Source organism: Pseudopodoces humilis, chromosome 5 (assembly GCF_049639895.1).
Source record: "Pseudopodoces humilis isolate 2021_Gansu_Grassland_sample_001 chromosome 5, ASM4963989v1, whole genome shotgun sequence".
In the NCBI taxonomy this organism is placed as follows: Eukaryota; Metazoa; Chordata; class Aves; order Passeriformes; family Paridae; genus Pseudopodoces; species Pseudopodoces humilis.
The window spans coordinates 43,633,568-43,764,061 of record NC_142204.1 but is presented as its reverse complement, the minus strand read 5'-3'; the positions used below and the strand labels follow the sequence as shown (position 1 = coordinate 43,764,061).

Here is a 130,494-nt window from a genome sequence, read left to right as displayed (position 1 = left end):
ATGCCACATTCCTATGGCCAAGCCAAGTTTCTTCTGCTTAAATAGCTGCAGCAGAAAATACTGGATTATTGAAAACAATTTTAACAGAATTAACACAATTAATTTTGTCATATCCAGTTAAGGGAGGGAGTTTAGGAGAAACTGATGTTTGCAGTTTAGGCATGCATAATTTAGAAGGAAAGCAATCTCCTAGCAAAAAGTAAATTAAGGTTAGTGACCCAGGCCTAATATTAGACTTTGCTTCAATAGTTCATGTACAGGTCAATTGGAGTGTATGGCCAACAACAACAGAAAACACTTAAGTGAGCACAGCCTCTCTGGGGGTCCTGAGGTGTAGTGAAGGCTCCAATTCACATTTCACCCTGCCCATAAAGAGATGAAATCTGTGCTGCAGTATTTACTGTATCTGTTTAGAAACTCATCATAATTGATGGAATACAAAAACATGGTAGTGAAATTTAAAATAAATAGATATTGAAGGTGCAGATACATGTTTCTGAAACGAACTTTCAGGTTAATTTAAGCAGAGCTGATTTTCTCACCCATTAGCAGTTAAAGGCTGTAACTGTCCATGGCTCTGCAAGGCACCCACAAAATTGATCAAGGCAGAGGTGAACTCTTCACTTGAGCTGTGGTTACTGAAAACCATCAGCTGCTTTCAGGGGAATCAAAGTTGCTGATGGCAATACATAGTAAAAGCATCCAGGGTGTTCTGAGGGGATATCATGTAGCAGGGAACCAACTCATCATTGAACAGTAGCCACCACAAATATATTTCTGTGAGTTAATGTGATAAAATGGGCTAGCCAGGTTAGCCAGTGTGCCCCAAACATCCTGAATTTACTGAACTCGTTCACTTTAAATTCATTTTGAAAGGGCCACAGCAATCAAAGAATTTAGTTTCTGCATAGTTCAGTATCATGTGGAAAATAATATGCGGGGCCATTTTGGGTTGCCAGGGCGTGCTGTCTTAGAGAGAGAGCAACTAATCAGTAATGCTACCATTTTATGTAGTTCCTGGACTGGCTGGTTGGCATTTAGTCAGCTCATATCTTCAGCAAAACAAGATCAAAGCTGTTCACACCCTTCTGTTACCATTGGCAGTGATCTGTCACATCCCCATACTGAAACATCAGATATAACAGAAACATTCTTACAGTGTTTGACTTTGTATTCTCCTAATTTCCTGTTTATCTAACAATTTTCTTTCAGAATGGAAGGTTAGAAAAGTAAGAATCAAGAAATAAGAGCTGCAGAGACTTGATGTCTCAGACACAAGTTTGAGAATGGTCACATCTGTAAATGGGAAGGGAGATTTCTTGCTCTGAAACTTTAATTTCCAGCAGCAACAAGCAGATTTGATGTTCACAAAGCAATCACCATGCCTTCAAACTGCAGATCTGGAAAACCATTGCAAAATGTTAAATAGGTTTTCTGGTACTTTGCAGGATCACAGTATGGATTTGGTCACTTCATGATAGCCATCACTCTGGATCCTGTGGTTCAGCATGCTGTTTCTCAAAGGAACTTGATGGGTATAGCACCTTCCAGAAGGAAACTAACTTTTAGATGGAAGAGGAATTGTGACAACGTTTACCTGTAAAAGTTTAAGCCACAGATTAGCATTAAAATTTGCTGTGTTTTTTCTGACCTGAATACAATGCCTGATGTAAAGATGCTTTTGCTGCAGCCTATGGTGGTCAAAACAGAGAGAAGCCCTAACACAGCAGCCTGGGGAACATTTCTGCTTTTCCTTACAGGAAGTCAATAAGTTCCTCCTATGCATTTTTAGCCTTTGATCCTACAGCACTTGAACCCAACTAGCATGGGAGTCAGGAAAAATCCTCATGCTATTTCTTGTACTTTTTTCCACAGCCAGCCACGGGCCCTTTCTGAGTATGGGGTAGTGGCACAGTCACACCTTTACATTGACCTGATACTGCTAGTCTTCCTCTCAGCCTTTGTGCAAGTGCTTCTAAAGACATTTTTTTCTTGTTCATGTAATTTCATGTGCCTGCATTTGGGGGAGAACATGGTTCTGTTTTATTCCTCTTTATCTTGCTCTTGAGTTTCTCTGGGTAGTAAGTCAAAGGCAAGTTGTTTGTAAGGTGTTATTTCACATCTCAGTTTTTAGGACATTCATGTAAAGCCACGTTTTGCACTTGTTTATCCTCTCCAGCTCTGGAGGGGATTTGATGGAGGAAATAAAGTCAGGATGTAGCTCTTCGAATCCAATCCCGCCGAATATATTCGGGCAAAAAAAGCTTTTGGGCTTCTTCCTCCTAATACCCCATGCAATGGAAGGAAACATATGCTCCTCCAAGTGACCATGGAAACTGGTGCCTTGGTTTCCAAGGTGATTTTCTGGCAAGTGGCCGAAGGAGGAAGCATTAACAAAACAAGATCCTGGGCAGCAGAAAGCATCCACATTCCTGGCGATGCAGCAGCCTGCACTGAGGAGGACAAGGCCACAGAGACAAACAGAAAACTCCTCTGATTTTAAAATCACCATAGGTGTCAAACACCTGGCAAAGGACGGGTAACTTGATCTGTGGTCCCAGATTCTTCACACATCTGTTTCCTTTTCTGGTTCTGTCTGGTGAATGAGATCAGTCTTACCCAACTAACATCTTAAGGCTCGTATAATCTCACTTTCAATAGAAAACAAGCAAAATAACACAAGGAGAGAAAAAAGAAGCTGCTTAAAACTGACTCATAGCTTGAGGTAAGGAAATTCTCATACTCTGTGTATATCTGTATCTATATATATATATGTATATATGTGTGTGTGTATATGTATATAAAGATACATATATAATGCTTTATAGTAAATAAGAGTGGTTTTCTTTCTTGTCATTTGCAAGATATTGAAGACGTGAAGAAAGACCCATTTCTCTTTCAGGTGCAAAAAAGAAGCTATGCAGAGCATGTGGGTAATCCTCCTGGGGCTCCAAAGCAGCATACAGTAAAACCTCTCCTTGACATTCTTCAGGAGGACAAAACTCTCCTTGTTTGCTTGTCAGTGTAATTCCTTCTTGGAGTAAATTTGAAATACAGTGATGTGGAACATGACATAGAGTGGAGGAGTAGGAAGGACTGGTGACAAGATCATTTCCTTTTGCAGCAGAGGGGAAGAGGAGTTGATACAGGAGATATATGTGCTTCTCCAACTCCTGTGCAAGCATTAAAGCCTGCCAGAAAATACTCTCACATCATCAGTTGTGGAGTCTTCTGATTTATACCACTTACATGACCACAAGCCAGTACAGACATAACATTTAACAGTGGAACAACCCAGAAACAGCAATGTTACAGAAGATTAGATGAAAATTAAGACCATCCCTAGCAGAAGAGCAACCCATCCTGACAGAAGAAGTCTGACTGAGAAATAAAAGAAAGCCATTTAAGTGTCAAGTGAGCAGTTATATTCATGCTTGCAGCTGTAAGTAAAGCCTTATGAAGTTTGATTGTCAGGCTTTCATTAATGCCAGAAGGTCCTGCTCTATTCCTGCAGGATGCAGTTATTGACAAATTATTTCAAGAATGTTTCATGGCCACAGGATAGAACTGAATTATCTTTAAAAGTGCTGGGAAGTATTTTGACATTAAGTCACTTACCTAAATGTGGGATTTATTTCAGAATTCCTCCTTCTTCCTCTCTCTTCAGCTTTTAATGGAAAATCTGTGCTTGCAAGTGGTGCGGGAAATGTACAACAGCAGTCACAGAAAGCACTTTGCTTACCACAAATACAGAACTTTACTGAAAGCTTGCAGAAGTAGCTCTTGCTCATCCCCTTGGAATTGCAGTTAAAATGAACACTGGCTGAACTGTTGGATGCATCAGCCACGACAGTAAGGGGGGATGATGACAATGAGGGCAGAGGATGAAACCTGCATGAGTGACAACCCCTTCTGACCTTATCATTGATAAACTCCCACATGCATATTTTTCCACCAGATAAATCCAGGTTTTTCAAAAAAAAAAAACAACTATTACACTGATAATGGAATGGTAAGTTTGCTACATGCATTACTAAGTGGGTTCTACAGAGTGGAGCTTTCTCAGATACTCGGGGAAGTTTGTCTGAGTAAGCCAACATGGAAATAGGAAGGTTAATAAAGTATTTTATTAAAAATAAAATATCATGGCTTCTATATGCAAATTTCTGGAAACATCCTCTTTTTTAAATGTGTGGTTTTGTGGCAGCTGCAGAATAAACTGTAGTATTACCACCATATTATGGTCACTCTTCAACTCTTCCAGTAAGTTTTATCTCCTTATGTTCCAAAATTCACAAACAATTTTATCTTTTCAGGACATACAGCTCTTATTTGAAATTAGAAAAACTGTTGAAGACTTCATTGAAATATATAATTTTTTTTGTAGTCTGAACACTCAGCTATGGTTGTGTCATTTCCATGCTGGCTTACATCAGATATTTTTTCCCAAGTTACAGAGAAAGTGACACTGTTAAAAACACTTATCAACAAGTGTGGCAATTTATCCCTTATCCCAGACACCAGAGCTAGTTCAGAGCAGCTCAGGGTGTCCCCAGCAACAGGCAGAGGTCCTAGCCCTGGCTTTGAAAGGCCTGGCCACGTTAGTACATAGCTCACCTGGACTAACCAACACACCTTTGGAAGGCCTTTGCCTTCCCCACCACCTACCTGTGGCAATGCTGTAGTGTGTGTGCACTGGCAGGGTGAGGCAGCATGACTGAGAATATGCTCTCTCTTTGAAGAACGAGTGAAATTTGCTACAGTCATTTCCTGTGACTTAGAGATATCCAGACAGACTTGAGACTATGGGCTCTTTTTGCACGTAAAATTAAAATATCATAAAACTAGAACAGCATGCTGCCAAGAAAATGACTGAATGTTATTGTTCATAATTCACCTTTTGAAATAACCTTGTTATCTCCCTGAAGTTTAAATATTCTGAACTATCTGAGTTCAGATATTTGTGTTAGAAAAATAACAGTACTTAAACTCTGAGTCTATTATTCTAAGACACACATTGGCCATATATATAACTTTCCTAAGAATTAAAAGCTTGGTATTAAACAGGTTAGAAATATCAGACAAAAAGTTTGTCAGATGATTACAATATCTACTTCCCATACTAAGGACAGCTAGCAAAAGCAGGCAAAAGGTGCTCATAGGTAGGAATCAGCAGAAGACCTGGCAGCCCTTATGAGACTTCTGCATCAAGTAATTAATTAAACACGCCACTGCTCTGAGATCCATTTATATCCTCTTTTATACATTGTAGCTCACATTTCCTTGGTAATTGTTATTACCAATTCACTTCAATAGAGGGCAAAAGAGACTGAAATTGTCATCTCAGACTAGAGGCTGCATGCGAGAGCGAGAATTAAGAAATCTGTGAGGATTACATGCAATTGGAAATATAACCAAGGTAAGAGAAAACTACTAGAGTTGTACAGAACTTGGGTAATTTAATTTCCCTTAATGCTTCATTGCTCTCCCTATCTGTGAATCAGACTGAAATAAACACAAGAGCTTGATGAAACAAAATTATCTCAAAACTCTCCACTGACTATAGTAATTTTTCTCTAGGCTTGAACAGATTGCAAGAATCAACAATACCAGGAAAAATATATGGTGTGGTGAACTGGAAGAAGTTTCTTCTACATTTGCTTTTACTGACTTTTAATACAGCAAGTTTGTGAATAATTTTGTACACTTATAGAAATTTATTGTGGGGAATGACCATTTTATTAAATATATATAATATTTATATATACATTATTTATAATTTCTTTAGTTAGTTTTTATCTTCTCTCTGATTTTGTTTTTCCATTATAGCAGGGGCTTTGCATATCAAATTATCTCTTTTTTGATACTGAGTTTCAAAGTTTCAGTAATGGTGCAAAAATCACCTGCTTTCAGACACAAAGGCACAATATCCTAGCATTTACTAAGAAGTCTAATGTTTTATGAAATGTGAAATAATAGACTTTGTTTGATCCCTGTGATGATTATTTCTTTCATCCCAACTGAGAATGCAGAATAGAAAGACAGCTGTGTTCTCAGCTCTGCAATGAATCTCACAGTGATGAACCACTCCAGCTCCTGTATCCTTAAAGAAATCCTCACACACAAGTGATACTTGTCTCCTGCTATTTTTCCCAAATAAGAAGTCTAATGTCTTATGAAATGTGAAATAATAGCTTTCCCACAAAACTTCCTTCAAGTTTTTTTTTGGAGCACACTTGACCTATCAGTCCTCCAAATCTTCTGACCTTTTGCTTTCTACATGCTCATGTTATTCATTCTGCTAGGCCTATGGTTTAGGCCATATGAATTTTGCCCCCCAGCAGTTTGCTGACACCAAGAAAAACACTCATACTCAAAATTATCTTGAAAAATGAGAAAGAACTGATCAAATGAGGAAATATTATAAAAACAAGGGTAAAAATGCCCAACTAGGAACAGAAAATCAACTACAGAAATACAAAACAGGAAACTGCCTGACAAAGAGCTCAGCTGCAGAAATTAATCTAAGGCTTATTGCAGAGTGCAATAGAAATTTGAGTTGACAACAGTAGAAAGACAAAAATAAAAATTGTTCCTGTAGACATGTTAGAAGGAAAATCATGTCCAAAATGTACAGCAATTGTATTCATTGTGCTTGAGTTCTTACTTGGAATACGGTATTTGTTGTTGAGCACAGTATATTAAAAGAAAGGGTTAGACAATAAAAGTTAAATGAAAGTGAAATGAATGTGTGCAGAGGTACTGACTTGTAGTAGAAATACTAAGAGGGCAGAAATGAAGGTTGAGTGGATATATAACTGCACAAGCATGATAACAATGGATTATATTCAATTAAAAAATGGACCACATTAATATAAAAGGAAGGACATAGTCCCCAACAGAAAGATCTAGGACTGTTTCCTGCATTTACCATTCCAATCAAACCAGACCACAGATTACCCACCAGCAGAAGACTCTACCTCTAACAAATAAGAAGGTAATATCACATCACATTCTTTTTATTTCTAAACCATCTATAACATGGACTGAAACTCAGACCAGACTTGCCTAAAATTTATGGAGGTGGAAATAACCAGGAGTCTGATGCAAAAGAATCATGTCATAATGATTTTTGGTAATTGGGTACAAAACACCTGTCCAAAAATTAGTTTGTCATTGCTCAAGGGAGATGTTGAGGACCTGATGCCTGATGAGTCATCTCTTCTCAGAATCACAGAACGGCTGAGGTTGGAAGGGACCTCTGTAGGTCATCTTGTCCATGCCCCTTGCTAAAGGAAGACCACCTGTACTGTGTCCAGGTGACTTTTGAGTACCTCCAAGGATGGAGCTCCATGGCCCCCTGGTCCTCTGTGTTGTACACAAGTGGCCCTGCCCAGACCACCTGAACTTGTTGGTCCTTGTAATTGTGTGGATGTGAGAGTGTAAGGGAATGCAGACCTTGAGAAAAGGACTGTGAGTGGGTAAAGCCAATGTACTTAAGAGATTTTGTAAAACTATCACCTTCTCTTATCCTAGATTCTCACACTGCACTTTTTACATTAACTTGGTAACAGAGAGAAAAGCACAGACAGTGATATGTGCTGGAAAGATGCAAGACCTGGATTTGTGTCACCTGGATGGGAAAAGCTTCAGAGGCATTAAGGTGATAGTTTTCCACATGTAATAAATAATGATGTCATTATCAAGAGAACAACAACCAGCTGTTCTCACAGATGCTGGGAGGAGGACAAGAAGAAAACTTCAAATGCTGCAAAATTGTATGGCTGTGTATCAATAGGAGTGAAACTGGGGGCCTCATGGACTCCCAACCAGAGAATGTGAAGCACGTGATGGCAAATATTTGTCACCAGTGTCTGGATATGTTCAAACCTGCCTTACTGCTGGGGGCTGGACCAGACCAGTAACTGACAGCAAGCCTCTGATGCTCAGTGCCAGATTCTTTGTCAAAGGCCCTGTGATTCAGAGCTCCTGGTGCCAGCCCAGACCCATGCCAGTTAAAGACTTGGTGCCTGCGCCAGAATTTTGTCACTACTGGGCTAAACAATTTCTTTTATTCTCTTCCTGACCTATATTGTTGCAGTTGCTATGAAACCCTTACTCATGGAAGCAATTTTTCCACTGGCTCCATGGACTGCCTCTGTTTCTCACTACCAGGAATGTTAAAGCAGTTTTATTTCTTCCGTAAAGCTGAATACTGTCATGCTTGAGCTGGGGTAGGGATTAGTTAGCCTAACATTTTCATTTCAGATGACTTTTGAAAAACTTGGCTAGTTAACCCAACTGCAATTCTTTGAGTGGGTCTTTTGCTATTATTCATCTGACAAAGAGATGGCAGCAGGGTGGTGCTGTTGCATTTTTCTCTTTATTTACTTTTTTATTTTTTTTTTTTTAATCTGTTCTTCCAGAGTAACAAAACTGAGCTTCTGAAGTTTTGGTGTTTTACCAAAACTACATGTAGAAATATTTGCATCTGGTACAAAGTCAAAAAAACAAATAACTATGCATTTTCCAACATACATGCATTTCATGTGAATTTTACACACAGTATTCCCTTTGGTTTTTAACGTATCTGCAAAACTCAGCACCATAATCAATGAAATTGAACATTCAGATATTGAAGGCTGAATGAAGCCTACAAAATCTTCATGTTCTGTAAATGCTGGGAGCAGGAGGTAGATCTTCTACCTGTATTTTTAGTAGGATCAAGTTAAAGAAACCCTACATTTAGGTAAAGCCTGGTATTGAAGTGCTCTTTTTTTAAAACTTTGCTATTATTGGATTATATTTTCATTCATTAAATGTGAAAATGGGAAGTATGTAACCAAGGTTACAATGATGTTCCTGGAGAGTATCCAAGTGCACCAATCTCATGTCACCATGCTAAACCAAGCTGTACCTTGTCTGTAAGAATCCCTGCCCTCTTTCCACCATTTATGAAACAAGATCTCACCAGCCAGGACCACATTTTGGGGAGGACCTGCAAGAAAAAGGGGCAGCTGAATATTACACAATACAGGTATGTAAAGATGTTACTGCAACTGTGTGCCAGGCACACCAAACCATGATGTGTCTGCAAATGAGTCATCTTGCAGTGGCTAGGAGCAATGTAACTCACTCTCTCACCATAACCTCACAGAGTCTGAACAAGCAGTCACAGCAGTGAGTAAGGCATGTTCTTAGATGGTCAGAAGCAGACTGGATGTGTCACAGGGCAGCACACCAGGTTTCTAACTTAGGACACAAAAGAACAAATCTTGCTGTGCATCATTACTCCCCACTGGGTACCCTGCCATCATATTGCCCTCCTTCTCTGGGTCAGTTCTGTGAGTCCTTCCTAATCTGCGTGAGAAAATGCACAGTGTCAGATGGTGCAGGTAACCATAATACCAGTGAAGCATTATCAACAGGGCAAGAGCAGTAGCTTTTGTTCTGATGGTTTCACTCATGCCTTTGCAGACCACTTCTGTCTTTAAGCAGCCTATGAGAGAAGGTCTTTGCCAAGCAGAGCTGTTTCAAAACTCTGCAATTAAATTTCTGAACGAATTTTTTTGCTGAAAGTGCTTGCACTTAGACTAGCTGTAATACCATGCCCTACTGTGACTCTAACCCACAGCTGACTGACAACAGATAACCACATGAACAAGCGACTAGCTTATCTAAAAAATGGCTTTTCATCCAGTTTCATGTTTGTACACTTTAAACATCCTGGGTCCTGTGAGTCATTTCAACACAAACAATAGACTTAAGAGTGAAAATAGATAGCTTATAGGATTTTACTGCTTTTGCCAGGAAAAAAAACAAAAATGGTATCTTGTTCTTTTTACCTTCGCCTTTCCTCAAATATTGCTTCTCCATTTCTTCAATTCATTTTTACAGTGTTATTTCCATTTCTTCTCACTATACCACCTCAATCCAGTTCCTGTCTGGGCACTCCTCCAGATGTCTTGCAGTTTTGGGAACCTTTTACTTGCCCCTGGAACCAACACGTGTGAGTAGATGAGTATATTGCTGAGCACTTAAATCCCTTTTTATAAGTACTTCTGCCCCCGCAGCGTTCCTGCATAGTGACAATTCTGCATTCTCTGTGTTGCAAAATTCTCCTAGGTTGCGTCTAGAGGCAAAGCTGGAGATGAGGACAACCTGTTCCCTGTGAAATAGTCAACAACGAGTTGAATATATTACTAGAGCTCTAGAGATGGACTTTTTATTCACTCCCTGAGCATTCCCCCTTCAACTTCCACTACCTTTTCCAAATAACTCTACCATTACTTTGGAGCTTTTTACATATGCAGGCTTCACGCTTTCAGCAGTATTTACCAGCGGTGAGTCCTCCAACGCGCGGGTGCGTATTTTGACAAGCTTTTAAAAGAGCCATGGCTTTAAAGGGACCTGGCGCTGCCGCTGGCCGCGGTGCAGCAGTGGTGGCGGGGAAGGGGCAGTGCCGAGCCCGGCGGGAAGGTGCCGGTGGCCGCCCCTCCCTCGGGAAGGTGCCGGTGGCCGCCCCGCCGCCCGCCCCCCGCCGCCGCTCCGCCCCCGGGGCTGGCAGGGCTCGGGGCGGGCTCGCTCCCCGGCGGCAGGGGGAGCGGGCGCGGGGCGCCGCAACTTCGGCAGGATGAGTGTGGAGAACCAAGATGTGCTGCTGGATCTGGAGGGAGAGGAGGAGGAGGAGGAAGAAGATGATGATGGGGAGATCGGTGAGTAGGGGGCTGGCGCGGGGAGGCTCCCCCTGGACAGCGGGCTCAGCCCCGGCGGCTGTGGCTCGGCTACAACCCGGGGCAGTCCCTGGCGGGGCCGGTGCGGCGGGCGGGAGCGCACCTGGCAGCGCCGCCCCGGGCCGCGGCCGGGAGAGACCGGCAGACAGGGAGCCCGCTCACCTCCTTCCGCTAAAAGTGCCGAGGATTTTTCCGCGGAAAATACGGGATGTCTTTGTCCGTGCCGGCGGGTGTGTGCCAGGCATGGTTGCCTTATGGAGCGCCGTGGCGACGGTCCTGCTTCCGTAGCATCGGCAAGGCTCAGTGGGCGAGGAGCACCGAAAACTTTGCCTGTTCCTTTCCCTCTGACGAGAGGTTAACGCGTGATGGGGCGGCAGAAGCAGCACTTTGCCGTGAGCGCGATGCCGGAGACCTTTGGTGTCGCAGTGATCTCCCAGCACAGGCACAAGCCCCGGTGCCTTGGTCCTTAGGAAAACACAAACGTGCGATCGCCTCCGCTCGCCGCGGCGCTCGCAGCATCCCTTTTCTCCCGCCTGACTGGCGTGCCTTGGCTTTACACCGAGCTGAAGAGAAGGGTAATCACAGAACGGCTTGGGATGGAGACCTTGAAGATCATCCAGTTCCAGCGCACCTGCCATGGGCAGGGACACCTTCCAGCAAACCAGGTTGCTCATAGCGCCATCCTAGCTGGCCTTAAACACAATCAGGGATGAGGCATCCACAAGTTCTCTGGGCAGCCTCTTCCAGTGCCTAACCATCTTCACACTAAGGAATTTTTTCCTAATATCTAATCTAAACCTATCCTTCAGTGACACCACTTCCTCTCCCCAGAACAAAGAAACCAACAAAACAAAGTAAAATGAAAGTGGAAAATTGGCAAAGCAAAGAAAGATAGCGATTTTACTGCAGGGGGGGGAAAAAGGCATATTGTGTCTGCCAGAAAAGCAGACATTAAAATGGACAGAGAGTTTGAAATTCAAAGTGTATGTTAGTCTTGTTCCGATGCCAGTAGCCCAGGACAATGACATTGTATTTACGGTGGGAATGAATTCTATTAAAGTATTTTCAGAAAACAGCCCAAAAGGGGCTGTTTCTCAGCTGGTTCGGACTGAAGGGGCCTGTTCATTTCACTGAAAGGACACAGATTTACTTCAGTTCAGAAGCTGTTTTTCAGCTGCAGTAGCCAAGATATTCTAAAGCCTTTTATTTCTAGTTAACTTGTTAAAATAAATCTAACAACAAATAAGAAATGCAGGCAAAAGTCAGTTAGACAGGCAGGTAGAATCTGAATGTGTGTTTATAAATTTTAACAAATAAAAAGGGCTTCCATTCATTATCTGTTCAAAAGGTTGTGAATGTTTTCACTGAAAAGCATGTATTTTTGATGATTTTTTAATATTTGGTCTGAATTTCTGCATTTGTAAAAAATTTTAGTGACATTAACTCTCTCTGATACTCTCATGGCCTCCAAATACTAATCCTTAATAATGGTAAATACAGCCTGCCACATTTATTCAGTTAGCTCACTCCAAAAGTGTATAAAGTTTGAGCCTCACCCAATGTCTGTGGAAATCAGGGAATGTTTTTCCTCCAACTTTATTAGCCTTTGTTTCAGATGGGAGTTTCCCTTGACATACAGTAATAGTCCAAAGACAAATTCAGTTTTCCATATGAAGTGAGGCAAAGGTATTGTTTGATTCCACCCCTGAATTTAAGGGGTGGATCAGCACTGCAGTGTATTAATCAACAGCTGTCTTTTCCATTCCTCACCCCAGAGAACAACTGATTTTTTTCCTACTCATAACTCTTTATCCAGCTTGGGGATAGTTCAGTTCTCAGAGCCAGCAAATCATGAGCTTCATATACAGCATACAACAGTTTGGAACTACTCATGCTATGTGGCAAAATTGCCTAAAAATTGTGCAGTGATGATTTCATGAGTTGTTACGCAAAGCCTGTTACACAGCACCTGGCTTTGTCACATTTGCTACTCTGCCTTGCAAAATGCATGTGTAACTGTCTTAAGGTTTTTGTATTAGGTATAATTACAGGAGAACTATTTTATGAGTCTGAAAAACATGTAAATCATCCATTTACCTCCAGTTTTATTGTACCACTTGCATCTGCATTTTTCCCAAGGACACCATTCCTGGTTCAGGAAGTAAGCAGGATTTCTGAACTCTTTCCAGTTCTATTCAAGATTAATCCAAAACATTTATAGCTCATCAGAAAAGCATTATTATGGAATATGGAAGTTTGTAGTCATGGCACATGGCACATCTGTCTCATTTTGGCATACAGCTGGTTTTGGTTATCCATGCTGATGACTAGCAAACTGCTCATGTCAGAAGCAGTATTAGGCAGGCGTCCAGAGAAAGTGCTGTACTCAAATCCCAGTCCACAGGGAGGTACCAGAGCTGCTCTGCCTGTTGTACAGAACTTTGAAAGTAATTGTTTGGGTCAGACTTGTGCTTAGGGAAGAAAGTCATCCTAAGGTTAGACTTTTTGGCAAGTTGAGACTTTTTCTTTCCAAGGCTTAAACAAGATGGGCAGCATTTTCATTTGGACTCAGCCTGTTTTCAAGAGGATTGTTACATCAGTGGCATTTTTTTTCTATAAATCAAAAATTTATGCTTTCCCTTGTGCAAACTTCACACCATATCCAAATTGGTTTGCTTGTGTTTGAGGATTTGAGGAATATTTGAGTATGATTTCCAGAAGAATTAACTTATGCAGACAATATCCAGAGGCATCCACCCTGACTACCCATCTGACAAGAAATACTTTTGTCTTCATAGGGATATGTTAGCAACTTGCTTATTCTTTGTGGTCTTGCTTTTCCTCAAGTATATATCCTATTTGCCCTTTGTGCCTACATCCTGTTATCTTTTGATAACTGCTGCAATAATGACCAGACCGTGCTTTATAGATGACTAAGAAAAGGATGTTAATTTGTCAGCCTTTTCCTTCTCACACAATGTGCTGATGAAGATTCAGGGAGAATTTCAGTTCTTTCTAAAAATGCTTTCATGCTGTTGTTCGGGACACATTTGTAGCAAATACAATAAAAATGTACGAAAGTACTGGTTTATTCAAGCAACATTAATTGTGGAGTCATAGTCTATGACAACCAGTTTTGTTCAGCCCATTGTACAACTGGATCCCTGCCCTGAGGGGTGATGTAATCCAAATGGTGTAGAGTAGGCATAGCTATTCTTCACCTCTCTACTTTTGCTCACTGTTATTTCTCTGCTTGCTTCCTCATGGCATATACTTCATTTAGTCATGCTGCCTGCTCAAAGCTTTTATTTTTTTCCTTTTCAATAGCTTTGATAACTTGATGTTTCTTGTATGATGCTACAATTACTGATATCATATACTGTACTCCAGTATGTACATATACCATACCAACAGTGTCCTTCAAATTACTCCAAACTGTCCTCCAAATTTGCTTTCCTGATGCTGTGAAATGGGAATTTCTCTACAGAAGTCTTCTAAAGGAAAGCCTAAACATTTAAATTCTGTTTTTTGGGAAGTATGGCTTAGTCCTGCAATTTATTAAGTATAATCCCCATGTTTGGAAAATTTCAAAGGGGCCAGATCTAATATTTTTTTTTTAACATGCAAGACTTTATAAGCAGATTCTTTTAAAAAAGTAGTTCTGTTTCTGAAAGGATGCTTTCTTCCTTTTCAGTCTACCTACAGTAGTGAGTAAAACTGCCCCAGTGGTGTCTTTTCACACCTGGTTTTCTTCTCTTTTGCTTCTCATACTTGCAATCAACTTAAAAATGGTTGGGGCACATTGCAGTTCTCCATTCTCCTGAAGATGGCAATAAGCTGTCTGATGAGCTGAGAATCAAGAATTTCTGCTCCCTGCATTCTGTTTGTGACACTGTTTTCATGTGTGTACATCTCGTTTACATTCCATTGCAGAAACAAGCAGGAATGTAGACACATGGTCTCATTTGTTCTGAGTTACTGTTGGGGCAGCAAGAGACTCTTCCTGGTGAGCTGGGACTTGCACAGGTCCAGGAAACACTGGCCTGTTACACTGCTCAACATCTAAACTACTTTTCATGCCTTCAGGTCCTTTCTCTTATATCTGTTACACTGGTGGTTTACCTACATTTTTTTTCCTCTTTAAACTTCAGTATTTTTATCTCCTGAATTTCTGCTGCTTCTTTTTCACAGAATCCAGGCCACACAATGACATCAACTTTGTCACCAAGTGTGGTTCCATTTGAAAGTACACTGCTGGTACCAATCACTTTTTAATGCTGATTTAATGATTTTTCTGCAAAACTCCTAAAAACCAAATGGTAAGAATGTAAATATTTAATTGCAATATAATTACCAGTTTGCAGCTATTTATAATTCATAAATTCTGGAGGAGATCAGAGAATTAGGCAGGAATTCAGGAAACTTATACAACCTTCATATATATCCCAATTTTAATCTATTTTAAAAGGGCTTTTACCATGCCTGAATTCACAGTTGTCCATGAAAAACGTCCTGTACTTTGAAAGTATTCTTTGTTCCTGTATTTTGAATTTAGCTGTACTGAACATATGAGTGCATTTTACAGGTAAGTCTACAAACTAAGAGGACTTATCTGCCACTGTATTAGCTTGTGCAAATTGCACAACTTTAATAGTAGTAGTTTTGTTTCTTTTCCTGGTTATTAAGTAATAAATTTTATGGCAGATATTTATCACAAGTCATTCCCTGCATTTTTACCTGTATTTACACAACCCATGGGTTCCTTTAAGAGGAAGAATACTCTACACTTTTATGCTCAACAATTTAAGATTTTTTTTTAAATGACTTTTCAAACATTGCCATTTGTAAAAAAGAAAACTCATTAAATTCAATGTGTAGGAAAAAGCTAGAGTTTTATTACATGATACAGAACTCCAGCAGTTCCCTAAAGTTAGAGTTACTAAATGTAATGCAATCAAAAGCTAATAAAAAACTGTCCTATTATCAGCTGATTGTGCAGTATATGAAAATGCAGATAGATAACTCGAATTTGAAGAGATCAGAGACATGGAAGGGAAGATATACACATGCTGTAACAGATGTTGTGTTTCCACACAAAAGGACCTTTCAAGAGTAATTAGAGAATATTTACTGATAAGATCTGTTACTATATGCCTGGGAAATTCTCAAAATCATGTAACGGGTAAGATTGGAAAGGACCATGGTGGGTCATTGATCCAACCTCGCTGCTCAAGCAGGGTCATCCTAGAGCACATTGCATAAGATTATATCCAGATGGTTCTTGAGTTTCTCCAGTGAGGGAGACTCTACAACTTCTCTGGGCAATCTGTTCCAATGCTTGATCACTTGCACAGTAAAAAAGTTCTTCCTCATGTTCAGCTGGAACTCCCTGTGCATCAGTTTCTGCCCATTGCCTCTTGTCCTATTGCTTGGAACCACCAAGCAGAGCCTGGCTCCATCCTCTTGACACCTTCCCTTCAGCTACTGATAAACATTGGTGTGGTCACCCCTCAGTCATCTCTTCTGGAGGCTGAACAGGCACAGCTCCCTCAGCCTTTCCCCATAAGAGAGATGCTCCATTCCCCTGATCATCTCTGTCACCCTCTGTGGGACCCACTCCAGGAGCTCCATGTCTCTCTTGCACTCAGGAGCCCAGAACTGGACACAGCACTCCAGACGTGCCTCCCCAGGGCTGAGTGGAGGGGCAGGATCACCTCCTGTGCCCTGCTGGCAATGCTCTTCCTAATGCAGCCCAAGATCCCACTGGCCTTCCTGGCCACAAGGGCACTGCTGGCTCATGGACAGCTTCTTGTCCACCAGGATCCCCAGGTCCTTCTCCACAGAGCTGCTTCCTAGCAGCTGAACCCTGAAGCTGTCCTGGTGCAGAGGGTAATTTTTCCCCAGGTGCAGGATCCTACATTTGCCTTTGCTGAATTTCAGACAGTTCCTCTCTACCCATCTCTCCAACTCGCTGAGTTCCTTCCGCAGGGCTGCACAGCCCTCTGGGTGTCAGCCACTCCTCCCAGCTTTCTGTTTCCATAAAGTTGTTATCATTTATGTCGTTCAATTAAAGTTACCATTTAAATCACCTCATCCTACTGTTTCCTCATACCTGCCAGTTCCTTGGAAATGATGGGTGGCATGCTGTGCACTTAAGGTCTGGTTTGCCAATAGACATACCAAGGGGTATCTGGATACTAAAATGGGTGTTCTCTGCTGTGATTTAAAAAAAAAAGAACCGAACACAAGGGTGCTTTTGTTTTACATGGCATAAATTAAATAGCCTTGTACCCCCTAAAAAAGTCAAATAAAGTAGCATTAGTCTAAGTTTGGGATTATCTGGTATAGTGAGGAAAAGGGGTTACTGATTGCTGTGCTTTTTGCGTAATGCACAAATAATGAAACTAAATATCGTGTGCTTGACATGAGAAAACCTTTAGAAAAGGTGCTTCAGGCCTTAAGTATATGGAACTGCTGCAGCTGTGTGTTTAATAAGGTCATTTATTTAACAGACTGTGAATGTCAAGGAGGAAAGCTCTGAAGTAGATGCCATGGATTGGTTTGTGTGCTGTTCTTATACTGAGGAAACAAAGGTGAGGGGAGAAGTATTATGCAAGTACTGAGCTCTGTATCCCAATGAATAGAAAAAAATCAGCTTTTTTTAGCTTTTAGTGGACTGTCACTAGTGCTACAATGCACGTGTTTGGCATGGGCCTGTCGTACAGTCTGAAATATTGCTGTACAAAATAGATATTATTAAACTGGTATTTGATATACATGTTTTAATATGAAATATAAAAATATTCACTAGGGCAGGGGTCTAATATCACTTGCAATTTTTAGGGTTTTGATTCAAGGTCAGGCTTAGTGTGAGTGTAGGTGGAACAGTCTTACCTCTGAAGAGAGTGTGTTCCCCTGCTGCATTGGCTGTGAGGAGAGACTGCTTGGATATTGCTTGGATATTGCTTGTCCAAGCAGTGTTCTGCTTCCAGTCTGATGGATCTGGAAGATGAAATGAAAACTGGAGGCTGTAATGTCACAAACATGTGAAGCAGCACAAACTGGTTTGGCTACCAAAAGAATTATTCCCACCCACAAGCACCCCACAGCAGCAGCCTAAGGCCACTCCTTGGCATTGTGGCCTTATCTTTCATTGGGAAGTCTCAGTGTCAGGGTGGTAGGAATGCAAAGCTGCAGAGAAGGACACTGTGCACTTTGTCTTCTTATTGCTGCTGTCGGTGGTAAATGAAAACCGGCAGTCATGTGCACTGTCACCAAACAATAGATTGTGTTTGGTTGTCAGTCTAAGAATGCAACTGTCTGAGCATAGATCTTTTGTCTTTTCCACCCCTCACAATTTACTTGGGCATCCCACATCTCTCTGAAGGCTTTGTGACAGAAGAGTGTCTTGATTGTATCCCAAGGGAATATACAGACATCTGAAATATATTTTTGCTTAATTCAATGGAATTACTCTCTTCTTACCTACCCTATTCTCAAGTGTTTGATAACAGCAGTAGATATGTAGGCATGGTTCCCTGCATGGACCTGAGAAGTGAGCTTCTGAAGCATCCATAATGAGTGCCAGATTCAAATTGGAAAATTAATAAAATATATTAAACTGCAAACTAAACTTAAGAAGTGTAGTTAGAAGTCTGCTGGACCATAAACATTCTTTTAATTGTTTTTGTGACTCATGTGGTAGAAACAGCAGCTTAGTTTCAAAATGTTGTGTAAAAGACCTTCAATTTACTTTTTACATTAAATAATTTCCAACTAAACCACTATTTATCAACATTATTTAGACACAACAGAAAATTAAAATTTTGTAAGAATTGCCACCAACAGCAGATTTTGCTTTGCTTTTACTGTTTCCCTTCCTTTCATTTTTTTGTAGATGGATTTCATCTGGCCCCATTAATCTGGTTAGTCAGGTTCTCCAGCATTTTTTAGATATGATTTATCATGGGACATTAAATATTTGCATAGGAGACTGCTTACATTACAGTCGTCAGAATGAGCTGCACAGCAATGTTCTGCTGTAGGAAACAGCTACTACCTCTTTTGTGTTCAGTGCTGTTTGAGACCAGCTGGTGCAGCGGGCTAAATGCCTGGAAAACTTGAGTGCCCATGGTGTGTGTCTGTCCTGAGGGTTCTAGCATGGGTGGAGATAGATCACAGAATCACAGAGTGGTTTGGGTTAGAAGGGCCACTAAAGGCCATCTAGTCCAACCCTGCTGCCATGAGTCCCCATCTTCAACTAGATTGGGTTGCTCAGGGCCCCATCCAGTCTGGCCTTTAATGTTTCCAGAGATGGGGGAGGGCATCGACAACTTGTCTGGGCAACCAGTTCCAGTGCGCCACCAACCTCATTGTTAAAAACTTGTTCCTCATAAGTAGACTGAGTCTATCCTCTTTTAGCCTAAAACCATCACCCCTTGTCCTGTCTCAAAGGCCCTACTGAAAAACCTGCCCCCATCTTTCTTATGGGCCCCAATTAGTCCTGAAATGACACAATAAGGTTACTCCAGAGCCTTCTCTTCAGACTGAAAGCTCTTAGTTCTTTTTCCGTGGCTGCAGCAAAGACCCGTGACCTGTCCCTCAATCATTACCATTTTGGGAAATTACAGTCAGATAAAGTTTCTTCACTGTCTAGGAAGAGTGGAGCAAGTGCTTGTGTTGAGACACCCTGCACCTCCTATGGCGTGGTGATACTAATGGACTTGTGTCAGGAGAAGGGGATGAGATTAGTGACTTTTCAGTGGGTGAAATATTGTGGATTCTTTCCTTCCTTTGTGGGAGGAATAGTAACTGAAAAATGTCATCTGGGTTGCAGATCAGGTTGGAAAGTATGAGAAGTGATTACAAAATATTGCTGGTTTAGCAACCCTGCTAAAGATGCTGGAAACTGATATTAGTAATCCAACGGTGTGGAGGGGTTAAGAGCCATGACCAAACAGCCTGTGGAGAAGCTGTTCCTGTCATTCAAGAAAGCCTGAGATAAGCACCAGACTTGAGCTTAGATCAGTGGAGAGACTCATGTAGCACAAACCAGGGTCTTCACTGAAGGTTCTCATAAAATTTTAAGTGTTGACCTAATGAAAAGAGTAAGGAAATGAAAGTGAAGGCAAACATGTCGAGTTCTGGGTACAGACTAAGAAGGAAAGCAATTAAATGTGAAAGAGGAAGAACTCATGACAGTATTCACAAGGCGAAGGCTGGCCAGTACAGCTGTTGGGAAGCAATTGTTTACTGTGGGGTGGTGAGGCACTGGAACAACTTCCCTGGAGGAGTTGTGAATGCCACATGCCTGGGAGTGTACAAGGCCAGGCTGGATGGAACTTTGAGCAACCTGTCCACTGGAATGTGTCCCTGTCCATGGCAGGGGGGTTGGGAACTAGATGAACTTTAAGGTTCCTTCCAACCCAAGCCATTCTGTGATTCTATGATTAATTCTGTAATTCTGTAATTCTGCTCACCTATTTATCTGGTCAGGCAGTCATCAAGTGGTGGCATAAAGATTCTTCCAGCTGAGTTCATGAGGAAAATAAGCTACAGAAAGTTTTAAGATAATATACCTATGGGTGCAGTGAATTGCAATAATTCATTTGTGGCATTTTCATGCTTATTTTTAATATACAGTAAAAATTGCAATGTGTTCATTGATAACTTATCCAGCAGAAAAAAAATAATGCTATCTTTATACTATTAGTTATTTGCAAAAAAAAATTTCCGCTGCTGTAGGTTTGGCACTGCAGTTAGCAATAATAAGAAGGCTGAGATGATAATCCAGAGGGCTGTAGCAGTGCCAGAGAGTTTTATTAGTTTATGGGCAATATTAGTAAGATTATTGGTGTTCTTTTTCTGTGTGTTTTTTTCTTTAAGTAGTCTAATGGAGTTTTTATAGGGATTAATGAACAGGGATGAGGTCAAGCAAAGCACACTTTACGCTTGTGATCAGTCCCTTTGACTAGAGTGGGAATAGCATCATTTTTGTAAACAATGTAAAAAAAGCAGAATTAGTCCCTAGTGGAGGGAATATCTCTATTAAATCCTTCATCATCTCCATATATACTGATTTATTCTAGGAAAAATAATTAAATTCATTTAATTATTCTGCTGTCTATAAAATACAAGAAGGAATTTTGCATTAAAGCACAATTTAATCTATAAACTTGTGGCAATGCTTAAGATACAACCCAGAAATTGCTCCTACAATATTTGGTAAGACTTAAACATGTAAAAAATTTTAAAAAAATATGACCTGAATGTAATGAATGCTCTATTTACCACACTGAAGAATAGGAGAGCCAATGCTGGACTATATTTTTGACTTGTTCCTTGCTGATAACTAAGTGAGGAGAGAGAAAGCTTCAAGGACAATGCAGTCCAGCTAAGCAGAGCTTTAGATGTTTTTGTAAATTTATTGGCGTTTGCATATTAAGCTGATTGGAAGGGACCCACAAGGATTATTGAGTCCAGCTCTCAGCCCAGCACAGGACAGCCCCAAGAATCACACTATATGCCTGAGAGCATTGTTGAAATGGACTCTGCCAGCCTTGGTGCTGTGACTGCTTCCCTGCCAGTCAATACTATTCCAGTGCCCAACCACCCTCTGGGTGAAGAACCTTTTCCTAATATCCACCCTAAACCTCCTCTGGCACAATTTCAGGCTATTCCCTTGCATCCTGTTACTGGTCACTACAATAAGATCTGAAGAGTTCTTTAATTGCTAAAACTACAAAGTATTTCCAGATTGGGAAACAAAAGTACAGTTGGTTTCTAAACTCAATCCAACACCAAGAACGTCTGCAGGCAGTCTTTGCACCTACACACAAGTTAAAAAGTGCCTCTAGGTTTTGACTTTAAACTTAATATTTTTACTGTTTTTAAAGTAATTAAAAGTACCTTTTTGAGACCCTTCTGTAAACACACTAACATCTGAGTGTGGGAAATACTTTAAAGCAAACATGCTGAGAATCTCATTACAGAAATTCAAATATATCTCCTTTGAGACATGTAAATTTAATAGCAGTGGGTATAATTTTATAAATATATCCAAAGATTTCTAATTAGATAGCTCATTGATCCACAGGCATTGAAGGCTGACCAAACAGACATCTGCAATTTCAATTGGGCTAATCATGTCAGCTCCCAAGGAAAAGGCTCCATAGCTGCTGCCTGGAGATTTGGCACTGGTGAGGAACACCAAGGGATCAGCTTGGCTGCTAAAAACCCTATGTTTGGAGCTTGGGGCAGCTGCTGTGCATGGGCTGTCCTCCTGTAAAACACACGGTTTGCTAGTTCCCTCTGTAAAGAGATAGTAATTTTGATAGTATGGTTGAGGTTGATCTTGGCAAATTTGTCTCATGACAAAAGCAGAAGTAGCTTGTCTTCTTTATAATTCCTGTTTCAGGACAGCTGTTTTGTTTTACTTGATCTGGGATTAAAAAACAAACAAACAAAAATAAATCACATTATTTTAAGCAATGAAGAAAACACCTTCCAATTCCAGAAGGCCCTCAGAGACCCTCAACACTGGAGGAGGTAAATAAAAGGAGCTTGTAAGACTTTTGACCAGAGGACTAACTCTAGAGTGCCCTCCAAAGTGCTGTCCTACGGCAAGTCAGCCTTCAGAGTATGTGCATGTTTATCAGGCCAGGTTTTGAGCACGCATGAGACCTAGGCAGGGCAAGGAGTGTTCACACAAAAATCATTATAATAAACAGCTTGTGCTGCCTCTTGGTTTCATCCTTTCTACTTAAAATATCAGCAGTACTGTGTTCTAACAGAGCTGATTTAGATCAGATCTCACTAACTCCTCTGAAATTACTCGGGGAAAGAAAACATAAAACCAATGATATTTTATGGAGTTTGGGCTCAAGTTTGGACTCAGCCTTCTGAGATGTTGCCACCATTTCATGTACTTGTCTCAGGCTGTGGTAGGAGTACTGATTTTTACAGCATCACCTGCTCCTATAGCTCTCACACAACAGCATAAACTAGGGGAGCAGGCTGCTGCTCCTTTCTATGTTCCAGTCCATGTAGGGAAGGATTACAAGCCAAACATGAGAACATAAACATGAGAATGCTTGTTTTGAGATAAGTGGATCCAGTAGCGTCCATGCAGTTACTTAAGTGTGTAAATGTTGCAATCTTAGTTCCCAGAACCTGGGTGTAGCTGTTCAGTAGGTGGTTTTCGGTGTGGGGTTTTTTTTCAGTTGTTTATTTTCCAAAGTTATCCATGATGAAAGCATAAATAATAATACTCCATTTATCAGTTGCTGTTTGGTGTATCCTTGCTTTATTTTAATTTTAATTTTATTTTAATTTAATCTTTATTAAAATTTTAATTTTAATTTTATTTAATTTCCTCATAATGGAGGAGAGTTTAATTAAATGCATTAGGGATAGATGTTTATCCTGTGCTCTAAGATCAAATGTGTCCATCAGAAGAGCTTCTGCATCTCTCACTGTGTGTAGTTCACCAAACAAACCATTAACCATTTGTCTCATCAGAATGTTCCTCAGGAGCACCTTGCATGCAAAAATTAACATTAGAGAAATCCTGTTTGCCTTCATGATGAGTCTTCCAGTTATTTTCCATATCCATCACTATTTTCTTTGCTGTTTTCTTGTGTCGCCTTTAGGGCCAGTCATTCTCTTGGCATTCAGAATGCTGAGTTTGAGTCCATATGAACAGATCTGGCTCATGCAGGAGAGAAATGTCACTCACAGGTGTCATAGGATACTCTTCAGGCCCAAACTGCACAGCTGAAGTGCCAGGCTGGAGCAAACAGGATTAGAGTCATTCCATGATTTCACGTTTCTGTATTTCTCCAGTTTGCAGATACTAAACTAAATGAAAATCTGGAGGTAAAATCCTCTGGTTTGTGTTCAGGGATCAGACTGGATGACCTTGCTGGTACCTTCTAATCTTGAGTCTATGAGCTGGATTCACACATTTCAAAATGTCGTTCTTCTTACCTTTGACACAAAAAAATGCAATCTGCAGTAAAGCCACTCTGGCCTCCTCTTCAAAAACAGAACAAATCTCAGCATACTGATATCAAGGGATAATGACTAACAGCCCATCACACTTGCATTTTCCCTACTGTTATAATGAGATGCGTAAGCATGCTTAGCTTAGCTTAAATGAAAAACAGCTCTCTAGAGGCTGCTGGTTGGGGTTTAGTTTTATTTCATTGGAAAACTGATTTTTTACATTTTCTCACTTCCACAGTTTTGAAGAAATGGATTAGAACATCAGTGGAAATGAGTTTGTGAAGAGGGCTATCATTGGGTCTCTCAGCACTGGCTGTACTGTCATGGAGATCTATAATGTTGTACAAAATGAGCAAACCCTGTGGTTGTTCCTGTGTTACTGCCATCTGGTATGTTCATAACATCATCAAACAGTTTAGCAGGATTCTTTACAGACACCAAAGTAAAATGTCTTTCCATGCTTTGCAAAACAAAGCTCGCAATTCCTGTTCTGTGGGCTTTTTTTAAGATTTAATGGAATTACACTGTGGTGTAGGTGAGACAGAAGGAAAGCAAGGGTTTGGCTTTTTCCTCCTTATTATTCCTGCTGCTTGGCTTTGTTATAGCTGATGGTATCTAAGATTCAATGCTAGTCATTTTTCATCAGGATCATTAGTGTATAGTCCTGAGTTCTGTTAGCTCCCTGCTGAGATACACTATCAAAATACACGTATTTTTATTCTCTGTGCCCAGCAAAAGGAGACTTGTACTTTTAAATTCACTGGTATTTTTTACTGATAAGTTCTTAGAGAGAATTTACTCAATCTGGGATGGCCAATCTTCTATGAAAGGGCAGCAATTGCTAGAGAAATCTAGAAATGGCACTTTATGCCAGACCATCATGTGCTTTTACTCTTCTGGGTCTAAAGCTGTCCTGCTGGTCCTACTCTGAAAGACTTGTTCACAGTGGTGGTGGGTGACTGTACTGAAATCTGTAGCATTACTCTACCCAGGAAACAATCCTTCTATATAGGTTGCTTATAAGCACAAATCTTAAGATACCTGATACTTTATTAGCATTGTTGTACGTCAAGCAGTCAAAAAGCTCTCGCTGTCCCATGGTGAGCATTGTTCATACATTTTCTCAGGTATCTTTGGCGTCTGCCTCAGAGCTTGTAGTACTGTGTAATATATCTGAGAGTATTTCTAATGTGCCACCTCATGGACAGGTAATTAAAAACTTGCTGCTCCTCACTCATCCCAGAGCCAAGATGTATAAGAAGCAGTTGCAGGCTCAAAAACATTTAAGATTATCTAAAAAAAAATGTACTACTTCTGTCTGATTGTATATGGTGGGAGCTTCCCTGTCTCTGTGCCCTCATATTACACTTTGGAACCACACTGAATGGTAGCTTTGACCCAAAGCACCACTGGATTTTCAGCCCCAGGATGCTGGGCTAGTGTCCCACTGACCTTGTGTAAAACTAGTGGAAAGCCTTATTGTTCACTCACAGGTGAAAAGGTGCAGTAAGAGCCTGCACAGAAGGCAAGATGTAGGCCAGTGACTCCACTGTAACATAAAGCTGGGGACTGGGAGCAGGCAGTCTGCCCAAGGACAAAGGCCAGAACTTGTGCTAAGCTCTGCAGCTGAATGGCCACAAGGCAGTAGTGTGTTTCACTCCCCATGTGACAGAAAGGACAAGTTGGGCTTACAAACCAGATGACAGACCACCCATCCCAACAAGAGGGTAACTGCAGCCAAAGGCATGGCTTGACAGTAGCATTACCTTGAAAAACTAATTGTCAACCCTGCCTAAGCTCAAGGCTTGGTAAATGTGCAGTGGTTGATCTGTCCATCCAGTCATCTAAACCTGGGGGCTCTTAACCAGTGACTGAAATGACCAGGACCTTCAGCATGTCATTCTCTCCAAGGAATCTGCTTCATTTTTTCCATCCTTTTCTTGTTAGAGGACTGTAATGGCTTTTGGGATCTTATATCATTCTACATCCGTGTTCTCAAAGTCCAGAAATTTTTGTGTTCTCTCTGGAGCTTGCTTTTATTGCCTTCATGTTTTCTGCATGTATTTGTGTATAAATTTGTTGAGTTGCCCATTTTCATATGCATTTACTTTTTACCATTAGTTGAAGAGTGAACTTTTCAATGCCAGGCAGAGGGAGCATGTTCTTATTTTCCATCAGTCTGCCTGCACTACTCTGCACATATGCATCCTTCTTGTTAATGCCTCTTTTCCCAGAAAGGAATCTAGAAACCTCTCTCTCTTCAAAGCCATATCTGTCTGGTACAAAGCTGTCAGACCTTACCCAACTGTAGTTTCTGGGCATCATGAGTTGAATTTTCAGCAGAAACCAGAATTTTTATTCATAGTGATTGTAATAAGCTAAAACAACCACACTGGTCGGTTGTGGTTTTTACCATCATGGTACTGAATTTACACTAATTACATTATTCTGAGCTGACTCTTTAAACTTAATAAATTTGATCCATGAGAAAAAGTGTCTACAGTTACTATGATTACTTTTCATGCAGTGCATTTTGAGATTACTCTGCAGCAGCAGAGTGCTGCTACACATGGACTACTAATCAAATTGCCTGATTAGGTGAAATTCTAGACTTTCAGCAAAGTTTCCTCATGCCAATTGCAGTAATAATTGTTACATCATTTCTGCCCAAGGGAATCACTCAAATGCTTCAGATATAATTTCACTTCTAAACTGACTGTATAATTACATAATACACTATAGTGAGCAGTAATCTTTCTCCGTATTTAAATGCAAATTTTACTAGTTACCAGCAGGAGCCATAGCATCCCTAATTGGTTGTAGCTAATAATATATTATGACAAAAAATGTTAACATTAAGGTTATGAAGTCAAGCACTTAGAAGTTAGGCAGTGTCAGCATTAGTATTGCCCAGGCAACTTCAATTTCCCTGCCATTTGTTTAAATGCAAGTTACAGCGTTCATGTACACAGTCATTGTTCTTTTTTTCCTCGAAAGTACACTGCCTCATTCAGTAAACTGGTAGTAATTGCAGATTTCTTTTTATCTTCCTTCTAAACAGCATGGTTCCAGGTCTTGTTTAACTCAAATTATCTAAGCATTGCATAGAACATTTTCATTCCTTTCGTCTTCTGTGTTTCTATGGTGCTTTAACTACCTCTAATCACTATATCCAACAGGCATGTGCGTGCCAAGTTGCCTAACTCCTGTTTTTAGGGACCCAGGCCCTTTTCATAGGAATGCAGGCTGCTAAAGTGATTACTAAGACATGGGGAAGGTAAAACACTTCTGAATGGGTTGTGCAAACAAAAGATGCTGAAAGGGATATCCAGATTGCACTGGCAGGAATCCAGTGCAATTGCAATGGCAGGAATGCATCTTCTTCATGGCCACAAGAAAATAAGTGATTTTCAACCACTTTTGTACAGTCAGATCTTAATCCCATTCTGGGTTTATAGTTGATAAACTCTCTGCTTTTCTTACTAAGTTGTCTAAAAATTGCTCACCAATGACAAAAGCTTTGGGACACATTTTTCAGAAACAAGAACATTTTCCAGTTTTGCTACTACAAAAACCGTATCATAATTCATCATAGCATCATCATAGAATAGTTCGGGCTGGAAGGAACCTTAAAGATCAACTTGTTTAAACCCCTCTGCCATGGACAGGGACATCTTCCACTGGACCAGGTCACTCAGAGCTCCATCCAGCTTGGTCTCAGACACAACCAGGGATGGGACATCCACAGCTAAAATGGGGAACCTGTTCCAGTGCCTCACCACCTTCACAGTAGAGGATTTTTTCTAGTATGTGATCTAAACATACTCTTTCAGTTTGAAGCCATTCCCCCTTGTCTTGTAACTACATGCTCTTGAAAATGGTCTCTCCTAGTGAGAAATGCCCAGCTGTGCTGTAGGAGTGCTGAGCTCCCTGGCAGTAGCACCCTGGGCAGTTAGCTTAAAAACTCTGCTGGGAAAAGCTGGGCCAAACCTTGTTCCAGCAGCTTGCTCAGCACTACATGTATTAGAGCCTGAAGCTGGACACAGGCCACTTCTCTGAGGCTGTATGCAAATTATTTGACAAACAGATAATCTTTCTTCCTTTCAATCTTCCCACAGCCCTCTATACTATCTGTCTTTTGCAAAAATAAGTTACAGCTATAGACAGACAGGTTTTACTTAGCCAAACCTGGAGTCATCGTCACTGCAGCCCCATCTTATATACAAAAGAAGGTACGGTCCTGAAGAAAAAAGAGTAACAGTTCAGGGTTTATACTGAAAAAATATTTCCTTTGCCTTAAAATCTGCCAACATCTCCTGTGCTAGATCAAGTGGTATAACTGTGTACCTTTTCTGTAGTCACAAAAAATTCTGAAACAGAAAAACCAGGATCCAGTCCTTTCATTTGTGTCTTTAAAATGAGGATCTGCAATGACAGTCTATTTCAGTGTTCATGAGTTTGAGTTTGAAGTCTTATTGATCTGCTTACTTGTCACATCTCTCTATAAATTTCTTTTTCAGAAGTACCCTGGAAGCTAGTTTCTACCATTAGAGCCATATTAACCAAAGAGGAATGATTGCAGTTACTGATTTAATTTATGGGTTGTAATATGTAGTAACCTGAATTTTTATTTTAAAGGCTTTCTGAGAGAAAGAAGCTTTTCTTGTTGATTGGTAAAACAGCTAAGACAGTAAACCCCTCGTGTTCTACTGCATAATGACATTTCTGAGGGCACCATAGGGGCTGTACCCAGTCCAGATGCTGGCAACCCCCAGGGATACACCCACAGTGCCTGACAGCAAGGCAAGAAAATCCTATCGGCCAGCAGTTGCAAAGTCATGATTTCAGTTTGCACTTATGGAACTTAATGTTTTGGTTACTCCCAAATCCTGTTTTAGGGGACTACATCTCTTTAATTCCATAGACGCACATTAATTTCAGCAAGTATATAGCTCAATGCACACATTCTTTGATTTTATATTTGTTGTTGAATAATTTCTTTCTATTCTTCTAGATAATTTCTATTTACTCTGAACTTGTATATAGATGCATCTTGTAAGTAGCGTTAATATACCATAGAGGAAAACATATTTATTAGTTGACTTAAACATGCTGAGTACTTTTTTTAAAGTGTATTTATGAAATATTTTGCATTTAAAATAATTTATTAAGCAAGGGAAGCATTAACTATAGTAATGAAATTAATTAAATTAATTTATTCATTCGGGTCACTAAGGGCCATATGCTATGGTTGATATATTCTGGTATAAAAACTCTCAATCTGCTTGGACACTTTTGAATACATCAGCAAGAATTTATCTGTAACATTATATGCCTACTATGTTCTGCTAATCTGTCCTAATGCCCTTTGGGTTCTTAAAATTAGTCTATCTCATCCTTTGCAACCTGGATTTTATTTACTGCAACAGGAAAAAAATGGAGCCTGTTCTTGATTCCTTTTTCAGACTAGAACAGACTATTCCAAATAAATAACTTTTTCTGTCAGAGCTTTCTAACAAAGCTAAAAGTCAAAGTTGTCTGTAAGCTGGCACTGGATTCAGTGACCCAGCTGATCCCTTATGTCTTATGTTCTTAGTGTGACTGAGGTCATTCCTTAACTCTAGAAACTAAGAGCTTGCATTTTTGACAGCAGGAATTACAATGTTTTCATTATTGTTAAAAATGAAAGAAATAAAATACATATGCGTGTATGTATGCCTCAGTTTTTTAGGAGTGTGACAGAATCAATCGTGAAGCAGGCTCATTTGGCGGTCAACATTACAGTAGTTTTCTACCTGATTTCTTATATAATTAAAGCAAAGCAGCCCTTAATTGAAAAATTTGAGAAGGCTTGTTTGCTGCATTATTTTAATATGCTTAAGCTACTTACTAGATTATAAAAAGACATATGTGGAGAAGAGAAAATTATTCAAGCCCATATTCCAACCTGAGATTAATGCCTGAAAAGTATCAGTCTGAAGCCTGTGGACTTAATCACCGTATTCCATTACTTTGTGATTTGACAAAGCAAGCCATGTGTTTACCATGCATACAATCAGTTTACAACAGAAAAGCATACCAAATATTGTTTAAAGTAATAGCAGGTAGACGTGTTAATACATTCTAAAACCAAGAGTTGTTTATGTTTAAGTTGTCTATTGACAGATGATAGCCAAAATAATTCTTTCTGACAGCCATTTCAGCTGAACGTGGGTAAACTGTTCAGCTTGAGAAAAAGCATTTGGAATATTCTAATTAGCAACTGAATTTCTGCAGTGATTTACAGTCAGCTAGAGTTGGATGTGGACACTGGATGAAGCCAGGTTGGTTCTGGCATGCGCTGCAGCAGTGAGAAACAGGAGCCAACATTGGCTTTTCAGCAAATTACTCTGAAATCACAGAATTGTAACTAAAACATCATTAGCCCAGTGTTTTGTTTTTGAAACTGAGGTTGGGGCTAGTCCAGGTCTTACTGAAATGTTTTAGGATTTTTTGCCACGGGTTTTGGGCAATTGGCCCTCTTTGAGTTCTGAACACAGAAGAACTATTTTGCAATTACTCAGCCCCCAAATATTCCAATTCAGTGTCTCTTAAATATCTAGGCACTGCTATCAGCAGAATCATTTCCACAAAGTCAAATTTCTTGTTTTTATAACTGCCTGTTATTTACTTTATTTTTTTTAGTGAACTACCCTCACTCAGACTTGCAACGCCCTCTATTCTATACCCAACTGAATATTTTCCTGTTTAGGGTTAGCCATGAAAAAGCATTTATTTTTTAAAGTTATTCCACATGTTCCCATTCTTTGTTTGCACAGTCTGTAAAAGAAGATAAGTTAATGGAAAGAACAGTCTTTCAAACAAGAATAAACTTCCAAGACATCCATTTCACTTCCTTTGTGCTCCAGCAGCATCTATAGCTTCCTAATTTGGTTTCCTTGGGCTTCTGAAATTAAAATCAATGTTTTCCTTATTATGTGGCATAGAATAGGTTTTTGGGTTGATGGTACCTGCAGATCTGCACTATGTGAGTGCACAAAGTATGTAATTTGTTGACAGCTGGAAAGCCATTTTGGCATTACTACATTTTAACTTCACTGATTGTCACCATGTTTCTCACATGCTGTAAGACTGCAGGTTACCCTAAGAAGAGAACAAGACTTTCACATGGAAGGCAGCTGTGTAGATTTATTACCTGTAAATGATAAGTTATAAAGCATAGTTTGATATAAAAATAATTCAGTTTCTCTTCAAATACGTCATTTTTCTGAAATGAAGAATATGGGGTTTAGTAGCTTGATTTTCAATTTATTGTTGAATAATTTTTTTCTAAGAAATCATCAAATCATTCTTCAGTGAGGTCTACAGGTATGAAATAAAACTAATTTAAACACATTCTAATCACAGACCTTATCAGAATGGATGCTACTTAATGCAAGCCAATAGTATTTGGTGAAATGAGGTGAAACCATTGATAATTTTGTAATGTCTTCTCTCTTATATGCATGGACAAAATACCATAGCCCAGAGAACCACTAGTCAGAAAAAAACGAGCATCTACACAAAGACCACAGTCTTTGGATCTTCTTGTTTATCCCAACAGATGGGAACGATCTGACTCCATCCAGTTCTTTGAGCCTCACTGTGGCAAACATGATATGATCTTTCCATTTTTGTTAGAACACATAGATTTTACTAATCACTTCTTTTTCTTGTCTAATGTGGTGACAGTGCTGTCAGACACATCAGGCAGGAAATGTGTCAATTCAGATAAAAATTTAATGTAAATATTTCCTGATATTTTCCACTCAGTGACATATTTTGTTATTATACTGATTTTCTTTGCAATCTATTTGAGGCCTAAATGACCTGAGCATGTCTAATTGTGTACATACTGTTGGCACATTTCTGTGTGCAGTGAATGTTGTTGCCTCAGGCACGGCTATGTGAGGACAGGGCTGTGAGGAAGCTTGAATGGGGGTTCGAAATATCATCTACTCAGTGTTGTCCCTCAGTAAGTGCCCATTCCTGCCCTGCCTCCCACCTGCTGTGCTCTGTGTGCAGCCAGGTTCTGCTCTGCAACATCACCTTTTCTGTAACCATGCTGTAAACTTCCCTCTTTGGGCAGCAGGAACTCCCTGCTGCAGGCAGGTCCCACGGAGAGGCTGAGCAGATGTTCTTGAGCACATCGGTCTTGTACCTAGGAGAGCACAGTGTTCTATTAACTTTTCTCCCTTTAAGAAGAGGATTTGGGACTTAGACTGTTTAAAAGTTCTGTGAGAGACAGTCAGCACCCTCACAAAACTCTTACAAGAGATGTGATCTCCATAGCAAAGCAGCAAAGCCTGGGGATTCCAGATGTCACTTCCTGGCTTTGCATTCTTGGTTGCTCATGAGGTACCGTGTTCCGAGCCAGGGCTTAGATCTTGTCCTTAACAATGCCTCGCAGGCTTGTTCAATACCAGGTACTATGAGTTTAGCATTGTAAAATCTTCTTGACTTCTCAGAATAATTTGGTGCCTATTAATTTGGGTTAATGCAGGTGATTTACAAGCCAAAAGAGTGCTGTGGCTCTTTTTCACCTCTGACTATTTTCATTTAAGAGGAAATCAATGATCGAAAATGCATGTGACAATTTCTTTTTCACAAGAAGAGTGGCATCTTCAGGCATGTTTGACAATGTCCTTGTTACAAAGCCAAGCCCAGTGGTCTTTTCAAACATCAGTTTATCCAACATTTTTGTGGGTTTTTTTTAATGTTTTTGGACAACATCTTTTTTCAGTTCTGGATACTGCTTTTTTTTTTTTTTTTTTTTTTTGTTCCCAGTCCTCTTTAAATTACAGATTGAAAAAACCTGTTTAATCTCTACTGCATGTGCTTTAGACAGCTTCCATTATTTCACTATTCAGATAGTGAAAAGAAACCCAAGGAAAGGTTTAATTCTTTATGTTTAATTCTTCTTTATATTTCTGAAAAAGGAAGAGCAGCTTCTGTTTATCATGGCCTCTCACCTAAAGCAATAGGTAGTGATTGCTAGCAGTAATGTTCATTAAAGTCTTTAAATTTGAATTATGCAATGAGAAATCACTGAACTTACAAAACTATCCATTGTCAATATCAATTAACTAATTAAAAGACTGGGCATTTTGCATTGGCTGTCAAGGAATTTTTTGGGTCTTTATTCAATCCAATCAGGAATTCTGGCTCACCTGTGAGAAAGCAAAGCTGTAGAGAAAACTCATTAAAAAAATCACTGTTAGAATAAACAGCAGGATTCATCTCCCATGGCCTGGCCAAAAGAATGGGATATACATAGGTTATAAAGAAGTATTGTTGGATTAACATGGACTTCTTAGTACTTCTGCATAAGCATATTTGAAGGAAGGTGTGAGGTTCTGACAGCTCAGTTCAGTGTCCTGCATTGAAGAACGGTCTCCAGGCAGCTGGAAATACCACTGATATATTGGCAGCTCAAATACCACCAAAATGTTCTTGTAAAGTAGTTTGTATATTTGCAGTACTTAAAATTTTTACAACAGCGTCTTTTGAGAGGACTATGCTAAAGACCAGCTGGTATCATTGAGCAGACACTCAGAACTATGACTACAACAGAAAGATATTAGGTTAAGTGTTCTGACAAAATGCCTGGATTGCTTGAAGACAGGATTTGATTTATCTATCAATTAAAAGCAGAGTGTGCTGGCACAAAGGCAGTAGATTTCTTTCTACACTTGCACCTCTTTTGCTTTACTTGGATAACAGAACAGAAACACCTAGCCTTGGTGTACTGTGTCTCAACTATTAACAGGAGTGATAACATTTCTGAAGAAGATATGAGTAAGCAGAACTATTTTATTTAATATGAACTCTCAGCACAGTGGCCTTTAGACATAACTATGAGAACACTATGACCAGACTTAGAGGAAACTGGGTCTGGGGAAGTACCTCAAAAGCCCTTCTCAGCCAGCCTCCTAAAGTTGATGCCAGATTCAACATACCCTAAATTGTTCCAGGATATTTAATTCATCTCTACTAAATCATCTCTGATGTTAAAGACCTTGCAGAACCTCACCTGCCTTCCCAGGCCCTCTTTCCTACTGTGCTTACTCTTAGGAGCTTTTTCTTAGTGTCTAACACCAAACTCTTATGCTGCAATTTTTTATTTTTTTTCCTCCACACTCAAAACTGACTTTACGATAATGCTGAAAGGGAGGTAGGAGAAATAAATTAAGTGATTTGGGGGGTATAAAAAGCACCTTGTGTGGGTGCAGCTTTTTCTGGCAAAGCTGAGTTTTTGCAGTACTGTTTTTGTATTTCTGAGAGAGAGACTAGAACGGTATCTTCCAGATAAACACTGCACAAATTGGCACAGCTGCCCTTGCAAACCATTGTTACAGCAAATCTTATCTAAGTACCCATTCAGGTAGTGTCAAGGCTTTGTAATTTTGCATTCACATGAACATTAATCTGTAATTAACTTGAGAGAAGTTCTTTGCTATTGTCTCATAAGAGGTGAGAGTGGCAGGTCCCTTTTACATAAGTTCTTCCATAGGGACAATGAGCCAGGGTCTCTCTGGAGCATTATTTCAAGTACAAATGTATTGAGATGTTAAATATAGACACAATTATAAAGCTTCCATGACATTCACTGTATCAGGAGGAAGGTATTCTGGACAGACACCCTGATGCAGAAGCAAATTGTACTCACTTAAAAATTTCACAAGGATATTTCTCACCAGCTCCAGATCCATCAGGATTTGGGAGAATTGGAATTCCTCTTCCTGTGAATGTCAGGTTTCCACCTTCAGCTCTGTCTGAAGGGTTTTCTAGACAGGACTGATGATGGGGGTGTGGTTACTTAGCAAAAAGGCCACTTTAACTCCTGATTCTGAAGTTCAGTGGCTGAGAATCTTCACATCTGTCCATACCTGCATGTTTTGTGTAATGGCATACAGAATTTCAGAGCAACTGTTTCTATTTCAAAGCAAGATGCTTATATTTCTGCTTCCCTCTGCCCATTACATGTGGGTGGAAACATTCCTACTCCTGTGGGTTTTCAGAAATACTTTGTATCTGGATATCTTTGTGTCCACACAGAGAATAAAGAAATGCAGGGAGATGTCCATTACACTGACATTGAGAATATACATTTCCTCTTCTCACCCTAGTCTAAACTGAATCCATTAAACCATAATGATGGACGTGTTCAGCAGTTTTTCAGTAGCTGCTGAGAGGTGCTTGTGTTTTCTGAGTCCTCATGTTATTGTCTCCCCATGTGATGTTTGAATGCTGCACTAGTCCACATTTTCCGTCTCTTTTTTTTAAATTCTGGGAAATTTTTCTGAAGATCTTAATGTTGTTAAGAACTCACAGACCTTGCTTATTCAGCTGGGCAGACCTTTAGGTTGTGGCTCTAATATTTCAGAAAAGATTCATGCACTTGCTTTTGTCTTCTTCCTGGAGCATTTATTATCACTAGAGCAGAGATCTGGAAACTGAGAACATCACCTGCAACTAAGTCCCTACCAAACTCTATGAAAGAGTATTTAAACAAGAATTTTCTGCTTGGAGGCCATGAGAGAGTTCTGTGGTTTTGTAATCTTGTTGTGCTCCTAGTGTTTTGACATATTTTAAGCTGGTATGTCTTGAAAATTTGGCCATTTAGCAATGAAGGTTTTAATCCAAAAAAAACCAAAACCAAACAAACAAGCTAAACTAAATCAAAACATAACCAGGCATATCAGTTGTGTTCTTCCTGGCTTTGTATCTAATGGGTGTTGAGCTACTACTAAAAGTACTATAGGTTAATTATTTTAGAGTTTGGAGATCTTTTTCTAGTATTATAATATTTTTTGGTAGGTTCAGCCTATACTTTCCAGACAACACTGGCATTTAGGATAACCTGTGTTATCCATGACCCTGCTTCAGTGCAGGACAGACTTAACTAAGATATGTCTCAGCTTTAAGGATCTAAAAATAACAGATGGGATCCATCTGCCTGCCATGCACAGGCAGGAAGCAGCCTGCTCCCTTCAGCTTCGTGATGTTATCTTCAGCCTCAGGATGGTATCTGACTTCTCCTTAAGACACAAAAATAGTTGTGAAGAAACAAAACCTTGCAAATACCTCGCAGCAATTTTAGAGCTTCTGTAACTTATTTCCAGTAGCTTTATTAGGATGAATTTGTGTGTTATCCGGTGCTTGATTTGGTAGCCAGTATTCCCAGTGTGCTTGATAATGGCTTCATGCAGTAGCACATTTGACAAAGTTATTTTTAGTTTTTGTTTTATTCTCAGGAAACCAATTCAGTGTCCAGGTTGTTTGTTTTTAACAGGTCTTGATGAAACAGGTGAGGAGTAGCTGAGGCATCAATACACACTGGAGTTGTAGGTGTGTTTTTAGGTTATGTGTTATTGAGTGAATGTTAGAGTAGCACAGCCTGTATAACACCCATTCCAAGCCTTGTGATGAATTCTTTGCTACTGTTATTTGTTCTTGCCTAACAAGTACAACCAGCATGAGCCAGGGTTATTTGCACAGCTGGAGCTATTTCTGGTACCCTTATTCATTGAAAAATAAACTTCTGCTACAATGTCCATAGAGTTTCTGAAACACTAAATAACTAGTAAAATACTAGTAAAGGGATGCTGCTTGCATCTCTGTAGGGATACATCACTGTCAAAATGTTCTCCTAGCATTACCTTGTCATCCTGGTGTTTCACTCTCTTGTCACCTGCTGATTGTAACTGAAGCGCAACACGGAATAGTTCCATTTCTGAAACATTAAATAAGTGCAATGAGCTGGCTTCTCCACAAGGCATTAATAGAAAAAAAAAAAAAATTAAAACTATAAACCCATAAAAATCCCATACCACAAAAAATGAGAAAGCATTTTCATTTTTTATGTTTCATTTCAGTCTTGGAACTGAACCGGGTGATTATTCCCACTTACGGAACTGTGCCAGAGCAGCAAACCCTTCATACTCCTGAATGGGTGAGTATTGTTTAACTGTGACTACCTGTAAAATTTTCTCTTGTAGGTATGCAACGGTCCAGTAGTTGCTCCAGAAGACTGGCATTCCTTTGCATTTTCATCACATGCAGTTCACCTTTGTGATTAAATCTGAGTTGCTGTTATCCCCATTTCCCTAAAGGTACCTGAAGTAATTGACTCAGTGCCTGAAAGTACAGGCTGCCACAGGCACTGGACTCAATTACAAGTGACCAATATAAACTCACTGTAAACTGATACATACACATACACCTCCTCCCTCTATGTAATTCTGTTCACAAATGTCTAGGATTTCTGTGTGTATATACAAGAATAAATAGTTCTGAACACACCCTACATATAAACACACATACCCAAGAAAGCTCCAAGAGAGCTTGGAGACACCAAGAAATTCCTTACTCCAGACTGAACTGACAAGAAAGGGAAAGATCTAGAGATGTCCATTCCCTTTGTCCAAAGTTCAAGGTTCCCAGCTCACCTAAGATTTTCTGTAGCTAACAGGCTGCTGTCTCTATCTCAAGAAGCCCTGCTTCAGATCTCACAGGAAACCAATATCCAAAGTAACCGGAAATGAGTTTCCTTCTGGGAGGTGGACACCCTCACCTCCCTTGACCCTGTATTTTGCAGCAAGCTGTTCATTTTAAGCTGTTTAAACATTTTTGAAGAACTTCCATTTCCCAATTGCTTCCTAGACTTGGATGTTATAAAAATCCTTCTTAAGAGTCTCCTTGTGGTTCATTGATACTTTTTTTACATATTTTTATGAAGTGAAATAGCATCAAAACAGCTGGAATGTCATATACCTTGTGGTTGGAACAGTCTCCTCTGAACAGTCTTGATGGAATTTATTTCTATTTCTACTGAAATCGAAATTTGAGAGTCAAAATCAATCTTTATTTTTGGTTACTCATGTTTACAAGCAATTGTAGTTTCTTCTCAGTTTTAGCAGCATCTCTGCACTGCTCCTTTTGTGTCAAGTCCTCCTTGTTGATCACTGGATATTTCAGTTGGAGGAAACAGAAAGATAAAACTGAGATCTGCTGAACCTCTGCTAAATGAATTAGGGCTAATTGTAGCTAGAAACAGAAACTGAAGAGGAAGCCTAACCTGAAATGGTTGAATAGAAGGGAAGTACTAAAGGGAAATGCCTTTTGTCTAAACTTAGATCATGTGTTCCAACCGGAAGTATTCTGGAAATTTGATTTGATTTTGCGAGTTCTTCTGAGGAGCCAAAACTAAATAAATTATTGGCTAATAGAAGCAGTCCTGTTCTTCTTATTGTGCTTCTTCTAATTACACGGTCATATGCTAAGTTTGCCACAAGATCCCTACCTCATTTGGCACATGATTAGGACAATTATCTCCAAAAAACCAAAAATCTGTGGGGATATTTTTTGTGGTACTTCAGAAAGCTTTAAATGTGGCAGGAAATTGCAGAGAAGGAATGAAAGGCTCTTACCACTAGAAAAACTGAGCTTGGTCCTGGATAGTTGGACAACCCTTGCTATAAGATTTTTGTGCAAGACCTGTAAAGCTGCAGCCAGCTTTTCTTTTTCCTGTGTGCCAAGGAGAACATCCATGGCCCTGTCTGCATTTGCAAGAGTGACATATGGACCTGGGATTGAGTGTATTGCTCTTTGAAGAGAGAGAATTGCTGAGCTCTCTGGAAAGGTGTCACCATCCTGCTGTATAAAGCTTGACTCCAAATTTAGGAGAAAGTGAACAGATTCTGGCATAAATCTTTAGATGCCTTATGTGATGACCATTAAAATCAGAGTTATACTGTTACTTTCTGTCCTGGGGAATCTTTTAAAATTAAGTTTCACAACATTTGCAGAACACTGAGGAGAATACCAAAGGCATAGTCAGAAGGAAATCCCTATTTTAAACATTTGTGCTACTTAGATGAGGTGTAACAAGAAAAGGAAAGAAAAAAGAAAAAGAAAAAGAAAAAGAAAAAGAAGAAAAGAAAAGAAAAGAAAAGAAAAGAAAAGAAAAGAAAAGAAAAGAAAAGAAAAGAAAAAGAAAAGAAAAGAAAAGAAAAGAAAAGAAAAGAAAAGAAAAGAAAAGAAAAGAAAAGAAAAGAAAAGAAAAAAGAAAAGAAAAGAAAAGAAAAGAAAAAAGAAAAGAAAAGAAAAGAAAAGAAAAGAAAAGAAAAGAAAAGAAAAGACAAAAAACATTTTAAAAAACAGTAAAAAACCCCACAAACAAAAAAAATCCCAGACATTAAATAAAGAAGGTAATAAGGAGTACTCCATAACTACTACAAGGAGCATAGAAATATGGCATGTGATGCTACAATTTAATCACATATCATAAACAACGTACAAGGAAGACAAAACTGCACAGACAGCATTAGTTCAAGCCTTTTGCAGCTCATGTTTCATTATGCAGCTTATCTGCTTTGTAGGTAGATAATTTGAATTTGCATGTAACAATAAGATTTTTGAGAGTGGGTATCTGCAGAGAGAAGGTAACTTCTTCAAACTTTCTATTACTGCTGCCCCTCATACAATTTCTTCTGCAAGAGGGCTTCTGGGAAGTTCAAAAGAGTGAATTTCCCAGCTCTTGCATCCCAGGAAAGATGGGAGTAGCTTAAAACCAGGTTTTCAGTGAGCACTTTCTTAATTTTCTTTAAAAGTAAGGCCATTTGGTCTCTCTCTAATCAGGAGTGACTGGAATTCCTCCTGCAGCCAGCAGCAGCCTGGCACTCAGACAGGAAGTCAAGTGGGTGTTTGGTCCAAACTTAGCTCAGGGGACAAGGCATCCCAATGCCTGGCTGGGTACCAGCTGCTTTCTGCTGACAGAAATGCATGGCTGTAGTGACACCCCATATTTCCTCTCCTTGTCTTTACTCTCAGTTTATTTCAGTTTGTTTCATTGCTGAAATTCCTTTGCGTGTTGAAGAAATTAAAAAAACAACACCTTCTTCTGATGAAGTGCTTGCTAATATTTGCATTATTGCTATAAAGAGAACCAAGAGTCCTCTGTTGCTGTTAAAAAACATGAATAATAAAGGAAAATGTTAAAGGCACAACAGCTTTATGGCTCTCCAGAGACAGACAAACATTATTATGCAATATGCAAATAAACTTACATCTTCCAGTACTATCTTATATATTATATATATATCAATATAATCGAGAAAGAAATGCTTGTGTTGGTCTTTAATGTCAGAAAGTTGTCTCTATTGGTTGTTCAGAACCTAAAGCAATAAAAAAATCTTTTTATGTGGCTGTGATAGTAAGAAGAACTTTTCATTTCTGTAACATTTTCTTCAGATGATCTCAAAGTCTTTTATAAATTATTATGTTTCCTGATACCCTGGTAATATAGTTTGCTTTATTTTTATTTACTTGTTTTAAAATTTCCTGAAGCAGGCAGAGAGACATAACTGTGCTCCTAATTAGGTACTCTGAAATTTTCCCCTTCATAAAACCCACCACTGAAGTGCAACCTGCAGATCCCCCATGTGCCTGTCTTTGTGCCCCAGTGGGAGGATTTTTTGCAGGTGCCTATCAGCAGAGGCAATGTTACACAGGCTCTGCTCTGCTCTCTTCTTTCCCAGTACTGATTTATTCGCTGGCATGCTGCAGGAAGCTATTTTGAAGCATATCTGAAAATTATGTGGTGTTGCAGACAAGTAGTTTATCCCTCCAGTAATGATTACATTTGGCACTATTGACAGTCACACCAAAGGCTCTTGCAGACAAAATAAAGCACTTCTTTCATCTTTCCAGTTAGATAAATCATTCCTGCAAAATCTCTTGTTATTTAAAAAATCCAGCTTACAATACTGTGCTCGTTCAGGGTATAGTAAACAATAAATAGCTGCAATTCCTGCGCACATATTTTTCTTCATGATTGTCTCTGTCCTGCCCATCCCACCGTTATCCCCACTGAATATTTAACTATATCATGCCTAGAGAAGCTTGGAAAAGTGAGGCAGGTTTCTTGGTAGTGTAACCATTTTTCCTCCCTGGAACACGAATGAATTGCTGAAGGGAGCTCTCCCCCTGCCTGTTCTCCTGCATCTACTGCAGGCATCGCATGTAGCCATGACTACAGGAGCAGCTCTGAGAGTGAGACACAGCAGCTCCCCTTAGATACCAGCAAGCCTGGTTATACGTCTGGAGGGGCACACCGAAGGCTCCCTCCTGACAAACTGAGTCAAGGGGCTGAGGGGACCTTCCATGGTGTGGGCATTTCAAGCCATAACAGTTCCCTCAGCCTTGTGTGCTGGGGCAAGCTTATCTCCCTGTCTCACTTGCCCCTTTTCCAAGTGCTGCTATGTCCCAGGCTCTGGGAGAGCCAAATGTGTTGGCTGGGGGTGGTTTGTGCTGGATTACCAGAGAGCAGGAAGCTCAGGGAGTAGGAAGATAAGGTGTGTAAGGTGTAAGGGAAGGGGAGTGCATGGCAGAGGACTGCTTATGACCAGCACCTTCAGTGTGACTGCATCAGTGCAGCACTTCCCAGCTCCAGCAGGATTCCACAACCACAACCTGCGTGTGCATCTGCTGGCAGTGGAAAAGGCATTTGGTGCTGGGGAGGTGGTGTCTGCATTCCACACATATCTGGGCTCCTCCAGTCTCATCCCCTGGAATGGAGAGCCTCTGATGCTCCCCTGATCTGACCAGTTCTGCACTGAAACACAGAGATACACCCACATGGACGCGGCCGCGCTGCCTCTAGGCCGGCCCGTGTAAGTGTAACCTCAGTGTTACAAGGAACTTTACTCACGGCCAGGTCCTTCTCTCCTTCAGATTCCTTCTGTTAACTGATAGTTCCCTGGTAGGCAAGCAGTTGTACAGCACTTGGACAGTAATTAACGGCAGCAGATTGTATGCTAAGTATAATTAGTATTTCACATCTATGTATATATTTCTTTTATTATTACTATTATTAGTGGTGTTAATCAATATTAACCAGCTGTCCATTAGGATATTATTAAAACATTAGAGTGCACAACTGATTGCCTCCATCAGTACTTAAATCGTGTTTATGCCAAGGCTAAAAAAATTAAATAGTGCATTAAATAGTCCTGTGTTCATTTCTTCCAAAAGGAGGAGGTGTCAATGGGCCTGTTCATTATTTGGGGCTATAATTTGCTACTGATACTTAAAAAAACTATGTATTGAAATTTCAGTCCCATTAATTTGTCTATGCATGCAAGCTTGTGTGCATTGGTATGACAGTAACATTTGTAAAATTGTCAAATAATATTACTTATTTAAAAAAACCCAAAATAAATATTGTCTCAAAGGAAATGCTAACTTCAAAGTACACCACATCTTTTTGGTTTCCAGTCCTGTTTTTCCCTGGGTAGTTATGTTGAATAATATATGATTTTTCATTACCAGCTATTACCAGTAGGGATTACAAAATACACCACACATGTAAGTTAATGTGGCTGTTGGAAACTTGGTTATTACCTTCTCTTTAACATTTTACTTTTTAATTTTAATTGAGCAATATTTAATTTATTTAATATGAGCTACATAACAGTCTATTTTTGTGGGTCTTAATCTTGACCTCTTAAATATTCAGGCTTATTAAGTCAATTCTTTATTATTTGATTGATACATAAAGTGTCTATGGAAAGGTCAACTGAAAAATGCCCTTGTGATTAAAAGCAATGGAGATTACGTTTAAGAAGTTAGCTGCATAAGTATGAACTTCTGTGTATCTGGATTCATGCAGTCCAATATTTATTAATCTTTCAGCTGTATTCAACTTATATCTGTGTGAAAGAGAGAGATAAAAATGTATGAATACAATAGCAGTTATGCACACATCTGAATAACAACAGTTATGTAAGTAAATTTATCAGTCAAAATGCTGGTTAACAGGCAGATTTTATTTTATAAATAGGGTTTTTTATAACTATTTTATATATAGTTTTTTATATAGTAAATTATTCTTGATAACCCAGTTATCACTGGTTTTTTAAGCTTAAAAAAGACTACATTTAAAGGAAAATTTTTCAGTGAAATTATGCAAACACAAATTATGATCAAATCTTCTTCTATCAAAACTTGATTTGATGTTGGCTTTTTTCCATGTCTTTCTTCACTATCCTGAGGACAAGTCATATCAGAAAAAGTGCTAAAAGCTGCAGTGAAAATAAAGTTAAAGCTGTTACTACTTTTATGCTTTCAAGCACTTGACTTTCACAACTAAACTGTGTCTTTAAACAGAAGTTATTATAATGATGCTTCTAAGATTCCAAAGAGAAAAAAAAAGCCCAGTTAAAAAACCTAATGCTTTATGTAGTGGCAGCCCTTCCCACTGTTATTCCTTACCACAGGATCTGGGCTCTGCATTTCCAGTGTTGGAGCCATCGCTGGGGTCCCAGGCTGGGCTCTGTGCCTGCTGCTCAGGCACCTCCCAGGCTGTCCCAACAGGGGCTGTTGGATGTTGTTGGTGCCCCTTTCCTCCCAACAGGGAATCTTGTCAACATTAAATCATCATGGTTATGTTTTAAATGAGATTGGAAATGATAGCAGAGAGGCTGTGTTTTACACCTGTGACTAGTCCTCAGCAGGAGGGAAGCTTGTCACAGCCAGTTCTGGTTTCTTGACAGGACTATGCCAACATCAGCTCTGAAGGATTCAGAAATTCACACCAGTGACTTGCTTTGGGTGATAGAGATATTCAGTGTCATTGTGGTCTGGTGATGTCATCTGGAAATGGAACGCTTTTTTTTTCCCTAAAACTTTATTCACAGTATGTTGATTTGCTGACTGCCTAGGTAGTCTCTAAATCCTACCCCAGCCTGTGAAACTAACATGCAGAATGTGTGTATACTGGCCATATGTGTATGTGTGTCAGCAGCTGCTTGCTGTCAACTTTGTCACAAATCCCGACACACAGGTGGCATTCAAAGAAAACTGTTCTATTCAAGAATCTGCTCAGAATTTTGAACCTCTTTGCAGCAGGTCCTAGCCTTTGCACATGCAACATAAAAAAAAATTGTGGGTTTAAACTCCCCTGAGTTTATTTAAAATATGGAAATTTTGTCATAATTATGGGGAGACACATCTTGGTCGCCTGTTTTGGTTCAGCCAATAAACAGTTACAAAATAATCTACAGGGAGAAGTTTTGGGGAAAAAAAAAAAAAAAAGAGAGAGAAAATTTGTTTTGGAAAAGCCAACACGTGGTTTCTAAAACATTGTGTGGTCCCTGAGACTTGGGTGTTCCTGAATGAAGACTGACATTCTTCTCAGTTCTTCACAGTTGAAGAACAACCATTTCAGGCTGCACTTGTGATGTTTCTGACACCATAACCACATTTCCATGGCTTTCTTTGGACCAGACATCCTAGAGCTCCAAAACCTGAGCTGGCATGTATCACGAGATTTGGTCTGAACCGACAGGGAAATTCCAGGGATGGGACATCTGGGGATCATTGCCATGTCCACAGCAAATGCCAGAGATTATTCTGTGTCATTTTGCCTGACCTGATCCTGACTTAGCCTACCCTCCATGCCCAGTCAGCTGGAGGCCAAAGCTCCTCTGCAGTTCTGTGGGAGTCCTCTGTGTGGGAGCCTTGCCAGCTTTGGAGATGTTCCTGTCTCTAATGCCATGCTGAGTCCCACTTCAGGCTTTTGGTATCTGTCAACTTCAGTGGCACCACCTCCATTTACAGCATGGATGGATTTGGCCAAGTACCTGAGAAGCTGGCACACATTACATGGCGTGATTCAGATAACATTCCAGCTGTACCTGAAAGGGGGGGTTGGTAATGTGTGATATTGCCCTCAGAGTACTCTAAAAAACTACAAAATCATTATGCAATCATTCAGGTTTCCCTGTCACCAACATGCCCGTATCATTTCACGCATGAAGTAGCACATTAAGATGTTATTAGTGGATATGACAATCTATCCTACTTTCCTCCGGGGACTGGATAATGGCTTATGGATATATTAAAACTTTTGATTTTGGCATCTGTTATAACATGATGGATGTGTGGCACACAACAATGTGTTTTTTCTTGCTGAGTTGTTGCAGATAAAATGAGAAATAAATCCACATAATATATGTCTGTTTGGAGATCTCATCTCTGCTCTGACCATGTTCTTTGTTCCCTTGAAAGTGGTGGGTTTAAGTACAAGCATGCATGAATCTACTGTGCTTTTTTTGTTTTGTTTTTTTTGTTGTTGTTGTTGTTTGTTTGTTTTTGAGCAATTGCAGAGATGCTTAAAATTCTCCAGGTAAGGGAACAGATGGGAATGCACTAATTCTGAGACTCCCATCAGGCAACAGCAATCTCATAGACAAACTATCTAATGAAATGTCCATGATAGCGTACAAATTACTAGACAAATGCATTATTTGGTACTGGTGTTGCATCCCAGTGCTTCTCTCATTATGAAAAGCTAATGTACCATTTTTAAAGAAGAAAGTTAGGTCAAGCTTCTGTTGATTTGATGTCATACAGAGACCTGACAAATTCCTCTGGATAATTTTTTTTTTCTTCATTCTACTCTGTGCAACTTTGTCATTTTGGGCTTCCTGTTATACAAGGCTGATATATGTTGAATTTCTGTTTTCACTGAAATACTGTGTGAAGGGAATCAAGTAAGGAAGTAGCGAGGAAGGAGCTTCATACTAACCCATGCCACCTGCCTTTCAGGTGGATTTTGATGATAAGACTGACTCCTTGTTCTTCAAAGATGGGCAGCGAAGAATTGACTTTGTTTTGGTGTATGAAGATGAAAGTAAAAAAATGACTCATAAGAGGAGTGATCGTAAAAAACAAAAGGTAAGTTATTTTTCCTATATTGGGTGTTAGAGCTGAAAGGCAGAAAGGGGGCAGAAAGGACAGTGCCCTCACTCAGAACAGCAATTGCTTTGCCTTATCCTCAGAGTACTCCTGGGGGCTGGGAGACTGAAGACAGGGAACAGGGTTCAAGCCATAGATTGCTGAGTAAATGGGCAGAGCACTGCACATCGTGTCTGTCAGTGTGTGCTTGGTGACCTCAGAGCATCCTCCTGGGAGGCCACCCTTCAGAAGATGTGAGCAGGAAAATGCCAGTGTCAGGTTAGAGTTAGAGACCAAGATCTTCACACTGGCACAATTTTCTGTACCTACAGTGACCTTTTTGTGGAGAGAATCAATTAGGCCCCTAATGGACTTTGGTAATAGAATTAGCATATTCCTAGAAACCCAAAGGAGGCAGCTGACCAGTTGCTCCAGATCACAGTTATGAACACAGCTGCTGACAATCTGCTGACTTCTGATAACATAGCTACGTTGTTTAAGGGAAATAATTGTACATCTGCCACCAGAATTTCTCCCTGTACAATTCTTTCTCTTTGCCCTTCAGCAGCTTTGCCCTTGCTAAGTTTCTGACTCAAGCCAGTGACTTCTTGATTATTCTTTAATCATTTCATCAGTTGCATCAGAGCACTACATTCATTTTGGCACACAGTCTCAAAAACTAGCTCAGCCATGCCACTGAGCTGTCTGAGAAATAAGGATCCGTGAGATTTTTCCCTTGGCATCTGCACTCCCTCACCCACCCACATCCTCCTCTGATTTAGTAATAATCCATGTTCCAGCAGCTGGGACATGGTAGAGACAGGCAGGGACAAGGATATCACTGAAAGCAGCTCATATAAAAATAATAATTTGCAGTTAGGAAATAGAAGAGTAGGAGTAAAAAAGCCTGTAGCTAAGTTGGTGGTACTCGTTACACAGTGTTGTTGTTGGCATTAACAGGACAGCCATAAGGAATGTCATTAGTAGGGTTTGAGGGAGTCCTGCCGTGGGTGGATGTTGTATTACACATGATCACAGGATCAGCAATATAAATTAATTGAAAGATGTAATTAGACAAAAAAGATGCCCCTTTGGAAAGAATTGTTTTTATCAATTAGCATTTTACATTTATGTTTGTAATACTTGGCCATTGCCCAAATATATTAAAAATATAATGAGCATATTTTCTAAGTAGTGATGGAAAATAAATGTGAGCAGTGGAGTAGTATTTTCAGCTCAGCATTAATGTTAAGGCATTAGCCAGAATGAAACCATTTATAATTAGACCAGGAGATCGTGGGTAGGTGTTTGCATAAAAACTTTACTTTCAAAGGTGTTAGTTCCACAAAGATCTGCAGCCACCTTGACTCCGTGGTGTGCTGAGGAGGAGGAAGCAATCTGCCTACGCACAACAAATGGGAGGACAAGACCATATCAGAGAAATGACAAGATAAGGGGAAGACTGAGCAGCTGGGGAGCAGTTCTGTGGAAGAGGCCCTGGTGGTTTTTGTGGAGAGAAGCTGAACAAGAGCCAGGTGTGCAGCGTGACAGCAGAGTGGCCAACAAAGCCTGTATGGACAGAAGTATAGCCAGGAGAGTGACACACAAGGATGTGTCCGAAGGAAGCTAAAACCAGGATTTCCACGGCTAAGTAGCAGCTGAAGCAACAGGGGGACTGTACACATTTACCTTATATCTGAGATTGAAATTAAGATGACGTGGTGCAGCTTTACATCCTTAGAATTCCAGGAAGGAAATTAACATTTTGGCCTACTGTAGTCCCCAGAACAGTATGGGCTTGGTGCTGCCCAAGATACACTCAGATTGCATCCATGTTGGCATAAAAGCTACTTGATAGCTTTACTGACTTTACAGTGTCATTCAACAGTGTCTTTACTGACACTGTTGTATATTTGGTTGTAATTTTTCTGAGGCAAATGACTTCTACCCTTGTGATGAAATACAACCAAAATAAGGAACATTGCCATTTAGGATCAGTTTTAAATACTGTATACATCACTGTCTGATCAATGATGAACTGAAAATGCCAAATTTTATAAGTAGTATCTTGTGTAACTCAGGGTGCTTTAAGCATTAATAGGTTCCTTGTCCATGCTATTCTTTCTTTGACTTCCATGACAGTTTTATAGAGCTATTATCCAGAGCTTTATTGTGTACAGAATTTGGAAACTCCAGCTTACTAAAAAATAGGAGATTGAGTGATGTCTGTTCCCATAAGGAGACATCCTCATGTCACTGGAGTCAGGAGCAAGTTTTCCACTGGTTGTGTGCAATGTTACATGTCTGTGAAATCTAAAGATTTTGGGAAAAATTCTGTCCGACACACACAGCACCCCACCCAATTGCATGGTGTGGAAGTCACTTCAGAACTCAAACTGTGGACACCTGAAGATTTCTGAAGTGAAATGTTTCTTGTGCTGCTGTGGGTGGTTTTTTTTATGATACTGAAAGTGGAGGAGTCCCAAAATTCTTAGTGAATTTAGACAGAAGGATTTGAATATCAGGACACAACCTAGGTATCCAGTTTACTGGATTCAGAGAAACAGGGCACAGATCCACGTGTTCTTCTGCAGCAAGAGAAGACTCAGATCCTGGGATTATCACTGTATTGGATTTGAATGGCTTTCTGTTCTTTTTCCAAAAAATTGGATAAATGTAACTGAATGGTCTGCATTAGTTTATAGTAATAAGCAATATTCTTGGGAAAATATCTCAGAGGACAGCAGGAAATAAAACATGGGTGTGATTTGATAGAAGGAATAAAAATAAGGGATTCTCAAGCTCTTGGAGATCCACAGGGCTTCTCTTATTTTCATCTCTTTCTGAAATCTGGTTTAGGGGAGACAGAGTCAAATTAATGAAATTACACCTCATGGAACTTTCTAACATAATTTATAGATCCAAATGCTAGTAAGTAAGTGTCAAATATGCAGCTCAATTCAATCTCCAAACTTAAGTTCGTATACAATTAATTTTGCGAGCACTAGCAAAAAGGAGACTGCCAGGAGAAGATTCCAGAAACCATAGCTTGCAAGCAATTGAAATTCTTGCTCAAAGCATATCATTTAAACCTACAATTTATGTACCTTATTTGTCAGGAGAGCTTACCATCAAATATGACCAGTCTTTTCAGGAATGCTCCCAAACACCAGTTTCATCTGTTGGGGTCCTCAAGGAGCTCACTCTGTAAAGTCAACAGGCAAGAAATGCAAATTCAAAAGAAATCAATGCAGAATGTAATTTTAGTCCATCTATTTCCCCCCAACAGAAATAAACAGAAAGATTGTCAGTAATTTAAATTGGAATGTGGGAAAAACCTTCATTTCCAGCTGTGAAGGAATCTGTGCTTCTCAAAAATTGAGAGATTTTGTTTTTTTCAAATTGAATTAAATTATCACTCTTGGAAAATATTACACACATCTCATTCGGGTTTTTTAAGTACAGCGTTACTGCAAACTTCAGCAGAGCTGGAGAATTTTGTTTTCATAAGCAAACAATGAGCAGTTCCTGCCTCTATATTTGTTCAGATACCAGTTCAGATAACCAGCAACATAAAACTACCAAAAAAAAAAAAATTTACCAAAAATAAACTTGAGTAATTTTTCAGGCACAAATTATACTCATCCCACTGCTTAGCATGTGTCATACCTGCAGTGAGAGAGCAGCACTTGGGATTACAGGTAAAAGGGTACTTCTGTGCCATTTTATGGAGTGATTTGAGGCAGTAGAGAATGACAGGCTCTGCATGCCTGTGGTGTGCTCAGCCAACCTACTCAGGCAGTCTGATAACAAGTATGAAGGGACTATGGGCACTGGGAGGAGGGCAGCCACACCTGCCTTCATCTCAGCTGGATGGTTCAGTTTTGAAGCAGAAACTCACTGAAATAAAACCTCTGTTCCTGAGGCAACCACAAACCCAAATTCTACTGCTTTGGAAGGAAGGATGACAGAAGAATATGAAGACAGATAGAAGGAAGGAGTTACTTTGCAGTTACTACACATATTTGTAGGACAGAAATGAGTCTTTCCAAGCAGGGTGACTAGAAGCTGTTGTTGAGGGCAGGGCTAGACTGCAGTATTACCAGTTCTGGGTGGTCACAGATCAGGTTTCAGAAAACCATGAAGCTGGCTTAAAATCAAAGGGTATATCAGAAAATATGTATTTGGAGTTCTTTGGGTTTGCATTTTTGGGGGCTTATTCTCTATAGCATGTTGTGCTTCACATTTTTATGATTGTCTTCAAACATAAGGGAAAGAAGCTTACAGAGTAGAGCTTCTCAATCAATTGATTTTCTGATGCTGACAGCTGGGACTTGGAGGATAGCTTCCAAATACCATCAAAGGAGCTGTGAGGCAGCTAATATTGGTACAATGATCCTCTTCACTCCCTTCAGCTGATTTTCATTGGGGAGGATTTTGGCCCCATGTTCTTTCTCTTATTGACTGTGATTTATCTGTTGCCTGTCAGGTAAGGCAGAGGAGGCTGTTCAAGCTCTCTTTTCTTGTTAAGATTTTTCCCCTGAACCCACATGGATATTGTGGTAGGAAACTTTTCTCTTTGCACAAAAGAAACTTAGCAAAGATGCGAGTTCGTGTTCTTCTGTCACTTTAATCAAAGCAAGTCTTCCCTACCATTTTCAACACACAGGGGGAAAAAGTGCTACTGGTCTGCTACCAATTTCCAGACCCACAATTCCTGTTAATCTCTTAAACTTGGCAAGAGAATCACCAGAAATTGAAAGCACCGTGGTGAAAAAGCAGCTCGCAAAACCTGATCCTTCCACATGCCTGTAGTATTTGGCATTTACTTGCATTCTGCTTTCATTTTCACAAGACTGTGTATGATTATGCATCCTGTGATGTTTTACTCTGCTGAATAGCCATTCAATCACCAAAACCTATGTCAGATTTAGATCAGCAGCATTACCATGATTACTTTATTATTGCAACTTAGCCTTGCAGGTAGCTGAGCAAAATGCCAGATACTAAAATAAACTTTGGATGGTCTCCACCTTCCAGCCTAATAAACTATTATATCTATATACTGTATTCCCCAGTCAATGCAAACCCACTATAGACTCCTCTGGGTAAAGGTCTACTTCCTCCATAGATCATTATACCCATAATTCATTCATTTATATAAAATACCAAACCCCTTAATTAGCAAAGCCTCCCAGAGGCTTTGTTTCTCACTACTTCAATCCATACATTATTAGAAATCTTAATATTGTCAACATTCCTCTAAGATTCTGAGGGCAAAATTAATTTTGGAACTCCTTGCTATAATAAATTATTAAAGGGATCTGATTAAAAGATTTTAAAAAATAGTATTAGACTTCTATAAATGAGAATTGCTCTGCATCTATTTTTATGCTATTTAGAAAGAAAATGAAACAGGTATTTAGCCCCTTGCCTGTTTTATTTGGTGGAACAAAGCAGAACTTGGGTTGAAATATTTTCTTGGTTGAGTAGTATTCACTTTAGAAACAACCACGTGCATATGGAAGAAGCAAAGATATGAGATGAAATGGCAGAAGAGTTACTACTAGAGTGACAAACTCCTGTGTATTGTGTACTACATATTTTAATGAACTGGTAAGAGAGTTGAGTTTTGATAAAACAAAAATTGCAGAGGAAATCATTATATAGTTTACTTAGAAGCCAAGGTGGCTGAAAATCTTTAGCTTTAAAGGAGACTGGAAAACTCTTATTATCTATGAATTATTGAAAATCCAAGAAAATATATTACTGCAAGAAAAACACTCATTCATATTTGTGATTTTTAGTTAAAGCTGTCAGTACAACAAAGATAATTAGATGTACACATCAGAAATGTCTATATTACACACAGACATATATATACAAGGAAAAAATATAAACAGCATTATACTGTCACCAATAGCCAAGTGAATTAATGAGACATGGAGAGATCTCTCCATGGAGAGTGCTATCAAAGTCTGGGTTTTTGGTTTAATCCTGAGAAAAGCAAGGAATAAGGAGAAAGGTGATAAGTATTGATGAGAGAAAAAAAATGAGATTGAAATATTTGGCTCTTCTTGTGCCTAGCTTGAGTAGAAGGTGATATTCAGTGGACTAAAAAAGCAGAAAACCCAAAACAGAAAATACAAGAATACAAGAAAAATACTTGTTCACAAAATAAGAAATTAGTCCATTGAGATCATTACCATGTGCAGCTGCTGCAGCTGAGAACTAACAAACTATAAATGGGGTGCTCATATTGTTATTCGGTTCCATAATTATTAATTTCAAGAGTTGCTGGAGTTTTGGAAAAATAGCATTTTCTTGTTTGGGAACTTACAACCATCTTAAAATATTCAAGAACTGGATGAAACTTATTTGGGTATATAACTGACCTGTTCCTGTGGAACTTCTGAAGATTTTTAGCCTTCTGCTGAAGCATCTTTTTTGCCATCTAGAGTGAATAAGCCTTGAGTCTAGCCATGAGGATCACTTTCTATATACCTGTCAAAGTTCCTAAGACTATCTAGAGGGTCATTCATTGACTCTGGTCCTTCACAGTAGCAACAGGTCTGGATCCTGTGCACAGATCTTAAGGCAGCTAAAATGGCTATAGAGAATCATGTCACAAAAAACACTGGGTCCTTTAAGTTCCTGAAGTGGGAGATGCCAGATCCTTTAAGCACATGTTAATCAACAAAGAAATTGTCCAGTGGCATGAAAGGAATCTGGGAGTAAGTAGTATCCCCCGAGTCACTCCAGGAACCTTGCTGCAGCCCTAGTCTAACCTGGTAGAGGAATAAAGCTCTCAGTCCCCAGTGCATTTAAGTCATCATCTTCTAGCAAACTGCTCACTTAAGGGCAGTCCCAGCTGCCTACAGGTGCCTCCCATTACCCATGCTGATATTTTGACATGCAGTTTGTAGCTCAGGGAGAGCAGGCTACCCTTGACTCACATAAACAAATAAATCATTGAGGAGCTTTCCAGTTGGTGCAGCTAGCTTTTAAATTTGATTGCTACACACAAAGTTTCAAAATTCCTTATAAATCCCTTATGGAGTTTTGAATGTTTTGAATCCCTTATGGAGTATATGTTTTGAATTTGAGGGGAAAGGGGACGTTTCTGTGTTTCTTGGGAGGAGGTCATCTGTATGGAGAAGCAGATTCGAGACCGGAAAGATGTTTCAGGTTTTTTGTAACTCACCATCTGCCAAGTGCTTCTAACTATGAAATAAAATTTAAATTAGCCACAAATTTGATCTTTACTGAGGAAAACTTGTTGTGTCCTTTTGGGGACATTAAATGCTCCTGGAACAGTGCCACTAACTCTCCAAGTGCTACAACTCTCAGTTTCTTCCTATAGGGATGTAATCCATGAACTAAAATATATTGGGATACTACAGTTTGAACTGCTGTGTGAACTCATATGATTACTGTGAAGGAAACATAAATTTACGGGTTTCTTGAAGGAAAGTGAGATGAAAAGCACTTGAGATTAAATCTTTCTGAAGGAAGATTAATATAGTTCACTTAGTGACTAAAGGTGAAAGAGATCAAAATTTCAGGGGTAGATTTCAAAATTTTCGAAATCTGAGTCACACTTACACCTCAGTAATGTATCAGAAACTGAGAGGATAAATGCTCCACAATTGCATTTAAAGCAATATTGCTTATCACACAAAAAAGCTGATCAGGATTAATTAGTAGGTAGGACTGTACATATCACCACAGTAGCTTTTAAGTGGGCTACAGAGATAACATAATGATGGTTTTGGGAGGAAATTCCATTTTTCTGTGCATACATATTTGTGAAATTTGGAACAGATGTTTTACGGTGTTCTATATCTTTTAACAGAGGAAGAGACAAGTATATGAATCAAACCTGATAAACAATGGCTTGCAACTAGAAGCGACGAGGTCGGTGAGTGCTATTCTCTGTGGATGGCTGTTCTGAGAGCAGAGCTGCCCCTGTGGGACTAAGGAAACAGAATATATGAATTCACTGTAAGATTTCTCTCCCATCAATTAAAAAAAAGGCCCACATTTTCTTCTCTTAGCAGTGTCTTTATGATCTGATGCAAAATCTTTTTAAACTTTTATGTCTGCTCCTTCCTCTGCAAAATAAAAGATGGGAAGCTGGGAGATTACGTAGATCATGTCTGCTCAGAGCTCGGGAGATAAAAATTACTGTCTGTACCCTGCAGAGAGGCACTTCCCATAGTCTGGCTGTGTAGCACAGGTGAGAAGCCAGTGTGTGTGTGGGGCAGAACCTGCCAGAAGAGCAGTGCACATGATCCTGCTTCTCTCAAGGCCTGGCCCTGTGCAAGCAGTTCTATCATGCTTTGTGATAGATTTTGCTTTGGGCTGCGGTGTCGCCTGCAGGCAGTTCAAGAGCCCTGTGGTAATGCACACCAGCTGCCAGAGCTGCTGTTCTCTGGCAGGGAGGGTTAAAGCCCCTCCAAATCTCCTCTTTCTTCCTACCCTGCAGGGCTGCAGTGCTCTATCTGTGTCTCCCTCTCCAGGACAGTCTCTTCCAGTCTAAATTTGTTGTTGTTTGGTAATCTGTAGTGAGCTCCAGAAATGGTTGCTTTGTCCCCTCCTCCCAAATTAGACTCAGAATCTATGGCACCACAGTATTTATTTGTCTGCAATGGGGGCTCCTGCTGCAGGTCCAAGAATGCATTCTGGTTCTTCACATTCATAAGAAAGTAAATTGCTGTCTGGAAGGCTGCTGCAGGCCTGGTGCTATACTTACATATTGCAGTCTTCAATAGTTCTGCTGTGATTATGACTGAAAAACATTTGAAACTGGACATTTCCCCAGGCTAGATCAGATACCAGACCAGTGTTCCTGAGCCAATGAGCTACATAAAGGAATTTCATGTGGCTGACACTCACTAATGCAGGGCAGCAGGAGGTCTACAGGCTGTGTGTAGACAGGAGGCAGGAGTGGCTCTCAGGGTTCCCACTGCATACTGCTGCTGGTTTGGGCATTCCACTGGGAACAAATGTGCCCCATGCTGTCTTTTTCAGCAGTTTCATATAATTTCCCTTTCCCTCTCCCCATCCTCTAGGAAGCTTGGAATTCTTGTTGCCCAGGAGCACCCTTGAGTGCCTAGCCTGCTGTCATCACCCAGGGCTGTAAGTGAGCTGCTGGGGAGTCACTGGCAGCTCCAGAGCCATGCCTGCCCTGTCAAACTACAAGTAAAAACAGTCCTAATGACCCCATAGGAGGAAAGTGTCACACTTAAATTATTTTATAAAATACTTTGCAGAGATGTGAACATTAAGTATTAAGGGCACATTTAAGAGTGGTTTTTTTTATATCTTTCTATGCCTTCATCTACCTGAGTGTTTCCTCATGTCAGCACTTTTACAGCAGCCAATGATATATTCGCTGGGATGGACAATGAATGCAACTTTGAGCAGCTCATCTATGAGCTGTAAAGAGAAAGAAAAATTTAGATAGTTCAAGAATTGTTAAAATGAGAAGTTCTTTGCTTACATACTAATTTTCAATATTCTTTCATCTCAGGTTTTGGATGAGAAACTTATTTTTGTGAAAGTGCATGCACCTTGGGAAGTGCTGTGCACGTATGCCGAGGTTATGCACATCAAACTGCCTCTGCAACACAATGACCTGAAAACCCAAGACTCAGCTTTCAACTGGTTCAGTAGGCTCTTCAGGGTGGATGAAAATATCATCAAACCCGAGCAAGAGTTTTTCACTGCCCCTTTTCAAATGGAGTATTTGTCCAGCTTCTATATCCAAGACAAAGACACTTTTTTCAATCCTGCAACTAGAAGCCGAATTGTAAGTCTATGGAGTATTTCTAGAATTTACTCTTAAAAAGAAACTATTCCTTTTACCAAATCAGTGTGATTACCTTCACTAAAACATCCTAAAAAATTAAAAATGTTTGGGATGCAATTGTCCTGTGTAATTTATGAAATAGCCTGGGCAATCCGGAAGGAAAACTTTACTTGCATTTGTCCTATTTCTCTTCCACCTGATTTTAAAGGAGGGATTTGAATGGCTTGTATACCCCATGCAATTAACTCTGTCTACATTTTTCTACTTGCTAGGAAATAGTCTACTTACTCTTTCCTAACCTGATGGTATGCTGAGACAGATATAGCTGTATATGATTTCTTTCAGGTTACAAGGACACAAAAATATTTTTTTTTAAATTTCAGGTTCATTTTATCCTGTCTCGTGTGGAATATGCAACAAAAAATAATGTGAAAAAGTTTGGCATTAACAAATTACTGGACACTGGAATCTACAAAGCAGCATTTCCCCTCCATGATGTAAGTCCGGTACTTGTAACTAAAATACACTTTAAAATAGAGGTCTGAACTATATCTAGATATATATATCCTCTAGATATATCAAAGGATACAAGCAAGCACTCTTCCTTAACTGTTATTATATCCACATAGAAGAATAGGATGTGGTTTCACTAAAGAGATTTTTCTTCCAAAACACTAAAATGTTTCTATAAATGAAAAACAATATATTTCACTTGAGAGTTCTTAAACTTGTATTCTCTGGGAGATGTATTTCAGTAAAATACCTGGACTGAGACATAGTTCCCATGACACACTGCCTCATCAGTCATAAATCAATGTCTCATTAGTATGCAATATTCCAATATTAAAATTCTTATCAACTTGTTGATATCAAATTGTTGATAGGGTTGTAGACTACAACTCTTATTTTAGGATGTGTGAAAGTTTTCCATATTGAGAACAGTCCCTTGGTTCCCAAACATTGCAGCATACATGCATGAGACTCAGGTTTCCACAGGAAGACTGCCCAGCCAGTACAGTTCCTCACAGGTGTCAGAATCTTGAATAGAAAAGCTTCACTGGTTTCAATTTCACCTCGCAATAATAACAAATCCAGCTTTTGCAGCTACACTTCTGAAGCTTTTCAAATTATATAATTTGAATAAGAAAGTTAATATTGAAAATTGTTTTGTATACCAAGACTAGCAATAGCACAAAAAAAAATCAAGGAGAAAAAAATCAGATTTCAGAATATTTGACAAAGAAAAAACTCCATGTGAGGCTGTGAATGCAAAGTGAGCAAAGACTGAGGGCCGATTTTCTGTATTCTCTCTATTGCATAACCACAACATCCCAACTTGTCCACCTCAGAGCAACCATTCTGTGTCCAAGGTATGTTCTGTTAAGAAGACATTGGGAACATGGGAGGTCAGGAATGATAACTGCTTCAGCTGCAGGGACTTGGCTTAAAATATTTAGGAGGCCTCTAAGGTTTTCAAAGACACTTTTAAGGCAGAATCAAGACAAACCATGTTTCTTGTAAGTAATCAAAGCTTTACAGAATGGAATTAATACAATTTGTGACTAGCGATTTTAAAGTTTTCCTTTTAAAGATTTAAAACCTGCCTTGCAGGCTATTTCTATCATGGCTTGGGGAATTTTGACTCAGTATGACTAGTAATTAATGACTGTCTTTTTATTCAGTTGAAATGATACATCACAGCTATGCTGAAAATGAAAAGCAGCAGATAGATTTCTACAAGCATCACTCATCTTGTTGCATCACAGATATAGAATGGAAAAATGTCTCAAATAAAACAGGTTTTATTGAAATAGCTTTTAAAATAGCCTACTAAGAAATACAAAGATTATCTCCATATGAACTCTCTTTTAAATTTAAAACAGAGACTAGAGGCCCTGGATTTTTCCCTCAGTCTTTCCAGCCTGTATTCTAGTACAGTATTATTTTGAAGCAAAGCATGTGTAGTATGCTAAAGTTACTTAAAATCCATTTTAATTCAGTCCTGTTCTCTAATTAGAATGGATTCTTTTTTATTTTCTATTCCTAAGTGCCAAGATGTTGACATGTGCTTAGATTAAGCTCATGATGAGTCTCTGTTATTTTCAGCTCACATATGTACAGAGTTTACTTTAGCATTCAGTGCCTCTCTGACAACCTTCTATCCTGAATCCTGGTGTGCTCTCAGAGCTGCTGCTCCTTTTCCTGGTTTGCAGTTAGGCTGTCTAAAAGGCTACTCCAGACTCTAGCTTCATGGTATAGAAATCACCTGCAGAGATGAGAGATGAGCTGCCCTGGTTAGATTTTAGGGGTATCTTCTCATGCTTGTCCTGTTTTGCAGTCAAGTTTTAGGCACCTGTCAACTGATCCCAGCTGCCCGAGTGAACGATATCTGCTCTACAGAGAATGGGCTCATCCTAAAAATATTTTCAAACTGCAACCCCTGGATTTCATCAGGTTGGTGTAACTGGCACTGGACTAATGCAGGGAGAATGAGAAATCTACATAATAAGTCTGATTTTGGGGAAATCAAGGAGACACAGGTCAGTTTTGAGAGAAGATACATACACCCAGATCAGCTCATGCACAGGAGCATAATTTGATGATGAGCTGGTTTATGAAAAGGCAACCACTTAAAATTTTCTTTGTGAGGTATGATCTTTTCTCTTTTTCCTTTTTCCCTCCCATTTATATCCTTTTACAAAAGCATGCAATACTACTGCAATCCAAAGTTGAAACCAGAGAACTATGAAAATAAGGACTGGCATAAAATGTGTGAAATGAAGAGCCATTTGAGACAGAAATTCAAATTTACTTGTGTTTTAACCAAAAAAATAAACAACCCACCTTTCTCCCCCACAGGAAATACTATGGAGAGAAAATTGGCATCTACTTTGCTTGGCTGGGCTTTTACACAAATATGCTGACTGTGGCTGCAGTTGTAGGAGTTGGATGTTTTCTGTATGGATTCCTGACAAAGGACAACTGCACATGGAGGTACCTGATCATGCCTGGTTTAATATCTCGTGCAATTTTTATAAGCCCTGTACACAGGGAGACAGAACAGGGTTTGCAAGACACTGCTTAATGAAGGAGGCAAAATTAAAGGGCCTGAGAGCAGCTGCCATGGTGGATTTGAAAGCAAAGGCATAAAATATTAGATAAATAATGGAAATCCATGGACCATTACAGTGATAGACATCCAAGAATTTACTATTTCATGATTTTGTTTGTATTTTGCATGAGGTTCACCATACCTAGTGTAGAAACACAAAGAAAAGAGTGACAATCAGAAGTCAATACAAATTGCCATAAGACATAATTTTCGCTGTGGTAATCCTTAAACTAATACCCAAAGATGTTAAAAATTTCCTTCCTCTAATTTGGGAAAATATAGGAAAAGCAACAGCACAGGGACCTTCAGCTGCTTAGTATACCTTGGAAGGGAAGGTATAGCCATGACACAGATTCTTTCATCATAACACAACAAAATTCATGGACAAATGACCCAGGGGAAAAAAAAATGATGGTATTGTGTCCAAGGACCTTTAGGCCATCCAGTTGTACACCCCCTCCTGGACAGGTGCTCACAATCCATGCTGAAGGGCTATTCCACAGCTCCACTCCTGTGCCAAATTTAGACCCATTTACCTTTTTGCCAGTATTATGATTTAGTTAAGCAGCTCAGCTCTGTCCCTGGTGTTTACCCTGCGATGTGCACATAGAAGGTAATTACATTACCTTCCAGCCTCCACCATGCCAGGTTAGTGTGTATGAGACAGCAGCTCTTTTGCCATCTCTGAGACAGGTCTGCAAACCCATGAATCACCGTGGCAGCTCCCCTCTGCACAGTTTCCAGTCTGATCCTGTTTAGGAGACCACAGGGACTAGGTAGTCCTTTGGGGTCTGCAACTATTCCTTGTTCTGCTAGGCAGCACTTCCTTCTCCCGTCAGACTTGGTATGACAGCACGTGTGAGCACACAGCTCTGAGTTTCCTACTGAAGACTGCAAGATCTTTTAAGAGCTGATTTATTTTTAGTGTGGGCAGTTTTGAGAATTACCACCACGTAAAAGGGCTAGAAATTGTTTTCCTCGTGTGTCATCCATTTTAGAGATGAGGACTGTGAATGGAAATGGGGTTATGTTGGCAGGACAAGGGTTGGGGGTGGAATTCTTGAGTGCAGATCACTGGTAAATTATTAATTAATTCCCTGAGATTATTGGACTGTCTTCATGTGTGGAAAAGGACTAAAGAATTTAGTGTTGGTGAGTGACTGACTAGTTTTGTTTTTAGCCAAGAAGTATGTGACCCCAACATAGGAGGTAATATCATAATGTGCCCTCAGTGTGATAAAGTATGTACCTACTGGAACCTCACCATCACTTGTGAATCATCCAAGGTAACTGCATTTACAGCTTGTAGACACACTTTTGAGCTTCAGTTGCACTTTCTCTGCTACTACATATAAAAAATGTTGGTCCTCCATTGATGTCCTGCAGAACTGCTAAAAATGTGCAAATTGTTCCTTTTGATACAGCGACTCAACTTCAAAAAGTTAAAACAACATTAATTGCTCCAATTTGACCTAAGATGAAATTTTTTTTTTTTTTAATTTCACATAGCTGCTGATAGTTTATATGAGAATAAACTGCTATTTTAATTGAAAATTGGTTTAATTTGGGGGTACTTCTTCTTGATGGAAGGGAGGATTCAGTTAAAGCCTTGATTCAGTAGCTTTCAATCAATTTTTTCTAAGGAAACATTTAAAGCTTGTTTTGACATTTCTAATTTCTGCCTCCTCCCTGCGTGAAGAAGTTATCTGGATCTATGCCTTGAATTTGATCCATGTTGCCAAGGAGAAGATGGGTACAAGGAGAGGCTGGTGTTGGCTATGACAGAAGCTGTGGCACAGCCGTGTCCTGTTGCCTGCTCTTTATTCCTGTCAAAAGGAACCTCACTTTCTTTCCCCATTACATTGTCTCACTAAGCTAATGTTAGCTTTTCATCATTCCCCTCTGTAGATTCAGTCCCAAAACTGCGATTTTTCAGCTGTTCATCAAAAATATTTTGCCCAACTTTAATGTGTTGCATCAGCACACTTATATGCTAAAAGAAATAAGAATTCTGGGAAGAGGCTATGATGGAAAAAAAAAAGGAAGATAGTGACCACAGAGGTATTTCAGCAGAGTGTGGTTTTACTAACTAGCTTACTTGTTATCCTGCTTATGAGAACCAGATGTGTCCATGGCCTTAGTGGCTGTACTAAAGATCCATAATTCTATACTGAGTTCCCAGACCAGAAGCACTATTTTTCCTCTTAGTGTGCAACAGATGGAAGGAAGTTTGATAGCACACCATTTTACTATCCCTCATAATCCATATATGGCTTTTATTTTTAATTCTGAACTTAGCATTTCACTTCCTTGATTTCCTGGAGAGTGGTGTGCATGGACAGAAATTGAGGAAAGCTATCCACAAGGGTTGTTTATGAAACTACATAAAAACTGAAAATCAACATTTTCAGTTAGCAGCTTCTGGGTTCTGTTCTGAGTTGGTGTAGAAGAATAAAAATGGTTGGTTATATTTTAAGACTTTTTTTCTTTTCCACTTTTCCAGAAACTCTGTATATTTGATAGCTTTGGAACACTGGTGTTTGCAGTATTTATGGGAATATGGGGTAAGTCAATTTCAACAACTGTGGTTTGTTATCTAATTTTGGCCAAGCCTCCACCATCAGCCAAGAAACATGGATAAATTTGCACTGACTTCATTTGCTAGAACTTAGGGATTCACTGGGAAGTAGCTCCATAGAAAACAAGCACATTCACAGGAACTCATCATAAGCAAATAAAAAATTGTAGTCCTAAAAGTTAGTCTTCAGTATTTGCTCTGTTTTGATGACTTGAAGAAAAGTCTGAGGGAGGTGGTTAAGGCTGCCACATGTTCATCCAGCAGGAGCCAGCCACATGCTTAAGTATATCTGTCAGAGGAGCTGTTTTTTTTTCCCAAAGACTTATGGAGGTCCTTGTGCTATTAACAGCTGCATAATAGCACAATGCAATTGGAAAATAGTAATTTGTTATATTTCCCAGGATTTTTTTCATTCTGTCTTTAAGAAGCTGATTGTAAAATGTGTAGTAGGTTACAAGGACTAGATTTATATTTTAGCAGAAAAAAATGTATATGCAACCAGGATGTTTCCCACAGGTGAAAACACTTGGTGCTATATTCAAGGGATTAGGCAAGGTTTATTTTTCAAGAAACAACTTATTTATTCATATGAGTAGCTTTTTAAACTAGCTTTTATTGCAGTGTCTTATCCAGTAATTACAGAAGTAAGTTCCATGTTAGGTCTGTGTACAGGGTGCTATAGAGAATGTATCTCGTGGTATTTTGAATTCCTACATAGGCTGACAAGAATGCAAAAGTTGGTTTCTTTGTAAAACATACTGTATTTTTATTTCCCTATGATGACCTGAAGTGCTTCAAAATAACTCTTGATTTAAAGAAATGTAAGATGAAATGTATAGTTTCAAAAATAAGTTTTCTTCCAAAACATATGCTAAATACCAGTAGGGAATTCACTAAATTAAAAGTTATTAGAAGTTTGATACTAATTTAATCTCCTCCCATCATGTCAAGAGTTAATTTATTGGCAATTTGGTTTTTAATTAAAATCGTGCTTCCTGTTTTGAAGAATGGTTTCAGGAGCAATAATTACTAAGTTAAGCTTCATGGTTTGTAGAGATGGCTGCAAGGCCTATTAGTATTCTTATTGTAAGACCACTATATAAAGAGGTGAATTATATAACAGAAATTCAAACAAAAATTGTACTGAATCCAAATGACCCATGGTCCTGGTGTAATTCCAGCTGTAATTTTCATCTTGCTCTATTACTTTTTTAGACCTTGTCCAAAACAATTAATATTAGACTCATAGATATATTATTGCATCATTATCATCAATACACTTCTAATAAGTGCATATTTTCTTCTGTGTATTCCCTTCAAAAATCTTAAAGCACTATAAAACACCAGGGAATTTGGCTTCAGGAGTTAGCCCTTCTTATACATTAATGCTCTGCCAAATCTCCTTTTGATGGTAAGACTAGATTGGCAAAGGCTATGAACAAGATGCAGCTTCCACTTCACTTGCTGCCATTCCTGGATCCCCTTTCTGAGCAAGATCAGTTAAACCAAGAAATGTTCTCCAATGGAGGCACTTCTTCTCAGACCTTGCTGACACAGCTTCAGAGGCAGAATACCTGGGCCAGCCTGGGGCTTGTGTTGGGAGACACACGAAAGGACGTCATTCAATATGATGTGAAATGACTGCTTTGATCTCCTGATTCTGAAATGCCATCCGTTTCTGCTGTTGAAACAATCTTGCTTCAAATTAAAAGGAAAATGGCAAATCCAGCAGGAGGTCCTTTCCTGCTCTGAAAGGCACAACTTGGCTAACAGGGGGCTGGGAGAGCTGTCCCTGTGTTATGTGCCCTTCTGTCACAGTTAGCATGTGAAGCTATCATCCCAGAAGGAATCCCTGCATTTCTGGGCTCTCCAGCAGCAGCTGAACTTGCAGCTGGAACAAATCAGTACAGCCTGTAGATTCCTGTGATTTGGGCTGGGCAGCAATTAGAGGTTTATGAAAGACTAATGTCCTTGCTCTGCAGGAGAAAGCAGATGAGACCCTCTGGTTTGCTGCTTACAATGTCCTTGCTGTTCCTAAGCAAAAAGGAGTGAAGAAGTCCTTGTGAAAGAGGCCCCTGAATAATCAGGGGAGCAGGGTTTTCTGGAGTGTTGCCTGTTTGCAGATGCCAAGGTCATCTCACAGCCCAGCCCATGGAGTTTTCTGCGTTTTAAATGTTTCAGTTTGGGTTTTTTCAACCACACCTGATTTTAGACACAACCTTTGATGTTTGGACTTGTAACTGCATGCCACTGAGGTTTCATCATTCAGAATGAGGGGCTAAACTAGTAAAAAAAAAAAAAAAAAAAAAAAAAAGAAACCAATTTTAGGATTAATTACTCCCAGACAATGAGAGCAATAAGAGTGCAGTGAATGGATGCTACTCCTCCTGGAAACAGTGCTGCAGAGCCACACCACTCATTTCATCTAAGACTGCACCCTGTTCAAGAATGAAGCATCCAGGTATGCCAGGGGGCATGGTACTGACACCCAGCATCCTGAGCTCCTCCCAGCCTTCCCATCTGGGTTTGTCATTGCCTCTGCTGCCAGATCTGCCTGCATAATGTCTTGGGACAAGGTAATGAGTTTGGCTGGATTCATGTTTAGCTGTAGTGTTTAGCACTTCCAGCTGTAGGAGCACAGTCCAGGGAAACGGCTGGCCCAGCCCAGGGAATTTCTAAGCTCCATGCCATACAAAAGAGCTGAAGTCTCTTCAGGGTTGTAGTAGCAGAGGAGGAAAGACAGCTGTATTTCAGCAGTTTTACCTGAGCAAACAGTGTTTTTGTGTCTGCAAATTGATAATTTGTCTACACAAAATTTGCAGTGTGAATGAGCATGAGCTCTTCCCTGTGACAATTTTTAGCACACTGAGTTTAATTTTTCTAGAAAATACTGTACTTTCCAGCATTTTGTCTTCACCTATCCAAGCAACTTAGTTTCTTAAGCATCCCATGTTAAACTTTTTCAAAGCAGTCTGTAATATGAAATCCAAAGTGCTCACACTGTGGCCTTAGGCAGAAGGAAAATGCATAGATGAAGTATGTACATTCTTTAGCATGTGGTTACACCACCATTTACCTCAGGTTTCTCGTATTAAAGTACTTATAAATCCAAGAGCATAATGGCATAAAGGAGTAGATCCAGTTGTTTTCACCATTGCATTAGCCAGTAAGGGTTTTATTCCATGTCTGTGAAAATCTGTATGGAATACCATGTGTTACAGCCCAGAGGGGTCAAGCAGTATCCAGTACTCACGTGGTATTGCTCGTTTTGTCTGTCTTTTGGATAGTTACCTTTTTTTTGGAGTTTTGGAAGCGACGGCAGGCTGAACTGGAGTACGAGTGGGACACAGTTGAGTACTTGGAGCAGGAAGAGCAAGTCCGCCCAGAGTACGAAGCTCGCTGCACTCACGTAGTGATGAATGAAATCACACAGGTAGGGAATGTTTTGATAACTGCTGATGGTTACTGCTGTAGACATGCTGTGAGCAGACACGGTGAAAATGGTGAGTCGGGACTGGAGCTCTATACATCAGCAGTGCCTCAAATTGATAGGCTAGCCTGAAAACAGTGACTTGATAAAGTACAGATGCAGGGAGAGGGAATGGATATCTAACTGAAAGCACTTTGAAGGCCTGTTTGAGGACCTTGCGCTCCTGAGGTTCCTCTTTCTTAAATAAACAGAAGCAGACATTGTCCCCAGCTTAGAAGACTAAGTCTACTTTATTAAATCCCCCAAGAAATTATTAAATGTTGCTGCCAGAGGCCAAGATCATGGAGCATTTGCTATCTTTGCCTAGGAATGCATCAGGAAGAAAAGGTGAATAGAGGGAAACATTGCATTATTATATATGATGCCAAGGATGTTTTTTTAACCAAAGATGTTTCTGTTTGAAACGTGTATAAATAGCTATTGTTGCTAGGTGCATATGGATGAAATTATGATTAATAACAAAAAGCTTGCAGAGACAAGGATAAACCTCATTTCAATGACAGAGGATTTATATTTATGAAGATCTTAGTTTAGATTTCTATTTATTATACATTTGAGTAGCTTTAGCTTTGGCGGCTTACTCATATATAATAATTTTATATAATAAAAGTTTCACTTTTTATTATTCTCTGTCAATAGATTACTCTGTTTTTTATCTAATCATTTGCACTGCTTTCACATTCCATCCACGTTATACTAAAGTTTATTAGAGGACACTTGAAAAGTTTCAAAATTAACTGCCATAGTCGAAACTATCCTATATAGATCTTCTTTTTATATCTTGTACTATCAAAAAACTCACCCTGTTTAAAAGCTTATAAACCTATGCCACCTTGAATATATAGTCATAGCTAGAAAGTTCCTTTCAGATAGTTCAAAGAGTGAAGAATATGCTAAAATATTTTATTTTGATCCTCAGAGTTTTTTTTAAAGATTCAGTGAATTTTCACAGTACCACACTGAGGTAGTCATTTTCCTTGGGGAAGCCATCCCATTGTTCTTATGGAATACATTGAGAAATACAGAGATCAAGGACCAAAATTTTAGTGCCTGCTAAATTTAACCATTAAAGTTTGAAAGATAATGACCTTGGATGCCATGATCAGCCAAGAAGGATGGGTCCATTCAAAAGGACCGTGCACCCCGTCATGGCTGAAGTCAATAAGAACTGAGGACCCTGTACCTCTATGGAAGTCATTTTTATCTTAGAAGGGCAGCAAAAAAGCCACCTGTAATCAGGCAAGACTTCTGAAATCATTAATAAATGTTTAGTTTCCAGGAAATAAAACAAGGTACTTCTTTATTTTTTTTCTCCCCTCAGTATAATAAAGAGTTTAATTGGAGCACACACACACACACACAAAAAAAAAAAAAAAAAGGAAAGAACATGGTGTGCATCCCTGATCTGTTTCTTAATCTTTTACAGGAAGAAGAATATGTGCCATACACTGCATGTGGGAAGTGCGTACGGATGACTTTCTGTACAAGTGCCATCTTCTTCTGGGTAAAGTTCTTTTATTCACTTCCCTCATAAATTCACTTTTCTAGTAAGTGTCTAAAAAATGATCCTTCTGAACTGAACAAAAAATGAAGAATGGAACAGGTTGAGTCAGATTTCCATCTCATGCATAAATCAAGCCCATAAGGTATGGGCCCAAGTGGAGAAGGTAGCTGTAATGTAATTGGGTAATTGTAATCACCCAATACTCATTAGCATACAGCATCAAAACACCCTGCAGCTGTAGCTTGTGAGTTATGCTTGTGAAGGTGGTCCATTGGTTTTTCCCTCATCATTTTAAGACAAATGTCTTTGCTTTTAGAGGGGCAGTAAGGGGAAGACTTTGGTTTATATGCTCTCCTCCCTGCTAGTTTCTGTCTGATTTGTTCCAGCTGTGTTCTTCCATATTGTGTTTCACAGTCCACGACCTCTTTCAGGTTTTGTGTTTCACTTAACAGAGCAAAGCTGTGTGCTCTTTAATCTTCCAGAGCTGCTACTTTAATTAAAACTAAACCTTGAAAGCAGTCCAGTCAACCATGACACAATATATAACACAATGAGCAGGTCCAGAGAGATTGCCTTGAAAAGCTCTGTGTTTTAGCATGCTGCAGGTCCTCCTCTTCTGTAGCACCAATAGCAGCTGGAAAAGACCTCATTCCTGGTGATAGGATGTAGATAGGAGATAGAGTGGTGTCTGGCAGCACAGGAGAGCCTCAGCATTGACACATTTGAAACACAGAGGAAAGAATACTGATCTGCATTTGGATTTAAATGGGCCAGACTTCATGTTGGAGGGAAGAGATTTGTTCTGGGTTTGTCACTTGTGTTACTGTACAGTCACTGTGTGTGGGGTCAGGGAAGGTAGTTCAAGGCAGTTTGCTGAGATAGTGAAAAAAAGATACACAGCCTATGAACCTTAAACTGAATAATAGCTAGAGAGCTAGCAAGAAATAAAAGCAGGAAGAGAAGCAGAAAGAGGAGATGGCAAGCAACATGGGGTACCTGGATCATTATTGCAACTCCTGCCGACTACATGACGTGCCTTAAAATTTTTCTATTCCTTTGAGGGGTCAGGCTACAGTCTGTAACAGTATCACGTGAAAGAGAAGGTGCAGCCCCCTCCATAATCAATATAGACTCCCTAGTACATTTGCCATCCTGCCATTTGTCCAATATGACGAGTTTTCTCCCATCACATGCCTCAAGGTGCAAGATTTATATTATAGTTATATTGGTTTACATCAGTACAAACCTTGTTATTAGTAATAAAACAGACCATCTCTTTTCTTTCCCGTAGATTTACTATGCTACATGAAAAAAAGGCTTCTTTTATGGATTCTCTATTTATTGCTTTGTATCTTATTTGATCATCCTCTTGCAATGGAATGACAGGCACAAAATTGCTTTCCTTTTGCCTATCATAAAAAGTGTTTTGAACTCACTTTTTCCTAACTCCAGTGGTTGAACATGAGCATCTTTCTTGCATTCCCTTGGCAGATCCTTTTGATTATTGCTTCAGTTGTTGGAATCATTGTCTACAGGCTCTCAGTTTTCCTGGTGTTCTCTGCCAAGTTGTCACAGCACATCAGTGGAACGGAGGTGATCCGCAAGTACCTGACTCCACAGACGGCCACGTCAGTAACGGCTTCACTCATCAGCTTTGTAGTCATTATGATTCTCAACATCATCTATGAAAAAGTGGCAATCCTGATCACTGACTTCGGTATGCTGCTGCTATACCTCAGATGGAAGTGTGGGGTAAAATACCTAGTAGAATCAGCATTTAAATGTGTAGTAGGTATTACAATAAATGAACCTGCACCACATCTTTCAGAATTTTCCCACAAAATCACACAATACCACCTAGTCATTTTCCAATATAGATTCTCTCAATATCAGAGAAATATGATATTAAGCTCTTTGCCTGAGAAGTCCTTACAAGGACAGCATGAAAGATCAATTGTTTACAGTTTTGTGCTTGTGAAACATACAAAGCAAAGAAAATAACTACAACAACCAAGCTTTATGAAAACAGATCAGTAAGGCATAACACATTCAATTATATTAGCTTTTGTTTATAGGGAAAGTAGCTATTTTGTGGTAAATAAGGTCACCATTCCAAAGCTATATACCACTCTGATGTTGTTAAACAGATAAACAGTCACAAATAATATTATTCTCTATATCCAGGCCATCAACATTAAAGTAAATATTTTACTTTAGATTCATGAAGTAGTGTGGTGTTTTCAGTTAATACTGTTTCATCTGTTCAGAGTGTTACATTTGCATCTTTCCTGAGTCTGCTGGATTTGGGTGCTTTTTCTTCCCCTGAGTTATTAGAATTTTTGCTTCTTCTCTTTCTTTATTGTCAGGGAACAAGTTATTTTCTGTTTACAACCCATACAGTTTTAGAATTATATAATGGTTACAGTATACATGGGGATTATGTACAATCTAAATGATAATGCTCTCAGTCATATAAAGGAATATGAGGCATACAGATACTTTGCAGCTGAAGCTTTAGAACAGCTTGTAGGTTACTTGGGTTGTTCTTTTTTTTTTAATTTATTTCCTTTTCTTCCATCACAGAACTTCCAAGGACACAGACTGATTATGAAAACAGTCTGACCACAAAGATGTTCTTGTTCCAGTTTGTCAACTACTATTCTTCATGCTTCTACATAGCCTTCTTTAAGGGTAAATTTGTAGGTCACCCTGGAAGTCCAGTTTATTGGCTAGGAAAGTACCGCAATGAAGAGGTAAGAATGTAGAACGTATAATTAATCTGGGTATTGTGCTGAAGTTAGGAGTGTATAAAACAAAACATAGTTGTACATACCTAACATTAGGTTTTAAAAGGTGGCTGCCTCCCAAGCTAATGGCCTCCTCACTAACCCCTAGCATAAAGGAATATGGTGCAAGACCAGTTGCACTTAGAAATGTATTCCACATACCCAGAAAAGGGTTATTTTACCGAGGTCCTACAATCTGTGACTGGGCACACAGAAAGGAGAGACCATCAGTAGAAGTGTTCCTGTTTTGCTGGGTGACCCTCACCTGGTGGTAGCACACAGCTGCATGACTTCACCTGGAATTTCACTCTTTCACTGGTATTCTGTCAGCCTACAGTATGTGGCCTGGAATTGGCTTTTGCACACCTTACTGGAAAGGTTTGCCTAGACAGCCTTCTTCAACTGCTTTCAGTAATGTTATTATAATAAACCAGGAATGCATAATTTTAAATGCTTCAGTCATGCCTGAAAAGTTAACCAACTTCAAAAAATTTTCCTGTCTCTCCCAACCTTCAGTGTGATCCAGGTGGATGTCTCCTTGAGCTCACAACCCAGCTTGCCATCATAGTAGGAGGGAAAGCGATCTGGAACAACATTCAAGAAGTTCTTGTTCCGTAAGTTCAAACTATTAAGTAATCTGCTCTTTCATATTTTAAAAACACTTGCTTGATGCCTTCAGGCACTTGGTACTGAGTTTGGTAAGTGTATATTGTATTCTGAAAGAATAAGACTTGTCCTTGGAGCCTTTTTGGACTGGTAGTCTGGGCTCCTTTCTCTGTTGTTTTAACTGACTCTAATTCTAATCAAAAATTCTTCCTTCCTCTGCAAGTCAAACACAATGTGTTTCAGGTTGAATATTCAAAACTGAGATAGTAGAAGCGATGAGAATCTTAAACTGAAGACTTGCTCAATATTGATTGGAATGATTTGTTATACATTGGGCTTTTAAATGTCATGTGTAAGTTACTACTTTAACTCATTTAGTAAATATAAATCACTATGATTCTGATATATTGCCCCTTTGCACTCTTATTTATGGTTTGTAAAAACCCACTTTTGGGATAAGGCAACAAAAGGAAGGAAGTTTTGAATAATTCAGAAATCAATACATCCAGTGTTCAAACCTCTAACAGGAGAAATGCCAAAATTTTTTTTCATCTTCTTCACTTTTTAGATTCTTTTACCAATGTTAGTGTTCTTTTTCTTCCTGTCTGATAGTTTGGTCAAGAATCTAATTGGAAGATATTCTGCAGCTGCTAGATCAGAAAAAGTTATTCCACGATGGGAACATGACTACCACCTCCAGCCCTTTGGAAAACTTGGACTGTTCTATGAGTATCTTGAAATGGGTACGGAACTGGTTTGAGTCTGGGTTCAGTACTGCTGCTGGATAGAGATATGTTCTAAAGAAAATCTTCATACAAGCAATGCTTAATATGGTGGACAGAGGAGACATTAATGTTTTCTGAGACATGTTTAGATTGAGCCATTACAGATGGTTTTACAAGCTTTTATTAAGCAGCTAAGCCTTAATCCATCTTATAACCAGGAAACAGCATGTGGTTGTACCAGGAGGAGTGCTGCCACTTCCTCGCCTAATCCTGTGAGAAATGCATTCAGAAGGCAGCCCCCTGTCATGTTGTGGTGTAGCACAGCAGAGCCCGGTGTCACACTGCTCTTCTGGAGGGCTGCAGTCACCAGGACTCTTTGCTGGTAACTTGGGAGCTGGCAGGCCATGGCTGGTTTGTTGCTACCATCCAATCTGTGACAGCATTGCCAGTGGACTTGAGTGTTGGTTTGGGCCTTCCAGTTCAGTATGGAGACAGGTAGTCATGAGATTTCCTCATGATAAAGACATCAGAAAGAATACACAGGATTCTGGATATTTGAATACCCAGAATAGTTCCTCATGCTGTGTTGTGATTTATAATATTTTCCTGTCCCCTTCACCTAGCAGGTTTTTCAGTACTATTGTGCTACAATTTTCTCATCCAGAAGATTTCCTAGGAACCCAGCTACTCTTTCTTGTTTCTCCCATCTGAATTTGGCTTATATAAACTATACATGTCTACACTTGCTTATCTCCAGTAAGTGAAAGCTTCATCAATGCATGCAACCTCTCCCTTTCACAGTTATACAATTTGGCTTTGTGACCCTGTTTGTGGCGTCATTCCCCCTGGCTCCTCTCCTGGCCCTTATTAACAACATGTTGGAAATCCGGTTGGATGCGTGGAAGCTGACGACCCAGTTCAGGCGCATGGTTCCACAGAAGGCACAGGACATTGGCGCCTGGCAGCCCATCCTGCAGGGCATAGCCATCCTGGCCGTGGTCACCAATGTAAGTACGGTGCCAACAGCTGCAAGAGATAAAGTGCCTTCACTGCAGGTGCTGCATCCAAATGTGGGAATGCTGCGCGTGGCAGTGCAACCGAAATGATCCTTAAGGCCCATCTTCTTAAAACAGAAATTCAGCTTCTTTCTTGTGTACTTAAAAATACCACGTGTGCTCAAAATTGCAGACCAGAATGAATTTTCTGACAATTTGGACACTAACCTGTGCTTCAGTTGTACTTAATTTTTTTTAATTACACAATGAAGAAACTGAATTTTAAGAGTTTCTTGAAAATATTTAAGAAAAACGTTCTGATTAATATACTTCTAACAATGAAATTCAGACCTTTCACATTCTTTGTATCAAACCACCAATATTTCATTTGTAGGCTGCATTGTGGGAAGAAAAATATGTTGTTGTTATTTATATCATTGTGGATTAATTGTTTGCTTATTCTTGAACAGTAACTAGTATGTATTAATTTAACAGAAAATTCTTGCTGCTGGCCTCCTTTAAAGGAGCAGTGACCACTGGTTTCCTCTGCAGGGACAGTAACCCCACAGACTATCCATGTGGAATAGCCTTTCTCAACAAGGTCGCTGTTTTCTTCTGGTATCAGAGAGATCCAAATATGTTATGCTATTGGACAACTCTATTTCCTGGTCAGTCCAGCTGGATCTTGTAATACCAATATGAAAGTAGAAGCTGAACATTAAGATTACTTAAAAATACTGTACCTTATCACAGTTTTCATGGTGTTCAGGGCAGTTTTGAAGTGGCTTTGGTGACCTCATGTTGACCAGGCCATGTGTTAGGAATGTGTTTGCACCCTGCTCTCCACACTTGATGTCAGTGTGCAAACAGAACATTGGCCGCTCACCTCCATGGGGCTGTTGGCGTGCAAGAGGCTCAGCCAGAGACTGCCACATTCAAACAGCCCCTCTGCACATGCTGTGAGGACCTCAAAGAGATTGTTATTTATTGCTAATGAAGTGTGGGCCATAAAGCCATGTGCTTGAGCAAATGCTAGAAGCTGTTTTCCTCCTTTAAGTGTGTTTCTTTTCTTGTTTGACATCCAGGAACTGATCCAAGTCATCAGTCTTTCCTTTACCAACCCTGCATTGATTTTACCTTAGTACCCAGAAAGGGTTCCTTCTCTTCTACATGACTTGTTACAGCTGATTATCCTTGGGTAGTGTATCATCTCCTTCATGCATCTTCTCCTTCATGCATGTTACCTTTGTAGCAGCTGCTAGTACTTGCAAGCAATTTTTGCACAAAGCTACCAGTTTTGAGAGTTGCCGTGAGGCACTGGACTTGCTATTGCATCTGTTGTTGATTTGAAGACTGATTTTAATTAGTTATGGTATAAATGGAAAACTGTGTGCAGTAAAGCTTGGGAAGCAAAGAATGTGCTGTTTGTTTGTAGTTCTCCAGTGCAATACTCTGATATGCAGCCCATAATTCAAGAGGAAAAAAGTTTTTCCTTTGAGAGGATGCCGTAGGATTAGCTCTCGTATTTCTGTCCTTGAAGCTCTCCGGAGCACATCTGGAGATCATTCTGAGAAAGGGAGGAGAGTGAGATAGGGTTCAGATTTAGGATGATGAGAGACCTGGGGCCTTTCAGAAAAGATTCAGTAAGATCAAGTATTAAGCTCTGTACCAGAATCTTTCTGACACAAGGAAGCAGCATCAAACTCATTTGGTCCAAAGGGAGAAGGAATTATTTTGGCTTATGGGTAAGTTGATATTAATTCATTTATGGTCTGACTAGATGAGCTAATGAACAGAAAGAAAGTTTATTTAACAAAATTTTTCTATGCTTGTAATTCAGACTACAAATACTCTACTTGTACTCTACTTTTAACTCTACTTCAGAGTTAAAAACAGAGTAATTTAGCTGTGAGGTCGTCTCCCTGCAAGTGCAAGACACAGTAATATCTACTTCTTGTCAGTCAAAAACACCTACTCAGCATGTAAATATAAACAACACATAATTTTCACTTCATTTCGCACTGGCATGTAATGCTTAAAAACAGTATTTAAAAGTGCATGCCAACTACATTTGATCTAAGCCAAAGTGCAGTACAAGAAAAACACCTTATCCTTGAAAATTTTCAGTGAGTTTTAGACCTAGGATGCCTCCCTGTTATTTGTCATCAGCCAAACTTTCTCTCAACTGAATTCACTTGTAACAATAATCTGGAGAATTAAATGCAGGTCTGGGACCACAGTCTCAAAAGGATTGTTTCTGCAAATTTTATCTTAACTACAGTGCACCTCCTCAGGTTCTTCAAAAGGTAAGACACTAGGATATCATTCATCATTTGGCAGTGGTGCTACTTGAGGTAGAGTGGGTCTTGTCCCCTTTTCAACTCCCTGTCTTTCTCCCTCAGTCCTGTCTCTTGCATTGTGCTGGCACCAGCACTGTACAAACACATGATGAATCAGACCAGGGAAAGGATCCAGTGGTGATTCCCAGTCAGATCAGCATTGTCATCTGATCTGCTGCATGGGCCCAGAAATGCCCAAGCCAGTGCAGAGCTCGAGTCGACTGCTAGAGGCAGAGGCAGGAGGTTGTTTTAGCTAGCACTGCCACCAAAGTATTTTTCAAGGAACTGTAGAGGAGGTACCCACATTTTTTTTTTCACCCTTTCTCCTCTCTCCCCTTCTCTTCTTCTACAACTGTTACAAATACCTCCTCAGGCTGAGACTGGCTGGCTGGGAATGCTGCACAAAAATGGAAATTTTTTTCCCATGTCATCAAAATAAGGAAATACAGACTTCATGAATTGCAGACTAGCATGGTGGGGAATAAATACAGATATTAACCAGTTTTTATGCTCCTCTGTTACCCACTGACTTTGCCCCTAACTCTGTCCCACGATTCTCCTGTGGTTTTTCTGCCTCTTTTATACATCTCTGCCTAAACCTTCTTCCTCCTGATCTCATCAGATCTCTACTTCACACCTTTTTCCTCCATGTCTCTGCCCTGGTTCTTTCCATCCATGTTGTCAAGTGGGTATTTATATCCTGATATGGGACAAAACACTTCTCTTTCAGTCCTGGAGTGCAGCTAGTCACTCCTTCCCAGGCGCTGGGCACCAGAGACGCCTGTTGTCATGAGCTGGCTGGGCAGCCTCTTGCTAAATACTCAGCTGCAGATCTTGCCAGTGGAAAGTCTTCCTCACAGGGAAACTTTTTGAACTTGCAGTAGCAGAGGAGGAAATTGGATTAAACATAGTTAACCCGTCCTCCAGAATAGGATGTTTTGGGAAATTCATGAGTTTAGAAAAGACTTCCCACAACAAACCCACAGATCATATTTCCTACCCAGTTTGTGACTAGCAGACTGAGTAGGACAGGGACTCTCTTGGGAGCAAGATAAAAACAAATGGTCACGTCACGTAAAACAGCACTATGCAGCTGCTACTAAAAAAAATTGTCTTGGCATCAAGAGCAGTTTCCACATGTACTACACTATAGTAGGAGGCAACAAGTACCAAGATGAATTTGGGCTGGCTAGCACCTCTGAAAGGGTGGGATGTTTCTAGGATCAGAGACGGATTAGTTATATATCTAATTTATTTAATTCCTTTGCTCAGACGTCGGAGAACCTGGTGACATTTAATTTTCTATTACTGAAGAACTCTTCTGTTGTTTCCATTAGTTTCATCAGGCAGAATTTCTTTAAGCATCTCATAAGTACTCGTAAGAAGCACATTTGCTGATCTCCTCCGCATGCACATGAAGAAAGTGGTTTATAGTATAGATGTTTTAAGGCATTCAGCAGATTCAGCATAATTTAGCAACTGTACAGAGTGCACATGCCAGAAAAGGATTGTTTTGTGCCCATGAGAGACTACATGCTCATTTACAGAATGAACAACCACTGACAGGAAAAGAACGTATTTTCTATTTTTAGCTCATATGCTAACTTTTGAGATGATAAGTATATGGCAAAGGAATGCATATTAAAGCTTATTTCTTTAATGCTGCTCTGCTTTTTTGCCTTCTCTTTCTGAAATGCAGGCTATGATCATTGCTTTTACATCTGACATGATTCCTCGTCTGGTTTATTACTGGTCCTTTTCAGTCCCTCCTTATGGGAGTCACAGCAGCCACACTATGAAGGGGTATATAAACAGCACACTTTCTGTCTTCAATATATCAGACTTCAAGAATGAAAGCAGACCTTTTTCCCCTTGGTTTGGGAACCAAATGACATGCAGGCAAGTTGTCAAATAAGCATTTGTCATCTTCTAGTTATAAAAATAATGGTTTTTATATCTAAGCTCTCTAATTCAGTTAACAATATCCCATAAGAAACATTACAACACAGGAAAACTCAGCTTATTTTGAATGGCAGAATAGAGTGGAAGTGTTCACCCATAATTATGTGATACTCAGAAAATTCTTATTTTAATTTGGCTTCTTCCCCGCTGATTGTTTTCCAAAAAAAACACCTTAAAATTTTTATCAGAAATTCTTAATAAAATGGGAAAAACTACGACATTTCAGCCAAATGTGGCTTACCTTGCAAATATGATTTTACCCATCACAGTAGCTCCCCGAGCTGACTGTTCCTGGACACATTAAGCAGGGCCATGTCGTGCTCCATCCTCTGGCCAGAGAGCCGTACTGCAGAGATGCCAGAGACCAGCTCCTGACTTTCCTGCATTGCTTTCAGATACCGGGATCTCCGCTACCCTCCTGGTCACCAGCACCAGTATGAGCACAACATATACTACTGGCATGTCCTTGCAGCCAAGCTGGCTTTCATCATTGTCATGGAGGTCAGTGTATGGGCTCTGCTTGAGCATTGCTTATTTAATCTCTTCCCTCCCTGCGGAAAATCCTTCCGAGGCATTCAGTCCAGGCACAGCTATCAGAGCTGGTGATGTGTGCCAGCATGAGCAAGAACTTGGGAGATGGAAATTAAGAGTAGCAACATTGGAAAAAGAATTCCCTGAAATCATGACATCAGCTGAGGATTGCCCCACATATTCTTTTCTCAAGAACTGTAGAATAATTTTTAGTAGCAAAAATAGAATAAATGTACTTTTGAGGAAGTTTGCACACAGTGTCCTGCATGCATATACATGGTACTTGTATGTAATACATGTACATAATACAGGTACAATACATGGCAGAGTCAAATCTAAAAAGACAGTCACTGTAAGAAGTGAGTCTCTAGATGATCATCAAAAAGCAATTGCTCCTTCCTCTGCAGCTACAGCCTGGGCTTATGAAAGATGGGAATCAGTCCAAGATGAAGAGAGATAAATACTAGGTATTATTTAATTATAAAATGTATTTAGGGCCTTATCCAGGGACTACTGAAGTCATCAAAACTGGTTAAAGCAGATTTCCTGTATCAGAGAAATATAATGGTCCCAGAGTCATTTGAACAAACCTAAAAATCTTACAGGAAACTAACCAGTGTTTCCAAGCAGGAGGGAAGTGCTGTGTTCCAGGGTTTCCCCAAAGCAGCCAGAGAAGTCCTTGCTCAAATCAGGATTGGAAAATCAGAATTTTTTGTTTATCAGATAATTATTCTATCTTATTAGTCGTATCTTTTTAAAATATTTTTCTACCATGTTAGATACTGATACTGAATCAGCATAGAGTCTTAAGACAAAAAGTGTCATTTCACTTATAATCAGAATAATGTCCTGTTCAGCCTGACTGACATTTTTTCATTTTCACCTTTCACAGCATGTCATATACTTTGTGAAGTTTATTATTTCATATGTAATTCCGGATGTATCACAGAAGACCAAGAGCAAGGTCAAAAGAGAGAAGTACCTCACACAGAAACTATTACATGAGAATGATCTCAAAGGTGTGAAAAAGAACATGGGCAAAATAGCCAACAAAATCATCAGAGGACCAGAGAGCACTTTCCGACCTAAAGATGAATGAGTACTTTTTCATATGGAATAACAGTATTTAGACAACTAATATCTGTCCAGATACTACCAATAGCTATCAAGCACTTTGGATTTACTAAATATTGTTTCTTGCACCTCTTACTTACTCATTTACCAGTTTCCCTTGGACAAATGCAACCACTGCAACACGGATGAGAGTTATCATTTTTTTAAACTGCTTTTTAGGACATATTAAAAAAAATAGATAAAAAAAGGTAAAAATTATTTCACCTCTTAAGAAGATGCAGATTAATTCCCAAGCACCTAGGCTGCTTTCTACTTTTTTTAGGCATCAGCTATTAGATGACTAGTGTGACTTGAATAAAACCTTAAGAATAAGAATGATTTGCTGTAAGGATATCATCGCATCTAATGAAGGAATTTTGATTGCTTGCTAGTGCAAACCTCAGCTATAAAATGAAGAGGAAAAGCCAAAACGTGAAGGAAAAAGAAAGAAAATACAACTCAAAATCCCATTGTTAAGCCATTGGAATTGACATACTAAGCGTGGTTGTTTGCTACTCTGAATTAACTATGCATACTGAGACTTAAATGGATAACAAGATATTTCAATTAATCATGGACTTGGATCACAAGGAGCAACAGGACTGTAAGCCCATCCTGTTCATCAATCTTTGTGTAAACAGGAGAATGGCCTTTGAAATCAATGCATACCAACTGACCTTACAGCACTCCAAGTGAGTAGAAAACTCAGGCATTTTATCTTCCCCCAGTCAATGTACTTTCATTAGCTCACTCGCCCATTCTGAGCTAAATGCTCATAGCCTTGAAGGTCTTGTACCTGTAAAAGCAATAAGTGTTAAAAGTCTTTTCACATACTAAATCAATATTTGTGGAGGGCTGTCTTTTGCATTTCTCTCACACCAGAACGTGCTCTTCCCTGAGGTTTTGACATAGGACGAATGTGCAGCTGAACATTTTGATACAACATTGTGATAAAGTGAATTCTGACAAGACTATGAATCTATTGAAAGTGGAGATTGGAATAAACCATTTAATAGGCCTTAACCATGCTATGAAGCTTTAAATAATACAGATGGATGTCAGAGGTGTGGAGGCATGTGCTACAGCCATCAGTCATCTTCTAATCAGTCTGCCGATCTGCTTGCTTGTTTTGGCTCCAGCTGCAAACTGGGAATAAGGGAATTACAGATTAGGCATGTATGTGGAGGGTTATTTTGTGCCTGAAGCATTGATATTGCAGATTATTAACTTGCTTGTTCTTTTAACAGTTTTAATGGACCAAATTATATAAATCATGAAAACCAAAACCTTTTTAAAAAAGCAAAATATACCTGTAGTTTATAAATACACCTGTGGTTTATAAACCAGGTGATTATGTTTGTAATTTTGTACTCTTCTGAAATGCAACAGATATGCATAATTTTTAGGCAGATTATTCACATAGCTTTTTACTTATGAAGGCCATTTACAGAAACTAAATAGCATTTAGAAGATGTATTTTATCCAGTCAATAATCAGAAGGAATTAAACCTATGAATTTTTCATCAAGATCTCCAAATACTGAGTGCCGTGTAACTCAAGCCTGTCTTTTGAAGCAAACCCTATAGAATCGTAAGAAGACCTTTAAGATCATCAAGTCCAGCCATTAACCTGACACTGCCAAATCCACAACTAAACCATGTCCCTGAGTGCCACACCTACATGTCTTTAAATACCACTCTGAGCTGAGCCATCCAGCCAGTCTTTTACCTAGCAAGCAGTGGGTCTGCCCAAGCTGTGAGCAGATCAGCACCCATTGGGACCTGAGGACTTGTGTCTGTCTAAGTGGTGTAGCAGGTCACTGACCATTTCCCCTTGGATTACAAGGGCTTCATTCTGCTCCCTGCCCCTGTCTCCCAGCTCAGGGGGCTGGGTTCTCAGAGAACTTGGTCTTACTAATAAAGACTGAGGCAAAAAAGGCATTGAGTACCTCAGGCTTTTCCTCATCCTTTGTGTTTTCCACCACATCCAATAAAGGATGGAGAGTCTCCTTAGCCCTCCTGTTGTCGCTAATAGAAACATTATTACTGGCTTTTGCAACAGTAGCCAGATTAAGTTGGGTTTTGGCCCTTCTAATTTTCTCCCTGCATAACCTCACACCATTAATCTTCCTGAGCTGTCTGCTCCTTCTTCCAAAGGCCATCAACTCTCCTTTTTTACCTGTGCTGCAGCCAAAACTCTCTGTTCAGCCAGACTGGTCTTCTTTTGAATATTTCCAGAAACTCCACAACCTTTCTGGGACATCTGTGCCACTGCTTGATCCCTCTTACAGTGAAAAAGTGTTTCAGTTTGTGCCCACTGCCTCTGGTCCTGTCACTGCATAATATACCAAACTTTCAGTTAAAACAAAGTTTTGTCCAAAAAAACATTTCAAGGAACAATTTAATGAAGTACTCTGGATTTCCCTATGCAAAACGAGTTGGGTTAGAAAGGGCAGTCAGCTCCTTTCATACTTGGAGCTTTTGGTGTTAGCTTTCAACTGGACCTTTCTCATTTGCAGTTGTCTTTAGATGAGAGATTTGTATTTCCTCTTTAGTGATCACAGCACCAGTGTGCCTTAAATACCTTTCCAGGTGTGGTGTTAGAGGGCTGGGGCAGGTAAGGAGGCATCCTGGGGTGAAGGGGGAAAAATGCAGCACAAAATGGACCATTTCAGGTAATTATTTGGTCTTAAGGAAGCTCTTTGAGAATTAAAGAGACTATGAAACAAACGAATTGTCATACTGTGAGCAGTGGCAGAGCTTAAGGCTGATTTTCAGGAGTGCCCTGTTTTTTTTTGCTCCCTGTTTAATACCTGGGGACTCTCCAAGTTGTTTCTTCATACATCAGTTGGCATCATTTCCTAAAGGGAGAGTTAGCTCTCAGTGTCATAAAGAGTTTATATTCCTGCCTTTAAAATAACAATTAAAAAACCTGCTACATCGGCAAAGCCTACGTGCCTGTGGCTTGGGCTCCTCCCATAATAAAATCCTAATCAGCTCTGAGTGTGCTCCTATGTAACCTTTTTTGTTCAGATGACAAATGTGCTTTTGAAACCGGTCTTCCACTTGTCTCCATTTTCTGGGAGACATCACAGACTAGTCTGGGCACACATGGACTGAGTTCCTTCTGCCTCAAACTGACCCAGGAGGCAGCTTTTAGATATGCACTTAATGGTGGCTGACAGGCACTTAGTCCTCAGAGCTGGACCCAGAGCTGGGCTGAAGAGAGTGGTGAGCTCTGCATGGGCATCACCTAGCCAGCATTAACTTTTTGCTCTACTGATTTGCTTCTGAAATGCCATGCTCTATGCTAATGTAGCTGTAACATTTAATTTCAGAAGACATTACATCAGGAATTCAGTTCAGTTTGCCATGTGCTCAGTGTTACTCACAGCAGAGTTCTGAATCAGAGAAAGAAGAGGGAAACCAACACAGTGCCTAATAATTGCATTTTAGTAGTTTGATTTAAGCTGTGCAGTTTCTGAAGCCTCTACCTCCAGCTGCTGAAATGTGCTCTGCTTGCATGCAGGAAGCTCTGCAGAGGCATAAGAACAAAAATGCTGGGGACCAGTTGCCAACATATGAGTATTTGTATTTTTTTTTTATTTTTAGGCTTGGTCACTTTATAATTAAAGATCTGCTTGAAGGGAAAATCAGCATTTGTTTTAAAGTCTGAAACCATTTTACCTTTTTTCTACACTTGCTATGTAGGCCAGATTCCTACTTTATACAGATCTGTTGAAGTCAGGGTGAATTTGGACCAGTGACCATTTCATTGCCTTAACAAGCACCATAAATTACAGACTATCACCACTGTTTTAGACTCCTTGTATGTCAATAAAATTCAGAATGTAACGGTGTATTTTTTGTATTTTTTCTAAGAATGTTTGCAACTCATTTTTAAATATTAAGATTTCTTTTATATTTATTGTCATTAAATAAAGTCTATTTTAAAATATCAATACATCTGACGTTGATTAGTGTTGTTTGTTTTTCCTTGAATGATACTTCTGCTGCCAAATGCTACACTTAAATTATTACAGTGTCATCCCTGTCTAATTTCCATATTCATCCTCTTTTTCAAGGATTTTCCTCTTACTCCATTAAACTGTTACTAGTGCTGAAATTTATCTCCTGTGTTTTTCTGCATCTCCTAGATGGAAGCCATTCCTTTCAACACCACGTCGATGACAAGGACCATTATGTTATCATACACATAAACAGTTTAGGTCTTTATAACCTTTCACTCCTGTCATGATAAACCCCGTGTTATGTTTCAGAGTCATCATTTATTTCTTCATCTGGATCGAGTCTGGGATACTCCCACCTCCAGGCAGTCCACCCTGTCTCTCCCTGCCATCCAGCCATGTTCTCTTCTGATTCTGCTCTGGTCTTGCTCTCTGCTTCGGGGAAATTCTTCCCTATGACTTAGAGAGCAGAAAGGTTAGACGGTAATTTCAAATACAGACCTTCTTTGCACTGTGGTGCATTGGTTTTATTTCACATAGAGATTCTCAGGATCTGCTTTCAGCAGCTTTATGACAGTTGTAGATGCAGAAGTACTATCACTTCCGACCTGTTTTCTGCTCACTAAGGGCTATGTGTCTCACAGATGCCAGCACCCACTCTGCCCTGCCACTCTTGCTTCAATCTGGCTTTGTCAAAGCAAGAACAGAAGAAACTTTTAAAAGAAACTCATTTTAAAATTGACTTGTACATTTAAAAACATTCAAACAGGCTTTAGTTAATTTTTTGCTTATTATACAAATAGCCAAAGCATAGCATTTTATTTCTGGTGATGATAGAATGTAATTCTTTCTGTGGCAGAGCAGATGAAGTGTACTTATTTTGGATAGCCAGTCTATACCAGATGAAAGCACACTGTGCTCTGCCCCACCTGGAACACCCAACCCCATTAGTGTGCTCTGCCTGCACATCACCAGAGATGTCAGCAAAGGTATGAACAATTCACACCAAGTCTAGATTTTTCTCTGGTATGCCTACCTGTCATTGCCAGTCTATTACATCAGGCTGCTTTTGCCATACAGGGGAGCAAGTGATGGTGGCTGCAAGTTTTATTTTTATTTGCATTTTTGTGGACCTCAAGCATGGATCAGTAGCAGGTATGCAAAACACTGAAAAGATATGGATGTAGTTAGTTATAAATAACCTCAGCACAGCTTGGAGCAATATTTTCCTCAGAATAGTGTGTTTTAATAGCCTGATAATAGTAAAAACTGTTTTTAGGAAAATTGAAGAAAGTGGTTTTTATTTACAAGCTAGAAGTGCCTCAAAACAAGCATATTTTAAAATTGCTTTCTACAATTTCTGCTGCATTCTGTAAAATCAATCATCTTGTAAAACATTTCACATCCTGTAAAAACAATGCTAATTGCAGAGATTAAAATTACATTTAAGAATTGTATCAATTGTATCAAGATTAGTTCTCTATTCTATATTCTATATTCTCTAGTCTCCATTATCTAAAAATTATTTAAGCTCTGGTAATATACTAAATGCTGAAGAAAAGAAAAAAGAAGGAAAAGAACACAACACAGACCAAGGAGAAAGTCCCACAGCATTCCCCAGTGCCACAGGCACAGGCCAGGACACCAAAAACCACCTCTAGCATATGAAGAGAGTGTTGGGGGGAGGGAGGACAAGGTGGGGGGAGAAACTCATATCTTAAATTGTGCAACACAAGAGAAATTACAACCAGCTCTGATAGCATCAACATAATATCGAGGCAGGGGATGTTAGGTACTTGTATAGTATCCATGTAAGCCTGTCACTTAATTTCTCAGCTTTTTGAGTAATTATGATGCCCACAAGTGCCTAAAAAAGCTGTGCTGGGAGCCACAGCCACCTGCAGCTATCACCTTACCTCCCATTCTCTGGGATCCCACTTGGTCTCCTGTTACAGCCGTACTGTGCTTGTTCATGCAGTCACGTTCTAAACCGGTCTGGCTGCTCTGAGTGAGCAGTAACTGAGCCTCTCTAGATGGGCACTGCAGGATCTTTGCTTGCTGGAACCAGGCAAGCCAATGGAAATTGTGGCTGACACCCCCAGCCTGGCATTCAGCACTGAACATCCATCCCCTCCACTGAGGACTGAGGGTGCTTGGGGTTTGTCATGCTCTTGGGTTTTATAGAGCTCAGAGTACCCAGGCTGCCAGGGGTTAAGATTACTTGTCCTGTGAAAATATTTTGGCAGCCATGCCAGCATAAGAAGGCAGAGGCTCTGCCTTCTCCCTGCCACCCTGCAGCTGCCTCCTGCCAGCCCCTGTGTTTGTGCAGCTGTCCACTGGGCAGGGGAGTGTGGCCGCATGGATGGACGGGCTGGCACGGGTGGCGGTGCTGGCACGGGTGGCTCTGACCATACAGACAACCTGACAGAGGGTCCTGCAGGGTGGAAAGTAAAGATGAGATGGTGGGAGAGGTTGCCCAGCTTCGGGGAAGCCTCTGGCCTGAAAAATCTACCAAAACAGAGCCAAACAGGCTCCTCATCCCACAGTTATTTTAATGAGTTTAAAAAAGAGGGACTTGCCTGCCTGCCTAAGCTGGTTACACAGATGAATGGGCAGGGCTGTGCCTTTAAGAATGCCCTGCACAACTGCAAACAAGCAGGTCTGGTCTTGGCACTTGCTCTGTGTCCTCTGAATATCCCTATTCAGGTGTACCTATTGTGCTCTGAGCTCAGGCTTCACCTGAAGCCAAGTGAATTTTCCAAGTTCAGACATGCTGTCTGTGTGCTCATATCTTTAACTATATAGAAGATTATATAGATGGCTAAAAACTTACAGGATCGGGTCCTTTGTCATTGTCCTAAATGTGCTTCTGCAAAAAAACATGGCATTGCTCTATCAGAGATTGCCAAAATGTCACCTGGACTCTGAAAGCTCCAGAACAATGAGGGAGTTTCACAACAGCAGCCTGGGACAGAGCTGACAGCAGACAAGGGGATTTGCAGGAGGTTTTGGCCAGAGGCAGAGGATGCAAGGCGAGGGCCACAGCAGCCCCACGGCCAGACACACAGCCCCTGAGTTACAGCGCTGACAACTATGCCAAAGCCAGGACTGAAAACTCCTTGCCATATCTGCTGTTAATCAGTAACTACTTACTTAGACCTGGGAAAGGCAAAAACTGATCTGCATCTCCTGGAGTACTGTACCTCCAGATTAATGATAGGTTGTAGACCTGTTACTGCTCACAACAGCTTTCTTTTTAAAAGATGCTGAAGTATTTCTTTTTATCTCTTAAAAAGGTGTATGCACTTGAACATTGAACATTATATCACTGGTTTTGCACATGACTACAAATAAAAGAAAAAGGCTGAATTTGTGTTTTTCATAGCTTAAAGCTTTTACTGAGAAGCATAAATTAAAAAAAAAAAAAAAAAAGAAAAAAAAAAGTGCCAAACTGATTTTCTTTCCTTGTCAGCCTACTCCTGTATTTTTTCCCCAGTGATCCATAAAGGGGAAAAAATGTCACCATTCCCCAAGAGGAGCCATTAACAAATCCTTTCTTATCTTGCAGTTAAAGTAATGGCATCTTATTGACAGTGCGGCAGAACAAACAATGTCTTACTGAAAGCTCCAGTGCTGGAGGATTTGGGCTGTCTTCAGGACTTGAGACCTAGTAATGAAAACAGGTTTTACTGCTAAATCAGGGACAATGTCTGCTCTAGTTCTCCAATGGCCTTTAGCAGTCCCAAGCACACAGAAAATGTGCACAGTTCACCGAGATATAACCTGCACCACAAACTCAGTCAAGTACAGAGACTTTATTACAAGAAGTATGCCCAAAGTAGCAAGCAGTTAAAGTATGATCTATGGTACATATGGAAATAGTGCTGGAACTTTTCCACAACACTGTACTTGACACATGGATCAGCCTGGAAATACAGGTCCATCCATTTCTTACAATCTGATTTAGTCTTGTCAGAGTCTATGACAAATTGTTTGCTGATTTCTGTACCTCATCAAATTCTTTAGACCAGCTGCAGTTATTTTTGATGAGCAAACATGAGTTGGTGATCTGGGTTTTGGTTGTTATGTCTGTATACGATTTTATTACGATTATTAACATACCTTTGTTCTTTAGATATATTCACCTTCTTGTAGCCTGCTCTCAGTATCTTCTAGGTGCAAAGAGAGTTTTGCAACCCAGATTATCAGAGTTAGGTCCATTGTAGACACATGGTTTTGTACAGATGAAAAATCAGTCAGTTACTGATCAGTCAGAAAATGTAACTGTGCCTCTCAAATTCACCATAGAGGAAACAAAGCAGCAGCAAGGGGGAAACAAAAATGCAGAAAACCGATTGTTGTAGCACTGAAGTCTACAGTTTCAAGTAATCTAAGCCACCCCTGTCAGAGCTCAATCACATCCTGCGTCCCCAAGCTTTTCTGCACATTTTTTAACTTGTGTTTACTTGACATCTTGAAGAATCAGCTCAAGATGCAAAACTGGGAGAGACCTAACTAAAATCACACAAATACTGAATATTCTTCTACCAGCTCATCACAGGGACAGTGGACACAAGTGCTAGTGCACAGAAAGAGCAGGGCACCATGTCACAGCACAGCAGGGTAGGACAGCAAGACCCACTTGGAGTGCTTTAAAGTCTTGTAGACCCACGTCCTGGTGTCCTGGCTGAGGAGGTGGAAGAGGCAGCTAAGCGGATCTAACAGATCTCTACTACCTAAGAGTCATCATTCTCCCTCTCCATCATCCTCCACTATGCACAGCATTCCTCAGGCCCTTTGTGAAGATGATTCAACTCATTAACCCAAGACAAAATTCCCCCATTTTTATCTATTCAATTTTATTCTGGATAAGTGAGTCAACCTGGTTCATTACAGATCCAAACACCACCAGAACCAAAGTGAGAGTTGAAGGATAATAATGAAGCACAATCAAAAGCTGGGGATCAAAGCTGCCCTGTCAGGGTTTGTAATGTATTAGATCAGCTGAACCCATGGAATGAACTGCAGCTCTCTAAGTTCCATTATTTCACAGAGTAGTTACTTGGTTTGCAAAAGCATTTTTTATTCTTGACTTTATTTTTGGGTTTATAAAGCAAATGCACCACATCTATATAGCACGTATATAATAGACTAAGACAGAATGTGAACATACATTAAGAAAGTGCTCAATTTATCAGTATTAAACTTAACAGATCTTAGAATAAATACAACTTACACTGTTGAGTAAACAAAGATTAATATTAAATCCTGTTTGTGCTAGAGCAATATGTGATGTCTTAACCTGTGAATATGCATCTTCAAAATGCATCAGCAAGGCCAGAAGGAAAGTGGAAGGGGACCAAACTCAAGCTCCCTGAGGAAACTGAACATCTACCAAGGCTTGGCCAGGACAACACTCAAGGACCTGCGACAGAGGAAGGCTTGTTCTCATGACTAGCTTCTCAAAAAGCCACTAATAATGCTGGCAAACATCTGACCCAGGAATATCACTTCCATTTTTCAGATATCCCTCTTCAATTAAAGCTGAATTCCCAGGAAAATAAAAACTCATGAAATATTTAAATAGATATTTTAATAGAGAAAGAAATTCTTAGAATAATGAGTCAGGACATTCCCAGTGGTCCTCTCATATTTGCTACTGTAGGTCCTGCTTGGGTGCTAGTGGTTTTGTGCAACACCTTCCTAGATTATTCCTGATTAAATGTGCAAGAGATTATCTGTAGGTTCAAAGAGCCTATAGAGCCCAAAGAGACTGTATTCAGCATGGTGGCCAAGAGGGTCTCTGAATTCCATCTTCTTCAGCCAGGAATGAGATATAAGCTGAGATATAAGTTCTGAACCAGAAAGGTTTTCCTCCCATCCAGCTTCAGAAGTGCCTGATTTGTACATGTGACCTAATAAACATCCTCTTATTTGTCTGGTTTTTGCAAAAATTAGAAATACCCAATTTTCCCACTTAGATGTCCCACAATGAGTCACTTCTGCACAAAAAATTCCCAAACCTTTGCTTTCTCATGTTGCTTCTGGTTTTCACTTGGTCTTCAAAAGAAAGAAAACTGACTATACTTGTACTTTATAGCTTATGGCCACAACAGCATCAGAGCAGTTCTCTGCCCCACCCTAGTGTGCTCTCAGCAGCAGAAAGCTCATAAGAATCCAGCAACCACCACATCTAAATCCAACATCTGGCTTCAGTCAGCCTCAGACATGAACCTAAACACCACTCTATCTTATCAACCTTTTTTTGCTTTATCGTCCCAGTGTGACAGGAGTTTCATCTCTTTAAATATACACATTCACTGTCTTTAAATACCAAGTCTCATCTGGCCTACCTATAATTAAACCATATTAGAGTAACTTAATTTCATTTCACAAATAGCTTACAGAGTACAAAAAAAAATTGCACAAATTAATGTGTGGCTCTTTGTATTGATTTCATTTATTCCTGTTGTCTGGCCTTAAACAGGATTATGACTTGAAAAGTCAGGGTAAACTGTAGATAAAATTTTTGATTGCCCAACACTGGAAGGGTTAGAAAACTGTAAACACATAGTCTGAAAAAGATATTTACCACTTTACTTCAAGAACCTCCATTATTCAGTTCACAGGTCCCTTAAGTCCATGTTATCTAATGAGTTATCCTCAACATACTGGCAACACATTAATGGAAATGTTACATTTAGTCAAAATTTGTAAAAATTCTTACAGATAAGTCTAAACTGATCTTTTTAAAAAATTTCATTGCAGGAACGTAAGTTGCAACAGAGCTATTCTTGATGCAGGTAGTTTTCCAAAGAAGGCATTCCATGACCAGTATAGCCAAGTATGATGAATTCCTCCTGCTCCTTTTTCTCCAACAAAACCACTGGAGGAGTTGTTTGCCCTCTATATTTTCAAAGTATCTTCTCAGTCAAGTGCATTTCAAGGAAGAATGAGTTTCTCCAAAAGCCTCTGGAAATGTACTTTGCAGAAAGATCAGAAGAGCCATCTTTTTCCTCTTTTAATCTGACTGACACAAAAGAACCTGGGTGTATTGCCTTCCAGGTCAAGAAGGTGCATCTCCATTCAGTCATGGTGAAACAGGACATTGGTGAGGATTTTTATTCTCAAATATAAACTGCAGAGAAGATAATCCCAATTATTAACGAGTTCAGACATACCAAAGAAACAAATGAAATATCACATACATTACTTTCTAAATGATCATAAGATCCCATCTCTAAAATGACACACAAATGTGTAGCCCAAGTTTTATATTTTTTTTCTTTTTATTGTAAAACTTATATAACCAAATGCCTTAAAGTAGTGGTTGGGAAGACAAACTTAACTTGTAGGCAGATACTGGTCTCCCAAAGAAGCAAGGGGCGGGGCTTGGGTCGGGGCATTCCTCCAGCTTGGATGATGGCAGCACCACTTAAAAGGACAGTAAGGGAACGGGCAGGGAGGGCAGAGGAAGAGGAGAGCCACAGAGCCAAGCTTCACCTAAATCAGCATGATAATCACATTTCTTCACAGAACACTGTCCTTAAGAGAGGTTATTCGGAGCCTGCTCCTTAATAAAGTAGATAATAGTTCATGAGAACAACAATCACAGGAGTGATTTTTCAAGTCAGCTTTTGTTCCTGTACTTGGCCAGTTTGCGTGCAGCCTAAGGGTATAAATAGATAGACTACAGAGGGGATTAACAGGCTTTCTTTCTAGCAGGGTTCATGTGCCAAAGCGATGACTCTATTAGCATTGTTCCCCCTCAAAGGTTTGCTCCACTCAGAAACCAGCACAAAGGCACCAAACTCCTTCTGGAGTTTTTCCCCTGAAGAGGAGGGAGGCCTCACTTGCTCACTTGTGGATCTAAGTACTTTGGTGTTTTTCCTTCTGTCTGGGATAACCCAACCAGGTTTTCCACATACCCTTTGCAGGCCACAGACAGAGACAATGTTTCTGTAGGGACTTTACACCCCTACAAGCTCCACATCAGCAGTCACTTCTCCACTACAACATTTTAATGCATTTATTTGATGAACAGGTTGTTAGTGATGCTGTGGCCTTTCACTCTTCTGTGGTAGCCAAACGAAATGCTACAGAGAATGGGGAATGCAGGGATTTAAAAGGTAAGCCTCACCTCCCCAAGTTATAGGGCTCTGTACAGTAGACATCTATGTTTGAGCAAGCCACCTCAGGATCCCTTTGTAATTTACTGAGAAAAATGGCGCTTTTCAGATGTCATCTTTCTGATCCATTTTGATTGACATTGGGATGTGGTGAATCACCTGAAATTAAATGAGAACTGGCTGAGTAGTCTGCAGGTGATTAGACAGGGTTGTACTTCTGCTCCTGTTCTCTATCTCCCAAGGACAACTTCTTTTACTCAGCTCCCAGCTACTTAGTTAATGCCCAGCTACTCAGTTTGGGGTTTTTTTATTTGTTTGTTTTAAATACAATCTCATTTCTGCAAGGCCTTTTAAAAATTAATATTCCCTTTTTAGGGATAGATCTCACCCAAAGTAATCATCATGGAGAACTCGGAGGGGCACAGCAGAGAGTGCAATGACTTCCCATAGAGTGAACAGCTGCAGAATGATAACATGAACATATCTACCATCAGAGGAGCAGCAGAACCTTCCTCTGTACCAGGCACTCCATAGGATTCACCAGAATATCTGCACATGTGATTAAATTAAATATGATCACAAGTTTAGATATTTCTTTGGACCAGCTCAAGGTTCCAACATGTCAAAGGATGAAGCCCCCACAGTCTGTTGGCTGACACCATTCCCACAGATGCATCTTTAAGCAATTTTAAAAGTTAATTGGTCTGATTATGACCATCCATGTGGTGGGTCATAATCAGCTGCATGGTCCTGTCCAATATGTGCAGTGCTCAATTTAAGCAGCTAGAAACAGTCTGCATGACAGGATAATCATTCATCCTGGGTGCCTCATGCACCACCAGGGTGAAGGCTGGCAGCCATCTAAACAGCTAAGCATGAATTACTACACTATAATTCAAAGTCAGTGGTATCTTTTATTAATCATTTATAGAGCTGTGTATTATTAATATATGCAGAAGCAGCTGTCTCTCTCTCTCTCTCCCCCCCCCCTCTCTCTGGTGGAATTTGCTTTTGTGAGTGATTTGGGGGAGACCAAGGAGATGAAGAACCATAAGCCCAGCAGAGCTTTCCCAAAAGAGCAGGAGAGCTGCAGAAGTAGGTCACGAAACCTCTCAGTAGGTAGACTGGTCCTTCCCTCATTAGGCTATTTTTAAGCACACAGGACCAGCTCCTTAGCTAGTAAAAGGGAGTTTGGTACCATTGATTCCATTTCAGCCATATTGACACTCTCTGAAAATTAGATTATTTAAATATAAAGAAATACCCTGCAACATACCACGATTACAAGCCCAAAAGATATACTGAGTGTGCAATAACACTAAGCAGGACAGACAGTAACCATAACACTTTAACCTTCCTCAAGACATAGGGCCAAAGTGCTTTTAATGCTTCATGATGCTTTAATTCATGCTTTAATGCTTCTCTACATTATAGAGATAAAGCTGGCTCTATGTATGTCTAAAGCAGATATTGCCTTCTTATTCACTGGTCCATGTTTTTTGCTTACCAACACTTTAGAGCTGCCCTCTTGGACTTCTTCACTCGAGGACTGAATCTCTGAACCACTATGAAAGATTAAAAAGAACTCTTGGTTTTACAGAAATCCTCTTGCTTTTACAGAAATCAGCTCCTCCTATTTAAATATCTAATTAATTTTATAGCAAGCATTTCCCAGCATTTTTTCTTTTCAATCTATTTATTGGCCTGTTCTCTGCAACACCTTACAATACAGCAAGACCTACTTGCTTTGTCTGCTGACATCTGTACTGTTACATGAAAAAGCAATTTTAAGGAATGAAGTATCTATCTCTTAGCAACCTTTATAACTAAGCAAAAAAGGAAACATTGTGGTTTGTTTTGTTTTGTTACAAAAGCTAAATAGGAAATATTTTCTCTCCCCAGATAGTTTCTACGAGTCCAAACTTACATATTTTGCAACCAAAGGAAAACCCAAGACCTTGGGAACTTTTCCATGAACATGTTTAAAAGTCTGGAAAGGGCTGGAGTAAACATTTTCCACCAGGGGTTTGGGGAAAGCAGACTGAAGTTCTATGCCAATTCTAGTTATCTAAAACGACAGTACAAAATTATTTTGTTAGAAGTAACTGAGTCCTTCCCAGTTAATTCTTATCCCAGCTACCATCCAGCATCTGGACACTCTCCTGCCAAGTTTGAAACCAGGGAAGCTTGACTTCAGTCAAAGATTTCAGAGTCCCAGGGAGGGGCCTGGGACAGTCCCCAATGGTAAAAGAAGAAGAGAAATGTTCCCCCCTGCTCTCCTCTTTCCCCTCCTCCTCTTCCCTCTTCCTCCTAGCTTGGACCAGAAAACCCTCACTTTAGCCAGGAGCCTTTCTATAAGGATTTGTGTGCGTTCATAATAAAAAGAACATTTTTTTTCTTAGCAGCTTCAATTTAGATTAATATGGGAAAGGGGAAGGGGAAGGGGAAGGGGAAGGGGAAGGGGAAGGGGAAGGGGAAGGGGAAGGGGAAGGGGAAGGGGAAGGGGAAGGGGAAGGGGAAGGGGAAGGGGAAGGGAAGGGAAATAACTCCTTAGAAAGTGTGTCAATGACAAAAAAAAACCCCATTAATCTATAGATCTCACAGCATGAAAATTAACATAATTCTATAAAGCCCTAAGACTGAAATATTGCTGTTAAGACACATCTAAGTCCATAACATAGAGCAGATAAGAGCTGAGACCTAACTTTTCCTAGTTTTTCTAGTTTTGTCATGCAATTTGATGGAAATAAAAAAAAAATCCAGTTTTTATGTGACTCTGTCCACTTAGTGACATTGATATATGTTTTGAGACCATTTGCAATCCAAAATTTATCCTGGCTAGAACTAAAAATTCTAGTTGTCAAAAAAAGTGATTTTAGGATTGTTTCCATTTCATTTTTAGGCTGATTTTCAGTGGTCTGTATCCATCAAGAAGTGTGTTTTATCCTTGCTGGGAGGATGAAATCATGAGTAGTGTGTTATATGTGTAGTGTAACATGTAGAAGGGTGGTAAAGTTCCATCACCTTTGAATTGATTAGTAAAAAAGCTACATAGATGCTAGCTGGATTTTAAGACTCACAATTGTTAACTTAAGTGTTAGAGGAATTTTCAGTTAAGACATCTGAGTGTTATTGGATCTGCATCTTAGGAATGTACCAAATTTAGCCAAACAAATTTTCAGGATTTTAATTTAGGAAAAAGCACAATCCACAAAGAATTTTGCAGTTTGAAAAAACATCAAACAACTTGGTTATTTACACCATTTATAAATGTATGCAATATTTTCTGATCTATAGCTTACACTTGTGAATGATAGTTTAGCTTACAAACAAAATGAGATGTACAGATACTGCATGAAATGAAGAACAGGTTTGCATTGCCTTGTAAAGGCTGGATTTATATTAAAACCTATTTTCTTCATTGTAAAACCAGTCCCCAAACCAGAATCCAAATTAAGTGTTTGGAGTTTTTTTCCCTACATATGGAAAAGAATGCAATGCAATTGCTAGGGTAATGCTAGGTCCCTGAGGGGACCCAGGTGAGGCTGAGCAGGTCTGAGGGCCAGGATGATCCCAGGACCAAAAAATCTGTGCTGTAGGAAGGCAGCCCCGTGCTGCCAGCCTGGCTCCTGCTCACCCCAAGTTCTCTCTGAGCCCTGCACCAGCCCCACTGCCTCACCCAGCCTGCAGTGGGACTGCAAACGCCACAAAACCAAAATCTGGAGTAGAAAGTGGATAGCGCCACTTTAGATAGACTTCCAGGTCTGGGGAAAGGATGGCTGAGAGGAGATGCACTTTCTGCAGGCTGTCACAGGGCTGAGGCCGTCTCTCCTCTGCATTTGAGTCTGACCCTGCCTATCAGGAGGCATTTTGGGGATTCGATTGTGGAAAAATCCTCTATAGCATCTGATTTACAGCTTGCACGTAACACACAGCAGGTGTAACACATGTGTCTCTCCCTATGTAATGGATAAGAAGATTTTAAAAGTCCTTGCTCTAAGCTGCATGACTCACCCAGAGACAGGCACCACTGCTGTCTGTTTTCCAGACCCAAAAAACTAGGAGCTGAGGAGAGACTTGGTTGCTCTTTCACACCTTTGTGATCTGTTTCTTCAAGAATATCTCTTTAGAATTAGGTAATGGTAATTTAATGGTCTATTTCCTCCAATATCCACCTTTTACTGGCTAAACACAATGCAGTTCACCTGTCTGATGGATTAGGAGAGCAATCCCTCCTTGTGTAAAGTAAAGCCCATAAGTCACAGACCGCTCTGCTCTTCACCTGAAAGTGCAATGTGGAGTTTCACTACTCTAATAGTAGTGAAATCTCTAACTACTAATTTCAAAAGACAGGGTGAACAAGAGCAGGACAGCAACTGAATTATTTTTTCTGTACTCATTTATCTACTGCACTTCTGATTTTAGGTGCTTCCTTTTTAGTGAATTTAGTTGCCCCTTAGCTGAAGCAAAAGGCAGGTTTAGTAAGGTTCAGAAATGTCTCTAGATCAGAGGAAAACATGCTGTCATCCATCAGTGCGTTCCCAAGTGATGCAGAGCTAAGCACAGCAGGGCAGCTGCTGCCAGTGGCTGTGGGGGTGAGTGAAAAAACCTTCCCCAGCAGTCTCCTTGCTGGCTGCTCAGAGGGAACAGACACAGCCACCTGCCCACCACACCATCCACACCCATCAGCTGACCAGCCTCAGAGTGGCCTGTGAAAGCATTCACTGAGGAAAAAATTCAGTCAATTATTTAAACATCTTATTTTTGCCTTCTGGAATAGAGACCAATATGATATGATCTAATAAAGGGCCTATTTCTAAAATGCACCCCAGTTTGAAAATGGACTGCAAAATAATGCTGTTAGTGAAGGCTCTAAAGATAAACAGTCACTAACAACAGCCTTTCAGCTGAGAATGGAATGGAATGGAATGGAATGGAATGGAATGGAATGGAATGGAATGGAATGGAATGGAATGGAATGGAATGGAATGGAATAAACATGAGGGCACTTCACAGCTGAGGCAGCACAAGCTACAATAAAAATTTCAATATGCTGCCATGCTACATGAATTAAATTATTTTTCTTATATTTGGACTTAACAGCTGCTCCCTCTTTCTTTAAACAGGACATTCTCCCATGCAAAATCATTAAAAGCCTATTAACATCAAAACCCAACCAACTTTGAATGTTAATAAAATACAGATTGTTACACTTGTCTTACTTCTGTCAGAATAAGGAAGACAAAATGGCCAGACTCATTTCTATGGATTGGCTGGTATGGCAGAAATGGTAAATACCTATCACTTGCAGCAATGCAGGGCAGTTTTCTAAATCCATTATAAAAATAATTTGCCACATACCTTTATAACTTAACCTTTGCATCCATGTTCTGAAAAGTGGCTTAGGAGCCTCTCAAGTTAGAAAACTATCACAAGAAACAAAGATTATTATGCCATATTTCCTACTATTTTCCTGCTTATGGTCCTTGAGAAAGTTTTGCTCAGCCTAAAAGCAAGTGAGTTTTATTCTAGAAAAGAGCAAATATACAAGACATCAGCTCAACAGATGTGAGATAGAAGCTGGGATGGGAAAACTTACATGTTCTTAACTATATACACAAATACTCAATTTCAAAGCTCACCTGAAAAAATATTGCAGTTGTACAACACTATTATCTTTAGAGTTGACATCACAGATGATTTTCATATGCATTAAAAAAAAAAAAAAGAAAAAGGCAATGTGATATTTGGGGCAGAGGTAAGCATTTCTACATCTAGTCATCAGAAAGCTCATCCTGTGTGCTTTAGGATACACAAACCTGTTACTTTTGCCTGGGCATTAGAAAGGCTATTTAGTTGCTTTACATATTCTTTTATTCTATGTTTATTTTTACCCACATATATATATACTCAATTTCACTTAAGCATCCCAAATCCACCCAACCACCCCCATAAACTAAGATCTGCATGACAACCTAAATTCCTTAGATAAACTCCCCCACATAAGGTTACCATGTACAAAGGCCTCTGAGAGCACAAAGACAGGCACTCACAGAGGGCTACAGGATAAGGCCTCCCAGCTTTTATAGCATTACAGCTGCTATCTTTCCCCAAATCCTAATGACTGCACAAACCATTTCAAGTGAAGAGACATTAATTGGGTCAGAAAAAAAATGAGAAGTAAAAGAGAAATACAATAATATAATATAGCAAAGGGAATTTAAAAAAAAAAAAAAAAAGAAGGAGAAAGAAGTGTCTGTGTAATGCATCCCATCCAGCTCCAGCTGCTTCACTTTGAACTTGGGGTTGCCCCAGTTTTTGCAGGGAGCTCACCTGCACCCTCAGCCATCTCTGGAGTCAGGCTGAAGCAGCTGGGGGACTCACTGCAGCCAAGCTTTTTGATATCAAAAGTGAAGACTGCAGGAGGAAAAAAGGGAGTCCCTTACACACCTACAATCTGTTCCTTTTGGGAGGAGATTGTTGATAGTGTATTTGAAGTGATAAGCACCATCAAGCTTTGTGTCTAGGGCTCTATACTACATATTTAAGCTAAAAATAGTTTTTAAAAGCTAATCAGAGAAGGCTGTATAACATCAGCTAGGAAGTGCAGAGGGTGGTCTGATAACTTTTTCTTCTCAAGAAAACTTACAAATTTAAATTTGCTCTGAAAACAAAATGATACTTCCAAACACAGGAGATTTAAGAATAAAATTCCCATTAACAGCTATTAACAAGAGTGATCAGCGTAAATCCCTTCATATTAAGTGAAGAATAAACTGGAACTCAAAGACTCTCTAAGGAAGAAAGAGAAGTTAGAAAGAAAAGCTCCAGAGGCTCACTTCTCTCACCAGGCTTGGGAGCAGGGATCCACTGTCATCTCTGGGGCTTAGTCCCTGCAGTGTCCCAGGAATTGCCTTGATCCTTCCCTTTTCCCAAACGGTAGCCAAGTCTGTAGGTGGTTGCTGGGCAGTAAGGAACCCACCAGATACTCAGGCCAGGCACAGAAGATGCATTTACACAACTTCTGGGGCGTGCTGGGTTACAAACCCAGGTGTACTGTGAGTGAACCACTCAGTAAAAAGCGAAGGCATGGCAGTCTCCATCTGCACTGCTGCTGAAGCCCTGCAGCAAAAAAATAAATATTCATCAAATAAAGTACACTGACATGAAATGGAATTCACTGAGAAAGTATAGCACTATCATCAGCTGCTTAGGGAACTTGTTTGGTGAGTCCTCAGAGATCGTCACAATGGTTGTTGCCTATGAAATACAGAGGCACAAGGTGACATGTTTTTAGGACTCGGTCTTGTGATATTTCACCATCACCCCAGAGTTACTAAACACCAAGTGAACCATGGTAGCTGATTATTTGTTTCTGCTGCCTGTCTATTGCAAATGCATGAGAAACTGTGTTTGCTCTGACCCAGTTTCATCCCTCTGTGAATACTGCTGTCCACACTGACCACAGGCTATGTTCACAAGCTGGGCTGACTCTCTCAGCTCAGATGATGCCGCGTAATGACTGGACTCAGGCAGCTAACTCCCCAGTGTGGCTGAAGCCTCAGACACCTCAGCCTTGTCTTTTCCTGGGGAGCATGCTTGCTGCCAGTCTTTGTGTATCCCCTTTCCCACCCATAGATCATCCAGCATCCCCTAGGCTGCACAGCTGCACCCAGCTTTACCAGCACCTCTTATAACCCGGAAAACCCTTGTTACAAACATAGTATCTTCAAACACTATTTATTGCCTAGTTCCATGGGTGTTTGTGTATTAAGTGGAGAGATATCTCCCTTTCCTTTGACTTGGAATATTTTCAGATTTTCTGTGACTCCCTCTATTTTCTCTTGGGTGGGAAACAGGGACCACAGCTACCCCTCCCCTATATTAATGACTTTCAGCCTTTACATCCCAAAAGGCAGAGGGCAGAGAGCCCAACTGCACATTCAGCTGGCAGGGAGCAGAAGGTATCAGTAGCTTAGCTCAATTCCATGGCTGTGGACCTCTAAAGGCTCTTTAGTGGGTCACAGGGGGGATGTGGATGAGTCCTTCCAGATTTCTTTTTATTTTACCTCCTTTTTATTTGTCTCATCTCTAAGAGAAACAGCTCCAACCTTATTAATCTCCCTTCATATGAGAGTTTTCCTGTGCTCCAATGATGTTTGCCACCGTTCCCTGAACCCTTTTCACTTCTTTTGTTATTACCTTGAACAAAGATGGATAGAAGAGCAGCAGAAGCAGTTCTCCAGAAACACAACTTGCAAACTACAGAAAAACAGGTCAAGGCTAAACTGAACTTTGGATCAGCTCTAGCAACGTCAGCAGAGTTACCTTAGGAATGAGTGTACTCCTCTTCAGTTGTTTCTTGTCAAATTCACATTCCTTAATACTTCTTAGGCTGTGAAAAGCAGCTGCGGCTGACACCAAGCTGTCCATGGCACATGCAATTGAAGTCACACTAAATGTATTTTAACTGGAAATGTGGATACACAAAAGCCTTTCTGAGCATTTTAGCAAAATCACGTGTAAGCTTGTCTGTACAGCATTGCAACGCATGACCAGAGAAATGATCTGGCCATCTGAAACTCCTGTTCAGATTACTGACAAAATGAAGGGACAAGAAATCTACTGCCAATTAAGGCCCTGCCTTTTGTTTCCCTGGCTTGTGTCATCCAGTGCTGTCTAACAGGTTAAGATCTTCTTATTATCCATACACAGATTTCTTCTTGCTTTTATTTTTACTAAAGCCTTCATTTTGATGTGCCAATCAATACCATAAATTAATAATATACCACTCAGGATATGCTGCTTTCCACTTCCATTTCAAATTGCCTTGTTTTGGCATTATGTTCAGGAATAAGTAGGAGACCTTGATTTTCTATAACATTTATTATTTTGTGCATCTTCCACTCCATATTGACTCTATTCATACATTTACCTTTTTTATTTGCTTTCCGAATCAAGCAGCTGTGGTCCCTCCATCTCTATATACAGAAGAATTTCCCGGCTTTTCCATTCCTGTTGGTACGGCAAGACTCTGCTTTGTCCAATTACTCTGTAACATAAAGGAAGCCTGATGCAATACAACTAGCTGCCCATTAAGTATAATAATGAGTTATCTCTGCGTACGTTCTTAGGCTTTAGTGACTTTCAATCAGGCAAAAAAAATTTAGACCAGTATCTTGACTGGTGCCATCTTTCCTACCACCCTACAGCCCTTGCAGCACTTTATCTAATCTGTGGCAGCTGACAGTAGTTCTTCCAGACCTTCTCAGCTCTTAAGGCCTTTTTCATCCAAGAGTTTATGGCAATGTAGAAAAAAAGTAAAATGGAAGCACGATCAGAAGAAGTGAACTGAGCCATGTAACAGAGCAGTGCTGGAATAATTATCAGTGCTCTACCTCAGCAACAGCTTCATGGCCAGACCAGCGAGATCTTCCCTCAGGCAGATGTTTTTATCTTGGCAGTGATTATAATTGCTTTCTGTATTAAGGATGCACAGTGCAATATGGTAATTTCTATTCTGTAGAGTCAGTGTTCAAAGAGAAGAAACCAGCAAATGCCAAAACAGATTTCTAGTGATGGTTATGTTAGCACTGAGCTCAGGAAGGTTTCCTCAGTCCACAGTTTCTTCATCAAGAGCCAGATAAAAGGCTGACAGTAGCCCAGTTTCATGCTAGTGATCCAGGTTTCATGACCTCCTGCAGAGAGCCTACTCTCCAGCTATAATCACAGCCCCAAACTGCACCAGAGGTCCCGTGTCCTCCCCCTCCGCGGGGCTCGAGACTCACCTCCTTCTCTACAGATGCAGAGAGCAAAGGGCTACACAGACACAACATGCCAGTTCCCAGCTGGACTCTGCTGAATAAGAGTATCACAGATCTCTGTAAGATTTGCAGTCATAGCTAGCCAAAGGCATATTCATGAATTCTCACTTTGAATCCCATTCCATTTAAAAAATGCTGTCCCCTTGAGGGTTTTTTTTCAGTACTTGCAAACCTGCCAGCTTTTTTAACATATAAATAGGAACATTTAGCAAGAAAACAGGGACATGATTCTAATTCTATCAAAATACATCTGATAGAAAGAGCTTTCAGGAGAGAAAGAATTGAAACGATTCACAGCTTTTAAAGAATGGTTAAAACCCTATCTTTCATTACAGCAAGAGCTAGGAGGAATGGCTTTGATGCCTCAATATTATTGGACCAAAGGCAGTTAATACCTACTTCTAGAGCAGCAGCATTAGCTATTTTACAGAATTCTTTAAATTACTTCCAGGGCTATTAAAGTCAATCGTAAAATACCACTGCATTTACCTAACCAAAATTTCCCCACCAGATGAGTCCACAAAAGCCTTTAGAAATTGCGGTATCAAGTGTCGCAATTCTGAACTTCTGACACTTTCAGCTGGCTTCATCCCGCTAACTTTGGGAACCTTAGCCAGAAACAAAGACCTTGCAGAGCTCCTCTGAAGTTAATGGAGAATTCCGAGCAATAAATCAGGCTGACTGTTACACGGGATGAATCCAAGATCTTGTCCCACAGAGAAATATCCAGCCCTGCCTTATATACCTAGGCTCCCTGTTGTATATGTGGGGACATCCACATGTCTCTGAACAGGCAAAGCCACCAGAAGGAATAGAGAACTCTCTCATCCAGCTGGCACTGAGCTGAGGGGGAAAACCTTTTCTCCCTCAGCCCCAGGAGCTGCTAATGCAACCTTCTTGGTTTCCTTGCTTTCTAGGAGCAATGAGGACAACCGTCCAGGTCTGTGGGAGTCTTGCCCATTTACCTCTGCCAAGGCAGTTTTAACCTTAATCTTGCTGTGGCCAGCAACATATATCTGTATGTCACTCTCCAGTTTCTTCAGGTTAATTTTTCCAGTTTTAATTAAATGATTTGCATGTCTGTTGAGCTAGCAAGCCAGAAAATTACTCACTAGTCTAGTCACTTGGAGTAGGCATGGAAGACTATGTCATTACATTTCTGCTCTCAAGATTATTCAATTATTTGATATAAAACATTGATTGGAGAAGAAATCAAAACATTGATCTAACAGAAGAAATTACCATGTTTAGTGGATATATGAGAACACCTAGTTACTCTCAGCAACGAGATGATGTTGGTTATGTTCCCAACATATCATTCAAAAAATTAAGGACTTTTCTGGCAGAAATGTGCCAAGAGACTTATGATTCTGCCACGGTCAGGTAGCAACAGAAACAAGATTTTAAGTATTTAATTATGGTTTGACATCCCTATAATTATGTAGGATGTGCTAAGAAATCCTACTGCTTCCAGATTTCTCTCCAACATGAATGTTAAGGTAAAGTCCAGTGACTTCAAAGAAAGAGGACATGCTGGACTCAGTCTCACTCCTTCTCCCACATATAGATGGAGGCATACATGTAGCACACTGCCAATCATAATTCAAAACTATATAAATAAGTCTGTCATTTTTGAATGACATAAGGAATGAGTTGGCCTGCTATCTACATACAACTCCTCATGGCATATTGACATAGCATGTTTGGCAAATAAGATAAATAAATAGGGCTTTACCTATTAGTCTGAGAAAAAAAGCTCACAATGTTCAGATCTGTTTCAAAAATGTGAACAGACTACTTGGAGACAATATTGTGCCTGCCACTTATAAGGTTACTAGGGCTATGTGCAAGACTGGGAATAGGCTAGACAAAGTAATATGGGGATCACCACTGAAGGGAATGAAATGTCATGTATTTAAGCAAGTAAGCAGCCCAACAAAAATGAAACATCAACATAAAACAATGAAAAAAGCATTGGCAGAATGAAAAAAAGACAATATAGGAACATAGAAATAGGGGAAATAAAAAAAAAAATAAGAAGAGCTATCAAGGTCATTTTTATGCACTTGTACACTGGAAAAGAACAGTCTTCTATTCATTTATATGTGCTGTGAGCTTTTTCTGATTGAATGGCACTACAAAATGCTTTTGCACAATATATTCCTTGTTCTATAAACTCTCATATAAAATGCACACATGCTTAACATATAGACATATTTTATAATAACTCATTTCTTGACCTCACTGTGAAAATGAAAATTATCTGTCTTTCAATAATAAAGAAGAGAATCAGATTCAGGTTAATGAGAAGATTTGTCTGATTAACCTTCTCTACAGTCAATGACTTATAATGGTCCATCAGTCATCCATGTGTAAGCAGGGTTTCCAAAAGAATTAAATCTATGGCCAAACATATATTTATAGAAACGATCACAGGCCACTAAATGAAATCTGGAGCGCTGTGTTAATCAATGAGCTTCAGGAAAACATATTTAGAGCATTCAAACACCTAAAGATGCAGTCTGCATGACTGAATTACTAGAGTTTACAGTCTTTCTGGAATTATATACCAGGTGAGAATTGGATCATATGAAGAAATTGGAAAAGCAATTGGAAAATTACGTTCCTGTACGTAAAATTAGCTGTTAGTCTTAATCCAGTTAGCAGCAGTGAGAAGCCAGCTGCATCTTTTGCTCTGATGGAAAAAAGCCTGGAGTTTGAAAAACGAAAATGAGGAGGTAAGACAGATTTCATTCCCTCTGTTAATGCTGTGGTTACTTCGCCTCCATAAAACTATGTGGGGAAACTCCTGCCTTTCCAGGATCTGTCAAAGAGATAAATACAGATGTACTTCTTCTGAAGATGCCAAGTAAATATATGAAATGCCAATAACTCTTCTTTACAAACTAAAAACAGAACCAAACCCACAACGTGCGGGTGGAACCAGGTCTTGGCATTTCAGGTATTTACAGGAGTCATTTTAAGAAAAGAAGAGTTAATACACTTGGGACTTTCATTGCCATGTTTGAGGCTCTAAATCAGGCAGTAATTTCCAGAGATAAAAACTGTTCCTTTGTGTGGGTTACTAGATAATGTGCCTTTGAAACATAAGGAATTGATCACTGTGCAAAAAATGGGAACAGACTCATCACACTAGACTGCTAAAATATAGCAATTCTTCTGTTCCCATGATTATCAATAGAGCAAGAACAATAACTCATTGCCAGTAATTTACTGGATAATTCTTGATTTTTCTCTTTGTAAGCAGTTCCAAACAAAAGTTCAAACTTTCAAATATGGCTATTATTTAAAATTAGTTTTTATTTCTATAAAATGCCTCAGAGATTAGAGTATTCATTAAGGTAAAGTAATTGAGAGTATGGACTGCTTTAGCAGGCTATACTAATGCCTTGTTTCAGGCTTCAGTTGGGCTTATATCTGCAAATATATGTAAAAGGGTAAATTGAAAGCCCTGAATATTGCAAATTAATATGTGATGTAAAATTGACTTTTGAAATGAAGAACATAAACAATGACTTTTTTGCTTGCTCATGATGCAAAGTTGCAAAAAATTGAGTGCTTAGAAAATCAAATCATAGCTTGTGTTGACTTTCAAGTGCCAGATATTCAGACCCAAGAGCTTTTTTTTTCCTTGTCTTTTTCACAAGCCTAGCCAAAGGACAGAACCAACCTACAAGCTGTACTAAGGGAAACATCTGGCCAACGACTTGGTTCCTGTTCTTCAGCACCACTGTCTTAATTATATTTTGCTAATTATGTTATTGACCTTCCTCTGAGGAATCTCCTCTCTCTTGAAAACAGTATTAACTCAATTAATTTAAAAATGGAAGGCGTTTCGTTTTTTTTTCAATGAAGCAGAGAGCATTCTAAAAATGCCATGAAAAGGAAGGGTACCAGAGCACAAATACCTCTGCTGCCTACCTTGGGCCATCTCAGACTAAAAGAAACTATTCTCTTTATTATTACCAAAACTCCTGTCTGTGAGCTGAAGTAGGTGAACTACACCTTCACCATAATAATAGGATATGTGCCTAATGTAGGTCATAGTGTCACTTAATCTAATCCACTGTGATCAGAATACTGATCTTTTTACAAAACAAAGCAAAAAATATTTTATCAATATGAACATCATGGAAGACAAATCTCCTGGAAGTAGGTGTAGATTGTGTTCTGGTAAACAAAAGGTAAGATCATAAGGAGTCAGGTCTGAAAACCATTTTGAAGACAATTTGCTAAAAGAACCAAAAGACATAATCAAATCTCTCTCAAACTTGCTGTGGAAAATTAGGGAATCAATAGGGTCAATGGGGTTTCCAGAAAGAGGAAAACTAGGTGAGCTTGGAAGCCACAAAAAACTCAGGGATATTCCCACTGCGTGGGCTTTTCTGATGACAACAAATAGGAGCAGCTCTAATCTAGTAGGGGAATATTTAAGAAAGAACAATAAAATCAGTAGCAATGAATCAGCAGAACCCTAAGGTATTTCCCCAGAGTTGTTAAAGAACTGCTAAAACTGCTCAACCCTCTCCTTAAAAGGTAGATGTGAACCCAGTTTTGGAAAAGAAAATTAGAAAAGGTCCCAACACCTATAGATGTGTAATGCTGACATAGGAACACCAATATAGGAAACTTACAAGAAAGCCTAGAACTTCTATGGGGAGAAAATCTTACATCATAAATCCATTGAACTCCTTGTAAATAGTCAGTGAGAGCACAGATTGTGGTGGTGCTGTTAATGAAGCATGCTTTTGTTTCCGAAGAGGTTTTGATGATGTCCTTCCCAAAAGGTTGTTAAATAAACAAAGCTCTTACAGTAAAAAAGAAAGGGTAGAAACAAAAGGTCATGGGGGTTTTCTTGGATTTTTTTTAAAGGGAGATTTCCAGGGCAGTCCCATCAGCATCTGTGGATTTGTGTGCCTGCCCCATTCACGCAAAAATCATCCGAGAAAAGCTAATAGTATCATGTCAGGGTTTGTAGATGACACAAAATAGTTTAAGGCAATATAAACAAAGGCTGCCTGCAATGTGAAAGAGACAGCTCACAACAGGTGGGATTTATTTTACCTAACAGAGCATAGCTGTTAGAGAAACAAAGAACCACCTCAGGCTCATTTTGTACTCAGTGGAGAGAAACAGGCTGGATTGCCCTGGTCTGTTTGGGATATATACATTAGACTTGGAAGACTCATATTCCTGGAGATGACTCTTTCTCTCTGCTGCCTATAATGGGATGACATGGTGCCTGGCCCAGATGACATTTTTCTACATTTAATCTGATGAACAGGCTCTGGATATGCAGGCTGTTAAATAACAGACAAAAATTCAATGTCAATAAATGTAAAATAATGAATATGGAGGCAAACAATTTTAACTAGGCATATATTCATTAATGGCTTTTAAATTGGCTATTACCATACAGAAAAGGGAACTAGGAGTAACTGCTGGTAGGTCTGTGGGAAGCACTCAGTTCACTGTTAACAGCAGTCAGAAGGACACATAGTTTTGTCAAGTGTCATATCTGGGCACACTGAGTGCTTCATAACATAAGTACAATGTAGGACAGGTCAGAAGTGAGCTTTATTAACCATAATCACAGGGAACAAACATTTGGACAGCATTGGTCTCTGTGCTCTGTGCTCTGCCAAGTGATTGAAGAGAGCCAGCCTACAGACTGTATCAGTATGTAAGAAAGGAATAAAGGTCAAACCAGAAATTATGGTGTTGTGTAGATGGTGTGAAATTACCCTTACTGGTGAAAGATCAGGTTCAGATATTTTAGAAATCATTGTAGAAATGGTACAGGTGTAGGAGAAACACAGTAGGGATAGTCCAAAAGTGGGAACATCTTCCAAATGGGGAAATACTAAATCAGCAGAACTCTTTATGTACAAAAAGACATTTAAGGGGAATGAAATGAGGAGTGGTGTGGAGAAGTTGCTGGTTATTCACTTATGCAAGTCTATCAATGTCAGAACTGACTAGTCATCACAGGCATGTGGACAACAGCATCATGTGGTACCTAGAGTAGTGAAAGCCATGAAACACTACTGCACTGCAACCAGCTCCCAGGAGGGCAGTGTGGGTGGGAACATCATAAGGAAGGTGTTCCACACCAACCTTTAGGGGAAACGAGATTGAGAGAACAAGCAGAAAGCTAAAAGGAGCTAAAACCATATAACATGCTACTGCCAAGAAGGCTGTGCACAGTGAAGGATTCAAACAGAGAGCTGAGAGATATGTGGATCTTGAAGAATGCCTGTGTGTAATGAAAGATAAATCAAATCAACATAATTTCTTAAACCTCTAACAGCATGGTGTCAAAGTAGAAGGACTTGTTGGACTGTTGAGTGTGAATCCCAGGGAAGCATGTTCCCTTGCTGAGGTTGAGCATCCAGAGTTAGTTTCAGCACAAGGACAGAGAGCCTCAGGCATTGTTTAAGGGGCAAGGCTTAAAAGGGTCCTAATAATTCAATCTGAAACAGAAAACTGTGACAAAGGGTAGAAAACACTGAAAGACTTGTAGATCTAACAGATTGATCAGAACTATGATCTATCCACAGCAAATGACCTCAGAAAAACCCAGCAAAACTGAATTATGTTGGATATATAGCATATGTGATATAAATATATATTTATATATAAATATATAACTGTCTGAATATAGGCATCTGGGAAAAAGTCTAAGCTGTTGATTGAAGATTGATTCTTCAGAACTGCCAAAAACTAAAAATCTAACAACACGCAACAAAAATTTGTGAATTAGCAGTTTCCATATTGGAGACTTTCCAAACACAGTAAGACTATGAAAAATGTCAGAAGAAGAATTAAAAAGAAGCAGAAATCTTCTTCCATGTACTTCAGAATGGGTATACAACAGCTCCATGTAGAAAAGAAAGATGTACTTCCATATACTGCAATCACTTAGAAATTCAACAGATTATATTCTGTCCTGCTTGAAAGAAAATAATAGAGCCAATTAAATATTCAACAGTCCTGTACTCATGTAGACTTAAACACAATGTTTCAACTACAAGTTTTGCAGAGACTGGAAAAACGCAGAGGTAATCCTCGCTGGAAAGAGGCACAAGCTCAGTTTTCATTATGAACCCTCTAGTACTTGCTCGCAGGGCAGGAGAGAGAGCAGAAGCTGGGCAGGGGATAGGAGGACAGGGGCAGAGGGGACTGTGGCAGTGTCACTGTGACAGCAATGTCAGTGGCACTGGCTGCGAGGGCTCTGCTTCCTCCAGTTCCCACCTGCCACAGGAGACACTGTCACGTTCAGCACGGAGGCAGGAATTTGCCCGGGCTCTCCATGGGGACGTAGAGCACAATCTGCTTTTTTTTAAACTTTTCTCTTGTGCAGAAACTCATGCTGGATGATGTAAACCTTTGTGGTTAACAGCTTATTTAATAAAATATTGATTACTTTTTTTTCTCATACTTTAGGAAATAGGATCTTCAAGCACTTTGATTAAGTACTGTAGTTTCCTCAAACACTTTTCAAGGTCTAACAAAGTCTAAATCCTAAACTGACTGTTCCCTGTTAAATTATATCCACATTTTCTACAAGTCCTTTAAAAATAAAGTATGCCCACCAAGAGCGTTGATGAAGAACACCTCAACTTTTCTGATTTATCCAGCAGTACAGGTCCATCTACAGCTACACACAAAAAATTGTCTAAGTGTAGTTTTGAGAGGAAAATACCCTCACTGAAAAACAGAGGTGTGAATAAATAAAATCTGTAATAGTTACTTGCCAAATGAAACTAACTAAAGTGGAAAATAAATGGTATGTATACCTCAGTGAAAAAAATTAGCATGTGTAATTTAGATAGTAAAAAGTAAGTTCAATTAGAGTACACAAAAGAAATGTGCATATTATTTATTTCTAACCCTCTAATTAATTATAACCCTAGTATTAGAGATGAAGATGCATATGAAGTAAGGTTTATAAATTTATCTCCTGAAAAATTTTGAAAATGGAAACCATCAATAATTTTTTTAATCATAAATGAAAATAAGATCACCTGCAGAGTTATGAGATAGGATTTAACTGAATTTAACCTGATGTAACAATATACACAATGGAATACAGACATCTATAGAGAACATTTTTCAAAATACCCATGGAATTCCTATTAGTGTTCACCATAATATGGTTAAATAGAATTACCTTAAAGAGGAACAGTACATAGGAATTGTAACTCCAAACTGATAAATTTTGAAATAAAGTATCATAATCTAAAACACTGCCTACAGAAAAACACATTTTAAATATTTGTCAGTTTCTTTCACTGATAAGTTTGTAATTTTATGGGTCACATGAAAATTTATTTTGAAACAAATTCAACTTTTATTTTTTTTTCCCCATATGAGATCCCTGGAATTATTTTTTTATTTTCTTAAAACCTGTGGAACTTTTCTGTGCTTTATGAATTCTTTCTACAGAAAATCAAAGAGACTGAATATATACTGGAAGCCCTTCTGAACCAGATTTTTAAGTTCACCAAATGAAAAGCATTTGGCTGCATAACAGCTTTAACCAGCTTTACAATTTCTATCACTCAAGTAGGGATAAATGGGTTCTCAGTTAATAGAGCTTGTGATGTTTGGCCATCTTCAAACTCTGTTTAAATTGGAGATAAACATTCACTGCACATAAATGAAATAATTTTAAAGTGTGTTCTACACACACATGCCGATTTAAATTAGCTGAGGATCTAGTCAGAAATATTCTCCAGATCACTCACACAAACCTTATGCAGATTGCCTATCTGCATATTTTCAGCATAGTCTGTAAGAGATTGTGCTGTAGTAAGCCATAGGTAAATGCTCTTATCTTCTGTATGCTATTTGTACTGGCAAAACAAATGTGTTATGGCCTTCTCTTTTTAACTTTACACAATTAAGGCTTGCAGCCATTAGAAGAGAAGTCTGGAGAAGACAAGAATAAAAGCTGTAGCACATAATGTTATTAAAGAAAACTAATACAATATACTAAAAGACTGAATCAAAGGCAAATGAAAGATCTTCAAAGTATTGACACTACTGGTAAAGAAAATGCACATCAACTTGGTAAGTACCTTCAGCTTGCTCCTTTTACTGTGATGGGAAAATAGAAAAGTGTCAATCTTCTGGAGTCAGACACTATCCATCTGTGTGGTTTGTTATGGCAATGGAGCTGCTAGAAAACAAAAGGCTTTATTTGTGGAAGAGAAAACATGAGTGTTGGAGTGTTGATATAGAATCATAGAATCTTGGAATGGTTTGAGTTGGAAGGGACCTCAATAATTATCTTGTTCCAACTCCACTGCCATGGGCATGGGCACTTCCTACTAGACCAGCTTGCTCAAAGCCCCACCCAACATGTCCTTGAACACTTCCAGGGATGAGGCAATCACAGCTTCTCTGGGAAACCTGTGGTGGTGTCTCACCACCCTCACAGTAAAGAATTTCTTCCTAATATCTAATCTCAACCTAATGTCTTTCAGTTTGTACCCATTACTCCTTGTCCTGTCACTACAGTTCCTGATGAAGTGTTCCTCTCCAGCTTCCCTGCAGGCCCCTTTCAGATACTGGAAGGTTGCTATGAGGTCTCTACATGACTTTCTCTTCTCCAGGCTGAACAGCCCCAACTTTACTCCACTAAACTACATAGTAAGAAAAGGAGAAAGAGTGTATGACTCCTGAAGCAGAAAACTCAGAGGTTTTATCTGAGGAAGTTCCCCACTGGTTCTGCCCATCCACAAACTACAAACATCTTGAAGGCCCACACTTCTGCTCAAACTGAAACCTGAGAAATAAGTTAGATACACATAAAATACAATAAATCTGAGGAAAACGCTCTAGGTTTTCCAAAGCCTAGACTAAAACCAAATGTCACCGAGAATCAGTAGCTTTGCCTTTTTATTCTTTCCCTTTTTATACTTGATCACATTTTTGGTCATTGTAAGGAAAAAACAATACACTGTCCTTTCCTTGCTCTATTTAGAATAATGTCTCTAGTTGGTGGGTTTGATGTTTACTGGAGACAGGATGAGAGAAACAGGGAAAGGAGTTTGCCTTGTAGGGATAACACATGCAGTTCTGAACTGAATGACAAGAAAAGTTGCCCTCAAAGTAAGTCCACCCCACAGAATTAAAATGATTGGTGGACCTGGCTTGCTAATAAAGGATAAAATGCACCTTTGCAGTTCCATATGATAAAAACAATGGAAAGGAGCTTCTTTGCTACATGACAGATACTAAAGCCTCATAGAGCAGTACATGGAGTTGTGGGTGCAGTCGGTCCAGAACATGCTGCTTCATCACCTCAGTGTGCTGAAACTCTCCCTTCACAACAAGAAATAATTTTCCAGCACTGATTTATATCACTATTGATCCTAAGGTTACTAAAACTAAAATACAAGGGTAATATTTTAAGACTGTCTTGTGCTCTGCTGGAGCGCAGATACAGAAGGAAGAATTGGCACCTGGTGGTGGCATGGCAAAGGTGCTGCACGCAGCCCCAAGCAGAGGTAAAGACGGTATGAAAAGCACGATCCCAGTTCCTGAGGGAATGAGGCGGCCAGGACTGTGGACAGGCACTGCTCTGGCAGGATGCCCACAGCCCAGAGAGCAGATGCCAGCAGGAGCTGTGTGCTGGCACTCACACCCCAACATCCTTGTCCTGCCTCTCCCTTCCCATCTCCAAGTCCTCTGCCAAAGCCTCCCACCTGAATTCCTGAATGGCAGTGATGGCCTCCATTGGGCAGTCACCTTGACATGGGATGTGGGGAGCCCTCTGAATACAAAAAACTTGAAAGACCTTGGTGAAGGCCATTCCTGACATGTTTCACTCCCATTTCCAAATACAGCACAAGAGTCTCTCCAGCTGATGAAATATAGCTGTTGTAAAATGCTAGCTAACCACATTTAGCAAATGGAGATAATCAAATAAAAATGAAACTATACTTACTAAAGAAAAACAGTTTCCAAAACACAGACTTTGGCTAGAGGCTGTGTTTTGCTTAAGAGTCTGCCAGGAGATCTGTGGACTGTTTTGTAAACAGTTCTCAAACTGGTGTTTGTGGGAGAGACACATGGGTAGAGGATGAGAGACAGATGGACATATGAAATGTATCCCAAAGGAAGTTCATCAGGAAAGAAAATGCTCGAAAGCAGCTTTGATGGGATCTAAGAGAACTGCATACTGTGGAAAGAAGGTGAACAGGGAATTGTTAGTTTCTCATTGTTTCCTGTTACACAAAAGCTAGGGGACAGCCTCAACTGTATGTTTCAATCAAACAAAAGGAAACATTTTTTCCAACATAACAGATAATTTGTGTGATTCATTGTTACCAAAGTTATAATGAGCTATAAAGGAATTTAATGAGTTTGTAAACAATGGGATTACCAGGACTGTTTAGCAGAGTGGTTTAGGTGCAGTTATGAGCTGCACCGGTCCAAACTCAATGACTGCTGAAGATGAGATGGTGTCCTGGGGTACCAGATGGTATTCCACACAAGAGAACCCTTCATTTATATTCTTTCTAATACCCAAACCTAGGCATCTGATCACTATTAGATTTAGCGTTATGTAGCAGATTCATAATCTGACCTAATTTGTCATTCTCACATTCCGGAAGACAATTCATGGATCTTTCAGGATTCTTTCTGATTCTTTCTGACCTAGCTGAAAAGCTGCAAACCAGAGCTTAAAATGGCCCATTCTTCTCTTTTATTCCCTCTACTCTCTTCCTTTGACATAAAGTAAATGCTTCATTCATCTTCGAAAGGGCACAAAAATCAACCCAGGGAACTTCAGACTGCTCAGCCTACCATTTCCTCAGGAAGTCATTCAGTGAGTCCTCTTGGAGTGCACTTCTGGCACATGAAGGAGAAGGCGACTGGGAACTGTCCTGGGCTGCATTAGTCAGTGGTTTGAGGGATGGGATTATCTAGATACTGAACAAAGAACAACATGGGCAAATGGGAGTGAGTTCAGCAGAGGCCCCTAGGCTGGGTGGGGGCTGGAGCATTTTCCCTTTGAGGAGAGAGTGAAGGAACCACTTTGGCCAGCCTGGAAGAGACTATGTGAGGACCCAGAAGCACTCCCCCAGCACCTATGGGGGGGTTCTTAGCAAGAAGAGGCATCTGGGTTCTTCATAGTGGCACAAGGCAGGAGAACAAGAGACAAGAGGCATAATTTGAAATAAGAAACATTCAGGTTAGTTGAAAGGGAACACATTTTTCCCCATCACACTGTGGAAGAGGCTGCCTAGAGAAGCTGTGCATCTCCATCTCTGGAGGTTTTTGTTTTCAGGACCCAAATGGGTGTATCTCTGAGCAACCTGGTCTGGGCTCAGAGCTTTGAGTAGGAGGCTGACCTAGTGACCTTATGAGATTCTTTTCATCCTGAATTATCCTGTGAGCCTATGACACTGTGATTGCAGTGACAATACTGCCTTTCACTCACTCACTTCTATAGATTTAAGTATTTTTTCTATCCTGGTAATTTTAAATTGCTTTAGTTTTTCAAACTAATGCATTTGATGTGTGCTTTTTTGTGAGTGATGCTTACTGTCCTAACTTTTGAGCTATTGAACTTGAAGTCCTGCTATGTAGCACTGACAGTATTGAGTTTAATTAAATTAATTAAATAAACTTCCAGTTACAGCAGTGTTTCTTGCTACTGGAGTCTCTTGCTAAGGCAGGAGATGCTGTCCTCTGCTTTTGTGAGACAAAGCACAGATCCAGCAACTCAGGTTGATGGACCTGCACTGAGGGAAGCTGTGGCACCATGAACCTTCGGCTTCACAGTCACCCCAAACACCCCTGCTGTAGGGGAGACAGTACAACATATTCTGGCACAAAGACCCTCTCAAGGATGCTTTTGGGGAGAGCAGTAATTCTTCCTAGTATAAAAAGGGGATGCTGACTTTTAAGCTGTGGTGTGGGATCTGAGGCCTGTGCAAGGGAAGGGTGCATCTCCAGATACGACCCATCCCTGCTCAGGTTTGAGAGCTATGTACCATCTTTGAATGACAAACCTCACCCTGGAAAGAAATGCATACGTGAGCTTCCTGTTTCAACTTTCCTATGCACACTTTTCTAGAATAGGGAAACAAGTAAGCCTTAGGTTATTCACAGGCTAGGAATAAATAATTTCTGTCATTTTGCTCAGGCAATTTTATGTTTTTGAATTATATGGAAATAAGAGCAATTAGCTTTTAAACTGTTGTTCCTTTCACATATTTTAGCCACCAATTTCCCATTCTTTATAGGACAGCTAATAGTAGATGTTTTGGTCAGATGGCTTTAAAGAACTGGAATGTACAGAATATAAAATTCTATTTTCTTATCACATTTTTCCCTCTCCTCAGAAGACTGCCCAGCACACATTTCATACCATACTTGTTTTGCTTCTTTCCTCTCATACTCTTAGAGTTGTATGCATTGGATTAGTTTCTACAATATATCATTATTTAGCAAACAGATACTGGACTGTTGCATCACAGATGCAGATTGTTGGCATTGTCTTTTGTATTCTTGAGATTTGTGACTAGAGACGCTTTCAAAGTTTTTCTGTTGCACCAAGCAACCTGTTAAAGACTGACATCAGATACATGCAAGTTTCTATCTTCTTGCATATGAAATGAGTTGAAAAAATCCACAACTTTTCTGGTAATTCAGTTTACCAAAACCTAATATTTAATATATAAAATATATTAAATTTTAATTATGTTTTTGGATCTTTTTTTTTTCAATGTAATGGTTTTGGACCTTGTAACAAAAAACAAGAAAACCTCAAAAGCACAAAAAACACAGGTGCTTTCTGCCTGTGGACACCCTGGGCTGGAACTGCAGGGTGGTGCCAGGCAGTGCCCAGTTGACTGGCAGTGTGCTGGCTGCAGGCTCAGCACTAGCAGGAAAGGCAGTCTACAGCTTCCAGACCCTGGGGAATAACTCTGCTCAGCCACCTTTTGCATTAACCTCTTGTCAGAAATCTTAAGAAAAAAATATCTTCAAAGCGAAGGATTGTGGAAAAATCATTCATAAATGTCATGTCAAAAAAATACATTTAGCCACAAGCTCTGGTTGCATGGGCTTTCTTCTTCGACCCCCTCCTCCAGGAGGAGGATAGGGAAAAAAAATTACTGCAACATGCTCTAATAAATTAATGTGCTGAAATTAAAAAAATGGAATATGGAACAGAATGTGGAATTTGATACCACTGTCTTGGAATCCACAGAGTCTTGTACATAAGGAAAAGCTACTTCATATTTTTCCATAGTAAATCAGAATTTATTTAGACGAGCATATAAAGACTATTTCAACTCTGTTCAGTTAGAAATGTCTATAATATTAGAAGAGAGGGATGGAGAATAATTATTAGTATTTCTATTTTAGAGTGTCTTTTTCACACTGAACACATTCCTTTGCAGAGCTTGCACAAAGTTGGGAGGCAATTGTGGACATCCTGGACTGCTTTATGACTCAAGACCCAGGCTTGGAAGAGGATTGTTTTGCAAATATGAGTTTACCTGTTGCGCTCCCTTCATTTTTTCCCTACCTGTCCCCCAAGGACTTATGTTACAGACAAATGGTGTTTTCCAGTGTATTTGCCTGTTGGCATTCCTCATCAGATGATTAATCAGAACTTATTGTACTATGCCTACTGCACCCTGTGGGATTCCCAGGTTGTGTCTCCTGTGAGGACTAGGGCATCCGTGCTGCTTACCTCTTACGGAGAAGCCTACAAAACATATTGTCGTTTGTGCTAGAAAGCACAACGTAATTTTGATTAAGTTCTTTGGTTTGGACTTTGCAATAACAGCATGAGAAAGTAACTTTCTTAGGGAGAAATTCTAGTTCCACTGAAACCATTAAGCATTATTAGTAGCAGCAAGTTATTGGGAAATCTTGTGGCACAGGGTAGATCCTTTGTGTACTACCAAGTCAAGACCAGAGTTATTATTTAGGCTCTGTGAGATTTCTGAATGCATAAAGTTATTTTTTTTTAATATTTTCTCCTTTATTTTTAATGCAACAGAATGGGGCTATGGTATTCAGTAGCAGTGAAATTATATTTGGAATTTATAAATCTCAGCATCACTTAGCTTTTTTAAATTATAGAGGTTTATTGATAGCTCATTTTGTGGTCCGGGTATTAGAGCATCCGTAGCCTCTCATTTCAAACAATTTTTCATAGTAAAATGAAAACAGCTGTAGATGTGGTTTAGATATCAGCCAAGAGGTACCCAAGGGGTGCAATTATCACTTATGATATTAAAGCAAAATGAGAAAGTACTGAGATAAATAAGTATTCTAGAAAAAGCATTGTCCTAAGTTTACTTCTATTTTTACAGAAATACTCGCTAAACACTGAGAAATGCAGAAAAAAAAAGTGAGGTATTTTTTTGGCACAGGTTTTATTCTTTAACTTTTGGAGTCATGACTAGTGGATACAAGACACCTCAGACAAAGAGGTATTTTAAATGACTGGTGATTCAAGATATTTATCTGTAACAACATTTTTCCATAAAACCAGGTTGCACAGAGCTGAATGGCAGTCATTACCAAGAGCCTCTTGCAACCTGCTGCTGTAGCCCTCCGTGAACTCCAGGTATATGAAGTATTCAGTCCACGTAGCACTGATTAAACCATTAGGATCAAAAATAAATAGCAGACAAGATGATGGAGGAAAACCAGCTGAGACATTAGTGCTTGTAGACAGTACCTCTGTACATCAGAGACCATTGCACATTTTCTGATCACCGTACTTCCATAGCTTCCTCAATTAACTCGTTCTGTACATTGTTACATGGTCCCTTCCTGAGAAGGATTCAGGACACGAAGGAGCCTCATTCCTTCTGCTTGTTATCTTCTCCAATGTATCCTTACTGCCATGAATCACAGGATTCTCCATCAACTTTTCATCTGTAAGAAAAGATTTAGGAAAGACAAAGACTCTAAATTAGTCAATGCAAGCCACAGATAACTTCATTAGAATCAATGTGTTCAGCCAGTGCAGTTTAGACAAGGCACACATAACAGCTCTCTAAACAGTAATTGTCTCAGTACTGCCCTTCATGGTGAAGCACAGACTTACATATTTTAGACTGGGCACAGATCAACAAATTGTTGATAGGCTAATGGATACCCCTTTTCCTTGGTACTTTCCTTCACATGAAGAGTTGCAGTAAAAATTCAGGAGGGAGGAGTTATTGTACACTGTTATTTTGTAAAAATAGGTAAGTGCACTGGGACCTTATTTTGGGTCTAGTCTGTTCCCCACAGCTTGAAAGTGCCATGAAAGTACAGAAAACACAGAGAAAACATCATTAAAAGGTATCTAGTGACTTAGGTTAGACAGATGAAACTCAGTTTCTACAGTCTGCCAAAGGGAAGGCTCAGGGGAGACAAGATCACAGAATACAAATACCTTCAAAGGAAGAGGATTATTTGCATTACCAGAATATGACAAAACAAAGAGCAGGGGCTTCAAACTAGAGAACACAAAGTGCAGTGGAGTAATTAAGCATAGAATGAAGCATGGTGCCAGTGAAGAAGGGGCCAAGAGGGAGGAACAAGGTCAGAAGAGAAGACTTAAACTGACAGAGGAGGAGAGGATTACAGGCATAATTAATTAGTTCAGTGTTTGGGAAGCTGGGGGATTAAGGAGTAGGCAAAAGCTGTATCTTTCTTCCTTCCACAGGAGAGCTCTATGGCACACTGGCCACCAAGGCCAGACATCCTTGTCTTCAGTGGTTTTGTCTGTGCAGGTAGAGCCCACCTACCAAAGCAGGGCTGTCACGAGCCCACACACTGCACCAACTTTCATCAAGTCTGTACCCCACCTACCCAACGGCTCCAGGGGTGGAGAAAGTTCTTGGCCTGATCTGATTGTCCCACAGCTCAGGTTTTGCTTTTTTTTCTCTTCCATCACTTACAACGTATTTTCCAGGGAAGTGCAATCAAGCTTCTTCCTTAAACTTTCCAATCCTTTATGAGAACTAAAAGTTTTTTATTAAAATATGCTACATTAATAGTATATTCTTAGCTAACATTTTAATATCTTAAAACATTTTAAGATTCATGTGATTTCTTTCCCCTTCATGGAGGACTTCAAATATGCAAAAATGAATCTCCATTTTAAAGGAAGAAGGAAGCAGGTTTTGAAATAAATAATAAAGACAGAAAAGTCATTGCTTTTGAAAGACCAAGAAGAATGTCTAAATCATTGGCAATAGGGTCAGAAACAGTTATATTTCTGCAACAGCCACATATCCTTTTCCTGACTGAAGCAATGTCAAAGGTGAAGATGAGTTCATTATAAATTGATTTTCAAAACAAAAAAAGATTGATTATGCTTATTGGAAAACCACTGTGGTCAAACAACCAAACGTCTTTGGAATATCAGAACATGGGTTCACACTAGAGACTATACCTTCAGATACATATTAAAATGGCTTTTTTGTTTAGTTTTTTTTAGTTAAGTCATTGGTTCTAAAGCAGACATAAGTTTAAAGTATTGCCATGAAGTAAAACATGCACTTGTGTTTTGGCTAAATAAAGAAAATTTCAGAAGATGGCAAATTATCATAGTCAAGAACTATTTCTGGAAAAGCAGTGCCTGATTTAGTCCATATTTTAATCAAGTAAACAGAGGACAACCAATTCTATAAATAATGTTGGGGTCCATGTGAGTAAAAATTAGCAGGATGCGATCTTTACAGACTCAGTTGTTTTCAGATTAATTGGAATACATAATGAAAGTAATTGCACTCTGATATTTTGGTGCATGTCTCAGTGTTTATTGGAAGGAGTCCAGTAAGTTGTCTGTCTATATCTTATTTATAGAATAATGATTTATCATTTTAAATTGCTCCTTACGAGCAGTAAGCATGGAGTATTTGTACAAATAGTAAATGTCTCTTGATTTTTACCTTTCTGTACCCCCAAAAAGATGTCATTAGGAATAAAATTTTAAAAAATAACCCTGAGTGATTTACTAAAATGAAAGTCCCTTTTGAAGCTAAGAAGTGAAAACTGGATTGTTATTCAGCAGGCCTGTGTGTACTGCAGCCCCCCCAGGCTGTTGCCCATGACAGGCTGTGCTCCCTTTGCCCAGGGGGATGCAACTGGCAGTGTCCTGGATTGCTGGCTGCACAGCTGGGCTCCAACCCGGCTTGGACTGCATTCTACAGCAGCTCTAACTATGGGCACCACCAGAGCAGACCACAAAGTTTAATCTTCACTGATTGGCACAATAATTTTCAATTTTTGTTGTAGCTATGTTGGACTTGGTATTTTTAACTTGTTCACATTTTTTTTATCTGACCCATGTACATTTACTTAGATGATTAGTTGTACAGATATAGATAGATAGATAGATAGATAGATAGATAGATAGATAGATAGATAGATAGATAGATAATGTCAGGTAATAATGATGAACACACTTCCTGGTGATATTTTTGTCTTAAGATTTTTATAAGCAGTATTCAAACGAAAGATGGAACAAAAATTTTAAAACTACACAAAAAGAGCCTGTTAAAATCACTTCTACAGCTAAAATAAATGATCCCTTATTGCTGTTTCATAAAAATTAAACTTTTAGGCTATTCAGAACTTTTTGTATTTAAAACTACATCATTATGCAAAAGAAATATTAACTGTAGTTAGTGAAGTAACATATTGCTTCTGGTCATCATGGGCCTCACTTCTAAAGGTATTTGCTGCCTAATAAAGCGGTTCATTACCTTGTGGGATTTCAGAATTACTGCAGTAGGCCAGCTGCTTTTTCCCCATCAAAATCAGTGCCATTAAGATGCCAAGGCACTTCTGAAAAGCAGCCATAGCCATACATGCAAGAATATTGTCACAAGTATGTCTATATATTCTTTAATTTTCAGATTCAACTGTTGTTTCTCTTGTCCATTTGGGAGTTTGTTTGTAAACTGTAAGACAGAAACTCCTTTTTCTGCTTTTTTAACTCAGTCTATCAGCTTTAGATGAAATAACACAAATGCAGAAAATATTGTGTTTGCAATTCAGAACTAAAAATTCTACTGGAAGTAATTCAGGAAAGCTTCAACCAATACAGCAGAAACTGTAAAAGCTCCCAAGTTTAAAAAAAAACAACTAACCATAACACACCAAACAAACCCTCTTTTCTGAAAGACTTATACAATGTGAAGATTTATTAGGCAAAATGCACTTTTGAACCCATTAACATCTGAGAATAGCAAGAGCAAAATTAGGCCTTAGAACAGACTGTCATTGCCATGAATAGAAATTGCATTTTTAAAGAAAAGTGTACTTACTTTAAACTGAGACATTTCAATTTAAAGAAAAAAGGATGTTTTTTTAATGTTGGTAAGCATGAGCATAAACTCTCATGTTTATGGGTTGTACCTCAAGACTATAAATATTTTAATCATAAGCTATAACATCTACAAATCTAAAATGTACCCAGTTCCATACTGTCTGAGCAGATGATGTTGTGTAGTTATAGGTACATGAATAGTGACAACAGCACTCGTTCAGGAGCTGCAGCAATTATTATCCTACGCAACACAGGGCAGGACAACAAAAGCAGTGGGGTAGATTTTAGTATTCAGATAGACAAGCTACCCCACATCACTTATATAATGTGTTTGGGCTGAGTGTAAGTGATAGTAAACTAGTGTGGGTTCATTACGATGACTCTTACACTATAAATTCCAAGTAATATATTTCTGTTGAGAGTGGATGTGGTCTTGCTAAGAAAAATAGTAAGTTGTATTGTATGTAATAGTAAGGAACAACTTTGAAAGTTGTTCCTTTGGGCTAAAAAAAGCTGCTTGAATTCTTGAAGATGAAGGTTAGTGAAATGCCTCTAAAAGACCTCTAAAAGACTTAAAACTGAAAAAGAATAGGGGAAAACAAAGCAGATTTTTCTTTTTAATATACAAGTGACTTTCTTGTTTTTCTATCATAAAAACCTTGTTACCATCAAAGTTTGGGGCTAGAGGTTGGAGTGGGAGATCTGGACAATCCAAGTGTGTAATAACACATGTACAATTTGGAACAGGTCAGACAGGAGCTTTATTACCTGTCATCAGTGAGATAACATGTGGACAGTGTCACCATCTCTGCTCCCCCTATGCTCTGCTAAGTGATTGCAGCCTGTAATCATTCTGATATAGGTTGTGCCAGGGAATAGAAAAAAATAAAATAAAAGAGTCAAGAAAAAAGGTCTTTGTGAGGTTAACAAATTCAGGTATCCATCTCCAACAGGGACAGACTTCTTCAGTAGCTTGTTAGCTGACATAGCTCCAAGAAGGACTCACAGAGAAAATAAGGTAAGGACATGGAGCATTTATTATCAGGTATACCCTGTATTGCCTTCAATTAGCAGTGGGGAGGGGGAAAAACAGACTGCAAACTCCCAGTTGAAAGGATGTTCTTTTACTTATTATTCTCAAATAATACTCAGAAATATCAATAACTTTACCACCACACTGATAAAACATGACTCAGGATGTTGACTTTTATGGTATGTCCAGTCAATTGTGCATTATCAATCACAAAAATCTGTCTTTTCTATTGTCCCCTGACACCTGAAGCTGGGGAATTACTGTGCTCATAAGTGAAACTCTGTTTTATGCAATGTGCTGGTATAAATTTCCCAGTCACAAGAAGTTCACTGGTTCATTTCTTGCAAGTGTAAGGAAAAACACTTCCTTGCTGATGCTCTTCCTCACTCCCTCCCAAATACACACATCAAACATTCTCATGAATACCTCAATACATAATAATGTCTTCCATGCTGTATTTTCCGATTTTTATGGGCAGGTTGTAACTGGAATGTGACTGTGAAATAAACAGGTACAAAATGCCTGACAATTCCCAAAGATGTAAAAGTAAGCCCATTTTAGCCCCATGCTGTTAAAATAGTTTCTGCATGGATTCTACTAAGTATTGTCCTTGCCTGAATCTAAACACTTCAAAGGTGAGGCCCTTTGGCTTTCTTTTTAAGCCCAGGCTAACAGAATGATAAACTTATTAAAAAAGTAATGGCATTGTTGCACTTAGTATTTCAATGAGCAATGTAAAAAAAACCACCAAACCCATTTGTATCACAATCATACATACTCCTTTGTATACACTCTTTATAACTTATTTGCCCTGACAAGTACACATTGTTTTTTTCTTATTTGTGGCAGGACTCATGTTAACATAAGTCTGCATCTTTCTCACATTAAATTCCTATCACAAAAATCAAGCCAAACCAAAACTGTAAACACACTGATTCTACAGCTGGAAGTTAGCAGCTATGGAAATAACAGGTAACACTATTCCTAGTCATTCCAGAAAGATTAGTAAACTCAAAAATTTCATTACAGGCATTGTGTACCTTGTACATACAAATAATTTCTGCTTCTTAATTTGTCCTCAAATACTTCCCTATCTGCTTCTAGCAGTGGGGTGTTCATAGAAATATATACTAGAGCTACTCAATCTCTCTATCCCCATGATCCAAGTAAAAAAATTAAAACTTCTGAATTCCCTTCTTACCAGGCACTGTTATTCTGGCAAGAATTAGGGGTGGAGGTGATTTGCAACTCACAATTTGGGAGAAGCAACTGCAGACTGAATGGTGAAGGCTCTTTGTAGTTAACGCTGCCAAACTCTTCCCATTAGAAACCCTTCATTTCAGTCATTAAAAACTCTTCCAGAATTTAACTGTTAGGGTTGAAATGTTCTATGTCTGATTTCCAAGAGTGTTAGCATAAATTGTCCAGTTGTTTTCAATAATAAAATCAGCAGAAAATATATTATTTGCCAATCATGCTATTTACCAGTGATTACTTCAACAGTTTTGTAAATCATTTCTGGCAGTATGATATCTTGAGGCAAAGAAGTGAAATTTGGCATTGAATAGTCTTTGCGTGATGGGTAAGTCTTTTGCTGTGCATCTATGTGTATGGATGGGTATATTGCAAAATATAGCCAAGTTATAAATCATTGAGAAAATATCTGATTGCATATGCTCAGTAGCAGCTGATAAATAGTGTTTCCAAGGATTCTGTCCATGCTAAGCCTATTTTCTTTCTGACCCCAGGATAAAGGAGACTAAGCCCAGACGGTCTCTACAATTGCCTTTCCCAGCTGTGCTGTGCCAGAAAACACAAAGGTGGGGATTACACAAGGGGGTTACATCAATGGGATCACTCCCTGTGGTTAGTAAGGAAAAGGTCTCCTTTCTAGACCTTACAGCTAGCTAACCTCACAAAGCCATTCCCCAAAGCATCCTTCCTCAGCCCCTCAACTGTGCACCAGCTTGAGCAGAAGACATTTGCAGAAGTGTGGGGTTCTGACACCCACACCTGACATTGGGGAGGGCTGTATTGTGAACTAATAAACTCTGAAGAAGAGTTGTCTATTGTTTTCTTACTCAGAGTCCAAAACTTGTAGTTAAAGTTATTATTCATATTTGTCTGCTTCAGCTTACTATCTGAAAAATGGGACTAATAATACTCTTCATTGCAGCAAACAAGTATGGCAAGAAGTTCATTACTGCTTGCAAAACAGCTGAGTACACTAATGATGAACATGAAATAAATGGTCGTAAGGAAACAAATAATTCTGCCTTACGTCAGTCTTGCACAATGTGAAATGAATCAGTATTGGATGCTTCTTGAAGACAAGGATAAAATCAAATATTGAACTCATTAATGGAACATCTATATGAAACATGCTTCCATGCCAGGTGTCTGACTGTAAAGAGTTCCAGTATAAGAGGTTCATTGACAAAAACAAAAAAAGTGTGTGTTTTTTTTTTAATTAAAGACTGATCAGAGTGCATAAATCCAAAGGAAGCTAGTTAAAATAGCACAGATTACTGCCAGAAAGAACCAGAAGTGTGTTTTACTGCTTGATTTTCTAAATTTTGTGTCCTTTTAACATTTTCTTAAAATGCATAATGTTAACACATGCAAATAGTAACAAAATGCAGAATGGCTACAGTGAAAATTCTTATGGTTTGAACTGCTGATATGCTTCCCTAGGAACGTCATTTAGACCAGATGATTTTACAAAACATAAACCTACTACATGCAAAACCAAGAACTGATTCAGTACCTAACAATATATCCCTGAAACCTAGCACAGACAAGCACAAGATCAACTTCAAAATTCTTGCAGAATCAGGGCTTTAATATAAAGAACTGCAAACAAAACTTGGGATGACAGCAGAAACATGTTTTCCATTTTTCCTGATATTTTTCTGGAGTTGATGTGATTTAGTACTGAAATACAATCTAATGTCAAACAGCAAAAATCTTTCTTTGATGCAATTTCACAAAGCAGTCCTGTTTAACAGCAGGTTTTCCATGAACACAGGGTGACAGCTAAAAAAAAAAAAGTCAGGCTAAACCTAAGACTTTGGTTAAGAGTCTCTTACCTGGTAAATAAGAGGGCCAAGGTTCCAGGCTGGAAATCACCCATACTATTTAATGTTTTCAGTATCCTCCAGCACTACCTTAACCAGACATGGCCCCCACTACTGTCCCACATGACTGGCCACCTTTGGACAGCCTCCCTGTACCATGCCATGGCCCTGGCATCCCAAGGCGCAACTTCAGCTTCACAGCAAGCCAACAGCATCACTTCAGACAGCAGCTGTGAGCTGGGGTCATGGGACTGCCACTGGGCAGATGGAAGAGATGTAAAGCCAAGTGCGTAGGGTGGACATGGGTAGCCTATGCCCAGTGGTCAAAAGGTCAAGCATCTTCAATGGTTTCACTTTGTTTAGCAGTGCAGGGGTAGTCCAAGGACCCTGTTCCATCTGAGGGTCCACACTGTTAATAGGGGCTAAGGGCTTCCTAGCACTTTCCTGCAGTTCATGCCTCTCACTGGGGAAGCTGGCACCCTTGGAGCTCCCGTTCCTCAGCTCAAACCATCAGTAGCTGATTATGGATACAAGCCCTAAAGGTTTTCAGCCTTCTTACCATCACAGCCTTTAACAAAACAGAGGTTTCTGGCAGCTTCCCCTCTGTCCTGTGTCCTTTGTAATCAAGAGATTCCCAAGCACTCATCACACGTGTGCCTACCCTTGAAGGGCCTGGGCTTGGAACAGGCATTTGGACCCCATGCAGGGACTTACAATAAGAAGACTTCAAACACTCCTGCTATACTTCTTTGAAAAATTTCCTTACCATATATTAGCATAAAATGATAAATATGTTGTGTGAGGTGCAAACAATATGTGCTGCACTGTGCTCGGGACAGTGACTTATGCATGTTACATGCCCTCCTGCCACATGCATTGTAAGCTGCATGCACAAGATAACCTGGTTATCTCAAGAGCTGTGATATAGCTGGACTTTCCAGTGGAGTCAAGAGCCATTTATAATAATGAGTAAAATTAAACTACTGAATATTTCTGCCTTCAATATGGCAAATGAGTGCTAATCATTGCACTACATTTTGTCATTATTTAGATTTTTTTCCAGAATATCTGAAGAACTTTTTGAATATTGCATTTTCTAGCATGATTGATTTTAATGCATCAGTCATATATTTTTCCTCTTCCAAATTACACTTGCTGAAGAAACAGAAACATGTTGAGCAAGGAAAAAAATCATTCCTGCTTTCTCCTTTTTGCCCCTCATTATCACTTCTTTCCAGCTGAAAAGTGCTTTTCTTTTAGGAGTTTGTTCACATTCTTGGTCAGCAGGAGTTACCTGAACTTCAGACCCTATGTAAGTGCCTTTGCCTTCCCTGTCCAACACCAGACAAATTTTAAACAATGGACTTTGCTGAAATAGTGATAATCAACGCAGGCTCCCTCTCATCTTCTGGGTCTACACAGTGGCCAGTGCTGGATAGACTAATCTGACTGCACTTGTCAAAAGAGATGTTGCTGTTGCTAGAAGAGAAATTTTTGCATCAGCATAAGCCAAATATTTATGTTATCAAGAAGTTCACCAGGTCCAGTGGAGGTGGACTTTATTAGAGCAAAAGATGACTAATGTCACAGCAGAGAAGAAAGACATTTCATTTAGCCCTTCCACAAACAAGACTTGTGAAATTCTTTTACCACTTCAATTGTTTGAAGCACATTTTTCATATGAAAACTGGTTTTTGTGCTTTGTAGATATTTTTAAGACCTAAACCTCCATAAATTTTGGCATTTTTAGCAGTCAGCAATTCCTGAGCCACTAGAAGCAGCCTTTAGTATAGGTCTTACAGGTGTAAATACAACACTTTAGTTCATTCTGCGTTACAACTAAACTAATTTTGTAAGAGATACATTAACATTTTCTACCTCAAAAATGTATTTAAAAAACACAAACCCCAAAACAAAATCCAACCTAAACTGTTTAATTCCAATGTCTCAATGCATTCTTTAAAGCTTGTTTGATGCAAACACTCAGACTACAACTTTAGTTTCTTCTATTTCTTTCTTAATACTTGTCTTTAGATTCAGCCAATCAAGAGTATCTGTTCACCTAAGGAACAAAAATTATGATGTCACTGATGCCCTTTTTGCTTGTTATTGGGTGCTGTTATTTGAACTCAGTAGAGAGCTGTTGAATATGAGAGGATAAACTCAACATCAAGTCTGACTTGTACAAAGTAGACATGCTGTCTGTTTTACCGCCCTGCTAGTTCACACAAGGTGAAGAATATAACCTATGGGGGGGGGGAAAGAGGATTAGTCCTGCAGCACCCATTCATACACTCAGCAAATCTACCATCTGCCATGAATTAAAGGTGGGATGAGCTGCAGCATTTCACAAGCACAGTAGGAAAAACTGCATTGTAATCTGATCACTGTAATCACTGCAATTACCCAGCTCTGTGGCAGCACGAGGGAAGTGGTCAATAAGTTCCTCTAGCTGTTGAAGAGCACAGAGTACTCACAAACAGGAGGGAAGGACAGAACAGGTTGTGCCTTGCCTCCTGCTTCAGACTGTACCTGCCTGACACTGCTACCAGGAACGGGTGGCTCAGAGACCAAATGTTTCCTATCACAAGGCCTGCAGCTCGCACAGACACCGGCTGCTCTGCCCCGGTAGCCACGACATGAATAACAATGAGTTTGTTATTAATCTAGAGGTAATTGCCAACACCCAGCAGTAATCCTCTGAATTTCTGTTAGAATATAATGTGCAATTTTCCTTTACAGTGACATCGTGGTTCTGATTATTTTAGAAGTGTTTTGTTTGCTGGAGTATTTACGTGTAGTATTCATCTTTACTCAATCAGAAGACAGCTAATTTCTTTGCTGTGCTAATTATGTCAGAGCAAAACACAACGTGTTTACGCTTGTTCTTGTCAGCCAGTTTGAGAAAGTGATTCCCTTTGAGTGACTCTATCACCTAGTTTCTGATGTTTTGTTTGTGGACTACCTAATGATCTGTTCCTAAATTTCTTTGGAGTTGTGCATGTGGTGACATGCAGTCAGTGCAAGTATAGTCCACAGAGGGCTGGGTATTGTTCGCAGCAGCCTGTACATACCCAAACTGCAGAGTAAGCTATAATAGTATCAGTGCCTGGTATCTATTCATACTCCACATGCCTGTGGTTACATGTGTCGACTTGCAGCCTGAGTCACATAATGATAGGTTACATCTGACATACACTATCATATAAGCATGGGACAACAGGGTTGGGAAGCATACATAAATATACATATATATATAGCAACACACCCAAATTGGTTTTATGAAAGCAATTATATGACATAGCTGCTCACCATAGGTGAGGAGTGGGCTTCTTGCCCCAGAAGGTCAAGTTGTGAAATATTAAAACTGAAAACAAAGTTGCCTTTGGAACAATGGAATTCCTTTTACAATTTGAGTAGTGAAGTCAAATTTTGGATCAGCAATTGGAACAGATATATAAAAAAACAGGAATTACAGAAGCCCTGAGTAAATATAAGAACCTTTATTGGCATTAAGGCAGTCTGACCACATTTCTCCCAGTTCTTACTTTTGGTCTTGTTTTGGCATCCTCTCACATTTTTATCACTTAACAGGATAGAAATAATAGGGGAGAAATACAATCCCATTGCTACCTGCAGAGCTGAATATTCTGTCTCAGAAACCAAGTCTCCTGAGCTAGCCAAGAAACTGATAGAGGTTTGTAAACCCCACAAGCCATGGTGAACAGAGTCCCTCCAGCAGGGTCCTATGCTGCTCACCAGAAGAGTTCTACTACAAAAACCACATCTGTGCATGAGAACAGGGAGCCTGGATGGGATGTATCTGCAAGGGCAGCAACAACTTCAGAGAGCAAAGAGGAGGCAATGCAGCATTCTCTGCCATGCACACGTCTGGTAGGGCTGGGAGGGGGTTTGGTTGTGTTTTTTATGAGAGGTGAAGGTAGGAAGATCAGATAGGAAGGAAAAAACAGATAACTCAGGAATTTCAAGAGTTAAACTGTCCTTAAAATCAGTTCTCCCACTGAGATGAAAGGAGCAGCTTGCACATGGCCCCAGCAGTGCAGCTGCACACTCAGGTTTCCCCTTCACCAGGGATTTTATCATCTACATCTTCCCAAGCTTGGTGCAACTTTAAATGAATGTAAGTAGTACCTACATGATGTGTACAATTCTATTTCTTCCACAATGCACAGCTCTACCAGACATTCTGCTTCTACCCAAATTTTTTCTCAAATATTTTGTATACAGGAACCAAAGAACAACGTGGAAAGAAAGTGCCAGAGTTGCACAAGACTTAAAGCACCCAAAGGCTTTCTTAAATCAGCATCCAAATGAGGGGATACAGCTGCTCTCCTGAAGATGCAGGGTTCTGTCCCTGTGTTTTGTAGGCTTTAAAACCAGGATCCTATACCAGCAAACCAATCTGAGACATTGGTAAATAGACGCTGTAACCAAGGTATCACAGTCCTATTTGGGGGAAAAAAACACAAAACAAAAAAAAGAAAAAAAGTACCAGTAAAAGCGATTAAAATGTGTATGTTTACAAGTAGGATTTAATTCTGCTTGTATTGTATTATCGACATGCAGCCACCTTTTATGCTGTCTGCTGACAGCAGTTGACGCATTTTTCCTCCTGTGCTTATTTTTAGTTGCCATAGGAACTTTCTTATTTCCTGTCAGCTGATGTCCTTATTTAGTACTATTAATTGAATAAAAGGGTGTTGATTCTGGTACTCCAGATGCTGAAAAAAAAGCACTTTACAAAGACAGAACACACATTTCAGTTTATTCAGACTTTTATTCACTTATTTCTATCAATATTTAATTCAAAAAGCTGGGTACTGTAGTAGCAGTTGCTATCACATCGGTGGAATCTGGAGTAGATCCTCTCCAGTCTTTCCTTCTTGTTTGATCTAAGTTTCCCTCCCACAACCATAAATATGCTTATGTGAAATAGTATCTTTTGTCCGTATAGCTTGTAGGTTCATTCTTTCTCACTTCCCACATATCTAATTATTTAAAAAAAAAAAAATCTAGACTGCTGTTAAAATGCATAGGAGTGGAAATAAAATTTTCCAACATATGAAAAAACATAGTCTGGAAAAATATTGGGACCTGAAGGGGGGGTTCTTTTTGGCAAATACCAATTCTTCTTCTCTTACATAAGATACTTCGCAAAATATTATTTTACTATTGAATTTATTGTGTGGCCAGAGAGCAATGAAGAATGAGAGGAATTGACTGAGAATTACAACAGTTTAAACTGGCACTTTCTTTATCCACATCAACTATGAAATTTACACAGTTCTTCCCATGACCTGGTCACATACTGGAGAAAAAAACCTGTTCAACATATATATTTGCATTTGAGTTTGTATTATATGAAATTCCAATACAAGCTTATTCTATTTCCTTCTCTGAAAAAACTTAGGAAAATAGCAGAAATGTACACAAAGTTTTTAAAAACATACTCCTTTTTCCAGTTCACATCACTGTTCCTCATAAGATGGACAAAAACAAGTAGCTTGGAATAAAGAAACTGGCAAATAAGCAAGCATTAAAACTTAGGAAAATAATTCCTGTGGTGTGACTTAAATCATGCAAACTCCATCTAAGGTTTTATTCAAACATCCTAATGACAACTTGAATCTCCTCACTGACTTCAGGGGCTGCTGGATTAGTCCCACTGAATGGGTAACTGGCGTATTAATGAGCTTGTTGTGGCACTAGGAGGATAATATTCTGCTTGGGAATGTTCCCAAAGCTTATGGTGTATACTCTTGCTGAGACGAGCACTGTCAAGTGTTTTAGTTGCTACAACTCAATGGACATCTGAGGCAAAAGATTTCCTACCTCATCCTGGAATCATAAAGGGTCCCTTTTGCAGAAGTCAATCCCAGCCTCCTTAGTCCAGCCCCACCACCAGCAAAACTGTCATCAATTGACCCTATGATAACTTCTCCTGCAAATGGTAATGCTGACTTTATTTAGGCCTTGCTAAATTAAGGAAAAATATTTATTCAACAGCAAAATCTTTTATTATTTAGCAAAAGAATAATGTACAAAGCAACTGTCTTTTCTTCTAAACAGGAAGAACTGAAGGTTTTAGGAACTGGTAATTTATTCTTCTAACCAGCTTTTTTCCTTTAAAAATGGTTTTAAAAAGCACATTCTTTTGTAAAAGAAAGTGTACAAGTAGATGGAAGTTGTTTTTATTTGTTAGTGAGAGTCAGAAAAAATAATTAGGTTGATTATTTCACTGTAGCACTGTTTAGGAGACTTAAAGACCTGGAATATTAATTTATATATCTGGATACTGAAATTTAAAACTGACCTTAGAAAAAAATTTCTTAAGTAGAATTTGCCCATAATGCCTTTTCCCAAAACAAGTCTCCTAGCTGAACCAGAAGTCAAATAGTTACCATTATATAACAACACTAAATTAAATAAATATTAATGGTAAATAACTATATTTCATTTAAGTTACCATTATATAATAAGAGTAAATTAAATAAATGGTAAATTAAACAAAATAATTTGTTGCCCCTAAAGACTGGCAATTTTCTATTTACTGCAGGGGGGACAGGAAAAGATTGTATTCTCACCACTTGCTGTGGGGTTGGCATTGAGCATGAGAGCATGTTTGCTTTCTCCACTCAGCAAACGCTGGCGCGGCAGTAGTGGCTCTGTAAGATTCCCCAAAGGATGAAGCAAGTTATGAAAACCATGCCACTAAGAGTGAGACACTAATAACATTACAGGGACATCTGAGGGTACTGTTGTACTTACCAAAGTATGAGAAGCAACATCGCCTTCTCCAAGTTATACAAATGAAAGAAGGTTATTTAGTGCCCATCTGGTTTTGCTCAAGAGATAGTAAATTGTTATTCCTCAAATGTCTGCTGAAGGTTTTTTGAGTTGCCTGACATTAAGATTTTTCCTAGCCTACAGATGTCACCTTCCATATTATCTGAGATCAAAATGATGCATTCTCACTTTTTATACCTCTCTTTAAGGCAGTGTGATTGCTTGTTTACAGAACATGGATACTAGAACAGCTCAGGGAACAAAAAATTAACAGGCGCTATCCAGCAGAGGGAGCACAGTAACGCAAAAACCCCTCAGCTGTAAGGTGAGGAAACTATTAAAACCCACAATAACTGGCAATCTGAGTTTACTGTTTCAGCACATTGCATGGAAAAAAGAGAATTTAAATAAAAATAGAGATGAGAGAGAGGAATATCAAACAAACACAAGTATTAAAATAATTTATTTCCTGATATTTTCATTTGCAATAAGGCAAATGTAACTTAACTGCTGGAAAATTTAGATTTAAAAGAAGAGATCAAGGATGATCTTGGGAAGAGTAATAACATTTATTTTAAAATGCTGATTTTAATTTAATACAACTGGCTGCTTTGGCTGAAAGACTCAAGTACTGCTTTCAGTTTGATGGTGCACTTCCTCTTGTTCCTAATGAAGTCATATATCACAGAAATAACTGATGCACCCATTCATTTGGTGTATTTGTAATTTTTAGAGTTCAATATGACAGAAATCTTACCAGATACGTTCTGTTTTCTGTGCCTGTTACACTTTCAAGTCTAATCAAGCTCTAATATTTGTGAATTAAAAAAGAAACAAGAGCTAATACCTATTTTTTATAAGAAATTATCATAAACCAGAGAAAGAACCCATCACATTTTGATGTGACTTACATGAACTATAGTAATTAAAGAAACAATGTAATATCTTAAAATTGTTGCCATCTTAAATGCAAACATTTCTCAGGGTGCATTTCATTAATATATTTATACCACAGGATTTTTTAATTAGTGCATCTAAATTCTAAGCTGTGCCACTGACTGTTATTTGACCTTTGGCAATTCACAGTCTTTCTAAGAGAGTTTCTGTTATCTTTGTAATGAAAATCATATTGATTTCACAGCTGGGTACAGTGTAACAGCAGCTTTGCCTGCTGGTAGAAAGTGGTTGAAATAAAAACATAATTTTAAAAGGAAAGAGAGAAGAAAGAACTGGATGTTCTGATCGGAAATG

General features: G+C 39.4%; 3 protein-coding genes and 1 long non-coding RNA gene across 5 annotated transcripts in view; 1 reads left to right on the top strand and 3 right to left on the bottom strand.

The window, feature by feature from the left end:
* Positions 1-9,926: 9,926 nt before the first annotated feature.
* Positions 9,927-12,543, bottom strand: LOC148184340 (uncharacterized). The gene is made up of 2 exons (XM_088054782.1): positions 10,896-12,543; positions 9,927-9,994 (listed from the first exon to the last, which is right to left on the bottom strand). The coding sequence occupies exons 1-2, from the start codon at positions 11,405-11,407 to the stop codon at positions 9,985-9,987; spliced, it is 522 nt and encodes a 173-aa protein (XP_087910908.1). The 5' UTR covers positions 11,408-12,543; the 3' UTR covers positions 9,927-9,984.
* Positions 10,230-81,034, top strand: ANO6 (anoctamin 6). Of its 2 annotated transcripts, none has more exons than XM_088054781.1 (20): positions 10,230-10,343; positions 36,656-36,732; positions 45,390-45,518; positions 53,374-53,439; positions 55,054-55,332; positions 55,716-55,829; positions 57,671-57,786; positions 58,192-58,326; positions 59,625-59,730; positions 60,948-61,008; positions 64,310-64,455; positions 65,939-66,016; positions 67,508-67,733; positions 68,600-68,769; positions 69,319-69,416; positions 70,021-70,151; positions 70,935-71,140; positions 75,167-75,366; positions 75,825-75,930; positions 76,853-81,034. In XM_088054781.1, the coding sequence occupies exons 3-20, from the start codon at positions 45,483-45,485 to the stop codon at positions 77,057-77,059; spliced, it is 2,481 nt and encodes an 826-aa protein (XP_087910907.1). In that variant the 5' UTR covers positions 10,230-10,343; positions 36,656-36,732; positions 45,390-45,482; the 3' UTR covers positions 77,060-81,034. The 2 variants fall into 2 exon arrangements, with proteins under 2 accessions (XP_087910907.1, XP_005519585.1); XM_005519528.3 differs by lacking the exon at positions 10,230-10,343 and adding an exon at positions 10,580-10,715.
* LOC148184339 (uncharacterized) lies at positions 46,918-52,296 on the bottom strand. Its single transcript, XR_015772457.1, has 3 exons — positions 51,914-52,296; positions 48,648-48,723; positions 46,918-48,368 (listed from the first exon to the last, which is right to left on the bottom strand). It is a non-coding gene; the product is annotated as an uncharacterized LOC148184339 (long non-coding RNA).
* Positions 81,035-114,151: 33,117 nt separating the features above from the next.
* Positions 114,152-130,494, bottom strand: part of LOC148184338 (uncharacterized) — a 45,161-nt gene continuing 28,818 nt past the window's right edge. The window contains exon 3 of the mRNA XM_088055702.1: positions 114,152-114,935. Coding sequence (XP_087911828.1) covers positions 114,924-114,935 — 12 coding nt within the window. The 3' untranslated portion in view covers positions 114,152-114,923. The remainder of the gene's footprint in view (positions 114,936-130,494) is intronic.

Coding starts and splice junctions, on each gene's coding strand:
- ANO6 (XM_005519528.3), top strand. CDS start 10,634: ATGAGTGTGGAGAACCAAGATGTGCTGCTGGATCTGGAGGGAGAGGAG. Junction 59,731..60,947: donor TCACTTGTGAATCATCCAAG/GTAACTGCATTT, acceptor CCACTTTTCCAG/AAACTCTGTATATTTGATAG. Junction 75,931..76,852: donor CTTTCATCATTGTCATGGAG/GTCAGTGTATGG, acceptor CACCTTTCACAG/CATGTCATATACTTTGTGAA.
- LOC148184340 (XM_088054782.1), bottom strand. CDS start 11,407: ATGAGCAACCTGGTTTGCTGGAAGGTGTCCCTGCCCATGGCAGGTGCG.